A 143,264-nucleotide genomic window follows, 5' to 3' on the forward strand; every position below is an offset into this window, starting at 1 on the left:
TGAGGTCATTCAGCGCCCTCATTTTGCACCTTGAACATCTCTCTCAGTATCACTTGGAAATGCTAGAAATGGCATGAGCTTGTCCTCACATTCCTATCAGCTGTAAATGCGGAGCCCCAACATGAACCTAACCATTGAGCAGAACACCTCTCCACCACCTGTGTAACACTGGGTAGGCCCCTTAACCTCTTGGTTTTCTTCAGTCCTCAGTTGTGAAAATGTGAGTGGTCTATGAATTTCTATTTGGGGCAGGACAAGGTCGAGGAGAGTGTGTCTTTGCTTTTATTCTTCGAAACTGGTATTTCTTCCCTCTCTTCCCCATGGGTCCAAATCTCACTTGTCCTTCAGGCCCACTGCCAAGGAGCCTTCTCTGATTCCCCAGGCACACAAATCTCTGCCTCTTAGGGTCAGTGCCATACAACCAAGCTGTCTCTTACGTTAATCTTGCCTCTCAAGCCAATCTCAGAAGGTGGGTCTGTCTTGCCCTCCTGGGAACCCTGGGGCTGTGCCAGCCCACCAGAACACCCCGCGTGGAGTGTCTACTAGGCTAGGGCATGGGTGGGGAGGCCCGGGTGTGAGGGGCCAGGCAGAGTATTTCTGCCTCCCCCCTGCTCTCCTCCACCAAACTGCCCCTCCTCCTGAAGCCTGCCCCTCAAGTCACAGGTTCCTTATATGACCTCACTGGGTACTGATGACCTCACAGGCCTTCTCACAGTTGCCATGGCAGGGTAACTATGCCAACGTGCTGCCCTCAGAGAAACTTCCCTGACAGTTCTCCACCAGATACCAATCTCTTTGGTTGTCTGAGAGAGAATGTCTGACCAGATCTTCTATATTTACTCTAACGTGTCCTCTGTTCCCTGTGAGGGCAGTGCAGCAGGTACACTGAGATCGGGCATCTGTACAGGAGGCATGGTGTACACACAACCTCCCCTGGCTGCCACATGTTCCTGTGGGGCTTGCCGACCACTTACACCTGAGCGCGTTCCCAGCTGTAAGTAATACCAGTGACCTGGGACACCTTCAGGCGCCCTCAGTGCTCACTGCTGAGGACAAGTGAAAGGTCATCCCTGGAAAAGTGTGCAGGATGCTTCTGATCTTTATAAATGTAGCCTTCCCCTTTGGGCTACAGGATGCTTCCATTCAGACCCTTTCCTGATTGGCCTCTTAGCAAAAGACAAGTGCATTTTTGTTGGCAAATGGTAAACGGAGCAGTTGGAGGAAGAGGGCCACTCTTGAACCGCACCTTCAAACCCGGGCTCCCCTGTGCTGTCATGCAGACATCTATATCGGTCCCCTCAGACACATCCCATCCTGAGCTGCTGAGTACTAGGGGAGAGGGTGGTGCCATATTGATGGGAAGACCGGAAGAACCCAAAGGGGTGTTGAAGTGCTAATGAGACTGGAGGGCTGAGGAGATGGTGTCCCAGGAGGCTGGGTTGATGTGAGCCTAGTCTAGGTACGCAGAACGCGGTTCTCGGTCTCCTGATCACTCTGCCTCAGTATTTGGTCTTGTTCTAGTCTAGATAAAAGTATCACAGGGCTAGAGTTCAGTGTGGTCGAAACACGCAGTATAAATGGGGTCCAAGAGGGGTTGACAAGGTGGGCGGGTTTTTAACCAATTTATATTAGATTATTTTTTTCCAAACGTTGAACGGCATTTCCATTAAAGCCTCAGAAGTGACAGACAGCAAGAAATGTTTTCTCTGTTGTGGAAGGCAGAGATGGAGAGGATCATGATTGCAATTACTTTCGGGTTCTCCTGTTTTCCCTGGGAACGGTGAATAGACTTCCTCATGTGCTGTAGCCGTACGCTCTAGGAATTGCTTGGGCAGCCAGTGTCCCTTCTGTAGGGACTCAGAGAGGTGATGGGCCAAGGCTGTGTGTTGGATGTCAAGTAGATTAAAGGTGTTCAGCCAGCAATTGGGAGAGACATGAAAGAGGGAAATTCTGGCAGGAGACTGTGTACAGCAGCAGTGACTGACCACTTCTGATTTTCTTTGCAGCAGCAGTGGCTCCCATTTCTCCTCCTACCCCTGGTCACTACCATGTCCTCTAGTGAGGGTGTGGAGAAACGCAGTTGGGCTGGCATGGGGAGACATACTGCCTGGTTGGTGGCTACCGGGCCTACGGGCAGGTTCCTTTGGCCACGCCAGCGAAAGTGGAAGCAGAGAAGCCAGTCCCCAGACGTGCTCCCAAGAGGAAGCGCTCTCCAGATGTGTCGGATGAAGACCTGGGTTGCCCCAATCCCCAAATCCGGCGATTGCAGCATTCAAGCAGTTTAGGACTAGAAGGTGCTTGGATTCTCCAGCAGGGTGGCCCAACCTCTGGGCGCATCCCCTCTGCACCAGCCCCAGTATACGAATGTCCCATCTTTGCTTTTTCAGGGTCGGCAACAAGGAGTCCCCTCCAAAATAAGGTCCCCTCTCATTGCCACCCTCTCAAAGGCTTCCCCCAATGTGGTTCCTTCCTGTGGGCCAGATCAGGCGAAGGGCAGAGTTGTCTCTTTCCTTCCCTGACACGGGCAAAATCGTCTTAGTAAGACCTCTTCACAGTGTTGACCATGTGTTTTACGGGGGCTGCTGCTGAGCCTTTATCTCATCCTTTCATGGTCGAGAGAGAGAGGATTAGAATGATTTTTACTTCTAGGGGAGAGGGGAGTGTAATGATTATGTTGTCATTTAGTATTATGTCCTTTGGACATGAACTTGTTTTGAATTTCATATTAAAATGGGGCCACCATTCCCACTTTGTGAGGTCATTCAGCACCCTCATTTTGCACCTTGAACATCTCTCTCAGTATCACTTGGAAATGCTAGAAATGGCATGAGCTTGTCCTCACATTCCTATCAGCTGTAAATGCGGAGCCCCAACATGAACCTAACCATTGAGCAGAACACCTCTCCACCACCTGTGTAACACTGGGTAGGCCCCTTAACCTCTTGGTTTTCTTCAATCCTCAGTTGTGAAAATGTGAGTGGTCTATGAATTTCTATTTGGGGCAGGACAAGGTCGAGGAGAGTGTGTCTTTGCTTTTATTCTTCGAAACTGGTATGTCTTCCCTCTCTTCCCCATGGGTCCAAATCTCACTTGTCCTTCAGGCCCACTGCCAAGGAGCCTTCTCTGATTCCCCAGGCACACAAATCTCTGCCTCTTAGGGTCAGTGCCACACAACCAAGCTGTCTCTTACGTTAATCTTGCCTCTCAAGCCAATCTCAGAAGGTGGGTCTGTCTTGCCCTCCTGGGAACCCTGGGGCTGTGCCAGCCCACCAGAACACCCCGCGTGGAGTGTCTACTAGGCTAGGGCATGGGTGGGGAGGCCCGGGTGTGAGGGGCCAGGCAGAGTATTTCTGCCTCCCCCCTGCTCTCCTCCACCAAACTGCCCCTCCTCCTGAAGCCTGCCCCTCAAGTCACAGGTTCCTTATATGACCTCACTGGGTACTGATGACCTCACAGGCCTTCTCACAGTTGCCATGGCAGGGTAACTATGCCAACGTGCTGCCCTCAGAGAAACTTCCCTGACAGTTCTCCACCAGATACCAATCTCTTTGGTTGTCTGAGAGAGAATGTCTGACCAGATCTTCTATATTTACTCTAACGTGTCCTCTGTTCCCTGTGAGGGCAGTGCAGCAGGTACACTGAGATCGGGCATCTGTACAGGAGGCATGGTTTACACACAACCTCCCCTGGCTGCCACATGTTCCTGTGGGGCTTGCCGACCACTTACACCTGAGCGCGTTCCCAGCTGTTAGTAATACCAGTGACCTGGGACACCTTCAGGCGCCCTCAGTGCTCACTGCTGAGGACAAGTGAAAGGTCATCCCTGGAAAAGTGTGCAGGATGCTTCTGATCTTTTTAAATGTAGCCTTCCCCTTTGGGCTACAGGATGCTTCCATTCAGACCCTTTCCTGATTGGCCTCTTAGCAAAAGACAAGTGCATTCTTGTTGGCAAATGGTAAACGGAGCAGTTGGAGGAAGAGGGCCACTCTTGATCCGCACCTTCAAACCCGGGCTCCCCTGTGCTGTCATGCAGACATCTATATCGGTCCCCTCAGACACATCCCATCCTTAGCTGCTGAGTATTAGGGGAGAGGGTGGTGCCATATTGATGGGAAGACCGGAAGAACCCAAAGGGGTGTTGAAGTGCTAATGAGACTGGAGGGCTGAGGAGATGGTGTCCCAGGAGGCTGGGTTGATGTGAGCCTAGTCTAGGTACGCAGAACGCGGTTCTAGGTCTGCTGATCACTCTGCCTCAGTATTTGGCCTTGTTCTAGTCTAGATAAAAGTATCACAGGGCTAGAGTTCAGTGTGGTCGAAACACGCAGTATAAATGGGGTCCAAGAGGGGTTGACAAGGTGGGCGGGTTTTTAACCAATTTATATTAGATTATTTTTTTCCAAATCTAGAACGGCATTTCCATTAAAGCCTCAGAAGTGACAGACTGCAAGAAATGTTTTCTCTGTTGTGGAAGGCAGAGATGGAGAGGATCATGATTGCAATTACTTTCGGGTTCTCCTGTTTTCCCTGGAAACGGTGAAGAGACTTCCTCATGTGCTGTAGCCGTACGCTCTGGGAATTGCTTGGGCAGCCGGTGTCCCTTCTCTAGGGACTCATAGACGTGATGGGCCAAGGCTGTGTTTTGGATGTCAAGTAGATTAAAGGTCTTCAGCCAGCAATTGGGAGAGACATGACAGAGGGAAATTCTGGCAGGAGACTGTGTACAGCAGCAGTGACTGACCACTTCTGATTTTCTTTGCAGCAGCAGTGGCTCCCATTTCTCCTCCTACCCCTGGTCACTACCATGTCCTCTAGTGAGGGTGTGGAGAAACGCAGTTGGGCTGGCATGGGGAGACATACTGCCTGGTTGGTGGCTACCGGGCCTACGGGCAGGTTCCTTTGGCCACGCCAGCGAAAGTGGAAGCAGAGAAGCCAGTCCCCAGACGTGCTCCCAAGAGGAAGCGCTCTCCAGATGTGTCGGATGAAGACCTGGGTTGCCCCAATCCCCAAATCCGGCGATTGCAGCATTCAAGCAGTTTAGGAATAGAAGGTGCTTGGATTCTCCAGCAGGTGGCCCAACCTCTGGGCGCATCCCCTCTGCACCAGCCCCAGTATACGAATGTCCCATCTTTGCTTTTTCAAGGTCGGCAACAAGGAGTCCCCTCCAAAATAAGGTCCCCTCTCATTGCCACCCTCTCAAAGGCTTCCCCCAATGTGGTTCCTTCCTGTGGGCCAGATCAGGCGAAGGGCAGAGTTGTCTCTTTCCTTCTCTGACTCGGGCTAAATCGTCTTAGAAAGACCTCTTCACAGTGTTGACCATGTGTTTTACGGGGGCTGCTGCTGAGCCTTTATCTCATCCTTTCATGGTGGAGAGAGAGAGGATTAGAATGATTTTTACTTCTAGGGGAGAGGGGAGTGTAATGATTATGTTGTCATTTAGTATTATGTCCTTTGGACCTGAACTTGTTTTGAATTTCATATTAAAATGGGCCCACCATTCCCACTTTGTGAGGTCATTCAGCACCCTCATTTTGCACCTTGAACATCTCTCTCAGTATCACTTGGAAATGCTTGAAATGGCATAAGCTTGTCCTCACATTCCTATCAGCTGTAAATGCGGAGCCCCAACATGAACCTAACCATTGAGCGGAACACCTCTCCACCACCTGTGTAACACTGGGTAGGCCCCTTAACCTCTTGGTTTTCTTCAGTCCTCAGTTGTGAAAATGTGAGTGGTCTATGAATTTATATTTGGGGCAGGACAAGGTCGAGGAGAGTGTGTCTTTGCTTTTATTCTTCGAAACTGGTATGTCTTCCCTCTCTTCCCCATGGGTCCAAATCTCACTTGTCCTTCAGGCCCACTGCCAAGGAGCCTTCTCTGATTCCCCAGGCACACAAATCTCTGCCTCTTAGGGTCAGTGCCATACAACCAAGCTGTCTCTTACGTTAATCTTGCCTCTCAAGCCAATCTCAGAATGTGGGTCTGTCTTGCCCTCCTGGGAACCCTGGGGCTGTGCCAGCCCACCAGAACACCCCGCGTGGAGTGTCTACTAGGCTAGGGCATGGGTGGGGAGGCCCGGGTGTGAGGGGCCAGGCAGAGTATTTCTGCCTCCCCCCTGCTCTCCTCCACCAAACTGCCCCTCCTCCTGAAGCCTGCCCCTCAAGTCACAGGTTCCTTATATGACCTCACTGGGTACTGATGACCTCACAGGCCTTCTCACAGTTGCCATGGCAGGGTAACTATGCCAACGTGCTGCCCTCAGAGAAACTTCCCTGACAGTTCTCCACCAGATACCAATCTCTTTGGTTGTCTGAGAGAGAATGTCTGACCAGATCTTCTATATTTACTCTAACGTGTCCTCTGTTCCCTGTGAGGGCAGTGCAGCAGGTACACTGAGATCGGGCATCTGTACAGGAGGCATGGTGTACACACAACCTCCCCTGGCTGCCACATGTTCCTGTGGGGCTTGCCGACCACGTCCACCTGAGCGCGTTCCCAGCTGTAAGTAATACCAGTGACCTGGGACACCTTCAGGCGCCCACAGTGCTCACTGCTGAGGACAAGTGAAAGGTCATCCCTGGAAAAGTGTGCAGGATGCTTCTGATCTTCATAAATGTAGCCTTCCCCTTTGGGCTACAGGATGCTTCCATTCAGACCCTTTCCTGATTGGCCTCTTAGCAAAAGACAAGTGCATTTTTGTTGGCAAATGGTAAACGGAGCAGTTGGAGGAAGAGGGCCACTGTTGAACCGCACCTTCAAACCCAGGCTCCCCTGTGCTGTCATGCAGACATCTATATCGGTCCCCTCAGACACATCCCATCCTGAGCTGCTGAGTACTAGGGGAGAGGGTGGTGCCATATTGATGGGAAGACCGGAAGAACCCAAAGGGGTGTTGAAGTGCTAATGAGACTGGAGGGCTGAGGAGATGGTGTCCCAGGAGGCTGGGTTGATGTGAGCCTAGTCTAGGTACGCAGAACGCGGTTCTCGGTCTCCTGATCACTCTGCCTCAGTATTTGGCCTTGTTCTAGTCTAGATAAAAGTATCACAGGGCTAGAGTTCAGTGTGGTCGAAACACGCAGTATAAATGGGGTCCAAGAGGGGTTGACAAGGTGGGCGGGTTTTTAACCAATTTATATTAGATTATTTTTTTCCAAACCTTGAACGGCATTTCCATTAAAGCCTCAGAAGTGACAGACAGCAAGAAATGTTTTCTCTGTTGTGGAAGGCAGAGATGGAGAGGATCATGATTGCAATTACTTTCGGGTTCTCCTGTTTTCCCTGGGAACGGTGAATAGACTTCCTCATGTGCTGTAGCCGTACGCTCTAGGAATTGCTTGGGCAGCCAGTGTCCCTTCTGTAGGGACTCAGAGAGGTGATGGGCCAAGGCTGTGTGTTGGATGTCAAGTAGATTAAAGGTGTTCAGCCAGCAATTGGGAGAGACATGAAAGAGGGAAATTCTGGCAGGAGACTGTGTACAGCAGCAGTGACTGACCACTTCTGATTTTCTTTGCAGCAGCAGTGGCTCCCATTTCTCCTCCTACCCCTGGTCACTACCATGTCCTCTAGTGAGGGTGTGGAGAAACGCAGTTGGGCTGGCATGGGGAGACATACTGCCTGGTTGGTGGCTACCGGGCCTACGGGCAGGTTCCTTTGGCCACGCCAGCGAAAGTGGAAGCAGAGAAGCCAGTCCCCAGACGTGCTCCCAAGAGGAAGCGCTCTCCAGATGTGTCGGATGAAGACCTGGGTTGCCCCAATCCCCAAATCCGGCGATTGCAGCATTCAAGCAGTTTAGGACTAGAAGGTGCTTGGATTCTCCAGCAGGGTGGCCCAACCTCTGGGCGCATCCCCTCTGCACCAGCCCCAGTATACGAATGTCCCATCTTTGCTTTTTCAGGGTCGGCAACAAGGAGTCCCCTCCAAAATAAGGTCCCCTCTCATTGCCACCCTCTCAAAGGCTTCCCCCAATGTGGTTCCTTCCTGTGGGCCAGATCAGGCGAAGGGCAGAGTTGTCTCTTTCCTTCCCTGACACGGGCAAAATCGTCTTAGTAAGACCTCTTCACAGTGTTGACCATGTGTTTTACGGGGGCTGCTGCTGAGCCTTTATCTCATCCTTTCATGGTCGAGAGAGAGAGGATTAGAATGATTTTTACTTCTAGGGGAGAGGGGAGTGTAATGATTATGTTGTCATTTAGTATTATGTCCTTTGGACATGAACTTGTTTTGAATTTCATATTAAAATGGGGCCACCATTCCCACTTTGTGAGGTCATTCAGCACCCTCATTTTGCACCTTGAACATCTCTCTCAGTATCACTTGGAAATGCTAGAAATGGCATGAGCTTGTCCTCACATTCCTATCAGCTGTAAATGCGGAGCCCCAACATGAACCTAACCATTGAGCAGAACACCTCTCCACCACCTGTGTAACACTGGGTAGGCCCCTTAACCTCTTGGTTTTCTTCAATCCTCAGTTGTGAAAATGTGAGTGGTCTATGAATTTCTATTTGGGGCAGGACAAGGTCGAGGAGAGTGTGTCTTTGCTTTTATTCTTCGAAACTGGTATGTCTTCCCTCTCTTCCCCATGGGTCCAAATCTCACTTGTCCTTCAGGCCCACTGCCAAGGAGCCTTCTCTGATTCCCCAGGCACACAAATCTCTGCCTCTTAGGGTCAGTGCCACACAACCAAGCTGTCTCTTACGTTAATCTTGCCTCTCAAGCCAATCTCAGAAGGTGGGTCTGTCTTGCCCTCCTGGGAACCCTGGGGCTGTGCCAGCCCACCAGAACACCCCGCGTGGAGTGTCTACTAGGCTAGGGCATGGGTGGGGAGTCCCGGGTGTGAGGGGCCAGGCAGAGTATTTCTGCCTCCCCCCTGCTCTCCTCCACCAAACTGCCCCTCCTCCTGAAGCCTGCCCCTCAAGTCACAGGTTCCTTATATGACCTCACTGGGTACTGATGACCTCACAGGCCTTCTCACAGTTGCCATGGCAGGGTAACTATGCCAACGTGCTGCCCTCAGAGAAACTTCCCTGACAGTTCTCCACCAGATACCAATCTCTTTGGTTGTCTGAGAGAGAATGTCTGACCAGATCTTCTATATTTACTCTAACGTGTCCTCTGTTCCCTGTGAGGGCAGTGCAGCAGGTACACTGAGATCGGGCATCTGTACAGGAGGCATGGTGTACACACAACCTCCCCTGGCTGCCACATGTTCCTGTGGGGCTTGCCGACCACTTACACCTGAGCGCGTTCCCAGCTGTTAGTAATACCAGTGACCTGGGACACCTTCAGGCGCCCTCAGTGCTCACTGCTGAGGACAAGTGAAAGGTCATCCCTGGAAAAGTGTGCAGGATGCTTCTGATCTTTTTAAATGTAGCCTTCCCCTTTGGGCTACAGGATGCTTCCATTCAGACCCTTTCCTGATTGGCCTCTTAGCAAAAGACAAGTGCATTCTTGTTGGCAAATGGTAAACGGAGCAGTTGGAGGAAGAGGGCCACTCTTGAACCGCACCTTCAAACCCGGGCTCCCCTGTGCTGTCATGCAGACATCTATATCGGTCCCCTCAGACACATCCCATCCTTAGCTGCTGAGTATTAGGGGAGAGGGTGGTGCCATATTGATGGGAAGACCGGAAGAACCCAAAGGGGTGTTGAAGTGCTAATGAGACTGGAGGGCTGAGGAGATGGTGTCCCAGGAGGCTGGGTTGATGTGAGCCTAGTCTAGGTACGCAGAACGCGGTTCTAGGTCTGCTGATCACTCTGCCTCAGTATTTGGCCTTGTTCTAGTCTAGATAAAAGTATCACAGGGCTAGAGTTCAGTGTGGTCGAAACACGCAGTATAAATGGGGTCCAAGAGGGGTTGACAAGGTGGGCGGGTTTTTAACCAATTTATATTAGATTATTTTTTTCCAAATCTAGAACGGCATTTCCATTAAAGCCTCAGAAGTGACAGACTGCAAGAAATGTTTTCTCTGTTGTGGAAGGCAGAGATGGAGAGGATCATGATTGCAATTACTTTCGGGTTCTCCTGTTTTCCCTGGAAACGGTGAAGAGACTTCCTCATGTGCTGTAGCCGTACGCTCTGGGAATTGCTTGGGCAGCCGGTGTCCCTTCTCTAGGGACTCATAGACGTGATGGGCCAAGGCTGTGTTTTGGATGTCAAGTAGATTAAAGGTCTTCAGCCAGCAATTGGGAGAGACATGACAGAGGGAAATTCTGGCAGGAGACTGTGTACAGCAGCAGTGACTGACCACTTCTGATTTTCTTTGCAGCAGCAGTGGCTCCCATTTCTCCTCCTACCCCTGGTCACTACCATGTCCTCTAGTGAGGGTGTGGAGAAACGCAGTTGGGCTGGCATGGGGAGACATACTGCCTGGTTGGTGGCTACCGGGCCTACGGGCAGGTTCCTTTGGCCACGCCAGCGAAAGTGGAAGCAGAGAAGCCAGTCCCCAGACGTGCTCCCAAGAGGAAGCGCTCTCCAGATGTGTCGGATGAAGACCTGGGTTGCCCCAATCCCCAAATCCGGCGATTGCAGCATTCAAGCAGTTTAGGAATAGAAGGTGCTTGGATTCTCCAGCAGGTGGCCCAACCTCTGGGCGCATCCCCTCTGCACCAGCCCCAGTATACGAATGTCCCATCTTTGCTTTTTCAAGGTCGGCAACAAGGAGTCCCCTCCAAAATAAGGTCCCCTCTCATTGCCACCCTCTCAAAGGCTTCCCCCAATGTGGTTCCTTCCTGTGGGCCAGATCAGGCGAAGGGCAGAGTTGTCTCTTTCCTTCTCTGACTCGGGCTAAATCGTCTTAGAAAGACCTCTTCACAGTGTTGACCATGTGTTTTACGGGGGCTGCTGCTGAGCCTTTATCTCATCCTTTCATGGTGGAGAGAGAGAGGATTAGAATGATTTTTACTTCTAGGGGAGAGGGGAGTGTAATGATTATGTTGTCATTTAGTATTATGTCCTTTGGACCTGAACTTGTTTTGAATTTCATATTAAAATGGGCCCACCATTCCCACTTTGTGAGGTCATTCAGCACCCTCATTTTGCACCTTGAACATCTCTCTCAGTATCACTTGGAAATGCTTGAAATGGCATAAGCTTGTCCTCACATTCCTATCAGCTGTAAATGCGGAGCCCCAACATGAACCTAACCATTGAGCGGAACACCTCTCCACCACCTGTGTAACACTGGGTAGGCCCCTTAACCTCTTGGTTTTCTTCAGTCCTCAGTTGTGAAAATGTGAGTGGTCTATGAATTTATATTTGGGGCAGGACAAGGTCGAGGAGAGTGTGTCTTTGCTTTTATTCTTCGAAACTGGTATGTCTTCCCTCTCTTCCCCATGGGTCCAAATCTCACTTGTCCTTCAGGCCCACTGCCAAGGAGCCTTCTCTGATTCCCCAGGCACACAAATCTCTGCCTCTTAGGGTCAGTGCCATACAACCAAGCTGTCTCTTACGTTAATCTTGCCTCTCAAGCCAATCTCAGAATGTGGGTCTGTCTTGCCCTCCTGGGAACCCTGGGGCTGTGCCAGCCCACCAGAACACCCCGCGTGGAGTGTCTACTAGGCTAGGGCATGGGTGGGGAGGCCCGGGTGTGAGGGGCCAGGCAGAGTATTTCTGCCTCCCCCCTGCTCTCCTCCACCAAACTGCCCCTCCTCCTGAAGCCTGCCCCTCAAGTCACAGGTTCCTTATATGACCTCACTGGGTACTGATGACCTCACAGGCCTTCTCACAGTTGCCATGGCAGGGTAACTATGCCAACGTGCTGCCCTCAGAGAAACTTCCCTGACAGTTCTCCACCAGATACCAATCTCTTTGGTTGTCTGAGAGAGAATGTCTGACCAGATCTTCTATATTTACTCTAACGTGTCCTCTGTTCCCTGTGAGGGCAGTGCAGCAGGTACACTGAGATCGGGCATCTGTACAGGAGGCATGGTGTACACACAACCTCCCCTGGCTGCCACATGTTCCTGTGGGGCTTGCCGACCACGTCCACCTGAGCGCGTTCCCAGCTGTAAGTAATACCAGTGACCTGGGACACCTTCAGGCGCCCACAGTGCTCACTGCTGAGGACAAGTGAAAGGTCATCCCTGGAAAAGTGTGCAGGATGCTTCTGATCTTCATAAATGTAGCCTTCCCCTTTGGGCTACAGGATGCTTCCATTCAGACCCTTTCCTGATTGGCCTCTTAGCAAAAGACAAGTGCATTTTTGTTGGCAAATGGTAAACGGAGCAGTTGGAGGAAGAGGGCCACTCTTGAACCGCACCTTCAAACCCAGGCTCCCCTGTGCTGTCATGCAGACATCTATATCGGTCCCCTCAGACACATCCCATCCTGAGCTGCTGAGTACTAGGGGAGAGGGTGGTGCCATATTGATGGGAAGACCGGAAGAACCCAAAGGGGTGTTGAAGTGCTAATGAGACTGGAGGGCTGAGGAGATGGTGTCCCAGGAGGCTGGGTTGATGTGAGCCTAGTCTAGGTACGCAGAACGCGGTTCTTGGTCTCCTGATCACTCTGCCTCAGTATTTGGCCTTGTTCTAGTCTAGATAAAAGTATCACAGGGCTAGAGTTCAGTGTGGTCGAAACACGCAGTAGAAATGGGGTCCAAGAGGGGTTGACAAGGTGGGCGGGTTTTTAACCAATTTATATTAGATTATTTTTTTCCAAATCTAGAACGGCATTTCCATTAAAGCCTCAGAAGTGACAGACTGCAAGAAATGTTTTCTCTGTTGTGGAAGGCAGAGATGGAGAGGATCATGATTGCAATTACTTTCGGGTTCTCCTGTTTTCCCTGGAAACGGTGAAGAGACTTCCTCATGTGCTGTAGCCGTACGCTCTGGGAATTGCTTGGGCAGCCGGTGTCCCTTCTCTAGGGACTCATAGACGTGATGGGCCAAGGCTGTGTTTTGGATGTCAAGTAGATTAAAGGTCTTCAGCCAGCAATTGGGAGAGACATGACAGAGGGAAATTCTGGAAGGAGACTGTGTACAGCAGCAGTGACTGACCACTTCTGATTTTCTTTGCAGCAGCAGTGGCTCCCATTTCTCCTCCTACCCCTGGTCACTACCATGTCCTCTAGTGAGGGTGTGGAGAAACGCAGTTGGGCTGGCATGGGGAGACATACTGCCTGGTTGGTGGCTACCGGGCCTACGGGCAGGTTCCTTTGGCCACGCCAGCGAAAGTGGAAGCAGAGAAGCCAGTCCCCAGACGTGCTCCCAAGAGGAAGCGCTCTCCAGAAAAGTCGGATGAAGACCTGGGTTGCCCCAATCCCCAAATCCGGCGATTGCAGCATTCAAGCAGTTTAGGACTAGAAGGTGCTTGGATTCTCCAGCAGGTGGCCCAACCTCTGGGCGCATCCCCTCTGCACCGGCCCCAGTATACGAATGTCCCATCTTTGCTTTTTCAATGTCGGCAACAAGGAGTCCCCTCCAAAATAAGGTCCCCTCTCATTGCCACCCTCTCAAAGGCTTCCCCCAATGTGGTTCCTTCCTGTGGGCCAGATCAGGCGAAGGGCAGAGTTGTCTCTTTCCTTCTCTGACTCGGGCAAAATCGTCGTAGTAAGACCTCTTCACAGTGTTGACCATGTGTTTTACGGGGCCTGCTGCTGAGCCTTTATCTCATCCTTTCATGGTGGAGAGAGAGAGGATTAGAATGATTTTTACTTCTAGGGGAGAGGGGAGTGTAATGATTATGTTGTCATTTAGTATTATGTCCTTTGGACATGAACTTGTTTTGAATTTCATATTAAAATGGGCCCACCATTCCCACTTTGTGAGGTCATTCAGCACCCTCATTTTGCACCTTGAACATCTCTCTCAGTATCACTTGGAAATGCTTGAAATGGCATAAGCTTGTCCTCACATTCCTATCAGCTGTAAATGCGGAGCCCCAACATGAACCTAACCATTGAGCGGAACACCTCTCCACCACCTGTGTAACACTGGGTAGGCCCCTTAACCTCTTGGTTTTCTTCAGTCCTCAGTTGTGAAAATGTGAGTGGTCTATGAATTTATATTTGGGGCAGGACAAGGTCGAGGAGAGTGTGTCTTTGCTTTTATTCTTCGAAACTGGTATGTCTTCCCTCTCTTCCCCATGGGTCCAAATCTCACTTGTCCTTCAGGCCCACTGCCAAGGAGCCTTCTCTGATTACCCAGGCACACAAATCTCTGCCTCTTAGGGTCAGTGCCATACAACCAAGCTGTCTCTTACGTTAATCTTGCCTCTCAAGCCAATCTCAGAATGTGGGTCTGTCTTGCCCTCCTGGGAACCCTGGGGCTGTGCCAGCCCACCAGAACACCCCGCCTGGAGTGTCTACTAGACTAGGGCATGGGTGGGGAGGCCCGGGTGTGAGGGGCCAGGCAGAGTATTTCTGCCTCCCCCCTGCTCTCCTCCACCAAACTGCCCCTCCTCCTGAAGCCTGCCCCTGAAGTCACAGGTTCCTTATATGACCTCACTGGGTACTGATGACCTCACAGGCCTTCTCACAGTTGCCATGGCAGGGTAACTATGCCAACGTGCTGCCCTCAGAGAAACTTCCCTGACAGTTCTCCAGCAGATACCAATCTCTTTGGTTGTCTGAGAGAGAATGTCTGACCAGATCTCCTATATTTACTCTAACGTGTCCTCTGTTCCCTGTGAGGGCAGTGCAGCAGGTACACTGAGATCGGGCATCTGTACAGGAGGCATGGTGTACACACAACCTCCCCTGGCTCCCACATGTTCCTGTGGGGCTTGCCGACCACTAACACCTGAGCGCGTTCCCAGCTGTAAGTAATACCAGTGACCTGGGACAACTTCAGGCGCCCACAGTGCTCACTGCTGAGGACAAGTGAAAGGTCATCCCTGGAAAAGTGTGCAGGATGCTTCTGATCTTTATAAATGTAGCCTTCCCCTTTGGGCTACAGGATGCTTCCATTCAGACACTTTCCTGATTGGCCTCTTAGCAAAAGACAAGTGCATTTTTGTTCGCAAATGTTAAACGGATCAGTTGGAGGAAGAGGGCCACTCTTGAACCGCACCTTCAAACCCAGGCTCCCATGTGCTTTCATGCAGACATCTATATCGGTCCCCTCAGACACATCCCATCCTGAGCTGCTGAGTACTAGGGGAGAGGGTGGTGCCATATTGATGGGAAGACCGGAAGAACCCAAAGGGGTGTTGAAGTGCTAATGAGACTGGAGGGATGAGGAGATGGTGTCCCAGGAGGCTGGGTTGATGTGAGCCTAGTCTAGGTACGCAGAACGCGGTTCTCGGTCTCCTGATCACTCTGCCTCAGTATTTGGCCTTGTTCTAGTCTAGATAAAAGTATCACAGGGCTTGAGTTCAGTGTGGTCGAAACACGCAGTATAAATGGGGTCCAAGAGGGGTTGACAAGGTGGGCGGGTTTTTAACCAATTTATATTAGATTATTTTTTTCCAAACCTTGAACGGCATTTCCATTAAAGCCTCAGAAGTGACAGACTGCAAGAAATGTTTTCTCTGTTGTGGAAGGCAGAGATGGAGAGGATCATGATTGCAATTACTTTCGGGTTCTCCTGTTTTCCCTGGAAACGGTGAAGAGACTTCCTCATGTGCTGTAGCCGTACGCTCTGGGAATTGCTTGGGCAGCCGGTGTCCCTTCTCTAGGGACTCATAGAGGTGATGGGCCAAGGCTGTGTTTTGGATGTCAAGTAGATTAAAGGTGTTCAGCCAGCAATTGGGAGAGACATGAAAGAGGGAAATTCTCGCAGGAGACTGTGTACAGCAGCAGTGACTGACCACTTCTGATTTTCTTTGCAGCAGCAGTGGCTCCCATTTCTCCTCCTACCCCTGGTCACTACCATGTCCTCTAGTGAGGGTGTGGAGAAACGCAGTTGGGCTGGCATGGGGAGACATACTGCCTGGTTGGTGGCTACCGGGCCTACGGGCAGGTTCCTTTGGCCACGCCAGCGAAAGTGGAAGCAGAGAAGCCAGTCCCCAGACGTGCTCCCAAGAGGAAGCGCTCTCCAGAAAAGTCGGAAGCAGACCTGGGTTGCCCCAATCCCCAAATCCGGCGATTGCAGCATTCAAGCAGTTTAGGACTAGAAGGTGCTTGGATTCTCCAGCAGGTGGCCCAACCTCTGGGCGCATCCCCTCTGCACCGGCCCCAGTATACGAATGTCCCATCTTTGCTTTTTCAATGTCGGCAACAAGGAGTCCCCTCCAAAATAAGGTCCCCTCTCATTGCCACCCTCTCAAAGGCTTCCCCCAATGTGGTTCCTTCCTGTGGGCCAGATCAGGCGAAGGGCAGAGTTGTCTCTTTCCTTCTCTGACTCGGGCAAAATCGTCTTAGTAAGACCTCTTCACAGTGTTGACCATGTGTTTTACGGGGCCTGCTGCTGAGCCTTTATCTCATCCTTTCATGGTGGAGAGAGAGAGGATTAGAATGATTTTTACTTCTAGGGGAGAGGGGAGTGTAATGATTATGTTGTCATTTAGTATTATGTCCTTTGGACATGAACTTGTTTTGAATTTCATATTAAAATGGGCCCACCATTCCCACTTTGTGAGGTCATTCAGCACCCTCATTTTGCACCTTGAACATCTCTCTCAGTATCACTTGGAAATGCTTGAAATGGCATAAGCTTGTCCTCACATTCCTATCAGCTGTAAATGCGGAGCCCCAACATGAACCTAACCATTGAGCGGAACACCTCTCCACCACCTGTGTAACACTGGGTAGGCCCCTTAACCTCTTGGTTTTCTTCAGTCCTCAGTTGTGAAAATGTGAGTGGTCTATGAATTTATATTTGGGGCAGGACAAGGTCGAGGAGAGTGTGTCTTTGCTTTTATTCTTCGAAACTGGTATGTCTTCCCTCTCTTCCCCATGGGTCCAAATCTCACTTGTCCTTCAGGCCCACTGCCAAGGAGCCTTCTCTGATTACCCAGGCACACAAATCTCTGCCTCTTAGGGTCAGTGCCATACAACCAAGCTGTCTCTTACGTTAATCTTGCCTCTCAAGCCAATCTCAGAATGTGGGTCTGTCTTGCCCTCCTGGGAACCCTGGGGCTGTGCCAGCCCACCAGAACACCCCGCCTGGAGTGTCTACTAGACTAGGGCATGGGTGGGGAGGCCCGGGTGTGAGGGGCCAGGCAGAGTATTTCTGCCTCCCCCCTGCTCTCCTCCACCAAACTGCCCCTCCTCCTGAAGCCTGCCCCTGAAGTCACAGGTTCCTTATATGACCTCACTGGGTACTGATGACCTCACAGGCCTTCTCACAGTTGCCATGGCAGGGTAACTATGCCAACGTGCTGCCCTCAGAGAAACTTCCCTGACAGTTCTCCAGCAGATACCAATCTCTTTGGTTGTCTGAGAGAGAATGTCTGACCAGATCTCCTATATTTACTCTAACGTGTCCTCTGTTCCCTGTGAGGGCAGTGCAGCAGGTACACTGAGATCGGGCATCTGTACAGGAGGCATGGTGTACACACAACCTCCCCTGGCTCCCACATGTTCCTGTGGGGCTTGCCGACCACTAACACCTGAGCGCGTTCCCAGCTGTAAGTAATACCAGTGACCTGGGACAACTTCAGGCGCCCACAGTGCTCACTGCTGAGGACAAGTGAAAGGTCATCCCTGGAAAAGTGTGCAGGATGCTTCTGATCTTTATAAATGTAGCCTTCCCCTTTGGGCTACAGGATGCTTCCATTCAGACACTTTCCTGATTGGCCTCTTAGCAAAAGACAAGTGCATTTTTGTTCGCAAATGTTAAACGGATCAGTTGGAGGAAGAGGGCCACTCTTGAACCGCACCTTCAAACCCAGGCTCCCATGTGCTTTCATGCAGACATCTATATCGGTCCCCTCAGACACATCCCATCCTGAGCTGCTGAGTACTAGGGGAGAGGGTGGTGCCATATTGATGGGAAGACCGGAAGAACCCAAAGGGGTGTTGAAGTGCTAATGAGACTGGAGGGATGAGGAGATGGTGTCCCAGGAGGCTGGGTTGATGTGAGCCTAGTCTAGGTACGCAGAACGCGGTTCTCGGTCTCCTGATCACTCTGCCTCAGTATTTGGCCTTGTTCTAGTCTAGATAAAAGTATCACAGGGCTTGAGTTCAGTGTGGTCGAAACACGCAGTATAAATGGGGTCCAAGAGGGGTTGACAAGGTGGGCGGGTTTTTAACCAATTTATATTAGATTATTTTTTTCCAAACCTTGAACGGCATTTCCATTAAAGCCTCAGAAGTGACAGACTGCAAGAAATGTTTTCTCTGTTGTGGAAGGCAGAGATGGAGAGGATCATGATTGCAATTACTTTCGGGTTCTCCTGTTTTCCCTGGAAACGGTGAAGAGACTTCCTCATGTGCTGTAGCCGTACGCTCTGGGAATTGCTTGGGCAGCCGGTGTCCCTTCTCTAGGGACTCATAGAGGTGATGGGCCAAGGCTGTGTTTTGGATGTCAAGTAGATTAAAGGTGTTCAGCCAGCAATTGGGAGAGACATGAAAGAGGGAAATTCTCGCAGGAGACTGTGTACAGCAGCAGTGACTGACCACTTCTGATTTTCTTTGCAGCAGCAGTGGCTCCCATTTCTCCTCCTACCCCTGGTCACTACCATGTCCTCTAGTGAGGGTGTGGAGAAACGCAGTTGGGCTGGCATGGGGAGACATACTGCCTGGTTGGTGGCTACCGGGCCTACGGGCAGGTTCCTTTGGCCACGCCAGCGAAAGTGGAAGCAGAGAAGCCAGTCCCCAGACGTGCTCCCAAGAGGAAGCGCTCTCCAGAAAAGTCGGAAGCAGACCTGGGTTGCCCCAATCCCCAAATCCGGCGATTGCAGCATTCAAGCAGTTTAGGACTAGAAGGTGCTTGGATTCTCCAGCAGGGTGGCCCAACCTCTGGGCGCATCCCCTCTGCACCAGCCCCAGTATACGAATGTCCCATGTTTGCTTTTTCAAGGTCGGCAACAAGGAGTCCCCTCCAAAATAAGGTCCCCTCTCATTGCCACCCTCTCAAAGGCTTCCCCCAATGTGGTTCCTTCCTGTGGGCCAGATCAGGCGAAGGGCAGACTTGTCTCTTTCCTTCTCTGACTCGGGCAAAATCGTCTTAGTAAGACCTCTTCACAGTGTTGACCATGTGTTTTACGGGGGCTGCTGCTGAGCCTTTATCTCATCCTTTCATGGTCGAGAGAGAGAGGATTAGAATGATTTTTACTTCTAGGGGAGAGGGGAGTGTAATGATTATGTTGTCATTTAGTATTATGTCCTTTGGACATGAACTTGTTTTGAATTTCATATTAAAATGGGCCCACCATTCCCACTTTGTGAGGTCATTCAGCACCCTCATTTTGCACCTTGAACATCTCTCTCAGTATCACTTGGAAATGCTTGAAATGGCATAAGCTTGTCCACACATTCCTATCAGCTGTAAATGCGGAGCCCCAACATGAACCTAACCATTGAGCGGAACACCTCTCCACCACCTGTGTAACACTGGGTAGGCCCCTTAACCTCTTGGTTTTCTTCAGTCCTCAGTTGTGAAAATGTGAGTGGTCTATGAATTTATATTTGGGGCAGGACAAGGTCGAGGAGAGTGTGTCTTTGCTTTTATTCTTCGAAACTGGTATGTCTTCCCTCTCTTCCCCATGGGTCCAAATCTCACTTGTCCTTCAGGCCCACTGCCAAGGAGCCTTCTCTGATTCCCCAGGCACACAAATCTCTGCCTCTTAGGGTCAGTGCCATACAACCAAGCTGTCTCTTACGTTAATCTTGCCTCTCAAGCCAATCTCAGAATGTCGGTCTGTGTTGCCCTCCTGGGAACCCTGGGGCTGTACCAGCCCACCAGAACACCCCGCGTGGAGTGTCTACTAGGCTAGGGCATGGGTGGGGAGGCCCGGTTGTGAGGGGCCAGGCAGAGTATTTCTGCCTCCCCCCTGCTCTCCTCCACCAAACTGCCCCTCCTCCTGAAGCCTGCCCCTCAAGTCACAGGTTCCTTATATGACCTCACTGGGTACTGATGACCTCACAGGCCTTCTCACAGTTGCCATGGCAGGGTAACTATGCCAACGTGCTGCCCTCAGAGAAACTTCCCTGACAGTTCTCCACCAGATACCAATCTCTTTGGTTGTCTGAGAGAGAATGTCTGACCAGATCTTCTATATTTACTCTAACGTGTCCTCTGTTCCCTGTGAGGGCAGTGCAGCAGGTACACTGAGATCGCGCATCAGTACAGGAGGCATGGTGTACACACAACCTCCCCTGGCTGCCACATGTTCCTGTGGGGCTTGCCGACCACTTACACCTGAGCGCGTTCCCAGCTGTAAGTAATACCAGTGACCTGGGACAACTTCAGGTGCCCACAGTGCTCACTGCTGAGGACAAGTGAAAGGTCATCCCTGGAAAAGTGTGCAGGATGCTTCTGATGTTTATAAATGTAGCCTTCCCCTTTGGGCTACAGGATGCTTCCATTCAGACCCTTTCCTGATTGGCCTCTTAGCAAAAGACAAGTGCATTTTTGTTGGCAAATGGTAAACGGAGCAGTTGGAGGAAGAGGGCCACTCTTGAACCGCACCTTCAAACCCAGGCTCCCATGTGCTTTCATGCAGACATCTATATCGGTCCCCTCAGACACATCCCATCCTGAGCTGCTGAGTACTAGGGGAGAAGGTGGTGCCATATTGATGGGAAGACCGGAAGAACCCAAAGGGGTGTTGAAGTGCTAATGAGACTGGAGGGCTGAGGAGATGGTGTCCCAGGAGGCTGGGTTGATGTGCGCCTAGTCTAGGTATGCAGAACGCGGTTCTCGGTCTCCTGATCACTCTGCCTCAGTATTTGGCCTTGTTCTAGTCTAGATAAAAGTATCACAGGGCTAGAGTTCAGTGTGGTCGAAACACGCAGTATAAATCGGGTCCAAGAGGGGTTGACAAGGTGGGCGGGTTTTTAACCAATTTATATTAGATTATTTTTTTCCAAACCTTGAACGGCATTTCCATTAAAGCCTCAGAAGTGACAGACTGCAAGAAATGTTTTCTCTGTTGTGGAAGGCAGAGATGGAGAGGATCATGATTGCAATTACTTTCGGGTTCTCCTGTTTTCCCTGGAAACGGTGAAGAGACTTCCTCATGTGCTGTAGTCGTATGCTCTGGGAATTGCTTGGGCAGCCGGTGTCCCTTCTCTAGGGACTCATAGAGGTGATGGGCCAAGGCTGTGTTTTGGATGTCAAGTAGATTAAAGGTGTTCAGCCAGCAATTGGGAGAGACATGAAAGAGGGAAATTCTCGCAGGAGACTGTGTACAGCAGCAGTGACTGACCACTTCTGATTTTCTTTGCAGCAGCAGTGGCTCCCATTTCTCCTCCTACCCCTGGTCACTACCATGTCCTCTAGTGAGGGTGTGGAGAAACGCAGTTGGGCTGGCATGGGGAGACATACTGCCTGGTTGGTGGCTACCGGGCCTACGGGCAGGTTCCTTTGGCCACGCCAGCGAAAGTGGAAGCAGAGAAGCCAGTCCCCAGACGTGCTCCCAAGAGGAAGCGCTCTCCAGAAAAGTCGGAAGCAGACCTGGGTTGCCCCAATCCCCAAATCCGGCGATTGCAGCATTCAAGCAGTTTAGGACTAGAAGGTGCTTGGATTCTCCAGCAGGGTGGCCCAACCTCTGGGCGCATCCCCTCTGCACCAGCCCCAGTATACGAATGTCCCATCTTTGCTTTTTCAAGGTCGGCAACAAGGAGTCCCCTCCAAAATAAGGTCCCCTCTCATTGCCACCCTCTCAAAGGCTTCCCCCAATGTGGTTCCTTCCTGTGGGCCAGATCAGGCGAAGGGCAGAGTTGTCTCTTTCCTTCTCTGACTCGGGCAAAATCGTCTTAGTAAGACCTCTTCACAGTGTTGACCATGTGTTTTACGGGGGCTGCTGCTGAGCCTTTATCTCATCCTTTCATGGTGGAGAGAGAGAGGATTAGAATGATTTTTACTTCTAGGGGAGAGGGGAGTGTAATGATTATGTTGTCATTTAGTATTATGTCCTTTGGACATGAACTTGTTTTGAATTTCATATTAAAATGGGCCCACCATTCCCACTTTGTGAGGTCATTCAGCACCCTCATTTTGCACCTTGAACATCTCTCTCAGTATCACTTGGAAATGCTTGAAATGGCATGAGCTTGTCCTCACATTCCTATCAGCTGTAAATGCGGAGCCCCAACATGAACCTAACCATTGAGCGGAACACCTCTCCACCACCTGTGTAACACTGGGTAGGCCCCTTAACCTCTTGGTTTTCTTCAGTCCTCAGTTGTGAAAATGTGAGTGGTCTATGAATTTATATTTGGGGCAGGACAAGGTCGAGGAGAGTGTGTCTTTGCTTTTATTCTTCGAAACTGGTATGTCTTCCCTCTCTTCCCCATGGGTCCAAATCTCACTTGTCCTTCAGGCCCACTGCCAAGGAGCCTTCTCTGATTACCCAGGCACACAAATCTCTGCCTCTTAGGGTCAGTGCCATACAACCAAGCTGTCTCTTACGTTAATCTTGCCTCTCAAGCCAATCTCAGAATGTGGGTCTGTCTTGCCCTCCTGGGAACCCTGGGGCTGTGCCAGCCCACCAGAACACCCCGCGTGGAGTGTCTACTAGGCTAGGGCATGGGTGGGGAGGCCCGGGTGTGAGGGGCCAGGCAGAGTATTTCTGACTCCCCCCTGCTCTCCTCCACCAAACTGCCCCTCCTCCTGAAGCCTGCCCCTCAAGTCACAGGTTCCTTATATGACCTCACTGGGTACTGATGACCTCACAGGCCTTCTCACAGTTGCCATGGCAGGGTAACTATGCCAACGTGCTGCCCTCAGAGAAACTTCCCTGACAGTTCTCCACCAGATACCAATCTCTTTGGTTGTCTAAGAGAGAATGTCTGACCAGATCTTCTATATTTACTCTAACGTGTCCTCTGTTCCCTGTGAGGGCAGTGCAGCAGGTACACTGAGATCGGGCATCTGTACAGGAGGCATGGTGTACACACAACCTCCCCTGGCTGCCACATGTTCCTGTGGGGCTTGCCGACCACTTACACCTGAGCGCGTTCCCAGCTGTAAGTAATACCAGTGACCTGGGACACCTTCAGGCGCCCACAGTGCTCACTGCTGAGGACAAGTGAAAGGTCATCCCTGGAAAAGTGTGCAGGATGCTTCTCATCTTTATAAATGTAGCCTTCCCCTTTCGGCTACAGGATGCTTCCATTCACACCCTTTCCTGATTGGCCTCTTAGCAAAAGACAAGTGCATTTTTTTGGCAAATGGTAAACGGAGCAGTTGGAGGAAGAGGGCCACTGTTGAACCGCACCTTCAAACCCAGGCTCCCCTGTGCTGTCATGCAGACATCTATATCGGTCCCCTCAGACACATCCCATCCTGAGCTGCTGAGTACTAGGGGAGAGGGTGGTGCCATATTGATGGGAAGACCGGAAGAACCCAAAGGGGTGTTGAAGTGCTAATGAGACTGGAGGGCTGAGGAGATGGTGTCCCAGGAGGCTGGGTTGATGTGAGCCTAGTCTAGGTATGCAGAACGCGGTTCTCGGTCTCCTGATCACTCTGCCTCAGTATTTGGCCTTGTTCTAGTCTAGATAAAAGTATCACAGGGCTAGAGTTCAGTGTGGTCGAAACACGCAGTATAAATGGGGTCCAAGAGGGGTTGACAAGGTGGGCGGGTTTTTAACCAATTTATATTAGATTATTTTTTTCCAAACGTTGAACGGCATTTCCATTAAAGCCTCAGAAGTGACAGACTGCAAGAAATGTTTTCTCTGTTGTGGAAGGCAGAGATGGAGAGGATCATGATTGCAATTACTTTCGGGTTCTCCTGTTTTCCCTGGAAACGGTGAAGAGACTTCCTCATGTGCTGTAGCCGTACGCTCTGGGAATTGCTTGGACAGCCAGTGTCCCTTCTCTAGGGACTCATAGAGGGGATGGGCCAAGGCTGTGTTTTGGATGTCAAGTAGATTAAAGGTGTTCAGCCAGCAATTGGGAGAGACATGAGAGAGGGAAATTCTGGCAGGAGAGTGTGTAGAGCAGCAGTGACTGACCACTTCTGATTTTCTTTGCAGCAGCAGTGGCTCCCATTTCTCCTCCTACCCCTGGTCACTACCATGTCCTCTAGTGAGGGTGTGGAGAAACGCAGTTGGGCTGGCATGGGGAGACATACTGCCTGGTTGGTGGCTACCGGGCCTACAGGCAGGTTCCTTTGGCCACGCCAGCGAAAGTGGAAGCAGAGAAGCCAGTCCCCAGACGTGCTCCCAAGAGGAAGCGCTCTCCAGAAGTGTCGGATGAAGACCTGGGTTAGCCCAATCCCCAAATCCGGCGATTGCAGCATTCAAGCAGTTTAGGACTAGAAGGTGCTTGGATTCTCCAGCAGGGTGGCCCAACCTCTGGGCACATCCCCTCTGCACCAGCCCCAGTATACGAATGTCCCATCTTTGCTTTTTCAAGGTCGGCAACAAGGAGTCCCCTCCAAAATAAGGTCCCCTCTCATTGCCACCCTCTCAAAGGCTTCCCCCAATGTGGTTCCTTCCTGTGGGCCAGATCAGGCGAAGGGCAGAGTTGTCTCTTTCCTTCTCTGACTCGGGCAAAATCGTCTTAGTAAGACCTGTTCACATTGTTGACCATGTGTTTTACGGGGGCTGCTGCTGAGACTTTATCTCATCCTTTCATGTTGGAGAGAGAGAGGATTAGAATGATTTTTACTTCTAGGGGAGAGGGGAGTGTAATGATTATGTTGTCATTTAGTATTATGTCCTTTGGACATGAACTTGTTTTGAATTTCATATTAAAATGGGCCCACGATTCCCACTTTGTGAGGTCATTCAGCACCCTCATTTTGCACCTTGAACATCTCTCTCAGTATCACTTGGAAATGCTTGAAATGGCATGAGCTTGTCCTCACATTCCTATCAGCTGTAAATGCGGAGCCCCAACATGAACCTAACCATTGAGCAGAACACCTCTCCACCACCTGTGTAACACTGGGAAGGCCCCTTAACCTCTTGGTTTTCTTCAGTCCTCAGTTGTGAAAATGTGAGTGGTCTATGAATTTATATTTGGGGCAGGACAAGGTCGAGGAGAGTGTGTCTTTGCTTTTATTCTTCGAAACTGGTATGTCTTCCCTCTCTTCCCCATGGGTCCAAATCTCACTTGAACTTCAGGCCCACTGCCAAGGAGCTTTCTCTGATTCCCCAGGCACACAAATCTCTGCCTCTTAGGGTCAGTGCCATACAACCAAGCTGTCTCTTACGTTAATCTTGCCTCTCAAGCCAATCTCAGAATGTGGGTCTGTCTTGCCCTCCTGGGAACCCTGGGACTGGGCCAGCCCACCAGAACACCCCGCGTGGAGTGTCTACTAGACTAGGGCATGGGTGGGGAGGCCCGGGTGTGAGGGGCCAGGCAGAGTATTTCTGCCTCCCCCCTGCTCTCCTCCACCAAACTGCCCCTCCTCCTGAAGCCTGCCCCTCAAGTCACAGGTTCCTTATATGACCTCACTGGGTACTGATGACCTCACAGGCCTTCTCACAGTTGCCATGGCAGGGTAACTATGCCAACGTACTGCCCTCAGAGAAACTTCCCTGACAGTTCTCCACCAGATACCAATCTCTTTGGTTGTCTGAGAGAGAATGTCTGACCAGATCTTCTATATTTACTCTAACGTGTCCTCTGTTCCCTGTGAGGGCAGTGCAGCAGGTACGCTGAGATCGGGCATCTGTACAGGAGGCATGGTGTACACACAACCTCCCCTGGCTGCCACATGTTCCTGTGGGTCTTGCCGACCACTTACACCTGAGCGCGTTCCCAGCTGTAAGTAATACCAGTGACCTGGGACACCTTCAGGCGCCCACAGTGCTCACTGCTGTGGACAAGTGAAAGGTCATCCCTGGAAAAGTGTGCAGGATGCTTCTGATCTTTATAAATGTAGCCTTCCCCTTTGGGCTACAGGATGCTTCCTTTCAGACCCTTTCCTGATTGGCCTCTTAGCAAAAGACAAGTGCATTTTTGTTGGCAAATGGTAAACGGAGCAGTTGGAGGAAGAGGGCCACTCTTGATCCGCACCTTCAAACCCGGGCTCCCCTGTGCTGTCATGCAGACATCTATATCGGTCCCCTCAGACACATCCCATCCTGAGCTGCTGAGTACTAGGGGAGAGGGTGGTGCCATATTGATGGGAAGACCGGAAGAACCCAAAGGGGTGTTGAAGTGCTAATGAGACTGGAGGGCTGAGGAGATGGTGTCCCAGGAGGCTGGGTTGATGTGAGCCTAGTCTAGGTACGCAGAACGCGGTTCTCGGTCTCCTGATCACTCTGCCTCAGTATTTGGCCTTGTTCTAGTCTAGATAAAAGTATCACAGGGCTAGAGTTCAGTGTGGTCGAAACACGCAGTATAAATGGGGTCCAAGAGGGGTTGACAAGGTGGGCGGGTTTTTAACCAATTTATATTAGATTATTTTTTTCCAAACGTTGAACGGCATTTCCATTAAAGCCTCAGAAGTGACAGACTGCAAGAAATGTTTTCTCTGTTGTGGAAGGCAGAGATGGAGAGGATCATGATTGCAATTACTTTCGGGTTCTCCTGTTTTCCCTGGAAACGGTGAAGAGACTTCCTCATGTGCTGTAGCCGTACGCTCTGGGAATTGCTTGGACAGCCAGTGTCCCTTCTCTAGGGACTCATAGAGGGGATGGGCCAAGGCTGTGTTTTGGATGTCAAGTAGATTAAAGGTGTTCAGCCAGCAATTGGGAGAGACATGAGAGAGGGAAATTCTGGCAGGAGAGTGTGTAGAGCAGCAGTGACTGACCACTTCTGATTTTCTTTGCAGCAGCAGTGGCTCCCATTTCTCCTCCTACCCCTGGTCACTACCATGTCCTCTAGTGAGGGTGTGGAGAAACGCAGTTGGGCTGGCATGGGGAGACATACTGCCTGGTTGGTGGCTACCGGGCCTACGGGCAGGTTCCTTTGGCCACGCCAGCGAAAGTGGAAGCAGAGAAGCCAGTCCCCAGACGTGCTCCCAAGAGGAAGCGCTCTCCAGAAGTGTCGGATGAAGACCTGGGTTGCCCCAATCCCCAAATCCGGCGATTGCAGCATTCAAGCAGTTTAGGACTAGAAGGTGCTTGGATTCTCCAGCAGGGTGGCCCAACCTCTGAGCACATCCCCTCTGCACCAGCCCCAGTATACGAATGTCCCATCTTTGCTTTTTCAAGGTCGGCAACAAGGAGTCCCCTCCAAAATAAGGTCCCCTCTCATTGCCACCCTCTCAAAGGCTTCCCCCAATGTGGTTCCTTCCTGTGGGCCAGATCAGGCGAAGGGTAGAGTTGTCTCTTTCCTTCTCTGACTCGGGCAAAATCGTCTTAGTAAGACCTCTTCACAGTGTTCACCATGTGTTTTACGGGGGCTGCTGCTGAGCCTTTATCTCATCCTTTCATGGTGGAGAGAGAGAGGATTAGAATGATTTTACTTCTAGGGGAGAGGGGAGTGTAATGATTATGTTGTCATTTAGTATTATGTCCTTTGGATATGAACTTGTTTTGAATTTCATATTAAAATGGGCCCACCATTCCCACTTTGTGAGGTCATTCAGCACCCTCATTTTGCACCTTGAACATCTCTCTCAGTATCACTTGGAAATGCTTGAAATGGCATGAGCTTGTCCTCACATTCCTATCAGCTGTAAATGCGGAGCCCCAACATGAACCTAGCCATTGAGCGGAACACCTCTCCACCACCTGTGTAACACTGGGTAGGCCCCTTAACCTCTTGGTTTTCTTCAGTCCTCAGTTGTGAAAATGTGAGTGGTCTATGAATTTATATTTGGGGCAGGACAAGGTCGAGGAGAGTGTGTCTTTGCTTTTATTCTTCGAAACTGGTATGTCTTCCCTCACTTCCCCATGGGTCCAAATCTCACTTGTCCTTCAGGCCCACTGCCAAGGAGCCTTCTCTGATTCCCCAGGCACACAAATCTCTGCCTCTTAGGGTCAGTGCCATACAACCAAGCTGTCTCTTACGTTAATCTTGCCTCTCAAGCCAATCTCAGAATGTGGGTCTGTGTTGCCCTCCTGGGAACCCTGGGGCTGTTCCAGCCCACCAGAACACCCCACGTGGAGTGTCTATTAGGCTAGGGCATGGGTGGGGAGGCCCAGGTGTGAGGGGCCAGGCAGAGTATTTCTGCCTCCCCCCTGCTCTCCTCCACCAAACTGCCCCTCCTCCTGAAGCCTGCCCCTCAAGTCACAGGTTCCTTATATGACCTCACTGGGTACTGATGACCTCACAGGCCTTCTCACAGTTGCCATGGCAGGGTAACTATGCCAACGTGCTGCCCTCAGAGAAACTTCCCTGACAGTTCTCCACCAGATACCAATCTCTTTGGTTGTCTGAGAGAGAATGTCTGACCAGATCTTCTATATTTACTCTAACGTGTCCTCTGTTCCCTGTGAGGGCAGTGCAGCAGGTACACTGAGATCGGGCATCTGTACAGGAGGCATGGTGTACACACAACCTCCCCTGGCTGCCACATGTTCCTGTGGGGCTTGCCGACCACGTCCACCTGAGCGCGTTCCCAGCTGTAAGTAATACCAGTGACCTGGGACACCTTCAGGCGCCCACAGTGCTCACTGCTGAGGACAAGTGAAAGGTCATCCCTGGAAAAGTGTGCAGGATGCTTCTGATCTTTATAAATGTAGCCTTCCCCTTTGGGCTACAGGATGCTTCCATTCAGACCCTTTCCTGATTGGCCTCTTAGCAAAAGACAAGTGCATTTTTGTTGGCAAATGGTAAACGGAGCAGTTGGAGGAAGAGGGCCACTCTTGAACCGCACCTTCAAACCCGGGCTCCCCTGTGCTGTCATGCAGACATCTATATCGGTCCCCTCAGACACATCCCATCCTGAGCTGCTGAGTACTAGGGGAGAGGATGGTGCCATATTGATGGGAAGACCGGCAGAACCCAAAGGGGTGTTGAAGTGCTAATGAGACTGGAGGGATGAGGAGATGGTGTCCAAGGAGGCTGGGTTGATGTGAGCCTAGTCTAGGTACGCAGAACGCGGTTCTCGGTCTCCTGATCACTCTGCCTCAGTATTTGGCCTTGTTCTAGTCTAGATAAAAGTATCACAGGGCTAGAGTTCAGTGTGGTCGAAACACGCAGTATAAATGGGGTCCAAGAGGGGTTGACAAGGTGGGCGGGTTTTTAACCAATTTATATTAGATTATTTTTTTCCAAACGTTGAACGGCATTTCCATTAAAGCCTCAGAAGTGACAGACTGCAAGAAATGTTTTCTCTGTTGTGGAAGGCAGAGATGGAGAGGATCATGATTGCAATTACTTTCGGGTTCTCCTGTTTTCCCTGGAAACGGTGAAGAGACTTCCTCATGTGCTGTAGCCGTACGCTCTAGGAATTGCTTGGGCAGCCAGTGTCCCTTCTCTAGGGACTCATAGAGGTGATGGGCCAAGGCTGTGTTTTGAATGTCAAGTAGATTAAAGGTGTTCAGCCAGCAATTGGGAGAGACATGAGAGAGGGAAATTCTGGCAGGAGACTGTGTACAGCAGCAGTGACTGACCACTTCTGATTTTCTTTGCAGCAGCAGTGGCTCCCATTTCTCCTCCTACCCCTGGTCACTACCATGTCCTCTAGTGAGGGTGTGGAGAAACGCAGTTGGGCTGGCATGGGGAGACATATTGCCTGGTTGGTGGCTACCGGGCCTACGGGCAGGTTCCTTTGGCCACGCCAGCGAAAGTGGAAGCAGAGAAGCCAGTCCCCAGACGTGCTCCCAAGAGGAAGCGTTCTCCAGAAAAGTCGGATGAAGACCTGGGTTGCCCCAATCCCCAAATCCGGCGATTGCAGCATTCAAGCAGTTTAGGACTAGAAGGTGCTTGGATTCTCCAGCAGGGTGGCCCAACTTCTGGGCACATCCCCTCTGCACCAGCCCCAGTATACGAATGTCCCATCTTTGCTTTTTCAAGGTCGGCAACAAGGAGTCCCCTCCAAAATAAGGTCCCCTCTCATTGCCACCCTCTCAAAGGCTTCCCCCAATGTGGTTCCTTCCTGTGGGCCAGATCAGGCGAAGGGCAGAGTTGTCTCTTTCCTTCTCTGACTCGGGCAAAATCGTCTTAGTAAGACCTCTTCACAGTGTTGACCATGTGTTTTACGGGGGCTGCTGCTGAGCTTTATCTCATCCTTTCATGGTGGAGAGAGAGAGGATTAGAATGATTTTTACTTCTAGGGGAGAGGGGAGTGTAATGATTATGTTGTCATTTAGTATTATGTCCTTTGGATATGAACTTGTTTTGAATTTCATATTAAAATGGGCCCACCATTCCCACTTTGTGAGGTCATTCAGCACCCTCATTTTGCACCTTGAACATCTCTCTCAGTATCACTTGGAAATGCTTGAAATGGCATGAGCTTGTCCTCACATTCCTATCAGCTGTAAATGCGGAGCCCCAACATGAACCTAGCCATTGAGCGGAACACCTCTCCACCACCTGTGTAACACTGGGTAGGCCCCTTAACCTCTTGGTTTTCTTCAGTCCTCAGTTGTGAAAATGTGAGTGGTCTATGAATTTATATTTGGGGCAGGACAAGGTCGAGGAGAGTGTGTCTTTGCTTTTATTCTTCGAAACTGGTATGTCTTCCCTCACTTCCCCATGGGTCCAAATCTCACTTGTCCTTCAGGCCCACTGCCAAGGAGCCTTCTCTGATTCCCCAGGCACACAAATCTCTGCCTCTTAGGGTCAGTGCCATACAACCAAGCTGTCTCTTACGTTAATCTTGCCTCTCAAGCCAATCTCAGAATGTGGGTCTGTCTTGCCCTCCTGCGAACCCTGGGGCTGTTCCAGCCCACCAGAACACCCCACGTGGAGTGTCTATTAGGCTAGGGCATGGGTGGGGAGGCCCGGGTGTGAGGGGCCAGGCAGAGTATTTCTGCCTCCCCCCTGCTCTCCTCCACCAAACTGCCCCTCCTCCTGAAGCCTGCCCCTCAAGTCACAGGTTCCTTATATGACCTCACTGGGTACTGATGACCTCACAGGCCTTCTCACAGTTGCCATGGCAGGGTAACTATGCCAACGTGCTGCCCTCAGAGAAACTTCCCTGACAGTTCTCCACCAGATACCAATCTCTTTGGTTGTCTGAGAGAGAATGTCTGACCAGATCTTCTATATTTACTCTAACGTGTCCTCTGTTCCCTGTGAGGGCAGTGCAGCAGGTACACTGAGATCGGGCATCTGTACAGGAGGCATGGTGTACACACAACCTCCCCTGGCTGCCACATGTTCCTGTGGGGCTTGCCGACCACGTCCACCTGAGCGCGTTCCCAGCTGTAAGTAATACCAGTGACCTGGGACACCTTCAGGCGCCCACAGTGCTCACTGCTGAGGACAAGTGAAAGGTCATCCCTGGAAAAGTGTGCAGGATGCTTCTGATCTTTATAAATGTAGCCTTCCCCTTTGGGCTACAGGATGCTTCCATTCAGACCCTTTCCTGATTGGCCTCTTAGCAAAAGACAAGTGCATTTTTGTTGGCAAATGGTAAACGGAGCAGTTGGAGGAAGAGGGCCACTCTTGAACCGCACCTTCAAACCCGGGCTCCCCTGTGCTGTCATGCAGACATCTATATCGGTCCCCTCAGACACATCCCATCCTGAGCTGCTGAGTACTAGGGGAGAGGATGGTGCCATATTGATGGGAAGACCGGCAGAACCCAAAGGGGTGTTGAAGTGCTAATGAGACTGGAGGGATGAGGAGATGGTGTCCAAGGAGGCTGGGTTGATGTGAGCCTAGTCTAGGTACGCAGAACGCGGTTCTCGGTCTCCTGATCACTCTGCCTCAGTATTTGGCCTTGTTCTAGTCTAGATAAAAGTATCACAGGGCTAGAGTTCAGTGTGGTCGAAACACGCAGTATAAATGGGGTCCAAGAGGGGTTGACAAGGTGGGCGGGTTTTTAACCAATTTATATTAGATTATTTTTTTCCAAACGTTGAACGGCATTTCCATTAAAGCCTCAGAAGTGACAGACTGCAAGAAATGTTTTCTCTGTTGTGGAAGGCAGAGATGGAGAGGATCATGATTGCAATTACTTTCGGGTTCTCCTGTTTTCCCTGGAAACGGTGAAGAGACTTCCTCATGTGCTGTAGCCGTACGCTCTAGGAATTGCTTGGGCAGCCAGTGTCCCTTCTCTAGGGACTCATAGAGGTGATGGGCCAAGGCTGTGTTTTGAATGTCAAGTAGATTAAAGGTGTTCAGCCAGCAATTGGGAGAGACATGAGAGAGGGAAATTCTGGCAGGAGACTGTGTACAGCAGCAGTGACTGACCACTTCTGATTTTCTTTGCAGCAGCAGTGGCTCCCATTTCTCCTCCTACCCCTGGTCACTACCATGTCCTCTAGTGAGGGTGTGGAGAAACGCAGTTGGGCTGGCATGGGGAGACATATTGCCTGGTTGGTGGCTACCGGGCCTACGGGCAGGTTCCTTTGGCCACGCCAGCGAAAGTGGAAGCAGAGAAGCCAGTCCCCAGACGTGCTCCCAAGAGGAAGCTTTCTCCAGAAAAGTCGGATGAAGACCTGGGTTGCCCCAATCCCCAAATCCGGCGATTGCAGCATTCAAGCAGTTTAGGACTAGAAGGTGCTTGGATTCTCCAGCAGGGTGGCCCAACTTCTGGGCACATCCCCTCTGCACCAGCCCCAGTATACGAATGTCCCATCTTTGCTTTTTCAAGGTCGGCAACAAGGAGTCCCCTCCAAAATAAGGTCCCCTCTCATTGCCACCCTCTCAAAGGCTTCCCCCAATGTGGTTCCTTCCTGTGGGCCAGATCAGGCGAAGGGCAGAGTTGTCTCTTTCCTTCTCTGACTCGGGCAAAATCGTCTTAGTAAGACCTCTTCACAGTGTTGACCATGTGTTTTACGGGGGCTGCTGCTGAGCTTTATCTCATCCTTTCATGGTGGAGAGAGAGAGGATTAGAATGATTTTTACTTCTAGGGGAGAGGGGAGTGTAATGATTATGTTGTCATTTTGTATTATGTCATTTGGACATGAACTTGTTTTGAATTTCATATTAAAATGGACCCACCATTCCCACTTTGTGAGGTCATTCAGCACCCTCATTTTGCACCTTGAACATCTCTCTCAGTATCACTTGGAAATGCCTGAAATGGCATGAGCTTGTCCTCACATTCCTATCAGCTGTCAATGCGGAGCCCCAACATGAACCTAACCATTGAGCAGAACACCTCTCCACCACCTGTGTAACACTGGGTAGGCCCCTTAACCTCTTGGTTTTCTTCAGTCCTCAGTTGTGAAAATGTGAGTGGTCTATGAATTTATATTTGGGGCAGGACAAGGTCGAGGAGAGTGTGTCTTTGCTTTTATTCTTCGAAACTGGTATGTCTTCCCTCTCTTCCCCATGGGTCCAAATCTCACTTGTCCTTCAGGCCCACTGCCAAGGAGCCTTCTCTGATTCCCCAGGCACACAAATCTCTGCCTCTTAGGGTCAGTGCCATACAACCAAGCTGTCTCTTACGTTAATCTTGCCTCTCAAGCCAATCTCAGAATGTGGGTCTGTCTTGCCCTCCTGGGAACCCTGGGGCTGTGCCAGCCCACCAGAACACCCCGCGTGGATTGTCTACTAGACTAGGGCATGGGTGGGGAGGCCCGGGTGTGAGGGGCCAGCCAGAGTATTTCTGCCTCCCCCCTGCTCTCCTCCACCAAACTGCCCCTCCTCCCGAAGCCTGCCCCTCAAGTCACAGGTTCCTTATATGACCTCACTGGGTACTGATGACCTCACAGGCCTTCTCACAGTTGCCATGGCAGGGTAACTATGCCAACGTGCTGCCCTCAGAGAAACTTCCCTGACAGTTCTCCACCAGATACCAATCTCTTTGGTTGTCTGAGAGAGAATGTCTGACCAGATCTTCTATATTTACTCTAACGTGTCCTCTGTTCCCTGTGAGGGCAGTGCAGCAGGTACACTGAGATCGGGCATCTGTACAGCAGGCATGGTGTACACACAACCTCCCCTGGTTGCCACATGTTCCTGTGGGGCTTGCCGACCACTTACACCTGAGCGCGTTCCCAGCTGTAAGTAATACCAGTGACCTGGGACACCTTCAGGCGCCCACAGTGCTCACTGCTGAGGACAAGTGAAAGGTCATCCCTGGAAAAGTGTGCAGGATGCTTCTGATCTTTATAAATGTAGCCTTCCCCTTTGGGCTACAGGATGCTTCCATTCAGACCCTTTCCTGATTGGCCTCTTAGCAAAAGACAAGTGCATTTTTGTTGGCAAATGGTAAACGGAGCAGTTGGAGGAAGAGGGCCACTCTTGATCCGCACCTTCAAACCCGGGCTCCCCTGTGCTGTCATGCAGACATCTATATCGGTCCCCTCAGACACATCCCATCCTGAGCTGCTGAGTACTAGGGGAGAGGGTGGTGCCATATTGATGGGAAGACCGGAAGAACCCAAAGGGGTGTTGAAGTGCTAATGAGACTGGAGGGATGAGGAGATGGTGTCCAAGGAGGCTGGGTTGATGTGAGCCTAGTCTAGGTACGCAGAACGCGGTTCTCGGTCTCCTGATCACTCTGCCTCAGTATTTGGCCTTGTTCTAGTCTAGATAAAAGTATCACAGGGCTAGAGTTCAGTGTGGTCGAAACACGCAGTATAAATGGGGTCCAAGAGGGGTTGACAAGGTGGGCGGGTTTTTAACCAATTTATATTAGATTATTTTTTTCCAAACGTTGAACGGCATTTCCATTAAAGCCTCAGAAGTGACAGACTGCAAGAAATGTTTTCTCTGTTGTGGAAGGCAGAGATGGAGAGGATCATGATTGCAATTACTTTCGGGTTCTCCTGTTTTCCCTGGAAACGGTGAAGAGACTTCCTCATGTGCTGTAGCCGTACGCTCTGGGAATTGCTTGGACAGCCAGTGTCCCTTCTCTAGGGACTCATAGAGGGGATGGGCCAAGGCTGTGTTTTGGATGTCAAGTAGATTAAAGGTGTTCAGCCAGCAATTGGGAGAGACATGAGAGAGGGAAATTCTGGCAGGAGAGTGTGTAGAGCAGCAGTGACTGACCACTTCTGATTTTCTTTGCAGCAGCAGTGGCTCCCATTTCTCCTCCTACCCCTGGTCACTACCATGTCCTCTAGTGAGGGTGTGGAGAAACGCAGTTGGGCTGGCATGGGGAGACATACTGCCTGGTTGGTGGCTACCGGGCCTACAGGCAGGTTCCTTTGGCCACGCCAGCGAAAGTGGAAGCAGAGAAGCCAGTCCCCAGACGTGCTCCCAAGAGGAAGCGCTCTCCAGAAGTGTCGGATGAAGACCTGGGTTAGCCCAATCCCCAAATCCGGCGATTGCAGCATTCAAGCAGTTTAGGACTAGAAGGTGCTTGGATTCTCCAGCAGGGTGGCCCAACCTCTGGGCACATCCCCTCTGCACCAGCCCCAGTATACGAATGTCCCATCTTTGCTTTTTCAAGGTCGGCAACAAGGAGTCCCCTCCAAAATAAGGTCCCCTCTCATTGCCACCCTCTCAAAGGCTTCCCCCAATGTGGTTCCTTCCTGTGGGCCAGATCAGGCGAAGGGCAGAGTTGTCTCTTTCCTTCTCTGACTCGGGCAAAATCGTCTTAGTAAGACCTGTTCACATTGTTGACCATGTGTTTTACGGGGGCTGCTGCTGAGACTTTATCTCATCCTTTCATGTTGGAGAGAGAGAGGATTAGAATGATTTTTACTTCTAGGGGAGAGGGGAGTGTAATGATTATGTTGTCATTTAGTATTATGTCCTTTGGACATGAACTTGTTTTGAATTTCATATTAAAATGGGCCCACGATTCCCACTTTGTGAGGTCATTCAGCACCCTCATTTTGCACCTTGAACATCTCTCTCAGTATCACTTGGAAATGCTTGAAATGGCATGAGCTTGTCCTCACATTCCTATCAGCTGTAAATGCGGAGCCCCAACATGAACCTAACCATTGAGCAGAACACCTCTCCACCACCTGTGTAACACTGGGAAGGCCCCTTAACCTCTTGGTTTTCTTCAGTCCTCAGTTGTGAAAATGTGAGTGGTCTATGAATTTATATTTGGGGCAGGACAAGGTCGAGGAGAGTGTGTCTTTGCTTTTATTCTTCGAAACTGGTATGTCTTCCCTCTCTTCCCCATGGGTCCAAATCTCACTTGAACTTCAGGCCCACTGCCAAGGAGCTTTCTCTGATTCCCCAGGCACACAAATCTCTGCCTCTTAGGGTCAGTGCCATACAACCAAGCTGTCTCTTACGTTAATCTTGCCTCTCAAGCCAATCTCAGAATGTGGGTCTGTCTTGCCCTCCTGGGAACCCTGGGACTGGGCCAGCCCACCAGAACACCCCGCGTGGAGTGTCTACTAGACTAGGGCATGGGTGGGGAGGCCCGGGTGTGAGGGGCCAGGCAGAGTATTTCTGCCTCCCCCCTGCTCTCCTCCACCAAACTGCCCCTCCTCCTGAAGCCTGCCCCTCAAGTCACAGGTTCCTTATATGACCTCACTGGGTACTGATGACCTCACAGGCCTTCTCACAGTTGCCATGGCAGGGTAACTATGCCAACGTACTGCCCTCAGAGAAACTTCCCTGACAGTTCTCCACCAGATACCAATCTCTTTGGTTGTCTGAGAGAGAATGTCTGACCAGATCTTCTATATTTACTCTAACGTGTCCTCTGTTCCCTGTGAGGGCAGTGCAGCAGGTACACTGAGATCGGGCATCTGTACAGGAGGCATGGTGTACACACAACCTCCCCTGGCTGCCACATGTTCCTGTGGGTCTTGCCGACCACTTACACCTGAGCGCGTTCCCAGCTGTAAGTAATACCAGTGACCTGGGACACCTTCAGGCGCCCACAGTGCTCACTGCTGTGGACAAGTGAAAGGTCATCCCTGGAAAAGTGTGCAGGATGCTTCTGATCTTTATAAATGTAGCCTTCCCCTTTGGGCTACAGGATGCTTCCTTTCAGACCCTTTCCTGATTGGCCTCTTAGCAAAAGACAAGTGCATTTTTGTTGGCAAATGGTAAACGGAGCAGTTGGAGGAAGAGGGCCACTCTTGATCCGCACCTTCAAGCCCGGGCTCCCCTGTGCTGTCATGCAGACATCTATATCGGTCCCCTCAGACACATCCCATCCTGAGCTGCTGAGTACTAGGGGAGAGGGTGGTGCCATATTGATGGGAAGACCGGAAGAACCCAAAGGGGTGTTGAAGTGCTAATGAGACTGGAGGGCTGAGGAGATGGTGTCCCAGGAGGCTGGGTTGATGTGAGCCTAGTCTAGGTACGCAGAACGCGGTTCTCGGTCTCCTGATCACTCTGCCTCAGTATTTGGCCTTGTTCTACTCTAGATAAAAGTATCACAGGGCTAGAGTTCAGTGTGGTCGAAACACGCAGTATAAATGGGGTCCAAGAGGGGTTGACAAGGTGGGCGGGTTTTTAACCAATTTATATTAGATTATTTTTTTCCAAACGTTGAACGGCATTTCCATTAAAGCCTCAGAAGTGACAGACTGCAAGAAATGTTTTCTCTGTTGTGGAAGGCAGAGATGGAGAGGATCATGATTGCAATTACTTTCGGGTTCTCCTGTTTTCCCTGGAAACGGTGAAGAGACTTCCTCATGTGCTGTAGCCGTACGCTCTGGGAATTGCTTGGACAGCCAGTGTCCCTTCTCTAGGGACTCATAGAGGGGATGGGCCAAGGCTGTGTTTTGGATGTCAAGTAGATTAAAGGTGTTCAGCCAGCAATTGGGAGAGACATGAGAGAGGGAAATTCTGGCAGGAGAGTGTGTAGAGCAGCAGTGACTGACCACTTCTGATTTTCTTTGCAGCAGCAGTGGCTCCCATTTCTCCTCCTACCCCTGGTCACTACCATGTCCTCTAGTGAGGGTGTGGAGAAACGCAGTTGGGCTGGCATGGGGAGACATACTGCCTGGTTGGTGGCTACCGGGCCTACGGGCAGGTTCCTTTGGCCACGCCAGCGAAAGTGGAAGCAGAGAAGCCAGTCCCCAGACGTGCTCCCAAGAGGAAGCGCTCTCCAGAAGTGTCGGATGAAGACCTGGGTTGCCCCAATCCCCAAATCCGGCGATTGCAGCATTCAAGCAGTTTAGGACTAGAAGGTGCTTGGATTCTCCAGCAGGGTGGCCCAACCTCTGGGCACATCCCCTCTGCACCAGCCCCAGTATACGAATGTCCCATCTTTGCTTTTTCAAGGTCGGCAACAAGGAGTCCCCTCCAAAATAAGGTCCCCTCTCATTGCCACCCTCTCAAAGGCTTCCCCCAATGTGGTTCCTTCCTGTGGGCCAGATCAGGCGAAGGGTAGAGTTGTCTCTTTCCTTCTCTGACTCGGGCAAAATCGTCTTAGTAAGACCTCTTCACAGTGTTCACCATGTGTTTTACGGGGGCTGCTGCTGAGCCTTTATCTCATCCTTTCATGGTGGAGAGAGAGAGGATTAGAATGATTTTTACTTCTAGGGGAGAGGGGAGTGTAATGATTATGTTGTCATTTAGTATTATGTCCTTTGGATATGAACTTGTTTTGAATTTCATATTAAAATGGGCCCACCATTCCCACTTTGTGAGGTCATTCAGCACCCTCATTTTGCACCTTGAACATCTCTCTCAGTATCACTTGGAAATGCTTGAAATGGCATGAGCTTGTCCTCACATTCCTATCAGCTGTAAATGCGGAGCCCCAACATGAACCTAGCCATTGAGCGGAACACCTCTCCACCACCTGTGTAACACTGGGTAGGCCCCTTAACCTCTTGGTTTTCTTCAGTCCTCAGTTGTGAAAATGTGAGTGGTCTATGAATTTATATTTGGGGCAGGACAAGGTCGAGGAGAGTGTGTCTTTGCTTTTATTCTTCGAAACTGGTATGTCTTCCCTCACTTCCCCATGGGTCCAAATCTCACTTGTCCTTCAGGCCCACTGCCAAGGAGCCTTCTCTGATTCCCCAGGCACACAAATCTCTGCCTCTTAGGGTCAGTGCCATACAACCAAGCTGTCTCTTACGTTAATCTTGCCTCTCAAGCCAATCTCAGAATGTGGGTCTGTCTTGCCCTCCTGCGAACCCTGGGGCTGTTCCAGCCCACCAGAACACCCCACGTGGAGTGTCTATTAGGCTAGGGCATGGGTGGGGAGGCCCGGGTGTGAGGGGCCAGGCAGAGTATTTCTGCCTCCCCCCTGCTCTCCTCCACCAAACTGCCCCTCCTCCTGAAGCCTGCCCCTCAAGTCACAGGTTCCTTATATGACCTCACTGGGTACTGATGACCTCACAGGCCTTCTCACAGTTGCCATGGCAGGGTAACTATGCCAACGTGCTGCCCTCAGAGAAACTTCCCTGACAGTTCTCCACCAGATACCAATCTCTTTGGTTGTCTGAGAGAGAATGTCTGACCAGATCTTCTATATTTACTCTAACGTGTCCTCTGTTCCCTGTGAGGGCAGTGCAGCAGGTACACTGAGATCGGGCATCTGTACAGGAGGCATGGTGTACACACAACCTCCCCTGGCTGCCACATGTTCCTGTGGGGCTTGCCGACCACGTCCACCTGAGCGCGTTCCCAGCTGTAAGTAATACCAGTGACCTGGGACACCTTCAGGCGCCCACAGTGTTCACTGCTGAGGACAAGTGAAAGGTCATCCCTGGAAAAGTGTGCAGGATGCTTCTGATCTTTATAAATGTAGCCTTCCCCTTTGGGCTACAGGATGCTTCCATTCAGACCCTTTCCTGATTGGCCTCTTAGCAAAAGACAAGTGCATTTTTGTTGGCAAATGGTAAACGGAGCAGTTGGAGGAAGAGGGCCACTCTTGAACCGCACCTTCAAACCCAGGCTCCCCTGTGCTGTCATGCAGACATCTATATCGGTCCCCTCAGACACATCCCATCCTGAGCTGCTGAGTACTAGGGGAGAGGATGGTGCCATATTGATGGGAAGACCGGCAGAACCCAAAGGGGTGTTGAAGTGCTAATGAGACTGGAGGGATGAGGAGATGGTGTCCAAGGAGGCTGGGTTGATGTGAGCCTAGTCTAGGTACGCAGAACGCGGTTCTCGGTCTCCTGATCACTCTGCCTCAGTATTTGGCCTTGTTCTAGTCTAGATAAAAGTATCACAGGGCTAGAGTTCAGTGTGGTCGAAACACGCAGTATAAATGGGGTCCAAGAGGGGTTGACAAGGTGGGCGGGTTTTTAACCAATTTATATTAGATTATTTTTTTCCAAACGTTGAACGGCATTTCCATTAAAGCCTCAGAAGTGACAGACTGCAAGAAATGTTTTCTCTGTTGTTGAAGGCAGAGATGGAGAGGATCATGATTGCAATTACTTTCGGGTTCTCCTGTTTTCCCTGGAAACGGTGAAGAGACTTCCTCATGTGCTGTAGCCGTACGCTCTAGGAATTGCTTGGGCAGCCAGTGTCCCTTCTCTAGGGACTCATAGAGGTGATGGGCCAAGGCTGTGTTTTGGATGTCAAGTAGATTAAAGGTGTTCAGCCAGCAATTGGGAGAGACATGAGAGAGGGAAATTCTGGCAGGAGACTGTGTACAGCAGCAGTGACTGACCACTTCTGATTTTCTTTGCAGCAGCAGTGGCTCCCATTTCTCCTCCTACCCCTGGTCACTACCATGTCCTCTAGTGAGGGTGTGGAGAAACGCAGTTGGGCTGGCATGGGGAGACATATTGCCTGGTTGGTGGCTACCGGGCCTACGGGCAGGTTCCTTTGGCCACGCCAGCGAAAGTGGAAGCAGAGAAGCCAGTCCCCAGACGTGCTCCCAAGAGGAAGCGTTCTCCAGAAAAGTCGGATGAAGACCTGGGTTGCCCCAATCCCCAAATCCGGCGATTGCAGCATTCAAGCAGTTTAGGACTAGAAGGTGCTTGGATTCTCCAGCAGGGTGGCCCAACTTCTGGGCACATCCCCTCTGCACCAGCCCCAGTATACGAATGTCCCATCTTTGCTTTTTCAAGGTCGGCAACAAGGAGTCCCCTCCAAAATAAGGTCCCCTCTCATTGCCACCCTCTCAAAGCCTTCCCCCAATGTGGTTCCTTCCTGTGGGCCAGATCAGGCGAAGGGCAGAGTTGTCTCTTTCCTTCTCTGACTCGGGCAAAATCGTCTTAGTAAGACCTCTTCACAGTGTTGACCATGTGTTTTACGGGGGCTGCTGCTGAGCTTTATCTCATCCTTTCATGGTGGAGAGAGAGAGGATTAGAATGATTTTTACTTCTAGGGGAGAGGGGAGTGTAATGATTATGTTGTCATTTTGTATTATGTCATTTGGACATGAACTTGTTTTGAATTTCATATTAAAATGGACCCACCATTCCCACTTTGTGAGGTCATTCAGCACCCTCATTTTGCACCTTGAACATCTCTCTCAGTATCACTTGGAAATGCCTGAAATGGCATGAGCTTGTCCTCACATTCCTATCAGCTGTCAATGCGGAGCCCCAACATGAACCTAACCATTGAGCAGAACACCTCTCCACCACCTGTGTAACACTGGGTAGGCCACTTAACCTCTTGGTTTTCTTCAGTCCTCAGTTGTGAAAATGTGAGTGGTCTATGAATTTATATTTGGGGCAGGACAAGGTCGAGGAGAGTGTGTCTTTGCTTTTATTCTTCGAAACTGGTATGTCTTCCCTCTCTTCCCCATGGGTCCAAATCTCACTTGTCCTTCAGGCCCACTGCCAAGGAGCCTTCTCTGATTCCCCAGGCACACAAATCTCTGCCTCTTAGGGTCAGTGCCATACAACCAAGCTGTCTCTTACGTTAATCTTGCCTCTCAAGCCAATCTCAGAATGTGGGTCTGTCTTGCCCTCCTGGGAACCCTGGGGCTGTGCCAGCCCACCAGAACACCCCGCGTGGATTGTCTACTAGACTAGGGCATGGGTGGGGAGGCCCGGGTGTGAGGGGCCAGCCAGAGTATTTCTGCCTCCCCCCTGCTCTCCTCCACCAAACTGCCCCTCCTCCCGAAGCCTGCCCCTCAAGTCACAGGTTCCTTATATGACCTCACTGGGTACTGATGACCTCACAGGCCTTCTCACAGTTGCCATGGCAGGGTAACTATGCCAACGTGCTGCCCTCAGAGAAACTTCCCTGACAGTTCTCCACCAGATACCAATCTCTTTGGTTGTCTGAGAGAGAATGTCTGACCAGATCTTCTATATTTACTCTAACGTGTCCTCTGTTCCCTGTGAGGGCAGTGCAGCAGGTACACTGAGATCGGGCATCTGTACAGCAGGCATGGTGTACACACAACCTCCCCTGGTTGCCACATGTTCCTGTGGGGCTTGCCGACCACTTACACCTGAGCGCGTTCCCAGCTGTAAGTAATACCAGTGACCTGGGACACCTTCAGGCGCCCACAGTGCTCACTGCTGAGGACAAGTGAAAGGTCATCCCTGGAAAAGTGTGCAGGATGCTTCTGATCTTTATAAATGTAGCCTTCCCCTTTGGGCTACAGGATGCTTCCATTCAGACCCTTTCCTGATTGGCCTCTTAGCAAAAGACAAGTGCATTTTTGTTGGCAAATGGTAAACGGAGCAGTTGGAGGAAGAGGGCCACTCTTGATCCGCACCTTCAAACCCGGGCTCCCCTGTGCTGTCATGCAGACATCTATATCGGTCCCCTCAGACACATCCCATCCTGAGCTGCTGAGTACTAGGGGAGAGGGTGGTGCCATATTGATGGGAAGACCGGAAGAACCCAAAGGGGTGTTGAAGTGCTAATGAGACTGGAGGGCTGAGGAGATGGTGTCCCAGGAGGCTGGGTTGATGTGAGCCTAGTCTAGGTACGCAGAACGCGGTTCTCGGTCTCCTGATCACTCTGCCTCAGTATTTGGCCTTGTTCTAGTCTAGATAAAAGTATCACAGGGCTAGAGTTCAGTGTGGTCGAAACACGCAGTATAAATGGGGTCCAAGAGGGGTTGACAAGGTGGGCGGGTTTTTAACCAATTTATATTAGATTATTTTTTTCCAAACGTTGAACGGCATTTCCATTAAAGCCTCTGAAGTGACAGACTGCAAGAAATGTTTTCTCTGTTGTGGAAGGCAGAGATGGAGAGGATCATGATTGCAATTACTTTCGGGTTCTCCTGTTTTCCCTGGAAACGGTGAAGAGACTTCCTCATGTGCTGTAGCCGTACGCTCTGGGAATTGCTTGGACAGCCAGTGTCCCTTCTCTAGGGACTCATAGAGGGGATGGGCCAAGGCTGTGTTTTGGATGTCAAGTAGATTAAAGGTGTTCAGCCAGCAATTGGGAGAGACATGAGAGAGGGAAATTCTGGCAGGAGAGTGTGTAGAGCAGCAGTGACTGACCACTTCTGATTTTCTTTGCAGCAGCAGTGGCTCCCATTTCTCCTCCTACCCCTGGTCACTACCATGTCCTCTAGTGAGGGTGTGGAGAAACGCAGTTGGGCTGGCATGGGGAGACATACTGCCTGGTTGGTGGCTACCGGGCCTACAGGCAGGTTCCTTTGGCCACGCCAGCGAAAGTGGAAGCAGAGAAGCCAGTCCCCAGACGTGCTCCCAAGAGGAAGCGCTCTCCAGAAGTGTCGGATGAAGACCTGGGTTGCCCCAATCCCCAAATCCGGCGATTGCAGCATTCAAGCAGTTTAGGACTAGAAGGTGCTTGGATTCTCCAGCAGGGTGGCCCAACCTCTGGGCACATCCCCTCTGCACCAGCCCCAGTATACGAATGTCCCATCTTTGCTTTTTCAAGGTCGGCAACAAGGAGTCCCCTCCAAAATAAGGTCCCCTCTCATTGCCACCCTCTCAAAGGCTTCCCCCAATGTGGTTCCTTCCTGTGGGCCAGATCAGGCGAAGGGTAGAGTTGTCTCTTTCCTTCTCTGACTCGGGCAAAATCGTCTTAGTAAGACCTCTTCACAGTGTTCACCATGTGTTTTACGGGGGCTGCTGCTGAGCCTTTATCTCATCCTTTCATGGTGGAGAGAGAGAGGATTAGAATGATTTTTACTTCTAGGGGAGAGGGGAGTGTAATGATTATGTTGTCATTTAGTATTATGTCCTTTGGATATGAACTTGTTTTGAATTTCATATTAAAATGGGCCCATCATTCCCACTTTGTGAGGTCATTCAGCACCCTCATTTTGCACCTTGAACATCTCTCTCAGTATCACTTGGAAATGCTTGAAATGGCATGAGCTTGTCCTCACATTCCTATCAGCTGTAAATGCGGAGCCCCAACATGAACCTAGCCATTGAGCGGAACACCTCTCCACCACCTGTGTAACACTGGGTAGGCCCCTTAACCTCTTGGTTTTCTTCAGTCCTCAGTTGTGAAAATGTGAGTGGTCTATGAATTTATATTTGGGGCAGGACAAGGTCGAGGAGAGTGTGTCTTTGCTTTTATTCTTCGAAACTGGTATGTCTTCCCTCACTTCCCCATGGGTCCAAATCTCACTTGTCCTTCAGGCCCACTGCCAAGGAGCCTTCTCTGATTCCCCAGGCACACAAATCTCTGCCTCTTAGGGTCAGTGCCATACAACCAAGCTGTCTCTTACGTTAATCTTGCCTCTCAAGCCAATCTCAGAATGTGGGTCTGTCTTGCCCTCCTGCGAACACTGGGGCTGTTCCAGCCCACCAGAACACCCCACGTGGAGTGTCTATTAGGCTAGGGCATGGGTGGGGAGGCCCGGGTGTGAGGGGCCAGGCAGAGTATTTCTGCCTCCCCCCTGCTCTCCTCCACCAAACTGCCCCTCCTCCTGAAGCCTGCCCCTCAAGTCACAGGTTCCTTATATGACCTCACTGGGTACTGATGACCTCACAGGCCTTCTCACAGTTGCCATGGCAGGGTAACTATGCCAACGTGCTGCCCTCAGAGAAACTTCCCTGACAGTTCTCCACCAGATACCAATCTCTTTGGTTGTCTGAGAGAGAATGTCTGACCAGATCTTCTATATTTACTCTAACGTGTCCTCTGTTCCCTGTGAGGGCAGTGCAGCAGGTACACTGAGATCGGGCATCTGTACAGGAGGCATGGTGTACACACAACCTCCCCTGGCTGCCACATGTTCCTGTGGGGCTTGCCGACCACGTCCACCTGAGCGCGTTCCCAGCTGTAAGTAATACCAGTGACCTGGGACACCTTCAGGCGCCCACAGTGCTCACTGCTGAGGACAAGTGAAAGGTCATCCCTGGAAAAGTGTGCAGGATGCTTCTGATCTTTATAAATGTAGCCTTCCCCTTTGGGCTACAGGATGCTTCCATTCAGACCCTTTCCTGATTGGCCTCTTAGCAAAAGACAAGTGCATTTTTGTTGGCAAATGGTAAACGGAGCAGTTGGAGGAAGAGGGCCACTCTTGAACCGCACCTTCAAACCCAGGCTCCCCTGTGCTGTCATGCAGACATCTATATCGGTCCCCTCAGACACATCCCATCCTGAGCTGCTGAGTACTAGGGGAGAGGATGGTGCCATATTGATGGGAAGACCGGCAGAACCCAAAGGGGTGTTGAAGTGCTAATGAGACTGGAGGGATGAGTAGATGGTGTCCAAGGAGGCTGGGTTGATGTGAGCCTAGTCTAGGTACGCAGAACGCGGTTCTCGGTCTCCTGATCACTCTGCCTCAGTATTTGGCCTTGTTCTAGTCTAGATAAAAGTATCACAGGGCTAGAGTTCAGTGTGGTCGAAACACGCAGTATAAATGGGGTCCAAGAGGGGTTGACAAGGTGGGCGGGTTTTTAACCAATTTATATTAGATTATTTTTTTCCAAACGTTGAACGGCATTTCCATTAAAGCCTCAGAAGTTACAGACTGCAAGAAATGTTTTCTCTGTTGTTGAAGGCAGAGATGGAGAGGATCATGATTGCAATTACTTTCGGGTTCTCCTGTTTTCCCTGGAAACGGTGAAGAGACTTCCTCATGTGCTGTAGCCGTACGCTCTAGGAATTGCTTGGGCAGCCAGTGTCCCTTCTCTAGGGACTCATAGAGGTGATGGGCCAAGGCTGTGTTTTGGATGTCAAGTAGATTAAAGGTGTTCAGCCAGCAATTGGGAGAGACATGAGAGAGGGAAATTCTGGCAGGAGACTGTGTACAGCAGCAGTGACTGACCACTTCTGATTTTCTTTGCAGCAGCAGTGGCTCCCATTTCTCCTCCTACCCCTGGTCACTACCATGTCCTCTAGTGAGGGTGTGGAGAAACGCAGTTGGGCTGGCATGAGGAGACATATTGCCTGGTTGGTGGCTACCGGGCCTACGGGCAGGTTCCTTTGGCCACGCCAGCGAAAGTGGAAGCAGAGAAGCCAGTCCCCAGACGTGCTCCCAAGAGGAAGCGTTCTCCAGAAAAGTCGGATGAAGACCTGGGTTGCCCCAATCCCCAAATCCGGCGATTGCAGCATTCAAGCAGTTTAGGACTAGAAGGTGCTTGGATTCTCCAGCAGGGTGGCCCAACTTCTGGGCACATCCCCTCTGCACCAGCCCCAGTATACGAATGTCCCATCTTTGCTTTTTCAAGGTCGGCAACAAGGAGTCCCCTCCAAAATAAGGTCCCCTCTCATTGCCACCCTCTCAAAGGCTTCCCCCAATGTGGTTCCTTCCTGTGGGCCAGATCAGGCGAAGGGCAGAGTTGTCTCTTTCCTTCTCTGACTCGGGCAAAATCGTCTTAGTAAGACCTCTTCACAGTGTTGACCATGTGTTTTACGGGGGCTGCTGCTGAGCTTTATCTCATCCTTTCATGGTGGAGAGAGAGAGGATTAGAATGATTTTTACTTCTAGGGGAGAGGGGAGTGTAATGATTATGTTGTCATTTTGTATTATGTCATTTGGACATGAACTTGTTTTGAATTTCATATTAAAATGGACCCACCATTCCCACTTTGTGAGGTCATTCAGCACCCTCATTTTGCACCTTGAACATCTCTCTCAGTATCACTTGGAAATGCCTGAAATGGCATGAGCTTGTCCTCACATTCCTATCAGCTGTCAATGCGGAGCCCCAACATGAACCTAACCATTGAGCAGAACACCTCTCCACCACCTGTGTAACACTGGGTAGGCCACTTAACCTCTTGGTTTTCTTCAGTCCTCAGTTGTGAAAATGTGAGTGGTCTATGAATTTATATTTGGGGCAGGACAAGGTCGAGGAGAGTGTGTCTTTGCTTTTATTCTTCGAAACTGGTATGTCTTCCCTCTCTTCCCCATGGGTCCAAATCTCACTTGTCCTTCAGGCCCACTGCCAAGGAGCCTTCTCTGATTCCCCAGGCACACAAATCTCTGCCTCTTAGGGTCAGTGCCATACAACCAAGCTGTCTCTTACGTTAATCTTGCCTCTCAAGCCAATCTCAGAATGTGGGTCTGTCTTGCCCTCCTGGGAACCCTGGGGCTGTGCCAGCCCACCAGAACACCCCGCGTGGATTGTCTACTAGACTAGGGCATGGGTGGGGAGGCCCGGGTGTGAGGGGCCAGCCAGAGTATTTCTGCCTCCCCCCTGCTCTCCTCCACCAAACTGCCCCTCCTCCCGAAGCCTGCCCCTCAAGTCACAGGTTCCTTATATGACCTCACTGGGTACTGATGACCTCACAGGCCTTCTCACAGTTGCCATGGCAGGGTAACTATGCCAACGTGCTGCCCTCAGAGAAACTTCCCTGACAGTTCTCCACCAGATACCAATCTCTTTGGTTGTCTGAGAGAGAATGTCTGACAAGATCTTCTATATTTACTCTAACGTGTCCTCTGTTCCCTGTGAGGGCAGTGCAGCAGGTACACTGAGATCGGGCATCTGTACAGCAGGCATGGTGTACACACAACCTCCCCTGGTTGCCACATGTTCCTGTGGGGCTTGCCGACCACTTACACCTGAGCGCGTTCCCAGCTGTAAGTAATACCAGTGACCTGGGACACCTTCAGGCGCCCACAGTGCTCACTGCTGAGGACAAGTGAAAGGTCATCCCTGGAAAAGTGTGCAGGATGCTTCTGATCTTTATAAATGTAGCCTTCCCCTTTGGGCTACAGGATGCTTCCATTCAGACCCTTTCCTGATTGGCCTCTTAGCAAAAGACAAGTGCATTTTTGTTGGCAAATGGTAAACGGAGCAGTTGGAGGAAGAGGGCCAATCTTGAACCGCACCTTCAAACCCGGGCTCCCCTGTGCTGTCATGCAGACATCTATATCGGTCCCCTCAGACACATTCCATCCTGAGCTGCTGAGTACTAGGGGAGAGGGTGGTGCCATATTGAAGGGAAGACCGGAAGAAACCAAAGGGGTGTTGAAGTGCTAATGAGACTGGAGGGCTGAGGAGATGGTGTCCCAGGAGGCTGGGTTGATGTGCGCCTAGTCTAGGTACGCAGAACGCGGTTCTAGGTCTCCTGATCACTCTGCCTCTGTATTTGGCCGTGTTCTAGTCTAGATAAAAGTATCACAGGGCTAGAGTTCAGTGTGGTCGAAACACGCAGTATAAATGGGGTCCAAGAGGGGTTGACAAGGTGGCCGGGTTTTTAACCAATTTATATTAGATTATTTTTTTCCAAACCTTGAACGGCATTTCCATTAAAGCCTCAGAAGTGACAGACTGCAAGAAATGTTTTCTCTGTTGTGGAAGGCAGAGATGGAGAGGATCATGATTGCAATTACTTTCGGGTTCTCCTGTTTTCCCTGGAAACGGTGAAGAGACTTCCTCATGTGCTGCAGCCGTACGCTCTAGGAATTGCTTGGGCAGCCAGTTTCCCTTCTCTAGGGACTCATAGAGGTGATGGGCCAAGGCTGTGTTTTGGATGTCAAGTAGATTAAAGGTCTTCAGCCAGCAATTGGGAGAAACATGAGAGAGGGAAATTCTGGCAGGAGACTGTGTACAGCAGCAGTGACTGACCACTTCTGATTTTCTTTGCAGCAGCAGTGGCTCCTATTTCTCCTCCTACCCCTGGTCACTACCATGTCCTCTAGTGAGGGTGTGGAGAAACGCAGTTGGGCTGGCATGGGGAGACATACTGCCTGGTTGGTGGCTACCTGGCCTACGGGCAAGTTCCTTTGGCCACGCCAGCGAAAGTGGAAGCAGAGAAGCCAGTCCCCAGACGTGCTCCCAAGAGGAAGCGCTCTCCAGAAGTGTCGGATGAAGACCTGGGTTGCCCCAATCCCCAAATCCGGCGATTGCAGCATTCAAGCAGTTTAGGACTAGAAGGTGCTTGGATTCTCCAGCAGGGTGGCCCAACCTCTGGGCGCATCCCCTCTGCACCAGCCCCAGTATACGAATGTCCCATCTTTGCTTTTTCAAGGTCGGCAACAAGGAGTCCCCTCCAAAATAAGGTCCCCTCTCATTGCCACCCTCTCAAAGTCTTCCCTCAATGTGGTTCCTTCCTGTGGGCCAGATCAGGCGAAGGGTAGAGTTGTCTCTTTCCTTCTCTGACTCGGGCAAAATCGTCTTAGTAAGACCTCTTCACAGTGTTCACCATGTGTTTTACGGGGGCTGCTGCTGAGCCTTTATCTCATCCTTTCATGGTGGAGAGAGAGAGGATTAGAATGATTTTTACTTCTAGGGGAGAGGGGAGTGTAATGATTATGTTGTCATTTTGTATTATGTCCTTTGGACATGAACTTGTTTTGAATTTCATATTAAAATGGACCCACCATTCCCACTTTGTGAGGTCATTCAGCACCCTCATTTTGCACCTTGAACATCTCTCTCAGTATCACTTGGAAATGCTAGAAATGGCATGAGCTTGTCCTCACATTCCTATCAGCTGTAAATGCGGAGCCCCAACATGAACCTAACCATTGAGCAGAACACCTCTCCACCACCTGTGTAACACTGGGTAGGCCCCTTAACCTCTTGGTTTTCTTCAGTCCTCAGTTGTGAAAATGTGAGTGGTCTATGAATTTATATTTGGGGCAGGACAAGGTCGAGGAGAGTGTGTCTTTGCTTTTATTCTTCGAAACTGGTATGTCTTCCCTCTCTTCCCCATGGGTCCAAATCTCACTTGTCCTTCAGGCCCACTGCCAAGGAGCCTTCTCTGATTCCCCAGGCACACAAATCTCTGCCTCTTAGGGTCAGTGCCATACAACCAAGCTGTCTCTTACGTTAATCTTGCCTCTCAAGCCAATCTCAGAATGTGGGTCTGTCTTGCCCTCCTGGGAACCCTGGGGCTGGGCCAGCCCACCAGAACACCCCGCGTGGAGTGTCTACTAGGCTAGGGCATGGGTGGGGAGGCCCGGGTGTGAGGGGCCAGGCAGAGTATTTCTGACTCCCCCCTGCTCTCCTCCACCAAACTGCCCCTCCTCCTGAAGCCTGCCCCTCAAGTCACAGGTTCCTTATATGACCTCACTGGGTACTGATGACCTCACAGGCCTTCTCACAGTTGCCATGGCAGGGTAACTATGCCAACGTGCTGCCCTCAGAGAAACTTCCCTGACAGTTCTCCACCAGACACCAATCTCTTTGGTTGTCTGAGAGAGAATGTCTGACCAGATCTTCTATATTTACTCTAACGTGTCCTCTGTTCCCTGTGAGGGCAGTGCAGCAGGTACGCTGAGATCGGGCATCTGTACAGCAGGCATGGTGTACACACAACCTCCCCTGGCTGCCACATGTTCCTGTGGGGCTTGCCGACCACTTACACCTGAGCGCGTTCCCAGCTGTAAGTAATACCAGTGACCTGGGACACCTTCAGGCGCCCACAGTGCTCACTGCTGAGGACAAGTGAAAGGTCATCCCTGGAAAAGTGTGCAGGATGCTTCTGATCTTTATAAATGTAGCCTTCCCCTTTGGGCTACAGGATGCTTCCATTCAGACCCTTTCCTGATTGGCCTCTTAGCAAAAGACAAGTGCATTTTTGTTGGCAAATGGTAAACGGAGCAGTTGGAGGAAGAGGGCCAATCTTGAACCGCACCTTCAAACCCGGGCTCCCCTGTGCTGTCATGCAGACATCTATATCGGTCCCCTCAGACACATTCCATCCTGAGCTGCTGAGTACTAGGGGAGAGGGTGGTGCCATATTGATGGGAAGACCGGAAGAAACCAAAGGGGTGTTGAAGTGCTAATGAGACTGGAGGGCTGAGGAGATGGTGTCCCAGGAGGCTGGGTTGATGTGCGCCTAGTCTAGGTACGCAGAACGCGGTTCTAGGTCTCCTGATCACTCTGCCTCTGTATTTGGCCGTGTTCTAGTCTAGAGAAAAGTATCACAGGGCTAGAGTTCAGTGTGGTCGAAACACGCAGTATAAATGGGGTCCAAGAGGGGTTGACAAGGTGGCCGGGTTTTTAACCAATTTATATTAGATTATTTTTTTCCAAACCTTGAACGGCATTTCCATTAAAGCCTCAGAAGTGACAGACTGCAAGAAATGTTTTCTCTGTTGTGGAAGGCAGAGATGGAGAGGATCATGATTGCAATTACTTTCGGGTTCTCCTGTTTTCCCTGGAAACGGTGAAGAGAATTCCTCATGTGCTGCAGCCGTACGCTCTAGGAATTGCTTGGGCAGCCAGTTTCCCTTCTCTAGGGACTCATAGAGGTGATGGGCCAAGGCTGTGTTTTGGATGTCAAGTAGATTAAAGGTCTTCAGCCAGCAATTGGGAGAAACATGAGAGAGGGAAATTCTGGCAGGAGACTGTGTACAGCAGCAGTGACTGACCACTTCTGATTTTCTTTGCAGCAGCAGTGGCTCCTATTTCTCCTCCTACCCCTGGTCACTACCATGTCCTCTAGTGAGGGTGTGGAGAAACGCAGTTGGGCTGGCATGGGGAGACATACTGCCTGGTTGCTGGCTACCGGGCCTACGGGCAAGTTCCTTTGGCCACGCCAGCGAAAGTGGAAGCAGAGAAGCCAGTCCCCAGACGTGCTCCCAAGAGGAAGCGCTCTCCAGAAGTGTCGGATGAAGACCTGGGTTGCCCCAATCCCCAAATCCGGCGATTGCAGCATTCAAGCAGTTTAGGACTAGAAGGTGCTTGGATTCTCCAGCAGGGTGGCCCAACCTCTGGGCGCATCCCCTCTGCACCAGCCCCAGTATACGAATGTCCCATCTTTGCTTTTTCAAGGTCGGCAACAAGGAGTCCCCTCCAAAATAAGGTCCCCTCTCATTGCCACCCTCTCAAAGGCTTCCCTCAATGTGGTTCCTTCCTGTGGGCCAGATCAGGCGAAGGGTAGAGTTGTCTCTTTCCTTCTCTGACTCGGGCAAAATCGTCTTAGTAAGACCTCTTCACAGTGTTCACCATGTGTTTTACGGGGGCTGCTGCTGAGCCTTTATCTCATCCTTTCACGGTGGAGAGAGAGAGAATTAGAATGATTTTTACTTCTAGGGGAGAGGGGAGTGTAATGATTATGTTGTCATTTAGTATTATGTCCTTTGGACATGAACTTGTTTTGAATTTCATATTAAAATGGGCCCACCATTCCCACTTTGTGAGGTCATTCAGCACCCTCATTTTGCAACTTGAACATCTCTCTCAGTATCACTTGGAAATGCTTGAAATGGCATGAGCTTGTCCTCACATTCCTATCAGCTGTAAATGCGGAGCCCCAACATGAACCTAACCATTGAGCAGAACACCTCTCCACCACCTGTGTAACACTGGGTAGGCCCCTTAACCTCGTGGTTTTCTTCAGTCCTCAGTTGTGAAAATGTGAGTGGTCTATGAATTTATATTTGGGGCAGGACAAGGTCGAGGAGAGTGTGTCTTTGCTTTTATTCTTCGAAACTGGTATTTCTTCCCTCTCTTCCCCATGGGTCCAAATCTCACTTGTCCTTCAGGCCCACTGCCAAGGAGCCTTCTCTGATTCCCCAGGCACACAAATCTCTGCCTCTTAGGGTCAGTGCCATACAACCAAGCTGTCTCTTACGTTAATCTTGCCTCTCAAGCCAATCTCAGAATGTGGGTCTGTCTTGCCCTCCTGGGAACCCTGGGGCTGGGCCAGCCCACCAGAACACCCCGCGTGGAGTGTCTACTAGGCTAGGGCATGGGTGGGGAGGCCCGGGTGTGAGGGGCCAGGCAGAGTATTTCTGCCTCCCCCCTGCTCTCCTCCACCAAACTGCCCCTCCTCCTGAAGCCTGCCCCTCAAGTCACAGGTTCCTTATATGACCTCACTGGGTACTGATGACCTCACAGGCCTTCTCACAGTTGCCATGGCAGGGTAAATATGCCAAAGTGCTGCCCTCAGAGAAACTTCCCTGACAGTTCTCCACCAGACACCAATCTCTTTGGTTGTCTGAGAGAGAATGTCTGACCACATCTTCTATATTTACTCTAACGTGTCCTCTGTTCCCTGTGAGGGCAGTGCAGCAGGTACGCTGAGATCGGGCATCTGTACAGCAGGCATGGTGTACACACAACCTCCCCTGGCTGCCACATGTTCCTGTGGGGCTTGCCGACCACTTACACCTGAGCGCGTTCCCAGCTGTAAGTAATACCAGTGACCTGGGACACCTTCAGGCGCCCACAGTGCTCACTGCTGAGGACAAGTGAAAGGTCATCCCTGGAAAAGTGTGCAGGATGCTTCTGATCTTTATAAATGTAGCCTTCCCCTTTGGGCTACAGGATGCTTCCATTCAGACCCTTTCCTGATTGGCCTCTTAGCAAAAGACAAGTGCATTTGTGTTGGCAAATGGTAAACGCAGCAGTTGGAGGAAGAGGGCCACTCTTGAACCGCACCTTCAAACCCGGGCTCCCCTGTGCTGTCATGCAGACATCTATATCGGTCCCCTCAGACACATCCCATCCTGAGCTGGTGAGTACTAGGGGAGAGGGTGGTGCCATATTGATGGGAAGACCGGAAGAACCCAAAGGGGTGTTGAAGTGCTAATGAGACTGGAGGGCTGAGGAGATGGTGTCCCAGGAGGCTGGGTTGATGTGAGCCTAGTCTGGGTACGCGGAACGCGGTTCTAGGTCTCCTGATCACTCTGCCTCTGTATTTGGCCGTGTTCTAGTCTAGATAAAAGTATCAGAGGGCTAGAGTTCAGTGTGGTCGAAACACGCAGTATAAATGGGGTCCAAGAGGGGTTGACAAGGTGGGCGGGTTTTTAACCAATTTATATTAGATTATTTTTTTCCAAACCTTGAACGGCATTTCCATTAAAGCCTCAGAAGTGACAGACTGCAAGAAATGTTTTCTCTGTTGTGGAAGGCAGAGATGGAGAGGATCATGATTGCAATTACTTTCGGGTTCTCCTGTTTTCCCTGGAAACGGTGAAGAGACTTCCTCATGTGCTGTAGCCGTACGCTCTAGGAATTGCTTGGGCAGCCAGTGTCCCTTCTCTAGGGACTCATAGAGGTGATGGGCCAAGGCTGTGTTTTGGATGTCAAGTAGATTAAAGGTCTTCAGCCAGCAATTGGGAGAGACATGAGAGAGGGAAATTCTGGCAGGAGACTGTGTACAGCAGCAGTGACTGACCACTTCTGATTTTCTTTGCAGCAGCAGTGGCTCCCATTTCTCCTCCTACCCCTGGTCATTACCATGTCCTCTAGTGAGGGTGTGGAGAAACACAGTTGGGCTGGCATGGGGAGACATACTGCCTGGTTGGTGGCTACCGGGCCTACGGGCAGGTTCCTTTGGCCACGCCAGCGAAAGTGGAAGCAGAGAAGCCAGTCCCCAGACATGCTCCCAAGAGGAAGCGCTCTCCAGAAAAGTCGGATGAAGACCTGGGTTGCCCCAATCCCCAAATCCGGCGATTGCAGCATTCAAGCAGTTGAGTACTAGAAGGTGCTTGGATTCTCCAGCAGGGTGGCCCAACCTCTGGGCGCATCCCCTCTGCACCAGCCCCAGTATACGAATGTCCCATCTTTGCTTTTTCAAGGTCGGCAACAAGGAGTCCCCTCCAAAATAAGGTCCCCTCTCATTGCCACCCTCTCAAAGGCTTCCCCCAATGTGGTTCCTTCCTGTGGGCCAGATCAGGCGAAGGGCAGAGTTGTCTCTTTCCTTCTCTGACTCGGGCAAAATCGTCTTAGTAACACCTCTTCACAGTGTTGACCATGTGTTTTACGGGGGCTGCTGCTGAGCCTTTATCTCATCCTTTCATGGTGGAGAGAGAGAGGATTAGAATGATTTTTACTTCTAGGGGAGAGGGGAGTGTAATGATTATGTTGTCATTTTGTATTATGTCCTTTGGACATGAACTTGTTTTGAATTTCATATTAAAATGGACCCACTATTCCCACTTTGTGAGGTCATTCAGCACCCTCATTTTGCACCTTGAACATCTCTCTCAGTATCACTTGGAAATGCCTGAAATGGCATGAGCTTGTCCTCACATTCCTATCAGCTGTAAATGCGGAGCCCCAACATGAACCTAACCATTGAGCAGAACACCTCTCCACCACCTGTGTAACACTGGGTAGGCCCCTTAACCTCGTGGTTTTCTTCAGTCCTCAGATGTGAAAATGTGAGTGGTCTATGAATTTATATTTGGGGCAGGACAAGGTCGAGGAGAGTGTGTCTTTGCTTTTATTCTTCGAAACTGGTATGTCTTCCCTCTCTTCCCCATGGGTCCAAATCTCACTTGTCCTTCAGGCCCACTGCCAAGGAGCCTTCTCTGATTCCCCAGGCACACAAATCTCTGCCTCTTAGGGTCAGTGCCATACAACCAAGCTGTCTCTTACGTTAATCTTGCCTCTCAAGCCAATCTCAGAATGTGGGTCTGTCTTGCCCTCCTGGGAACCCTGGGGCTGTGCCAGCCCACCAGAACACCCCGCGTGGAGTATCTACTAGACTAGGGCATGGGTGGGGAGGCCCGGGTGTGAGGGGCCAGGCAGAGTATTTCTGCCTCCCCCCTGCTCTCCTCCACCAAACTGCCCCTCCTCCTGAAGCCTGCCCCTCAAGTCACAGGTTCCTTATATGACCTCACTGGGTACTGATGACCTCACAGGCCTTCTCACAGTTGCCATGGCAGGGTAACTATGCCAACGTGCTGCCCTCAGAGAAACTTCCCTGACAGTTCTCCACCAGATACCAATCTCTTTGGTTGTCTGAGAGAGAATGTCTGACCAGATCTTCTATATTTACTCTAACGTGTCCTCTGTTCCCTGTGAGGGCAGTGCAGCAGGTACGCTGAGATCGGGCATCTGTAGAGCAGGCATGGTGTACACACAACCTCCCCTGGCTGCCACATGTTCCTGTGGGGCTTGCCGACCACTTACACCTGAGCGCGTTCCCAGCTGTAAGTAATACCAGTGACCTGGGACACCTTCAGGCGCCCACAGTGCTCACTGCTGAGGACAAGTGAAAGGTCATCCCTGGAAAAGTGTGCAGGATGCTTCTGATCTTTATAAATGTAGCCTTCCCCTTTGGGCTACAGGATGCTTCCATTCAGACCCTTTCCTGATTGGCCTCTTAGCAAAAGACAAGTGCATTTGTGTTGGCAAATGGTAAACGGAGCAGTTGGAGGAAGAGGGCCACTCTTGAACCGCACCTTCAAACCCGGGCTCCCCTGTGCTGTCATGCAGACATCTATATCGGTCCCCTCAGACACATCCCATCCTGAGCTGGTGAGTACTAGGGGAGAGGGTGGTGCCATATTGATGGGAAGACCGGAAGAACCCAAAGGGGTGTTGAAGTGCTAATGAGACTGGAGGGCTGAGGAGATGGTGTCCCAGGAGGCTGGGTTGATGTGAGCCTAGTCTGGGTACGCGGAACGCGGTTCTAGGTCTCCTGATCACTCTGCCTCAGTATTTGGCCGTGTTCTAGTCTAGATAAAAGTATCAGAGGGCTAGAGTTCAGTGTGGTCGAAACACGCAGTATAAATGGGGTCCAAGAGGGGTTGACAAGGTGGGCGGGTTTTTAACCAATTTATATTAGATTATTTTTTTCCAAACCTTGAACGGCATTTCCATTAAAGCCTCAGAAGTGACAGACTGCAAGAAATGTTTTCTCTGTTGTGGAAGGCAGAGATGGAGAGGATCATGATTGCAATTACTTTCGGGTTCTCCTGTTTTCCCTGGAAACGGTGAAGAGACTTCCTCATGTGCTGTAGCCGTACGCTCTAGGAATTGCTTGGGCAGCCAGTGTCCCTTCTCTAGGGACTCATAGAGGTGATGGGCCAAGGCTGTGTTTTGGATGTCAAGTAGATTAAAGGTCTTCAGCCAGCAATTGGGAGAGACATGAGAGAGGGAAATTCTGGCAGGAGACTGTGTACAGCAGCAGTGACTGACCACTTCTGATTTTCTTTGCAGCAGCAGTGGCTCCCATTTCTCCTCCTACCCCTGGTCATTACCATGTCCTCTAGTGAGGGTGTGGAGAAACACAGTTGGGCTGGCATGGGGAGACATACTGCCTGGTTGGTGGCTACCGGGCCTACGGGCAGGTTCCTTTGGCCACGCCAGCGAAAGTGGAAGCAGAGAAGCCAGTCCCCAGACATGCTCCCAAGAGGAAGCGCTCTCCAGAAAAGTCGGATGAAGACCTGGGTTGCCCCAATCCCCAAATCCGGCGATTGCAGCATTCAAGCAGTTGAGTACTAGAAGGTGCTTGGATTCTCCAGCAGGGTGGCCCAACCTCTGGGCGCATCCCCTCTGCACCAGCCCCAGTATACGAATGTCCCATCTTTGCTTTTTCAAGGTCGGCAACAAGGAGTCCCCTCCAAAATAAGGTCCCCTCTCATTGCCACCCTCTCAAAGGCTTCCCCCAATGTGGTTCCTTCCTGTGGGCCAGATCAGGCGAAGGGCAGAGTTGTCTCTTTCCTTCTCTGACTCGGGCAAAATCGTCTTAGTAACACCTCTTCACAGTGTTGACCATGTGTTTTACGGGGGCTGCTGCTGAGCCTTTATCTCATCCTTTCATGGTGGAGAGAGAGAGGATTAGAATGATTTTTACTTCTAGGGGAGAGGGGAGTGTAATGATTATGTTGTCATTTTGTATTATGTCCTTTGGACATGAACTTGTTTTGAATTTCATATTAAAATGGACCCACTATTCCCACTTTGTGAGGTCATTCAGCACCCTCATTTTGCACCTTGAACATCTCTCTCAGTATCACTTGGAAATGCCTGAAATGGCATGAGCTTGTCCTCACATTCCTATCAGCTGTAAATGCGGAGCCCCAACATGAACCTAACCATTGAGCAGAACACCTCTCCACCACCTGTGTAACACTGGGTAGGCCCCTTAACCTCGTGGTTTTCTTCAGTCCTCAGATGTGAAAATGTGAGTGGTCTATGAATTTATATTTGGGGCAGGACAAGGTCGAGGAGAGTGTGTCTTTGCTTTTATTCTTCGAAACTGGTATGTCTTCCCTCTCTTCCCCATGGGTCCAAATCTCACTTGTCCTTCAGGCCCACTGCCAAGGAGCCTTCTCTGATTCCCCAGGCACACAAATCTCTGCCTCTTAGGGTCAGTGCCATACAACCAAGCTGTCTCTTACGTTAATCTTGCCTCTCAAGCCAATCTCAGAATGTGGGTCTGTCTTGCCCTCCTGGGAACCCTGGGGCTGTGCCAGCCCACCAGAACACCCCGCGTGGAGTATCTACTAGACTAGGGCATGGGTGGGGAGGCCCGGGTGTGAGGGGCCAGGCAGAGTATTTCTGCCTCCCCCCTGCTCTCCTCCACCAAACTGCCCCTCCTCCTGAAGCCTGCCCCTCAAGTCACAGGTTCCTTATATGACCTCACTGGGTACTGATGACCTCACAGGCCTTCTCACAGTTGCCATGGCAGGGTAACTATGCCAACGTGCTGCCCTCAGAGAAACTTCCCTGACAGTTCTCCACCAGATACCAATCTCTTTGGTTGTCTGAGAGAGAATGTCTGACCAGATCTTCTATATTTACTCTAACGTGTCCTCTGTTCCCTGTGAGGGCAGTGCAGCAGGTACGCTGAGATCGGGCATCTGTACAGCAGGCATGGTGTACACACAACCTCCCCTGGCTGCCACATGTTCCTGTGGGGCTTGCCGACCACTTACACCTGAGCGCGTTCCCAGCTGTAAGTAATACCAGTGACCTGGGACACCTTCAGGCGCCCACAGTGCTCACTGCTGAGGACAAGTGAAAGGTCATCCCTGGAAAAGTGTGCAGGATGCTTCTGATCTTTATGAATGTAGCCTTCCCCTTTGGGCTACAGGATGCTTCCATTCAGACCCTTTCCTGATTGGCCTCTTAACAAAGACAAGTGCATTTTTGTTGGCAAATGGTAAACGGAGCAGTTGGAGGAAGAGGGCCACTCTTGAACCGCACCTTCAAACCCGGGCTCCCCTGTGCTGTCATGCAGACATCTATATCGGTCCCCTCAGACACATCCCATCCTGAGCTGCTGAGTACTAGGGGAGAGGGTGGTGCCATATTGATGGGAAGACCGGAAGAACCCAAAGGGGTGTTGAATTGCTAATGAGACTGGAGGGCTGAGGAGATGGTGTCCCAGGAGGCTGGGTTGATGTGAGCCTAGTCTGGGTACGCAGAACGCGGTTCTAGGTCTCCTGATCACTTTGCCTCTGTATTTGGCCTTGTTCTAGTCTAGATAAAAGTATCACAGGGCTAGAGTTCAGTGTGGTCGAAACACGCAGTAGAAATGGGGTCCAAGAGGGGTTGACAAGGTGGGCAGGTTTTTAACCAATTTATATTAGATTATTTTTTTCCAAACCTTGAACGGCATTCCCATTAAAGCCTCAGAAGTGACAGACTGCAAGAAATGTTTTCTCTGTTGTGGAAGGCAGAGATGGAGAGGATCATGATTGCAATTACTTTCGGGTTCTCCTGTTTTCCCTGGAAACGGTGAAGAGACTTCCTCATGTGCTGTAGCCGTACGCTCTAGGAATTGCTTGGGCAGCCAGTGTCCCTTCTCTAGGGACTCATAGAGGTGATGGGCCAAGGCTGTGTTTTGGATGTCAAGTAGATTAAAGGTGTTCAGCCAGCAATTGGGAGAGACATGAGAGAGGGAAATTCTGGCAGGAGACTGTGTACAGCAGCAGTGACTGACCACTTCTGATTTTCTTTGCAGCAGCAGTGGCTCCCATTTCTCCTCCTACCCCTGGTCACTACCATGTCCTCTAGTGAGGGTGTGGAGAAACACAGTTGGGCTGGCATGGGGAGACATACTGCCTGGTTGGTGGCTACCGGGCCTACGGGCAGGTTCCTTTGGCCACGCCAGCGAAAGTGGAAGCAGAGAAGCCAGTCCCCAGACATGCTCCCAAGAGGAAGCGCTCTCCAGAAAAGTCGGATGAAGACCTGGGTTGCCCCAATCCCCAAATCCGGCGATTGCAGCATTCAAGCAGTTTAGGACTAGAAGGTGCTTGGATTCTCCAGCAGGGTGGCCCAACCTCTGGGCGCATCCCCTCTGCACCAGCCCCAGTATACGAATGTCCCATCTTTGCTTTTTCAAGGTCGGCAACAAGGAGTCCCCTCCAAAATAAGGTCCCCTCTCATTGCCACCCTCTCAAAGGCTTCCCCCAATGTGGTTCCTTCCTGTGGGCCAGATCAGGCGAAGGGCAGAGTTGTCTCTTTCCTTCTCTGACTCGGGCAAAATCGTCTTAGTAACACCTCTTCACAGTGTTGACCATGTGTTTTACGGGGGCTGCTGCTGAGCCTTTATCTCATCCTTTCATGGTGGAGAGAGAGAGGATTAGAATGATTTTTACTTCTAGGGGAGAGGGGAGTGTAATGATTATGTTGTCATTTTGTATTATGTCCTTTGGACATGAACTTGTTTTGAATTTCATATTAAAATGGACCCACTATTCCCACTTTGTGAGGTCATTCAGCACCCTCATTTTGCACCTTGAACATCTCTCTCAGTATCACTTGGAAATGCCTGAAATGGCATGAGCTTGTCCTCACATTCCTATCAGCTGTAAATGCGGAGCCCCAACATGAACCTAACCATTGAGCAGAACACCTCTCCACCACCTGTGTAACACTGGGTAGGCCCCTTAACCTCGTGGTTTTCTTCAGTCCTCAGATGTGAAAATGTGAGTGGTCTATGAATTTATATTTGGGGCAGGACAAGGTCGAGGAGAGTGTGTCTTTGCTTTTATTCTTCGAAACTGGTATGTCTTCCCTCTCTTCCCCATGGGTCCAAATCTCACTTGTCCTTCAGGCCCACTGCCAAGGAGCCTTCTCTGATTCCCCAGGCACACAAATCTCTGCCTCTTAGGGTCAGTGCCATACAACCAAGCTGTCTCTTACGTTAATCTTGCCTCTCAAGCCAATCTCAGAATGTGGGTCTGTCTTGCCCTCCTGGGAACCCTGGGGCTGTGCCAGCCCACCAGAACACCCCGCGTGGAGTATCTACTAGACTAGGGCATGGGTGGGGAGGCCCGGGTGTGAGGGGCCAGGCAGAGTATTTCTGCCTCCCCCCTGCTCTCCTCCACCAAACTGCCCCTCCTCCTGAAGCCTGCCCCTCAAGTCACAGGTTCCTTATATGACCTCACTGGGTACTGATGACCTCACAGGCCTTCTCACAGTTGCCATGGCAGGGTAACTATGCCAACGTGCTGCCCTCAGAGAAACTTCCCTGACAGTTCTCCACCAGATACCAATCTCTTTGGTTGTCTGAGAGAGAATGTCTGACCAGATCTTCTATATTTACTCTAACGTGTCCTCTGTTCCCTGTGAGGGCAGTGCAGCAGGTACGCTGAGATCGGGCATCTGTAGAGCAGGCATGGTGTACACACAACCTCCCCTGGCTGCCACATGTTCCTGTGGGGCTTGCCGACCACTTACACCTGAGCGCGTTCCCAGCTGTAAGTAATACCAGTGACCTGGGACACCTTCAGGCGCCCACAGTGCTCACTGCTGAGGACAAGTGAAAGGTCATCCCTGGAAAAGTGTGCAGGATGCTTCTGATCTTTATGAATGTAGCCTTCCCCTTTGGGCTACAGGATGCTTCCATTCAGACCCTTTCCTGATTGGCCTCTTAACAAAGACAAGTGCATTTTTGTTGGCAAATGGTAAACGGAGCAGTTGGAGGAAGAGGGCCACTCTTGAACCGCACCTTCAAACCCGGGCTCCCCTGTGCTGTCATGCAGACATCTATATCGGTCCCCTCAGACACATCCCATCCTGAGCTGCTGAGTACTAGGGGAGAGGGTGGTGCCATATTGATGGGAAGACCGGAAGAACCCAAAGGGGTGTTGAATTGCTAATGAGACTGGAGGGCTGAGGAGATGGTGTCCCAGGAGGCTGGGTTGATGTGAGCCTAGTCTGGGTACGCAGAACGCGGTTCTAGGTCTCCTGATCACTTTGCCTCTGTATTTGGCCTTGTTCTAGTCTAGATAAAAGTATCACAGGGCTAGAGTTCAGTGTGGTCGAAACACGCAGTAGAAATGGGGTCCAAGAGGGGTTGACAAGGTGGGCAGGTTTTTAACCAATTTATATTAGATTATTTTTTTCCAAACCTTGAACGGCATTCCCATTAAAGCCTCAGAAGTGACAGACTGCAAGAAATGTTTTCTCTGTTGTGGAAGGCAGAGATGGAGAGGATCATGATTGCAATTACTTTCGGGTTCTCCTGTTTTCCCTGGAAACGGTGAAGAGACTTCCTCATGTGCTGTAGCCGTACGCTCTAGGAATTGCTTGGGCAGCCAGTGTCCCTTCTCTAGGGACTCATAGAGGTGATGGGCCAAGGCTGTGTTTTGGATGTCAAGTAGATTAAAGGTGTTCAGCCAGCAATTGGGAGAGACATGAGAGAGGGAAATTCTGGCAGGAGACTGTGTACAGCAGCAGTGACTGACCACTTCTGATTTTCTTTGCAGCAGCAGTGGCTCCCATTTCTCCTCCTACCCCTGGTCACTACCATGTCCTCTAGTGAGGGTGTGGAGAAACACAGTTGGGCTGGCATGGGGAGACATACTGCCTGGTTGGTGGCTACCGGGCCTACGGGCAGGTTCCTTTGGCCACGCCAGCGAAAGTGGAAGCAGAGAAGCCAGTCCCCAGACATGCTCCCAAGAGGAAGCGCTCTCCAGAAAAGTCGGATGAAGACCTGGGTTGCCCCAATCCCCAAATCCGGCGATTGCAGCATTCAAGCAGTTTAGGACTAGAAGGTGCTTGGATTCTCCAGCAGGGTGGCCCAACCTCTGGGCGCATCCCCTCTGCACCAGCCCCAGTATACGAATGTCCCATCTTTGCTTTTTCAAGGTCGGCAACAAGGAGTCCCCTCCAAAATAAGGTCCCCTCTCATTGCCACCCTCTCAAAGGCTTCCCCCAATGTGGTTCCTTCCTGTGGGCCAGATCAGGCGAAGGGCAGAGTTGTCTCTTTCCTTCTCTGACTCGGGCAAAATCGTCTTAGTAACACCTCTTCACAGTGTTGACCATGTGTTTTACGGGGGCTGCTGCTGAGCCTTTATCTCATCCTTTCATGGTGGAGAGAGAGAGGATTAGAATGATTTTTACTTCTAGGGGAGAGGGGAGTGTAATGATTATGTTGTCATTTTGTATTATGTCCTTTGGACATGAACTTGTTTTGAATTTCATATTAAAATGGACCCACTATTCCCACTTTGTGAGGTCATTCAGCACCCTCATTTTGCACCTTGAACATCTCTCTCAGTATCACTTGGAAATGCCTGAAATGGCATGAGCTTGTCCTCACATTCCTATCAGCTGTAAATGCGGAGCCCCAACATGAACCTAACCATTGAGCAGAACACCTCTCCACCACCTGTGTAACACTGGGTAGGCCCCTTAACCTCGTGGTTTTCTTCAGTCCTCAGATGTGAAAATGTGAGTGGTCTATGAATTTATATTTGGGGCAGGACAAGGTCGAGGAGAGTGTGTCTTTGCTTTTATTCTTCGAAACTGGTATGTCTTCCCTCTCTTCCCCATGGGTCCAAATCTCACTTGTCCTTCAGGCCCACTGCCAAGGAGCCTTCTCTGATTCCCCAGGCACACAAATCTCTGCCTCTTAGGGTCAGTGCCATACAACCAAGCTGTCTCTTACGTTAATCTTGCCTCTCAAGCCAATCTCAGAATGTGGGTCTGTCTTGCCCTCCTGGGAACCCTGGGGCTGTGCCAGCCCACCAGAACACCCCGCGTGGAGTGTCTACTAGACTAGGGCATGGGTGGGGAGGCCCGGGTGTGAGGGGCCAGCCAGAGTATTTCTGCCTCCCCCCTGCTCTCCTCCACCAAACTGCCCCTCCTCCTGAAGCCTGCCCCTCAAGTCACAGGTTCCTTATATGACCTCACTGGGTACTGATGACCTCACAGGCCTTCTCACAGTTGCCATGGCAGGGTAACTATGCCAACGTGCTGCCCTCAGAGAAACTTCCCTGACAGTTCTCCACCAGATACCAATCTCTTTGGTTGTCTGAGAGAGAATGTCTGACCAGATCTTCTATATTTACTCTAACGTGTCCTCTGTTCCCTGTGAGGGCAGTGCAGCAGGTACGCTGAGATCGGGCATCTGTACAGCAGGCATGGTGTACACACAACCTCCCCTGGCTGCCACATGTTCCTGTGGGGCTTGCCGACCACTTACACCTGAGCGCGTTCCCAGCTGTAAGTAATACCAGTGACCTGGGACACCTTCAGGCGCCCACAGTGCTCACTGCTGAGGACAAGTGAAAGGTCATCCCTGGAAAAGTGTGCAGGATGCTTCTGATCTTTATGAATGTAGCCTTCCCCTTTGGGCTACAGGATGCTTCCATTCAGACCCTTTCCTGATTGGCCTCTTAACAAAGACAAGTGCATTTTTGTTGGCAAATGGTAAACGGAGCAGTTGGAGGAAGAGGGCCACTCTTGAACCGCACCTTCAAACCCGGGCTCCCCTGTGCTGTCATGCAGACATCTATATCGGTCCCCTCAGACACATCCCATCCTGAGCTGCTGAGTACTAGGGGAGAGGGTGGTGCCATATTGATGGGAAGACCGGAAGAAACCAAAGGGGTGTTGAATTGCTAATGAGACTGGAGGGCTGAGGAGATGGTGTCCCAGGAGGCTGGGTTGATGTGCGCCTAGTCTAGGTACGCAGAACGCGGTTCTAGGTCTCCTGATCACTCTGCCTCTGTATTTGGCCGTGTTCTAGTCTAGATAAAAGTATCACAGGGCTAGAGTTCAGTGTGGTCGAAACACGCAGTAGAAATGGGGTCCAAGAGGGGTTGACAAGGTGGGCAGGTTTTTAACCAATTTATATTAGATTATTTTTTTCCAAACCTTGAACGGCATTCCCATTAAAGCCTCAGAAGTGACAGACTGCAAGAAATGTTTTCTCTGTTGTGGAAGGCAGAGATGGAGAGGATCATGATTGCAATTACTTTCGGGTTCTCCTGTTTTCCCTGGAAACGGTGAAGAGACTTCCTCATGTGCTGTAGCCGTACGCTCTAGGAATTGCTTGGGCAGCCAGTGTCCCTTCTCTAGGGACTCATAGAGGTGATGGGCCAAGGCTGTGTTTTGGATGTCAAGTAGATTAAAGTTGTTCAGCCAGCAATTGGGAGAGACATGAGAGAGGGAAATTCTGGCAGGAGACTGTGTACAGCAGCAGTGACTGACCACTTCTGATTTTCTTTGCAGCAGCAGTGGCTCCCATTTCTCCTCCTACCCCTGGTCACTACCATGTCCTCTAGTGAGGGTGTGGAGAAACACAGTTGGGCTGGCATGGGGAGACATACTGCCTGGTTGGTGGCTACCGGGCCTACGGGCAGGTTCCTTTGGCCACGCCAGCGAAAGTGGAAGCAGAGAAGCCAGTCCCCAGACATGCTCCCAAGAGGAAGCGCTCTCCAGAAAAGTCGGATGAAGACCTGGGTTGCCCCAATCCCCAAATCCGGCGATTGCAGCATTCAAGCAGTTTAGGACTAGAAGGTGCTTGGATTCTCCAGCAGGGTGGCCCAACCTCTGGGCGCATCCCCTCTGCACCAGCCCCAGTATACCAATGTCCCATCTTTGCTTTTTCAAGGTCGGCAACAAGGAGTCCCCTCCAAAATAAGGTCCCCTCTCATTGCCACCCTCTCAAAGGCTTCCCCCAATGTGGTTCCTTCCTGTGGGCCAGATCAGGCGAAGGGCAGAGTTGTCTCTTTCCTTCTCTGACTCGGGCAAAATCGTCTTAGTAACACCTCTTCACAGTGTTGACCATGTGTTTTACGGGGGCTGCTGCTGAGCCTTTATCTCATCCTTTCATGGTGGAGAGAGAGAGGATTAGAATGATTTTTACTTCTAGGGGAGAGGGGAGTGTAATGATTATGTTGTCATTTTGTATTATGTCCTTTGGACATGAACTTGTTTTGAATTTCATATTAAAATGGACCCACCATTCCCACTTTGTGAGGTCATTCAGGACCCTCATTTTGCACCTTAAACATCTCTCTCAGTATCACTTGGAAATGCCTGAAATGGCATGAGCTTGTCCTCACATTCCTATCAGCTGTAAATGCGGAGCCCCAACATGAACCTAACCATTGAGCAGAACACCTCTCCACCACCTGTGTAACACTGGGTAGGCCCCTTAACCTCTTGGTTTTCTTCAGTCCTCAGTTGTGAAAATGTGAGTGGTCTATGAATTTATATTTGGGGCAGGACAAGGTCGAGGAGAGTGTGTCTTTGCTTTTATTCTTCGAAACTGGTATGTCTTCCCTCTCTTCCCCATGGGTCCAAATCTCACTTGTCCTTCAGGCCCACTGCCAAGGAGCCTTCTCTGATTCCCCAGGCACACAAATCTCTGCCTCTTAGGGTCAGTGCCATACAACCAAGCTGTCTCTTACGTTAATCTTGCCTCTCAAGCCAATCTCAGAATGTGGGTCTGTCTTGCCCTCCTGGGAACCCTGGGGCTGTGCCAGCCCACCAGAACACCCCGCGTGGATTGTCTACTAGACTAGGGCATGGGTGGGGAGGCCCGGGTGTGAGGGGCCAGCCAGAGTATTTCTGCCTCCCCCCTGCTCTCCTCCACCAAACTGCCCCTCCTCCTGAAGCCTGCCCCTCAAGTCACAGGTTCCTTATATGACCTCACTGGGTACTGATGACCTCACAGGCCTTCTCACAGTTGCCATGGCAGGGTAACTATGCCAACGTGCTGCCCTCAGAGAAACTTCCCTGACAGTTCTCCACCAGATACCAATCTCTTTGGTTGTCTGAGAGAGAATGTCTGACCACATCTTCTATATTTACTCTAACGTGTCCTCTGTTCCCTGTGAGGGCAGTGCAGCAGGTACGCTGAGATCGGGCATCTGTACAGGAGGCATGGTGTACACACAACCTCCCCTGGCTACCACATGTTCCTGTGGGGATTGCCGACCACTTACACCTGAGCGCGTTCCCAGCTGTAAGTAATACCAGTGACCTGGGACACCTTCAGGCGCCAACAGTGCTCACTGCTGAGGACAAGTGAAAGGTCATTCCTGGAAAAGTGTGCAGGATGCTCCTGATCTTTATAAATGTAGCCTTCCCCTTTGGGCTACAGGATGCTTCCATTCAGACCCTTTCTTGATGGGCCTCTTAGCAAAAGACAAGTGCATTTTTGTTGGCAAATGGTAAACGGAGCAGTTGGAGGAAGAGGGCCACTCTTGAACCGCACCTTCAAACCCAGGTTCCCCTGTGCTGTCATGCAGACATCTATATCGGTCCCCTCAGACACATCCCATCCTGAGCTGCTGAGTACTAGGGGAGAGGGTGGTGCCATATTGATGGGAAGACCGGAAGAACCCAAAGGGGTGTTGAAGTGCTAATGAGACTGGAGTGCTGAGGAGATGGTGTCCCAGGAGTCTGGGTTGATGTGAGCCTAGTCTAGGTACGCAGAACGCGGTTCTAGGTCTCCTGATCACTCTGCCTCAGTATTTGGCCTTGTTCTAGTCTAGATAAAAGTATCACAGGGCTAGAGTTCAGTGTGGTCGAAACACGCAGTATAAATGGGGTCCAAGAGGGGTTGACAAGGTGGGCGGGTTTTTAACCAATTTATATTAGATTATTTTTTTCCAAACCTTGAACGGCATTCCCATTAAAGCCTCAGAAGTGACAGACTGCAAGAAATGTTTTCTCTGTTGTGGAAGGCAGAGATGGAGAGGATCATGATTGCAATTACTTTCGGGTTCTCCTGTTTTCCCTGGAAACGGTGAAGAGACTTCCTCATGTGCTGTAGCCGTATGCTCTAGGAATTGCTTGGGCAGCCAGTGTCCCTTCTCTAGGGACTCATAGAGGTGATGGGCCAAGGCTGTGTTTTGGATGTCAAGTAGATTAAAGGTCTTCAGCCAGCAATTGGGAGAGACATGAGAGAGGGAAATTCTGGCAGGAGACTGTGTACAGCAGCAGTGACTGACCACTTCTGATTTTCTTTGCAGCAGCAGTGGCTCCCATTTCTCCTCCTACCCCTGGTCACTACCATGTCCTCTAGTGAGGGTGTGGAGAAACGCAGTTGGGCTGGCATGGGGAGACATACTGCCTGGTTGTTGGCTACCGGGCCTACGGGCAGGTTCCTTTGGCTACGCCAGCGAAAGTGGAAGCAGAGAAGCCAGTCCCCAGATGTGCTCCCAAGAGGAAGCGCTCTCCGGAAAAGTCGGATGAAGACCTGGGTTGCCCCAATCCCCAAATCCGGCGATTGCAGCATTCAAGCAGTTGAGTACTAGAAGGTGCTTGGATTCTCCAGCAGGGTGGCCCAACCTCTGGGCGCATCCCCTCTGCACCAGCCCCAGTATACGAATGTCCCATCTTTGCTTTTTCAAGGTCGGCAACAAGGAGTCCCCTCCAAAATAAGGTCCCCTCTCATTGCCACCCTCTCAAAGGCTTCCCCCAATGTGGTTCCTTCCTGTGGGCCAGATCAGGCGAAGGGCAGAGTTGTCTCTTTCCTTCTCTGACACGGGCAAAATCGTCTTAGTAACACCTCTTCACAGTGTTGACCATGTGTTTTACGGGGGCTGCTGCTGAGCCTTTATCTCATCCTTTCATGGTGGAGAGAGAGAGGATTAGAATGATTTTTACTTCTAGGGGAGAGGGGAGTGTAATGATTATGTTGTCATTTTGTATTATGTCCTTTGGACATGAACTTGTTTTGAATTTCATATTAAAATGGACCCACTATTCCCACTTTGTGAGGTCATTCAGCACCCTCATTTTGCACCTTGAACATCTCTCTCAGTATCACTTGGAAATGCTTGGAATGGCATGAGCTTGTCCTCACATTCCTATCAGCTGTAAATGCAGAGCCCCAATATGAACCTAACCATTGAGCAGAACACCTCTCCACCACCTGTGTAACACTGGGTAGGCCCCTTAACCTCTTGGTTTTCTTCAGTCCTCAGTTGTGAAAATGTGAGTGGTCTATGAATTTATATTTGGGGCAGGACAAGGTCGAGGAGAGTGTGTCTTTGCTTTTATTCTTCGAAACTGGTATGTCTTCCCTCTCTTCCCCATGGGTCCAAATCTCACTTGTCCTTCAGGCCCACTGCCAAGGAGCCTTCTCTTATTCCCCAGGCACACAAATCTCTGCCTCTTAGGATCAGTGCCATACAACCAAGCTCTCTCTTAGGTTAATCTTGCCTCTCAAGCCAATCTCAGAATGTGGGTCGGTCTTGCCCTCCTGGGAACCCTGGGGCTGTGCCAGCCCACCAGAACACCCCGCGTGGAGTGTCTACTAGACTAGGGCATGGGTGGGGAGGCCCGGATGTGAGGGGCCAGGCAGAGTATTTCTGCCTCCCCCCTGCTCTCCTCCACCAAACTGCCCCTCCTCCTGAAGCCTGCCCCTCAAGGCACAGGTTCCTTATATGACCTCACTGAGTACTGATGACCTCACAGGCCTTCTCACAGTTGCCATGGCAGGGTAACTATGCCAACGTGCTGCCCTCAGAGAAACTTCCCTGACAGTTCTCCACCAGATACCAATCTCTTTGGTTGTCTGAGAGAGAATGTTTGACCACATCTTCTATATTTACTCTAATGTGTCCTCTGTTCCCTGTGAGGGCAGTGCAGCAGGTACACTGAGATCGGGCATCTGTACAGGAGGCATGGTGTACACACAACCTCCCCTGGCTGCCACATGTTCCTGTGGGGCTTGCCAACCACTTACACCTGAGCACGTTGCCAGCTGTAAGTTTTACCAGTGACCTGGGAAACCTTCAGGCGCCCACAGTGCTCACTGCTGAGGACAAGTGAAAGGTCATTCCTGGAAAAGTGTGCAGGATGCTTCTGATCTTTATAAATGTAGCCTTCCCCTTTGGGCTACAGGATGCTTCCATTCAGACCCTTTCCTGATGGGCCTCTTAGCAAAAGACAAATACATTTTTGTTGGCAAATGGTAAACGGAGCAGTTGGAGGAAGAGGGCCACTCTTGAACCGCACCTTCAAACCCAGGTTCCCCTGTGCTGTCATGCAGACATCTATATCGGTCCCCTCAGACACATCCCATCCTGAGCTGCTGAGTACTAGGGGAGAGGGTGGTGCCATATTGATGGGAAGACCGGAAGAACCCAAAGGGGTGTTGAAGTGCTAATGAGACTGGAGGGCTGAGGAGATGGTGTCCCAGGAGGCTGGGTTGATGTGAGCCTAGTCTAGGTACGCAGAACGCGGTTCTAGGTCTCCTGATCACTTTGCCTCAGTATTTGGCCTTATTCTAGTCTAGATAAAAGTATCACAGGGCTAGAGTTCAGTGTGGTCGAAACACGCAGTAGAAATGGGGTCCAAGAGGGGTTGACAAGGTGGGCAGGTTTTTAACCAATTTATATTAGATTATTTTTTTCCAAACCTTGAACGGCATTCCCATTAAAGCCTCAGAAGTGACAGACTGCAAGAAATGTTTTCTCTGTTGTGGAAGGCAGAGATGGAGAGGATCATGATTGCAATTACTTTCGGGTTCTCCTGTTTTCCCTGGAAACGGTGAAGAGACTTCCTCATGTGCTGTAGCCGTACGCTCTAGGAATTGCTTGGGCAGCCAGTGTCCCTTCTCTAGGGACTCATAGAGGTGATGGGCCAAGGCTGTGTTTTGGATGTCAAGTAGATTAAAGTTGTTCAGCCAGCAATTGGGAGAGACATGAGAGAGGGAAATTCTGGCAGGAGAGTGTGTAGAGCAGCAGTGACTGACCACTTCTGATTTTCTTTGCAGCAGCAGTGGCTCCCATTTCTCCTCCTACCCCTGGTCACTACCATGTCCTCTAGTGAGGGTGTGGAGAAACGCAGTTGGGCTGGCATGGGGAGACATACTGCCTGGTTGGTGGCTACCGGGCCTACGGGCAGGTTCCTTTGGCCACGCCAGCGAAAGTGGAAGCAGAGAAGCCAGTCCCCAGACATGCTCCCAAGAGGAAGCGCTCTCCAGAAAAGTCGGATGAAGACCTGGGTTGCCCCAATCCCCAAATCCGGCGATTGCAGCATTCAAGCAGTTTAGGACTAGAAGGTGCTTGGATTCTCCAGCAGGGTGGCCCAACCTCTGGGCGCATCCCCTCTGCACCAGCCCCAGTATACCAATGTCCCATCTTTGCTTTTTCAAGGTCGGCAACAAGGAGTCCCCTCCAAAATAAGGTCCCCTCTCATTGCCACCCTCTCAAAGGCTTCCCCCAATGTGGTTCCTTCCTGTGGGCCAGATCAGGCGAAGGGCAGAGTTGTCTCTTTCCTTCTCTGACTCGGGCAAAATCGTCTTAGTAACACCTCTTCACAGTGTTGACCATGTGTTTTACGGGGGCTGCTGCTGAGCCTTTATCTCATCCTTTCATGGTGGAGAGAGAGAGGATTAGAATGATTTTTACTTCTAGGGGAGAGGGGAGTGTAATGATTATGTTGTCATTTTGTATTATGTCCTTTGGACATGAACTTGTTTTGAATTTCATATTAAAATGGACCCACCATTCCCACTTTGTGAGGTCATTCAGCACCCTCATTTTGCACCTTAAACATCTCTCTCAGTATCACTTGGAAATGCCTGAAATGGCATGAGCTTGTCCTCACATTCCTATCAGCTGTAAATGCGGAGCCCCAACATGAACCTAACCATTGAGCAGAACACCTCTCCACCACCTGTGTAACACTGGGTAGGCCCCTTAACCTCTTGGTTTTCTTCAGTCCTCAGTTGTGAAAATGTGAGTGGTCTATGAATTTATATTTGGGGCAGGACAAGGTCGAGGAGAGTGTGTCTTTGCTTTTATTCTTCGAAACTGGTATGTCTTCCCTCTCTTCCCCATGGGTCCAAATCTCACTTGTCCTTCAGGCCCACTGCCAAGGAGCCTTCTCTGATTCCCCAGGCACACAAATCTCTGCCTCTTAGGGTCAGTGCCATACAACCAAGCTGTCTCTTACGTTAATCTTGCCTCTCAAGCCAATCTCAGAATGTGGGTCTGTCTTGCCCTCCTGGGAACCCTGGGGCTGTGCCAGCCCACCAGAACACCCCGCGTGGATTGTCTACTAGACTAGGGCATGGGTGGGGAGGCCCGGGTGTGAGGGGCCAGCCAGAGTATTTCTGCCTCCCCCCTGCTCTCCTCCACCAAACTGCCCCTCCTCCTGAAGCCTGCCCCTCAAGTCACAGGTTCCTTATATGACCTCACTGGGTACTGATGACCTCACAGGCCTTCTCACAGTTGCCATGGCAGGGTAACTATGCCAACGTGCTGCCCTCAGAGAAACTTCCCTGACAGTTCTCCACCAGATACCAATCTCTTTGGTTGTCTGAGAGAGAATGTCTGACCACATCTTCTATATTTACTCTAACGTGTCCTCTGTTCCCTGTGAGGGCAGTGCAGCAGGTACGCTGAGATCGGGCATCTGTACAGGAGGCATGGTGTACACACAACCTCCCCTGGCTGCCACATGTTCCTGTGGGGATTGCCGACCACTTACACCTGAGCGCGTTCCCAGCTGTAAGTAATACCAGTGACCTGGGACACCTTCAGGCGCCAACAGTGCTCACTGCTGAGGACAAGTGAAAGGTCATTCCTGGAAAAGTGTGCAGGATGCTCCTGATCTTTATAAATGTAGCCTTCCCCTTTGGGCTACAGGATGCTTCCATTCAGACCCTTTCTTGATGGGCCTCTTAGCAAAAGACAAGTGCATTTTTGTTGGCAAATGGTAAACGGAGCAGTTGGAGGAAGAGGGCCACTCTTGAACCGCACCTTCAAACCCAGGTTCCCCTGTGCTGTCATGCAGACATCTATATCGGTCCCCTCAGACACATCCCATCCTGAGCTGCTGAGTACTAGGGGAGAGGGTGGTGCCATATTGATGGGAAGACCGGAAGAACCCAAAGGGGTGTTGAAGTGCTAATGAGACTGGAGTGCTGAGGAGATGGTGTCCCAGGAGTCTGGGTTGATGTGAGCCTAGTCTAGGTACGCAGAACGCGGTTCTAGGTCTCCTGATCACTCTGCCTCAGTATTTGGCCTTGTTCTAGTCTAGATAAAAGTATCACAGGGCTAGAGTTCAGTGTGGTCGAAACACGCAGTATAAATGGGGTCCAAGAGGGGTTGACAAGGTGGGCGGGTTTTTAACCAATTTATATTAGATTATTTTTTTCCAAACCTTGAACGGCATTCCCATTAAAGCCTCAGAAGTGACAGACTGCAAGAAATGTTTTCTCTGTTGTGGAAGGCAGAGATGGAGAGGATCATGGTTGCAATTACTTTCGGGTTCTCCTGTTTTCCCTGGAAACGGTGAAGAGACTTCCTCATGTGCTGTAGCCGTATGCTCTAGGAATTGCTTGGGCAGCCAGTGTCCCTTCTCTAGGGACTCATAGAGGTGATGGGCCAAGGCTGTGTTTTGGATGTCAAGTAGATTAAACGTGTTCAGCCAGCAATTGGGAGAGACATGAGAGAGGGAAATTCTGGCAGGAGACTGTGTACAGCAGCAGTGACTGACCACTTCTGATTTTCTTTGCAGCAGCAGTGGCTCCCATTTCTCCTCCTACCCCTGGTCACTACCATGTCCTCTAGTGAGGGTGTGGAGAAACGCAGTTGGGCTGGCATGGGGAGACATACTGCCTGGTTGGTGGCTACCGGGCCTACGGGCAGGTTCCTTTGGCCACGCCAGCGAAAGTGGAAGCAGAGAAGCCAGTCCCCAGATGTGCTCCCAAGAGGAAGCGCTCTCCGGAAAAGTCGGATGAAGACCTGGGTTGCCCCAATCCCCAAATCCGGCGATTGCAGCATTCAAGCAGTTGAGTACTAGAAGGTGCTTGGATTCTCCAGCAGGGTGGCCCAACCTCTGGGCGCATCCCCTCTGCACCAGCCCCAGTATACGAATGTCCCATCTTTGCTTTTTCAAGGTCGGCAACAAGGAGTCCCCTCCAAAATAAGGTCCCCTCTCATTGCCACCCTCTCAAAGGCTTCCCCCAATGTGGTTCCTTCCTGTGGGCCAGATCAGGCGAAGGGCAGAGTTGTCTCTTTCCTTCTCTGACTCGGGCAAAATCGTCTTAGTAACACCTCTTCACAGTGTTGACCATGTGTTTTACGGGGGCTGCTGCTGAGCCTTTATCTCATCCTTTCATGGTGGAGAGAGAGAGGATTAGAATGATTTTTACTTCTAGGGGAGAGGGGAGTGTAATGATTATGTTGTCATTTTGTATTATGTCCTTTGGACATGAACTTGTTTTGAATTTCATATTAAAATGGACCCACTATTCCCACTTTGTGAGGTCATTCAGCACCCTCATTTTGCACCTTGAACATCTCTCTCAGTATCACTTGGAAATGCTTGAAATGGCATGAGCTTGTCCTCACATTCCTATCAGCTGTAAATGCAGAGCCCCAATATGAATCTAACCATTGAGCAGAACACCTCTCCACCACCTGTGTAACACTGGGTAGGCCCCTTAACCTCTTGGTTTTCTTCAGTCCTCAGTTGTGAAAATGTGAGTGGTCTATGAATTTCTATTTGGGGCAGGACAAGGTCGAGGAGAGTGTGTCTTTGCTTTTATACTTCGAAACTGGTATGTCTTCCCTCTCTTCCCCATGGGTCCAAATCTCACTTGTCCTTCAGGCCCACTGCCAAGGAGCCTTCTCTTATTCCCCAGGCACACAAATCTCTGCCTCTTAGGATCAGTGCCATACAACCAAGCTCTCTCTTAGGTTAATCTTGCCTCTCAAGCCAATCTCAGAATGTGGGTCTGTCTTGCCCTCCTGGGAACCCTGGGGCTGTGCCAGCCCACCAGAACACCCCGCGTGGAGTGTCTACTAGACTAGGGCATGGGTGGGGAGGCCCGGATGTGAGGGGCCAGGCAGAGTATTTCTGCCTCCCCCCTGCTCTCCTCCACCAAACTGCCCCTCCTCCTGAAGCCTGCCCCTCAAGGCACAGGTTCCTTATATGACCTCACTGGGTACTGATGACCTCACAGGCCTTCTCACAGTTGCCATGGCAGGGTAACTATGCCAACGTGCTGCCCTCAGAGAAACTTCCCTGACAGTTCTCCACCAGATACCAATCTCTTTGGTTGTCTGAGAGAGAATGTTTGACCACATCTTCTATATTTACTCTAATGTGTCCTCTGTTCCCTGTGAGGGCAGTGCAGCAGGTACACTGAGATCGGGCATCTGTACAGGAGGCATGGTGTACACACAACCTCCCCTGGCTGCCACATTTTCCTGTGGGGCTTGCCAACCACTTACACCTGAGCACGTTGCCAGCTGTAAGTTTTACCAGTGACCTGGGAAACCTTCAGGCGCCCACAGTGCTCACTGCTGAGGACAAGTGAAAGGTCATTCCTGGAAAAGTGTGCAGGATGCTTCTGATCTTTATAAATGTAGCCTTCCCCTTTGGGCTACAGGATGCTTCCATTCAGACCCTTTCCTGATGGGCCTCTTAGCAAAAGACAAGTACATTTTTGTTGGCAAATGGTAAACGGAGCAGTTGGAGGAAGAGGGCCACTCTTGAACCGCACCTTCAAACCCAGGTTCCCCTGTGCTGTCATGCAGACATCTATATCGGTCCCCTCAGACACATCCCATCCTGAGCTGCTGAGTACTAGGGGAGAGGGTGGTGCCATATTGATGGGAAGACCGGAAGAACCCAAAGGGGTGTTGAAGTGCTAATGAGACTGGAGGGCTGAGGAGATGGTGTCCCAGGAGGCTGGGTTGATGTGAGCCTAGTCTAGGTACGCAGAACTCGGTTCTAGGTCTCCTGATCACTTTGCCTCAGTATTTGGCCTTCTTCTAGTCTAGATAAAAGTATCACAGGGCTAGAGTTCAGTGTGGTCGAAACACGCAGGATAAATGGGGTCCAAGAGGGGTTGACAAGGTGGGCAGGTTTTTAACCAATTTATATTAGATTATTTTTTTCCAAACCTTGAACGGCATTCCCATTAAAGCCTCAGAAGTGACAGACTGCAAGAAATGTTTTCTCTGTTGTGGAAGGCAGAGATGGAGAGGATCATGATTGCAATTACTTTCGGGTTCTCCTGTTTTCCCTGGAAACGGTGAAGAGACTTCCTCATGTGCTGTAGCCGTACGCTCTAGGAATTGCTTGGGCAGCCAGTGTCCCTTCTCTAGGGACTCATAGAGGTGATGGGCCAAGGCTGTGTTTTGGATGTCAAGTAGATTAAAGGTGTTCAGCCAGCAATTGGGAGAGACATGAGAGAGGGAAATTCTGGCAGGAGACTGTGTACAGCAGCAGTGACTGACCACTTCTGATTTTCTTTGCAGCAGCAGTGGCTCCCATTTCTCCTCCTACCCCTGGTCACTACCATGTCCTCTAGTGAGGGTGTGGAGAAACGCAGTTGGGCTGGCATGGGGAGACATACTGCCTGGTTGGTGGCTACCGGGCTTACGGGCAGGTTCCTTTGGCCACGGCAGCGAAAGTGGAAGCAGAGAAGCCAGTCCCCAGACATGCTCCCAAGAGGAAGCGCTCTCCAGAAAAGTCGGATGAAGACCTGGGTTGCCCCAATCCCCAAATCCGGCGATTGCAGCATTCAAGCAGTTTAGGACTAGAAGGTGCTTGGATTCTCCAGCAGGGTGGCACAACCTCTGGGCGCATCCCCTCTGCACCAGCCCCAGTATACGAATGTCCCATCTTTGCTTTTTCAAGGTCGGCAACAAGGAGTCCCCTCCAAAATAAGGTCCCCTCTCATTGCCACCCTCTCAAAGGCTTCCCCCAATGTGGTTCCTTCCTGTGGGCCAGATCAGGCGAAGGGCAGAGTTGTCTCTTTCCTTCCCTGACTCGGGCAAAATCGTCTTAGTAACACCTCTTCACAGTGTTGACCATGTGTTTTACGGGGGCTGCTGCTGAGCCTTTATCTCATCCTTTCATGGTGGAGAGAGAGAGGATTAGAATGATTTTTACTTCTAGGGGAGAGGGGAGTGTAATGATTATGTTGTCATTTAGTATTATGTCCTTTGGACATGAACTTGTTTTGAATTTCATATTAAAATGGACCCACCATTCCCACTTTGTGAGGTCATTCAGCACCCTCATTTTGCACCTTAAACATCTCTCTCAGTATCACTTGGAAATGCTTGAAATGGCATGAGCTTGTCCTCACATTCCTATCAGCTGTAAATGCAGAGCCCCAATATGAATCTAACCATTGAGCAGAACACCTCTCCACCACCTGTGTAACACTGGGTAGGCCCCTTAACCTCTTGGTTTTCTTCAGTCCTCAGTTGTGAAAATGTGAGTGGTCTATGAATTTATATTTGGGGCAGGACAAGGTCGAGGAGAGTGTGTCTTTGCTTTTATTCTTCGAAACTGGTATGTCTTCCCTCTCTTCCCCATGGGTCCAAATCTCACTTGTCCTTCAGGCCCACTGCCAAGGAGCCTTCTCTTATTCCCCAGGCACACAAATCTCTGCCTCTTAGGATCAGTGCCATACAACCAAGCTCTCTCTTAGGTTAATCTTGCCTCTCAAGCCAATCTCAGAATGTGGGTCGGTCTTGCCCTCCTGGGAACCCTGGGGCTGTGCCAGCCCACCAGAACACCCCGCGTGGAGTGTCTACTAGACTAGGGCATGGGTGGGGAGGCCCGGATGTGAGGGGCCAGGCAGAGTATTTCTGCCTCCCCCCTGCTCTCCTCCACCAAAATGCCCCTCCTCCTGAAGCCTGCCCCTCAAGGCACAGGTTCCTTATATGACCTCACTGGGTACTGATGACCTCACAGGCCTTCTCACAGTTGCCATGGCAGGGTAACTATGCCAACGTGCTGCCCTCAGAGAAACTTCCCTGACAGTTCTCCACCAGATACCAATCTCTTTGGTTGTCTGAGAGAGAATGTTTGACCACATCTTCTATATTTACTCTAATGTGTCCTCTGTTCCCTGTGAGGGCAGTGCAGCAGGTACACTGAGATCGGGCATCTGTACAGGAGGCATGGTGTACACACAACCTCCCCTGGCTGCCACATGTTCCTGTGGGGCTTGCCAACCACTTACACCTGAGCACGTTGCCAGCTGTAAGTTTTACCAGTGACCTGGGAAACCTTCAGGCGCCCACAGTGCTCACTGCTGAGGACAAGTGAAAGGTCATTCCTGGAAAAGTGTGCAGGATGCTTCTGATCTTTATAAATGTAGCCTTCCCCTTTGGGCTACAGGATGCTTCCATTCAGACCCTTTCCTGATGGGCCTCTTAGCAAAAGACAAGTACATTTTTGTTGGCAAATGGTAAACGGAGCAGTTGGAGGAAGAGGGCCACTCTTGAACCGCACCTTCAAACCCAGGTTCCCCTGTGCTGTCATGCAGACATCTATATCGGTCCCCTCAGACACATCCCATCCTGAGCTGCTGAGTACTAGGGGAGAGGGTGGTGCCATATTGATGGGAAGACCGGAAGAACCCAAAGGGGTGTTGAAGTGCTAATGAGACTGGAGGGCTGAGGAGATGGTGTCCCAGGAGGCTGGGTTGATGTGAGCCTAGTCTAGGTACGCAGAACTCGGTTCTAGGTCTCCTGATCACTTTGCCTCAGTATTTGGCCTTGTTCTAGTCTAGATAAAAGTATCACAGGGCTAGAGTTCAGTGTGGTCGAAACACGCAGTATAAATGGGGTCCAAGAGGGGTTGACAAGGTGGGCAGGTTTTTAACCAATTTATATTAGATTATTTTTTTCCAAACCTTGAACGGCATTCCCATTAAAGCCTCAGAAGTGACAGACTGCAAGAAATGTTTTCTCTGTTGTGGAAGGCAGAGATGGAGAGGATCATGATTGCAATTACTTTCGGGTTCTCCTGTTTTCCCTGGAAACGGTGAAGAGACTTCCTCATGTGCTGTAGCCGTACGCTCTAGGAATTGCTTGGGCAGCCAGTGTCCCTTCTCTAGGGACTCATAGAGGTGATGGGCCAAGGCTGTGTTTTGGATGTCAAGTAGATTAAAGGTCTTCAGCCAGCAATTGGGAGAGACATGAGAGAGGGAAATTCTGGCAGGAGACTGTGTACAGCAGCAGTGACTGACCACTTCTGATTTTCTTTGCAGCAGCAGTGGCTCCCATTTCTCCTCCTACCCCTGGTAACTACCATGTCCTCTAGTGAGGGTGTGGAGAAACACAGTTGGGCTGGCATGGGGAGACATACTGCCTGGTTGGTGGCTACCGGGCCTACGGGCAGGTTCCTTTGGCCACGCCAGCGAAAGTGGAAGCAGAGAAGCCAGTCCCCAGACGTGCTCCCAAGAGGAAGCGCTCTCCAGAAGTGTCGGATGAAGACCTGGGTTGCCCCAATCCCCAAATCCGGCGATTGCAGCATTCAAGCAGTTTAGGACTAGAAGGTGCTTGGATTCTCCTGCAGGGTGGCCCAACCTCTGGGCGCATCCCCTCTGCACCAGCCCCAGTATACGAATGTCCCATATTTGCTTTTTCAAGGTCGGCAACAAGGAGTCCCCTCCAAAATAAGGTCCCCTCTCATTGCCACCCTCTCAAAGGCTTCCCCCAATGTGGTTCCTTCCTGTGGGCCAGATCAGGCGAAGGGTAGAGTTGTCTCTTTCCTTCTCTGACTCGGGCAAAATCGTGTTAGTAAGACCTCTTCACAGTGTTCACCATGTGTTTTACGGGGGCTGCTGCTGAGCCTTTATCTCATCCTTTCATGGTGGAGAGAGAGAGGATTAGAATGATTTTTACTTCTAGGGGAGAGGGGAGTGTAATGATTATGTTGTCATTTAGTATTATGTCCTTTGGACATGAACTTATTTTGAATTTCATATTAAAATGGGCCCACCATTCCCACTTTGTGAGGTCATTCAGCACCCTCATTTTGCACCTTGAACATCTCTCTCAGTATCACTTGGAAATGCTTGAAATGGCATGAGCTTGTCCTCACATTCCTATCAGCTGTAAATGCGGAGCCCCAACATGAACCTAACCATTGAGCAGAACACCTCTCCACCACCTGTGTAACAGTGGGTAGGCCCCTTAACCTCTTGGTTTTCTTCAGTCCTCAGTTGTGAAAATGTGAGTGGTCTATGAATTTCTATTTGGGGCAGGACAAGGTCGAGGAGACTGTGTCTTTGCTTTTATTCTTCGAAACTGGTATTTCTTCCCTCTCTTCCCCATGGGTCCAAATCTCACTTGTCCTTCAGGCCCACTGCCAAGGAGCATTCTCTGATTCCCCAGGCACACAAATCTCTGCCTCTTCGGATCAGTGCCATACAACCAAGCTGTCTCTTACGTTAATCTTGCCTCTCAAGCCAATCTCAGAATGTGGGTCTGTCTTGCCCTCCTGGGAACCCTGGGGCTGGGCCAGCCCACCAGAACACCCGGCGTGGAGTGTCTACTAGGCTAGGGCATGGGTGGGGAGGCCCGGGTGTGAGGGGCCAGCCAGAGTATTTCTGCCTCCCCCCTGCTCTCCTCCACCAAACTGCCCCTCCTCCTGAAGCCTGCCCCTCAAGTCACAGGTTCCTTATATGACCTCACTGGGTATTGATGACCTCACAGGCCTTCTCACAGTTGCCATGGCAGGGTAACTATGCCAAAGTGCTGCCCTCAGAGAAACTTCCCTGACAGTTCTCCACCAGACACCAATCTCTTTGGTTGTCTGAGAGAGAATGTCTGACCACATCTTCTATATTTACTCTAAAGTGTCCTCTGTTCCCTGTGAGGGCATTGCAGCAGGTACACTGAGATCGGGCATCTGTACAGGAGGCATGGTGTACACACAACCTCCCCTGGTTGCCACATGTTCCTGTGGGGCTTGCCAACCACTTACACCTGAGCACGTTGCCAGCTGTAAGTTTTACCAGTGACCTGGGAAACCTTCAGGCGCCCACAGTGCTCACTGCTGAGGACAAGTGAAAGGTCATCCCTGGAAAAGTGTGCAGGATGCTTCTGATCTTTATAAATGTAGCCTTCCCCTTTGGGCTACAGGATGCTTCCATTCAGACCCTTTCCTGATGGGCCTCTTAGCAAAAGACAAGGGCATTTTTGTTGGCAAATGGTAAACGGAGCAGTTGGAGGAAGAGGGCCACTCTTGAACCGCACCTTCAAACCCAGGTTCCCCTGTGCTGTCATGCAGACATCTATATCGGTCCCCTCAGACACATCCCATCCTGAGCTGCTGAGTACTAGGGGAGAGGGTGGTGCCATATTGATGGGAAGACCGGAAGAACCCAAAGGGGTGTTGAAGTGCTAATGAGACTGGAGGGCTGAGGAGATGGTGTCCCAGGAGGCTGGGTTGATGTGAGCCTAGTCTGGGTACGCAGAACGCGGTTCTAGGTCTCCTGATCACTTTGCCTCTGTATTTGGCCTTATTCTAGTCTAGATAAAAGTATCACAGGGCTAGAGGTCAGTGTGGTCGAAACACGCAGTAGAAATGGGGTCCAAGAGGGGTTGACAAGGTGGGCAGGTTTTTAACCAATTTATATTAGATTATTTTTTTCCAAACCTTGAACGGCATTCCCATTAAAGCCTCAGAAGTGACAGACTGCAAGAAATGTTTTCTCTGTTGTGGAAGGCAGAGATGGAGAGGATCATGATTGCAATTACTTTCGGGTTCTCCTGTTTTCCCTGGAAACGGTGAAGAGACTTCCTCATGTGCTGTAGCCGTACGCTCTAGGAATTGCTTGGGCAGCCAGTGTCCCTTCTCTAGGGACTCATAGAGGTGATGGGCCAAGGCTGTGTTTTGGATGTCAAGTAGATTAAAGGTGTTCAGCCAGCAATTGGGAGAGACATGAGAGAGGGAAATTCTGGCAGGAGACTGTGTACAGCAGCAGTGACTGACCACTTCTGATTTTCTTTGCAGCAGCAGTGGCTCCCATTTCTCCTCCTACCCCTGGTCACTACCATGTCCTCTAGTGAGGGTGTGGAGAAACACAGTTGGGCTGGCATGGGGAGACATACTGCCTGGTTGGTGGCTAACGGGCCTACGGGCAGGTTCCTTTGGCCACGCCAGCGAAAGTGGAAGCAGAGAAGCCAGTCCCCAGACATGCTCCCAAGAGGAAGCGCTCTCCAGAAAAGTCGGATGAAGACCTGGGTTGCCCCAATCCCCAAATCCGGCGATTGCAGCATTCAAGCAGTTTAGGACTAGAAGGTGCTTGGATTCTCCAGCAGGGTGGCCCAACCTCTGGGCGCATCCCCTCTGCACCAGCCCCAGTATACCAATGTCCCATCTTTGCTTTTTCAAGGTCGGCAACAAGGAGTCCCCTCCAAAATAAGGTCCCCTCTCATTGCCACCCTCTCAAAGGCTTCCCCCAATGTGGTTCCTTCCTGTGGGCCAGATCAGGCGAAGGGCAGAGTTGTCTCTTTCCTTCTCTGACTCGGGCAAAATCGTCTTAGTAACACCTCTTCACAGTGTTGACCATGTGTTTTACGGGGGCTGCTGCTGAGCCTTTATCTCATCCTTTCATGGTGGAGAGAGAGAGGATTAGAATGATTTTTACTTCTAGGGGAGAGGGGAGTGTAATGATTATGTTGTCATTTTGTATTATGTCCTTTGGACATGAACTTGTTTTGAATTTCATATTAAAATGGACCCACCATTCCCACTTTGTGAGGTCATTCAGCACCCTCATTTTGCACCTTGAACATCTCTCTCAGTATCACTTGGAAATGCCTGAAATGGCATGAGCTTGTCCTCACATTCCTATCAGCTGTAAATGCGGAGCCCCAACATGAACCTAACCATTGAGCAGAACACCTCTCCACCACCTGTGTAACAGTGGGTAGGCCCCTTAACCTCTTGGTTTTCTTCAGTCCTCAGTTGTGAAAATGTGAGTGGTCTATGAATTTCTATTTGGGGCAGGACAAGGTCGAGGAGAGTGTGTCTTTGCTTTTATTCTTCGAAACTGGTATGTCTTCCCTCTCTTCCCCATGGGTCCAAATCTCACTTGTCCTTCAGGCCCACTGCCAAGGAGCCTTCTCTGATTCCCCAGGCACACAAATCTCTGCCTCTTAGGGTCAGTGCCATACAACCAAGCTGTCTCTTACGTTAATCTTGCCTCTCAAGCCAATCTCAGAATGTGGGTCTGTCTTGCCCTCCTGGGAACCCTGGGGCTGTGCCAGCCCACCAGAACACCCCGCGTGGAGTGTCTACTAGGCTAGGGCATGGGTGGGGAGGCCCGGGTGTGAGGGGCCAGGCAGAGTATTTCTGCCTCCCCCCTGCTCTCCTCCACCAAACTGCCCCTCCTCCTGAAGCCTGCCCCTCAAGTCACAGGTTCCTTATATGACCTCACTGGGTACTGATGACCTCACAGGCCTTCTCACAGTTGCCATGGCAGGGTAACTATGCCAACGTGCTGCCCTCAGAGAAACTTCCCTGACAGTTCTCCACCAGATACCAATCTCTTTGGTTGTCTGAGAGAGAATGTCTGACCAGATCTTCTATATTTACTCTAACGTGTCCTCTGTTCCCTGTGAGGGCAGTGCAGCAGGTACGCTGAGATCGGGCATCTGTACAGCAGGCATGGTGTACACACAACCTCCCCTGGCTGCCACATGTTCCTGTGGGGCTTGCCGACCACTTACACCTGAGCGCGTTCCCAGCTGTAAGTAATACCAGTGACCTGGGACACCTTCAGGCGCCCACAGTGCTGACTGCTGAGGACAAGTGAAAGGTCATCCCTGGAAAAGTGTGCAGGATGCTTCTGATCTTTATAAATGTAGCCTTCCCCTTTGGGCTACAGGATGCTTCCATTCAGACCCTTTCCTGATTGGCCTCTTAGCAAAAGACAAGTGCATTTTTGTTGGCAAATGGTAAACGGAGCAGTTGGAGGAAGAGGGCCACTCTTGAACCGCACCTTCAAACCCGGGCTCCCCTGTGCTGTCATGCAGACATCTATATCGGTCCCCTCAGACACATCCCATCCTGAGCTGCTGAGTAGTAGGGGAGAGGGTGGTGCCATATTGATGGGAAGACCGGAAGAACCCAAAGGGGTGTTGAAGTGCTAATGAGACTGGAGGGCTGAGGAGATGGTGTCCCAGGAGGCTGGGTTGATGTGAGCCTAGTGTAGGTACGCAGAACGCGGTTCTAGGTCTCCTGATCACTCTGCCTCAGTATTTGGCCTTGTTCTAGTCTAGATAAAAGTATCACAGGGCTAGAGTTCAGTGTGGTCGAAACACGCAGTATAAATGGGGTCCAAGAGGGGTTGACAAGGTGGGCGGGTTTTTAACCAATTTATATTAGATTATTTTTTTCCAAACCTTGAACGGCATTTCCATTAAAGCCTCAGAAGTGACAGACTGCAAGAAATGTTTTCTCTGTTGTGGAAGGCAGAGATGGAGAGGATCATGATTGCAATTACTTTCGGGTTCTCCTGTTTTCCCTGGAAACGGTGAAGAGACTTCCTCATGTGCTGTAGCCGTACGCTCTAGGAATTGCTTGGGCAGCCAGTGTCCCTTCTCTAGGGACTCATAGAGGTGATGGGCCAAGGCTGTGTTTTGGATGTCAAGTAGATTAAAGGTCTTCAGCCAGCAATTGGGAGAGACATGAGAGAGGGAAATTCTGGCAGGAGACTGTGTACAGCAGCAGTGACTGACCACTTCTGATTTTCTTTGCAGCAGCAGTGGCTCCCATTTCTCCTCCTACCCCTGGTCACTACCATGTCCTCTAGTGAGGGTGTGGAGAAACGCAGTTGGGCTGGCATGGGGAGACATACTGCCTGGTTGGTGGCTACCGGGCCTACGGGCAGGTTCCTTTGTCCACGCCAGCGAAAGTGGAAGCAGAGAAGCCAGTCCCCAGACGTGCTCCCAAGAGGAAGCGCTCTCCAGAAGTGTCGGATGAAGACCTGGGTTGCCCCAATTCCCAAATCCGGCGATTGCAGCATTCAAGCAGTTTAGGACTAGAAGGTGCTTGGATTCTCCTGCAGGGTGGCCCAACCTCTGGGCGCATCCCCTCTGCACCAGCCCCAGTATACGAATGTCCCATATTTGCTTTTTCAAGGTCGGCAACAAGGAGTCCCCTCCAAAATAAGGTCCCCTCTCATTGCCACCCTCTCAAAGGCTTCCCCCAATGTGGTTCCTTCCTGTGGGCCAGATCAGGCGAAGGGTAGAGTTGTCTCTTTCCTTCTCTGACTCGGGCAAAATCGTCTTAGTAAGACCTCTTCACAGTGTTCACCATGTGTTTTACGGGGGCTGCTGCTGAGCCTTTATCTCATCCTTTCATGGTGGAGAGAGAGAGGATTAGAATGATTTTTACTTCTAGGGGAGAGGGGAGTGTAATGATTATGTTGTCATTTAGTATTATGTCCTTTGGACATGAACTTGTTTTGAATTTCATATTAAAATGGGCCCACCATTCCCACTTTGTGAGGTCATTCAGCACCCTCATTTTGCACCTTGAACATCTCTCTCAGTATCACTTGGAAATGCTTGAAATGGCATGAGCTTGTCCTCACATTCCTATCAGCTGTAAATGCGGAGCCCCAACATGAACCTAACCATTGAGCAGAACACCTCTCCACCACCTGTGTAACAGTGGGTAGGCCCCTTAACCTCTTGGTTTTCTTCAGTCCTCAGTTGTGAAAATGTGAGTGGTCTATGAATTTCTATTTGGGGCAGGACAAGGTCGAGGAGAGTGTGTCTTTGCTTTTATTCTTCGAAACTGGTATTTCTTCCCTCTCTTCCCCATGGGTCCAAATCTCACTTGTCCTTCAGGCCCACTGCCAAGGAGCATTCTCTGATTCCCCAGGCACACAAATCTCTGCCTCTTCGGATCAGTGCCATACAACCAAGCTGTCTCTTACGTTAATCTTGCCTCTCAAGCCAATCTCAGAATGTGGGTCTGTCTTGCCCTCCTTGGAACCCTGGGGCTGGGCCAGCCCACCAGAACACCCGGCGTGGAGTGTCTACTAGGCTAGGGCATGGGTGGGGAGGCCCGGGTGTGAGGGGCCAGGCAGAGTATTTCTGCCTCCCCCCTGCTCTCCTCCACCAAACTGCCCCTCCTCCTGAAGCCTTCCCCTCAAGTCACAGGTTCCTTATATGACCTCACTGGGTACTGATGACCTCACAGGCCTTCTCACAGTTGCCATGGCAGGGTAACTATGCCAAAGTGCTGCCCTCAGAGAAACTTCCCTGACAGTTCTCCACCAGACACCAATCTCTTTGGTTGTCTGAGAGAGAATGTCTGACCACATCTTCTATATTTACTCTAAAGTGTCCTCTGTTCCCTGTGAGGGCAGTGCAGCAGGTACACTGAGATCGGGCATCTGTACAGGAGGCATGGTGTACACACAACCTCCCCTGGTTGCCACATGTTCCTGTGGGGCTTGCCAACCACTTACACCTGAGCACGTTGCCAGCTGTAAGTTTTACCAGTGACCTGGGAAACCTTCAGGCGCCCACAGTGCTCACTGCTGAGGACAAGTGAAAGGTCATCCCTGGAAAAGTGTGCAGGATGCTTCTGATCTTTATAAATGTAGCCTTCCCCTTTGGGCTACAGGATGCTTCCATTCAGACCCTTTCCTGATGGGCCTCTTAGCAAAAGACAAGGGCATTTTTGTTGGCAAATGGTAAACGGAGCAGTTGGAGGAAGAGGGCCACCCTTGAACCGCACCTTCAAACCCAGGTTCCCCTGTGCTGTCATGCAGACATCTATATCGGTCCCCTCAGACACATCCCATCCTGAGCTGCTGAGTAGTAGGGGAGAGGGTGGTGCCATATTGATGGGAAGACCGGAAGAACCCAAAGGGGTGTTGAAGTGCTAATGAGACTGGAGGACTGAGGAGATGGTGTCCCAGGAGGCTGGGTTGATGTGAGCCTAGTCTGGGTACGCAGAACGCGGTTCTAGGTCTCCTGATCACTTTGCCTCTGTATTTGGCCTTGTTCTAGTCTAGATAAAAGTATCACAGGGCTAGAGGTCAGTGTGGTCGAAACACGCAGTAGAAATGGGGTCCAAGAGGGGTTGACAAGGTGGGCAGGTTTTTAACCAATTTATATTAGATTATTTTTTTCCAAACCTTGAACGGCATTCCCATTAAAGCCTCAGAAGTGACAGACTGCAAGAAATGTTTTCTCTGTTGTGGAAGGCAGAGATGGAGAGGATCATGATTGCAATTACTTTCGGGTTCTCCTGTTTTCCCTGGAAACGGTGAAGAGACTTCCTCATGTGCTGTAGCCGTACGCTCTAGGAATTGCTTGGGCAGCCAGTGTCCCTTCTCTAGGGACTCATAGAGGTGATGGGCCAAGGCTGTGTTTTGGATGTCAAGTAGATTAAAGGTGTTCAGCCAGCAATTGGGAGAGACATGAGAGAGGGAAATTCTGGCAGGAGACTGTGTACAGCAGCAGTGACTGACCACTTCTGATTTTCTTTGCAGCAGCAGTGGCTCCCATTTCTCCTCCTACCCCTGGTCACTACCATGTCCTCTAGTGAGGGTGTGGAGAAACACAGTTGGGCTGGCATGGGGAGACATACTGCCTGGTTGGTGGCTAACGGGCCTACGGGCAGGTTCCTTTGGCCACGCCAGCGAAAGTGGAAGCAGAGAAGCCAGTCCCCAGACATGCTCCCAAGAGGAAGCGCTCTCCAGAAAAGTCGGATGAAGACCTGGGTTGCCCCAATCCCAAAATCCGGCGATTGCAGCATTCAAGCAGTTTAGGACTAGAAGGTGCTTGGATTCTCCAGCAGGGTGGCCCAACCTCTGGGCGCATCCCCTCTGCACCAGCCCCAGTATACGAATGTCCCATCTTTGCTTTTTCAAGGTCGGCAACAAGGAGTCCCCTCCAAAATAAGGTCCCCTCTCATTGCCACCCTCTCAAAGGCTTCCCCCAATGTGGTTCCTTCCTGTGGGCCAGATCAGGCGAAGGGCAGAGTTGTCTCTTTCCTTCTCTGACTCGGGCAAAATCGTCTTAGTAACACCTCTTCACAGTGTTGACCATGTGTTTTACGGGGGCTGCTGCTGAGCCTTTATCTCATCCTTTCATGGTGGAGAGAGAGAGGATTAGAATGATTTTTACTTCTAGGGGAGAGGGGAGTGTAATGATTATGTTGTCATTTTGTATTATGTCCTTTGGACATGAACTTGTTTTGAATTTCATATTAAAATGGACCCACCATTCCCACTTTGTGAGGTCATTCAGCACCCTCATTTTGCACCTTGAACATCTCTCTCAGTATCACTTGGAAATGCCTGAAATGGCATGAGCTTGTCCTCACATTCCTATCAGCTGTAAATGCGGAGCCCCAACATGAACCTAACCATTGAGCAGAACACCTCTCCACCACCTGTGTAACACTCGGTAGGCCCCTTAACCTCTTGGTTTTCTTCAGTCCTCAGTTGTGACAATGTGAGTGGTCTATGAATTTCTATTTGGGGCAGGACAAGGTCGAGGAGAGTGTGTCTTTGCTTTTATTCTTCGAAACTGGTATGTCTTCCCTCTCTTCCCCATGGGTCCAAATCTCACTTGTCCTTCAGGCCCACTGCCAAGGAGCCTTCTCTGATTCCCCAGGCACACAAATCTCTGCCTCTTAGGGTCAGTGCCATACAACCAAGCTGTCTCTTACGTTAATCTTGCCTCTCAAGCCAATCTCAGAATGTGGGTCTGTCTTGCCCTCCTGGGAACCCTGGGGCTGTGCCAGCCCACCAGAACACCCCGCGTGGAGTGTCTACTAGGCTAGGGCATGGGTGGGGAGGCCCGGGTGTGAGGGGCCAGGCAGAGTATTTCTGCCTCCCCCCTGCTCTCCTCCACCAAACTGCCCCTCCTCCTGAAGCCTGCCCCTCAAGTCACAGGTTCCTTATATGACCTCACTGGGTACTGATGACCTCACAGGCCTTCTCACAGTTGCCATGGCAGGGTAACTATGCCAACGTGCTGCCCTCAGAGAAACTTCCCTGACAGTTCTCCACCAGATACCAATCTCTTTGGTTGTCTGAGAGAGAATGTCTGACCAGATCTTCTATATTTACTCTAACGTGTCCTCTGTTCCCTGTGAGGGCAGTGCAGCAGGTACGCTGAGATCGGGCATCTGTAGAGCAGGCATGGTGTACACACAACCTCCCCTGGCTGCCACATGTTCCTGTGGGGCTTGCCGACCACTTACACCTGAGCGCGTTCCCAGCTGTAAGTAATACCAGTGACCTGGGACACCTTCAGGCGCCCACAGTGCTCACTGCTGAGGACAAGTGAAAGGTCATCCCTGGAAAAGTGTGCAGGATGCTTCTGATCTTTATAAATGTAGCCTTCCCCTTTGGGCTACAGGATGCTTCCATTCAGACCCTTTCCTGATTGGCCTCTTAGCAAAAGACAAGTGCATTTTTGTTGGCAAATGGTAAACGGAGCAGTTGGAGGAAGAGGGCCACTCTTGAACCGCACCTTCAAACCCGGGCTCCCCTGTGCTGTCATGCAGACATCTATATCGGTCCCCTCAGACACATCCCATCCTGAGCTGCTGAGTACTAGGGGAGAGGGTGGTGCCATATTGATGGGAAGACCGGAAGAACCCAAAGGGGTGTTGAAGTGCTAATGAGACTGGAGGGCTGAGGAGATGGTGTCCCAGGAGGCTGGGTTGATGTGAGCCTAGTGTAGGTACGCAGAACGCGGTTCTAGGTCTCCTGATCACTCTGCCTCAGTATTTGGCCTTGTTCTAGTCTAGATAAAAGTATCACAGGGCTAGAGTTCAGTGTGGTCGAAACACGCAGTATAAATGGGGTCCAAGAGGGGTTGACAAGGTGGGCGGGTTTTTAACCAATTTATATTAGATTATTTTTTTCCAAACCTTGAACGGCATTTCCGTTAAAGCCTCAGAAGTGACAGACTGCAAGAAATGTTTTCTCTGTTGTGGAAGGCAGAGATGGAGAGGATCATGATTGCAATTACTTTCGGGTTCTCCTGTTTTCCCTGGAAACGGTGAAGAGACTTCCTCATGTGCTGTAGCCGTACGCTCTAGGAATTGCATGGGCAGCCAGTGTCCCTTCTCTAGGGACTCATAGAGGTGATGGGCCAAGGCTGTGTTTTGGATGTCAAGTAGATTAAAGGTCTTCAGCCAGCAATTGGGAGAGACATGAGAGAGGGAAATTCTGGCAGGAGACTGTGTACAGCAGCAGTGACTGACCACTTCTGATTTTCTTTGCAGCAGCAGTGGCTCCCATTTCTCCTCCTAACCCTGGTCACTACCATGTCCTCTAGTGAGGGTGTGGAGAAACACAGTTGGGCTGGCATGGGGAGACATACTGCCTGGTTGGTGGCTACCGGGCCTACGGGCAGGTTCCTTTGGCCACGCCAGCGAAAGTGGAAGCAGAGAAGCCAGTCCCCAGACATGCTCCCAAGAGGAAGCGCTCTCCAGAAAAGTCGGATGAAGACCTGGGTTGCCCCAATCCCCAAATCCGGCGATTGCAGCATTCAAGCAGTTTAGGACTAGAAGGTGCTTGGATTCTCCAGCAGGGTGGCCCAACCTCTGGGCGCATCCCCTCTGCACCAGCCCCAGTATACGAATGTCCCATCTTTGCTTTTTCAAGGTCGGCAACAAGGAGTCCCCTCCAAAATAAGGTCCCCTCTCATTGCCACCCTCTCAAAGGCTTCCCCCAATGTGGTTCCTTCCTGTGGGCCAGATCAGGCGAAGGGCAGAGTTGTCTCTTTCCTTCTCTGACTCGGGCAAAATCGTCTTAGTAACACCTCTTCACAGTGTTGACCATGTGTTTTACGGGGGCTGCTGCTGAGCCTTTATCTCATCCTTTCATGGTGGAGAGAGAGAGGATTAGAATGATTTTTACTTCTAGGGGAGAGGGGAGTGTAATGATTATGTTGTCATTTTGTATTATGTCCTTTGGACATGAACTTGTTTTGAATTTCATATTAAAATGGACCCACTATTCCCACTTTGTGAGGTCATTCAGCACCCTCATTTTGCACCTTGAACATCTCTCTCAGTATCACTTGGAAATGCCTGAAATGGCATGAGCTTGTCCTCACATTCCTATCAGCTGTAAATGCGGAGCCCCAACATGAACCTAACCATTGAGCAGAACACCTCTCCACCACCTGTGTAACACTGGGTAGGCCCCTTAACCTCGTGGTTTTCTTCAGTCCTCAGATGTGAAAATGTGAGTGGTCTATGAATTTCTATTTGGGGCAGGACAAGGTCGAGGAGAGTGTGTCTTTGCTTTTATTCTTCGAAACTGGTATGTCTTCCCTCTCTTCCCCATGCGTCCAAATCTCACTTGTCCTTCAGGCCCACTGCCAAGGAGCCTTCTCTGATTCCCCAGGCACACAAATCTCTGCCTCTTAGGGTCAGTGCCATACAACCAAGCTGTCTCTTACGTTAATCTTGCCTCTCAAGCCAATCTCAGAATGTGGGTCTGTCTTGCCCTCCTGGGAACCCTGGGGCTGTGCCAGCCCACCAGAACACCCCGCGTGGAGTGTCTACTAGGCTAGGGCATGGGTGGGGAGGCCCGGGTGTGAGGGGCCAGGCAGAGTATTTCTGCCTCCCCCCTGCTCTCCTCCACCAAACTGCCCCTCCTCCTGAAGCCTGCCCCTCAAGTCACAGGTTCCTTATATGACCTCACTGGGTACTGATGACCTCACAGGCCTTCTCACAGTTGCCATGGCAGGGTAACTATGCCAACGTGCTGCCCTCAGAGAAACTTCCCTGACAGTTCTCCACCAGATACCAATCTCTTTGGTTGTCTGAGAGAGAATGTCTGACCACATCTTCTATATTTACTCTAACGTGTCCTCTGTTCCCTGTGAGGGCAGTGCAGCAGGTACGCTGAGATCGGGCATCTGTACAGCAGGCATGGTGTACACACAACCTCCCCTGGCTGCCACATGTTCCTGTGGGGCTTGCCGACCACTTACACCTGAGCGCGTTCCCAGCTGTAAGTAATACCAGTGACCTGGGACACCTTCAGGCGCCCACAGTGCTGACTGCTGAGGACAAGTGAAAGGTCATCCCTGGAAAAGTGTGCAGGATGCTTCTGATCTTTATAAATGTAGCCTTCCCCTTTGGGCTACAGGATGCTTCCATTCAGACCCTTTCCTGATTGGCCTCTTAGCAAAAGACAAGTGCATTTTTGTTGGCAAATGGTAAACGGAGCAGTTGGAGGAAGAGGGCCACTCTTGAACCGCACCTTCAAACCCGGGCTCCCCTGTGCTGTCATGCAGACATCTATATCGGTCCCCTCAGACACATCCCATCCTGAGCTGCTGAGTAGTAGGGGAGAGGGTGGTGCCATATTGATGGGAAGACCGGAAGAACCCAAAGGGGTGTTGAAGTGCTAATGAGACTGGAGGGCTGAGGAGATGGTGTCCCAGGAGGCTGGGTTGATGTGAGCCTAGTGTAGGTACGCAGAACGCGGTTCTAGGTCTCCTGATCACTCTGCCTCAGTATTTGGCCTTGTTCTAGTCTAGATAAAAGTATCACAGGGCTAGAGTTCAGTGTGGTCGAAACACGCAGTATAAATGGGGTCCAAGAGGGGTTGACAAGGTGGGCGGGTTTTTAACCAATTTATATTAGATTATTTTTTTCCAAACCTTGAACGGCATTTCCATTAAAGCCTCAGAAGTGACAGACTGCAAGAAATGTTTTCTCTGTTGTGGAAGGCAGAGATGGAGAGGATCATGATTGCAATTACTTTCGGGTTCTCCTGTTTTCCCTGGAAACGGTGAAGAGACTTCCTCATGTGCTGTAGCCGTACGCTCTAGGAATTGCTTGGGCAGCCAGTGTCCCTTCTCTAGGGACTCATAGAGGTGATGGGCCAAGGCTGTGTTTTGGATGTCAAGTAGATTAAAGGTCTTCAGCCAGCAATTGGGAGAGACATGAGAGAGGGAAATTCTGGCAGGAGACTGTGTACAGCAGCAGTGACTGACCACTTCTGATTTTCTTTGCAGCAGCAGTGGCTCCCATTTCTCCTCCTACCCCTGGTCACTACCATGTCCTCTAGTGAGGGTGTGGAGAAACGCAGTTGGGCTGGCATGGGGAGACATACTGCCTGGTTGGTGGCTACCGGGCCTACGGGCAGGTTCCTTTGGCCACGCCAGCGAAAGTGGAAGCAGAGAAGCCAGTCCCCAGACGTGCTCCCAAGAGGAAGCACTCTCCAGAAGTGTCGGATGAAGACCTGGGTTGCCCCAATCCCCAAATCCGGCGATTGCAGCATTCAAGCAGTTTAGGACTAGAAGGTGCTTGGATTCTCCTGCAGGGTGGCCCAACCTCTGGGCGCATCCCCTCTGCACCAGCCCCAGTATACGAATGTCCCATATTTGCTTTTTCAAGGTCGGCAACAAGGAGTCCCCTCCAAAATAAGGTCCCCTCTCATTGCCACCCTCTCAAAGGCTTCCCCCAATGTGGTTCCTTCCTGTGGGCCAGATCAGGCGAAGAGTAGAGTAGTCTCTTTCCTTCTCTGACTCGGGCAAAATCGTCTTAGTAAGACCTCTTCACAGTGTTCACCATGTGTTTTACGGGGGCTGCTGCTGAGCCTTTATCTCATCCTTTCATGGTGGAGAGAGAGAGGATTAGAATGATTTTTACTTCTAGGGGAGAGGGGAGTGTAATGATTATGTTGTCATTTAGTATTATGTCCTTTGGACATGAACTTGTTTTGAATTTCATATTAAAATGGGCCCACCATTCCCACTTTGTGAGGTCATTCAGCACCCTCATTTTGCACCTTGAACATCTCTCTCAATATCACTTGGAAATGCTTGAAATGGCATGAGCTTGTCCTCACATTCCTATCAGCTGTAAATGCGGAGCCCCAACATGAACCTAACCATTGAGCAGAACACCTCTCCACCACCTGTGTAACAGTGGGTAGGCCCCTTAACCTCTTGGTTTTCTTCAGTCCTCAGTTGTGAAAATGTGAGTGGTCTATGAATTTCTATTTGGGGCAGGACAAGGTCGAGGAGAGTGTGTCTTTGCTTTTATTCTTCGAAACTGGTATTTCTTCCCTCTCTTCCCCATGGGTCCAAATCTCACTTGTCCTTCAGGCCCACTGCCAAGGAGCCTTCTCTGATTCCCCAGGCACACAAATCTCTGCCTCTTCGGATCAGTGCCATACAACCAAGCTGTCTCTTACGTTAATCTTGCCTCTCAAGCCAATCTCAGAATGTGGGTCTGTCTTGCCCTCCTGGGAACCCTGGGGCTGGGCCAGCCCACCAGAACACCCGGCGTGGAGTGTCTACTAGGCTAGGGCATGGGTGGGGAGGCCCGGGTGTGAGGGGCCAGGCAGAGTATTTCTGCCTCCCCCCTGCTCTCCTCCACCAAACTGCCCCTCCTCCTGAAGCCTGCCCCTCAAGTCACAGGTTCCTTATATGACCTCACTGGGTACTGATGACCTCACAGGCCTTCTCACAGTTGCCATGGCAGGGTAACTATGCCAACGTGCTGCCCTCAGAGAAACTTCCCTGACAGTTCTCCACCAGATACCAATCTCTTTGGTTGTCTGAGAGAGAATGTCTGACCACATCTTCTATATTTACTCTAACGTGTCCTCTGTTCCCTGTGAGGGCAGTGCAGCAGGTACGCTGAGATCGGGCATCTGTACAGCAGGCATGGTGTACACACAACCTCCCCTGGCTGCCACATGTTCCTGTGGGGCTTGCCGACCACTTACACCTGAGCGCGTTCCCAGCTGTAAGTAATACCAGTGACCTGGGACACCTTCAGGCGCCCACAGTGCTGACTGCTGAGGACAAGTGAAAGGTCATCCCTGGAAAAGTGTGCAGGATGCTTCTGATCTTTATAAATGTAGCCTTCCCCTTTGGGCTACAGGATGCTTCCATTCAGACCCTTTCCTGATTGGCCTCTTAGCAAAAGACAAGTGCATTTTTGTTGGCAAATGGTAAACGGAGCAGTTGGAGGAAGAGGGCCACTCTTGAACCGCACCTTCAAACCCGGGCTCCCCTGTGCTGTCATGCAGACATCTATATCGGTCCCCTCAGACACATCCCATCCTGAGCTGCTGAGTAGTAGGGGAGAGGGTGGTGCCATATTGATGGGAAGACCGGAAGAACCCAAAGGGGTGTTGAAGTGCTAATGAGACTGGAGGGCTGAGGAGATGGTGTCCCAGGAGGCTGGGTTGATGTGAGCCTAGTGTAGGTACGCAGAACGCGGTTCTAGGTCTCCTGATCACTCTGCCTCAGTATTTGGCCTTGTTCTAGTCTAGATAAAAGTATCACAGGGCTAGAGTTCAGTGTGGTCGAAACACGCAGTATAAATGGGGTCCAAGAGGGGTTGACAAGGTGGGCGGGTTTTTAACCAATTTATATTAGATTATTTTTTTCCAAACCTTGAACGGCATTTCCATTAAAGCCTCAGAAGTGACAGACTGCAAGAAATGTTTTCTCTGTTGTGGAAGGCAGAGATGGAGAGGATCATGATTGCAATTACTTTCGGGTTCTCCTGTTTTCCCTGGAAACGGTGAAGAGACTTCCTCATGTGCTGTAGCCGTACGCTCTAGGAATTGCTTGGGCAGCCAGTGTCCCTTCTCTAGGGACTCATAGAGGTGATGGGCCAAGGCTGTGTTTTGGATGTCAAGTAGATTAAAGGTCTTCAGCCAGCAATTGGGAGAGACATGAGAGAGGGAAATTCTGGCAGGAGACTGTGTACAGCAGCAGTGACTGACCACTTCTGATTTTCTTTGCAGCAGCAGTGGCTCCCATTTCTCCTCCTACCCCTGGTCACTACCATGTCCTCTAGTGAGGGTGTGGAGAAACGCAGTTGGGCTGGCATGGGGAGACATACTGCCTGGTTGGTGGCTACCGGGCCTACGGGCAGGTTCCTTTGTCCACGCCAGCGAAAGTGGAAGCAGAGAAGCCAGTCCCCAGACGTGCTCCCAAGAGGAAGCGCTCTCCAGAAGTGTCGGATGAAGACCTGGGTTGCCCCAATCCCCAAATCCGGCGATTGCAGCATTCAAGCAGTTTAGGACTAGAAGGTGCTTGGATTCTCCTGCAGGGTGGCCCAACCTCTGGGCGCATCCCCTCTGCACCAGCCCCAGTATACGAATGTCCCATATTTGCTTTTTCAAGGTCGGCAACAAGGAGTCCCCTCCAAAATAAGGTCCCCTCTCATTGCCACCCTCTCAAAGGCTTCCCCCAATGTGGTTCCTTCCTGTGGGCCAGATCAGGCGAAGGGTAGAGTTGTCTCTTTCCTTCTCTGACTCGGGCAAAATCGTCTTAGTAAGACCTCTTCACAGTGTTCACCATGTGTTTTACGGGGGCTGCTGCTGAGCCTTTATCTCATCCTTTCATGGTGGAGAGAGAGAGGATTAGAATGATTTTTACTTCTAGGGGAGAGGGGAGTGTAATGATTATGTTGTCATTTAGTATTATGTCCTTTGGACATGAACTTGTTTTGAATTTCATATTAAAATGGGCCCACCATTCCCACTTTGTGAGGTCATTCAGCACCCTCATTTTGCACCTTGAACATCTCTCTCAGTATCACTTGGAAATGCCTGAAATGGCATGAGCTTGTCCTCACATTCCTATCAGCTGTAAATGCGGAGCCCCAACATGAACCTAACCATTGAGCAGAACACCTCTCCACCACCTGTGTAACACTCGGTAGGCCCCTTAACCTCTTGGTTTTCTTCAGTCCTCAGTTGTGACAATGTGAGTGGTCTATGAATTTCTATTTGGGGCAGGACAAGGTCGAGGAGAGTGTGTCTTTGCTTTTATTCTTCGAAACTGGTATGTCTTCCCTCTCTTCCCCATGGGTCCAAATCTCACTTGTCCTTCAGGCCCACTGCCAAGGAGCCTTCTCTGATTCCCCAGGCACACAAATCTCTGCCTCTTAGGGTCAGTGCCATACAACCAAGCTGTCTCTTACGTTAATCTTGCCTCTCAAGCCAATCTCAGAATGTGGGTCTGTCTTGCCCTCCTGGGAACCCTGGGGCTGTGCCAGCCCACCAGAACACCCCGCGTGGAGTGTCTACTAGGCTAGGGCATGGGTGGGGAGGCCCGGGTGTGAGGGGCCAGGCAGAGTATTTCTGCCTCCCCCCTGCTCTCCTCCACCAAACTGCCCCTCCTCCTGAAGCCTGCCCCTCAAGTCACAGGTTCCTTATATGACCTCACTGGGTACTGATGACCTCACAGGCCTTCTCACAGTTGCCATGGCAGGGTAACTATGCCAACGTGCTGCCCTCAGAGAAACTTCCCTGACAGTTCTCCACCAGATACCAATCTCTTTGGTTGTCTGAGAGAGAATGTCTGACCAGATCTTCTATATTTACTCTAACGTGTCCTCTGTTCCCTGTGAGGGCAGTGCAGCAGGTACGCTGAGATCGGGCATCTGTAGAGCAGGCATGGTGTACACACAACCTCCCCTGGCTGCCACATGTTCCTGTGGGGCTTGCCGACCACTTACACCTGAGCGCGTTCCCAGCTGTAAGTAATACCAGTGACCTGGGACACCTTCAGGCGCCCACAGTGCTCACTGCTGAGGACAAGTGAAAGGTCATCCCTGGAAAAGTGTGCAGGATGCTTCTGATCTTTATAAATGTAGCCTTCCCCTTTGGGCTACAGGATGCTTCCATTCAGACCCTTTCCTGATTGGCCTCTTAGCAAAAGACAAGTGCATTTTTGTTGGCAAATGGTAAACGGAGCAGTTGGAGGAAGAGGGCCACTCTTGAACCGCACCTTCAAACCCGGGCTCCCCTGTGCTGTCATGCAGACATCTATATCGGTCCCCTCAGACACATCCCATCCTGAGCTGCTGAGTACTAGGGGAGAGGGTGGTGCCATATTGATGGGAAGACCGGAAGAACCCAAAGGGGTGTTGAAGTGCTAATGAGACTGGAGGGCTGAGGAGATGGTGTCCCAGGAGGCTGGGTTGATGTGAGCCTAGTGTAGGTACGCAGAACGCGGTTCTAGGTCTCCTGATCACTCTGCCTCAGTATTTGGCCTTGTTCTAGTCTAGATAAAAGTATCACAGGGCTAGAGTTCAGTGTGGTCGAAACACGCAGTATAAATGGGGTCCAAGAGGGGTTGACAAGGTGGGCGGGTTTTTAACCAATTTATATTAGATTATTTTTTTCCAAACCTTGAACGGCATTTCCGTTAAAGCCTCAGAAGTGACAGACTGCAAGAAATGTTTTCTCTGTTGTGGAAGGCAGAGATGGAGAGGATCATGATTGCAATTACTTTCGGGTTCTCCTGTTTTCCCTGGAAACGGTGAAGAGACTTCCTCATGTGCTGTAGCCGTACGCTCTAGGAATTGCATGGGCAGCCAGTGTCCCTTCTCTAGGGACTCATAGAGGTGATGGGCCAAGGCTGTGTTTTGGATGTCAAGTAGATTAAAGGTCTTCAGCCAGCAATTGGGAGAGACATGAGAGAGGGAAATTCTGGCAGGAGACTGTGTACAGCAGCAGTGACTGACCACTTCTGATTTTCTTTGCAGCAGCAGTGGCTCCCATTTCTCCTCCTAACCCTGGTCACTACCATGTCCTCTAGTGAGGGTGTGGAGAAACACAGTTGGGCTGGCATGGGGAGACATACTGCCTGGTTGGTGGCTACCGGGCCTACGGGCAGGTTCCTTTGGCCACGCCAGCGAAAGTGGAAGCAGAGAAGCCAGTCCCCAGACATGCTCCCAAGAGGAAGCGCTCTCCAGAAAAGTCGGATGAAGACCTGGGTTGCCCCAATCCCCAAATCCGGCGATTGCAGCATTCAAGCAGTTTAGGACTAGAAGGTGCTTGGATTCTCCAGCAGGGTGGCCCAACCTCTGGGCGCATCCCCTCTGCACCAGCCCCAGTATACGAATGTCCCATCTTTGCTTTTTCAAGGTCGGCAACAAGGAGTCCCCTCCAAAATAAGGTCCCCTCTCATTGCCACCCTCTCAAAGGCTTCCCCCAATGTGGTTCCTTCCTGTGGGCCAGATCAGGCGAAGGGCAGAGTTGTCTCTTTCCTTCTCTGACTCGGGCAAAATCGTCTTAGTAACACCTCTTCACAGTGTTGACCATGTGTTTTACGGGGGCTGCTGCTGAGCCTTTATCTCATCCTTTCATGGTGGAGAGAGAGAGGATTAGAATGATTTTTACTTCTAGGGGAGAGGGGAGTGTAATGATTATGTTGTCATTTTGTATTATGTCCTTTGGACATGAACTTGTTTTGAATTTCATATTAAAATGGACCCACTATTCCCACTTTGTGAGGTCATTCAGCACCCTCATTTTGCACCTTGAACATCTCTCTCAGTATCACTTGGAAATGCCTGAAATGGCATGAGCTTGTCCTCACATTCCTATCAGCTGTAAATGCGGAGCCCCAACATGAACCTAACCATTGAGCAGAACACCTCTCCACCACCTGTGTAACACTGGGTAGGCCCCTTAACCTCGTGGTTTTCTTCAGTCCTCAGATGTGAAAATGTGAGTGGTCTATGAATTTCTATTTGGGGCAGGACAAGGTCGAGGAGAGTGTGTGTTTGCTTTTATTCTTCGAAACTGGTATTTCTTCCCTCTCTTCCCCATGGGTCCAAATCTCACTTGTCCTTCAGGCCCACTGCCAAGGAGCCTTCTCTGATTCCCCAGGCACACAAATCTCTGCCTCTTCGGATCAGTGCCATACAACCAAGCTGTCTCTTACGTTAATCTTGCCTCTCAAGCCAATCTCAGAATGTGGGTCTGTCTTGCCCTCCTGGGAACCCTGGGGCTGGGCCAGCCCACCAGAACACCCGGCGTGGAGTGTCTACTAGGCTAGGGCATGGGTGGGGAGGCCCGGGTGTGAGGGGCCAGGCAGAGTATTTCTGCCTCCCCCCTGCTCTCCTCCACCAAACTGCCCCTCCTCCTGAAGCCTGCCCCTCAAGTCACAGGTTCCTTATATGACCTCACTGGGTACTGATGACCTCACAGGCCTTCTCACAGTTGCCATGGCAGGGTAACTATGCCAAAGTGCTGCCCTCAGAGAAACTTCCCTGACAGTTCTCCACCAGACACCAATCTCTTTGGTTGTCTGAGAGAGAATGTCTGACCACATCTTCTATATTTACTCTAAAGTGTCCTCTGTTCCCTGTGAGGGCAGTGCAGCAGGTACACTGAGATCGGGCATCTGTACAGGAGGCATGGTGTACACACAACCTCCCCTGGTTGCCACATGTTCCTGTGGGGCTTGCCAACCACTTACACCTGAGCACGTTGCCAGCTGTAAGTTTTACCAGTGACCTGGGAAACCTTCAGGCGCCCACAGTGCTCACTGCTGAGGACAAGTGAAAGGTCATCCCTGGAAAAGTGTGCAGGATGCTTCTGATCTTTATAAATGTAGCCTTCCCCTTTGGGCTACAGGATGCTTCCATTCAGACCCTTTCCTGATGGGCCTCTTAGCAAAAGACAAGGGCATTTTTGTTGGCAAATGGTAAACGGAGCAGTTGGAGGAAGAGGGCCACCCTTGAACCGCACCTTCAAACCCAGGTTCCCCTGTGCTGTCATGCAGACATCTATATCGGTCCCCTCAGACACATCCCATCCTGAGCTGCTGAGTAGTAGGGGAGAGGGTGGTGCCATATTGATGGGAAGACCGGAAGAACCCAAAGGGGTGTTGAAGTGCTAATGAGACTGGAGGGCTGAGGAGATGGTGTCCCAGGAGGCTGGGTTGATGTGAGCCTAGTCTGGGTACGCAGAACGCGGTTCTAGGTCTCCTGATCACTTTGCCTCTGTATTTGGCCTTGTTCTAGTCTAGATAAAAGTATCACAGGGCTAGAGGTCAGTGTGGTCGAAACACGCAGTAGAAATGGGGTCCAAGAGGGGTTGACAAGGTGGGCAGGTTTTTAACCAATTTATATTAGATTATTTTTTTCCAAACCTTGAACGGCATTCCCATTAAAGCCTCAGAAGTGACAGACTGCAAGAAATGTTTTCTCTGTTGTGGAAGGCAGAGATGGAGAGGATCATGATTGCAATTACTTTCGGGTTCTCCTGTTTTCCCTGGAAACGGTGAAGAGACTTCCTCATGTGCTGTAGCCGTACGCTCTAGGAATTGCTTGGGCAGCCAGTGTCCCTTCTCTAGGGACTCATAGAGGTGATGGGCCAAGGCTGTGTTTTGGATGTCAAGTAGATTAAAGGTGTTCAGCCAGCAATTGGGAGAGACATGAGAGAGGGAAATTCTGGCAGGAGACTGTGTACAGCAGCAGTGACTGACCACTTCTGATTTTCTTTGCAGCAGCAGTGGCTCCCATTTCTCCTCCTACCCCTGGTCACTACCATGTCCTCTAGTGAGGGTGTGGAGAAACACAGTTGGGCTGGCATGGGGAGACATACTGCCTGGTTGGTGGCTAACGGGCCTACGGGCAGGTTCCTTTGGCCACGCCAGCGAAAGTGGAAGCAGAGAAGCCAGTCCCCAGACATGCTCCCAAGAGGAAGCGCTCTCCAGAAAAGTCGGATGAAGACCTGGGTTGCCCCAATCCCCAAATCCGGCGATTGCAGCATTCAAGCAGTTTAGGACTAGAAGGTGCTTGGATTCTCCAGCAGGGTGGCCCAACCTCTGGGCGCATCCCCTCTGCACCAGCCCCAGTATACGAATGTCCCATCTTTGCTTTTTCAAGGTCGGCAACAAGGAGTCCCCTCCAAAATAAGGTCCCCTCTCATTGCCACCCTCTCAAAGGCTTCCCCCAATGTGGTTCCTTCCTGTGGGCCAGATCAGGCGAAGGGCAGAGTTGTCTCTTTCCTTCTCTGACTCGGGCAAAATCGTCTTAGTAACACCTCTTCACAGTGTTGACCATGTGTTTTACGGGGGCTGCTGCTGAGCCTTTATCTCATCCTTTCATGGTGGAGAGAGAGAGGATTAGAATGATTTTTACTTCTAGGGGAGAGGGGAGTGTAATGATTATGTTGTCATTTTGTATTATGTCCTTTGGACATGAACTTGTTTTGAATTTCATATTAAAATGGACCCACCATTCCCACTTTGTGAGGTCATTCAGCACCCTCATTTTGCACCTTGAACATCTCTCTCAGTATCACTTGGAAATGCCTGAAATGGCATGAGCTTGTCCTCACATTCCTATCAGCTGTAAATGCGGAGCCCCAACATGAACCTAACCATTGAGCAGAACACCTCTCCACCACCTGTGTAACACTCGGTAGGCCCCTTAACCTCTTGGTTTTCTTCAGTCCTCAGTTGTGACAATGTGAGTGGTCTATGAATTTCTATTTGGGGCAGGACAAGGTCGAGGAGAGTGTGTCTTTGCTTTTATTCTTCGAAACTGGTATGTCTTCCCTCTCTTCCCCATGGGTCCAAATCTCACTTGTCCTTCAGGCCCACTGCCAAGGAGCCTTCTCTGATTCCCCAGGCACACAAATCTCTGCCTCTTAGGGTCAGTGCCATACAACCAAGCTGTCTCTTACGTTAATCTTGCCTCTCAAGCCAATCTCAGAATGTGGGTCTGTCTTGCCCTCCTGGGAACCCTGGGGCTGTGCCAGCCCACCAGAACACCCCGCGTGGAGTGTCTACTAGGCTAGGGCATGGGTGGGGAGGCCCGGGTGTGAGGGGCCAGGCAGAGTATTTCTGCCTCCCCCCTGCTCTCCTCCACCAAACTGCCCCTCCTCCTGAAGCCTGCCCCTCAAGTCACAGGTTCCTTATATGACCTCACTGGGTACTGATGACCTCACAGGCCTTCTCACAGTTGCCATGGCAGGGTAACTATGCCAACGTGCTGCCCTCAGAGAAACTTCCCTGACAGTTCTCCACCAGATACCAATCTCTTTGGTTGTCTGAGAGAGAATGTCTGACCACATCTTCTATATTTACTCTAACGTGTCCTCTGTTCCCTGTGAGGGCAGTGCAGCAGGTACGCTGAGATCGGGCATCTGTAGAGCAGGCATGGTGTACACACAACCTCCCCTGGCTGCCACATGTTCCTGTGGGGCTTGCCGACCACTTACACCTGAGCGCGTTCCCAGCTGTAAGTAATACCAGTGACCTGGGACACCTTCAGGCGCCCACAGTGCTCACTGCTGAGGACAAGTGAAAGGTCATCCCTGGAAAAGTGTGCAGGATGCTTCTGATCTTTATAAATGTAGCCTTCCCCTTTGGGCTACAGGATGCTTCCATTCAGACCCTTTCCTGATTGGCCTCTTAGCAAAAGACAAGTGCATTTTTGTTGGCAAATGGTAAACGGAGCAGTTGGAGGAAGAGGGCCACTCTTGAACCGCACCTTCAAACCCGGGCTCCCCTGTGCTGTCATGCAGACATCTATATCGGTCCCCTCAGACACATCCCATCTTGAGCTGCTGAGTACTAGGGGAGAGGGTGGTGCCATATTGATGGGAAGACCGGAAGAACCCAAAGGGGTGTTGAAGTGCTAATGAGACTGGAGGGCTGAGGAGATGGTGTCCCAGGAGGCTGGGTTGATGTGAGCCTAGTGTAGGTACGCAGAACGCGGTTCTAGGTCTCCTGATCACTCTGCCTCAGTATTTGGCCTTGTTCTAGTCTAGATAAAAGTATCACAGGGCTAGAGTTCAGTGTGGTCGAAACACGCAGTATAAATGGGGTCCAAGAGGGGTTGACAAGGTGGGCGGGTTTTTAACCAATTTATATTAGATTATTTTTTTCCAAACCTTGAACGGCATTTCCGTTAAAGCCTCAGAAGTGACAGACTGCAAGAAATGTTTTCTCTGTTGTGGAAGGCAGAGATGGAGAGGATCATGATTGCAATTACTTTCGGGTTCTCCTGTTTTCCCTGGAAACGGTGAAGAGACTTCCTCATGTGCTGTAGCCGTACGCTCTAGGAATTGCATGGGCAGCCAGTGTCCCTTCTCTAGGGACTCATAGAGGTGATGGGCCAAGGCTGTGTTTTGGATGTCAAGTAGATTAAAGGTCTTCAGCCAGCAATTGGGAGAGACATGAGAGAGGGAAATTCTGGCAGGAGACTGTGTACAGCAGCAGTGACTGACCACTTCTGATTTTCTTTGCAGCAGCAGTGGCTCCCATTTCTCCTCCTAACCCTGGTCACTACCATGTCCTCTAGTGAGGGTGTGGAGAAACACAGTTGGGCTGGCATGGGGAGACATACTGCCTGGTTGGTGGCTACCGGGCCTACGGGCAGGTTCCTTTGGCCACGCCAGCGAAAGTGGAAGCAGAGAAGCCAGTCCCCAGACATGCTCCCAAGAGGAAGCGCTCTCCAGAAAAGTCGGATGAAGACCTGGGTTGCCCCAATCCCCAAATCCGGCGATTGCAGCATTCAAGCAGTTTAGGACTAGAAGGTGCTTGGATTCTCCAGCAGGGTGGCCCAACCTCTGGGCGCATCCCCTCTGCACCAGCCCCAGTATACGAATGTCCCATCTTTGCTTTTTCAAGGTCGGCAACAAGGAGTCCCCTCCAAAATAAGGTCCCCTCTCATTGCCACCCTCTCAAAGGCTTCCCCCAATGTGGTTCCTTCCTGTGGGCCAGATCAGGCGAAGGGCAGAGTTGTCTCTTTCCTTCTCTGACTCGGGCAAAATCGTCTTAGTAACACCTCTTCACAGTGTTGACCATGTGTTTTACGGGGGCTGCTGCTGAGCCTTTATCTCATCCTTTCATGGTGGAGAGAGAGAGGATTAGAATGATTTTTACTTCTAGGGGAGAGGGGAGTGTAATGATTATGTTGTCATTTTGTATTATGTCCTTTGGACATGAACTTGTTTTGAATTTCATATTAAAATGGACCCACTATTCCCACTTTGTGAGGTCATTCAGCACCCTCATTTTGCACCTTGAACATCTCTCTCAGTATCACTTGGAAATGCCTGAAATGGCATGAGCTTGTCCTCACATTCCTATCAGCTGTAAATGCGGAGCCCCAACATGAACCTAACCATTGAGCAGAACACCTCTCCACCACCTGTGTAACACTGGGTAGGCCCCTTAACCTCGTGGTTTTCTTCAGTCCTCAGATGTGAAAATGTGAGTGGTCTATGAATTTCTATTTGGGGCAGGACAAGGTCGAGGAGAGTGTGTCTTTGCTTTTATTCTTCGAAACTGGTATGTCTTCCCTCTCTTCCCCATGGGTCCAAATCTCACTTGTCCTTCAGGCCCACTGCCAAGGAGCCTTCTCTGATTCCCCAGGCACACAAATCTCTGCCTCTTAGGGTCAGTGCCATACAACCAAGCTGTCTCTTACGTTAATCTTGCCTCTCAAGCCAATCTCAGAATGTGGGTCTGTCTTGCCCTCCTGGGAACCCTGGGGCTGTGCCAGCCCACCAGAACACCCCGCGTGGAGTATCTACTAGACTAGGGCATGGGTGGGGAGGCCCGGGTGTGAGGGGCCAGCCAGAGTATTTCTGCCTCCCCCCTGCTCTCCTCCACCAAACTGCCCCTCCTCCTGAAGCCTGCCCCTCAAGTCACAGGTTCCTTATATGACCTCACTGGGTACTGATGACCTCACAGGCCTTCTCACAGTTGCCATGGCAGGGTAACTATGCCAACGTGCTGCCCTCAGAGAAACTTCCCTGACAGTTCTCCACCAGATACCAATCTCTTTGGTTGTCTGAGAGAGAATGTCTGACCAGATCTTCTATATTTACTCTAACGTGTCCTCTGTTCCCTGTGAGGGCAGTGCAGCAGGTACGCTGAGATCGGGCATCTGTAGAGCAGGCATGGTGTACACACAACCTCCCCTGGCTGCCACATGTTCCTGTGGGGCTTGCCGACCACTTACACCTGAGCGCGTTCCCAGCTGTAAGTAATACCAGTGACCTGGGACACCTTCAGGCGCCCACAGTGCTCACTGCTGAGGACAAGTGAAAGGTCATCCCTGGAAAAGTGTGCAGGATGCTTCTGATCTTTATAAATGTAGCCTTCCCCTTTGGGCTACAGGATGCTTCCATTCAGACCCTTTCCTGATGGGCCTCTTAGCAAAAGACAAGGGCATTTTTGTTGGCAAATGGTAAACGGAGCAGTTGGAGGAAGAGGGCCACCCTTGAACCGCACCTTCAAACCCAGGTTCCCCTGTGCTGTCATGCAGACATCTATATCGGTCCCCTCAGACACATCCCATCCTGAGCTGCTGAGTAGTAGGGGAGAGGGTGGTGCCATATTGATGGGAAGACCGGAAGAACCCAAAGGGGTGTTGAAGTGCTAATGAGACTGGAGGGCTGAGGAGATGGTGTCCCAGGAGGCTGGGTTGATGTGAGCCTAGTCTGGGTACGCAGAACGCGGTTCTAGGTCTCCTGATCACTTTGCCTCTGTATTTGGCCTTGTTCTAGTCTAGATAAAAGTATCACAGGGCTAGAGGTCAGTGTGGTCGAAACACGCAGTAGAAATGGGGTCCAAGAGGGGTTGACAAGGTGGGCAGGTTTTTAACCAATTTATATTAGATTATTTTTTTCCAAACCTTGAACGGCATTCCCATTAAAGCCTCAGAAGTGACAGACTGCAAGAAATGTTTTCTCTGTTGTGGAAGGCAGAGATGGAGAGGATCATGATTGCAATTACTTTCGGGTTCTCCTGTTTTCCCTGGAAACGGTGAAGAGACTTCCTCATGTGCTGTAGCCGTACGCTCTAGGAATTGCTTGGGCAGCCAGTGTCCCTTCTCTAGGGACTCATAGAGGTGATGGGCCAAGGCTGTGTTTTGGATGTCAAGTAGATTAAAGGTGTTCAGCCAGCAATTGGGAGAGACATGAGAGAGGGAAATTCTGGCAGGAGACTGTGTACAGCAGCAGTGACTGACCACTTCTGATTTTCTTTGCAGCAGCAGTGGCTCCCATTTCTCCTCCTACCCCTGGTCACTACCATGTCCTCTAGTGAGGGTGTGGAGAAACACAGTTGGGCTGGCATGGGGAGACATACTGCCTGGTTGGTGGCTAACGGGCCTACGGGCAGGTTCCTTTGGCCACGCCAGCGAAAGTGGAAGCAGAGAAGCCAGTCCCCAGACATGCTCCCAAGAGGAAGCGCTCTCCAGAAAAGTCGGATGAAGACCTGGGTTGCCCCAATCCCAAAATCCGGCGATTGCAGCATTCAAGCAGTTTAGGACTAGAAGGTGCTTGGATTCTCCAGCAGGGTGGCCCAACCTCTGGGCGCATCCCCTCTGCACCAGCCCCAGTATACGAATGTCCCATCTTTGCTTTTTCAAGGTCGGCAACAAGGAGTCCCCTCCAAAATAAGGTCCCCTCTCATTGCCACCCTCTCAAAGGCTTCCCCCAATGTGGTTCCTTCCTGTGGGCCAGATCAGGCGAAGGGCAGAGTTGTCTCTTTCCTTCTCTGACTCGGGCAAAATCGTCTTAGTAACACCTCTTCACAGTGTTGACCATGTGTTTTACGGGGGCTGCTGCTGAGCCTTTATCTCATCCTTTCATGGTGGAGAGAGAGAGGATTAGAATGATTTTTACTTCTAGGGGAGAGGGGAGTGTAATGATTATGTTGTCATTTTGTATTATGTCCTTTGGACATGAACTTGTTTTGAATTTCATATTAAAATGGACCCACCATTCCCACTTTGTGAGGTCATTCAGCACCCTCATTTTGCACCTTGAACATCTCTCTCAGTATCACTTGGAAATGCCTGAAATGGCATGAGCTTGTCCTCACATTCCTATCAGCTGTAAATGCGGAGCCCCAACATGAACCTAACCATTGAGCAGAACACCTCTCCACCACCTGTGTAACACTCGGTAGGCCCCTTAACCTCTTGGTTTTCTTCAGTCCTCAGTTGTGACAATGTGAGTGGTCTATGAATTTCTATTTGGGGCAGGACAAGGTCGAGGAGAGTGTGTCTTTGCTTTTATTCTTCGAAACTGGTATGTCTTCCCTCTCTTCCCCATGGGTCCAAATCTCACTTGTCCTTCAGGCCCACTGCCAAGGAGCCTTCTCTGATTCCCCAGGCACACAAATCTCTGCCTCTTAGGGTCAGTGCCATACAACCAAGCTGTCTCTTACGTTAATCTTGCCTCTCAAGCCAATCTCAGAATGTGGGTCTGTCTTGCCCTCCTGGGAACCCTGGGGCTGTGCCAGCCCACCAGAACACCCCGCGTGGAGTGTCTACTAGGCTAGGGCATGGGTGGGGAGGCCCGGGTGTGAGGGGCCAGGCAGAGTATTTCTGCCTCCCCCCTGCTCTCCTCCACCAAACTGCCCCTCCTCCTGAAGCCTGCCCCTCAAGTCACAGGTTCCTTATATGACCTCACTGGGTACTGATGACCTCACAGGCCTTCTCACAGTTGCCATGGCAGGGTAACTATGCCAACGTGCTGCCCTCAGAGAAACTTCCCTGACAGTTCTCCACCAGATACCAATCTCTTTGGTTGTCTGAGAGAGAATGTCTGACCAGATCTTCTATATTTACTCTAACGTGTCCTCTGTTCCCTGTGAGGGCAGTGCAGCAGGTACGCTGAGATCGGGCATCTGTAGAGCAGGCATGGTGTACACACAACCTCCCCTGGCTGCCACATGTTCCTGTGGGGCTTGCCGACCACTTACACCTGAGCGCGTTCCCAGCTGTAAGTAATACCAGTGACCTGGGACACCTTCAGGCGCCCACAGTGCTCACTGCTGAGGACAAGTGAAAGGTCATCCCTGGAAAAGTGTGCAGGATGCTTCTGATCTTTATAAATGTAGCCTTCCCCTTTGGGCTACAGGATGCTTCCATTCAGACCCTTTCCTGATTGGCCTCTTAGCAAAAGACAAGTGCATTTTTGTTGGCAAATGGTAAACGGAGCAGTTGGAGGAAGAGGGCCACTCTTGAACCGCACCTTCAAACCCGGGCTCCCCTGTGCTGTCATGCAGACATCTATATCGGTCCCCTCAGACACATCCCATCCTGAGCTGCTGAGTACTAGGGGAGAGGGTGGTGCCATATTGATGGGAAGACCGGAAGAACCCAAAGGGGTGTTGAAGTGCTAATGAGACTGGAGGGCTGAGGAGATGGTGTCCCAGGAGGCTGGGTTGATGTGAGCCTAGTGTAGGTACGCAGAACGCGGTTCTAGGTCTCCTGATCACTCTGCCTCAGTATTTGGCCTTGTTCTAGTCTAGATAAAAGTATCACAGGGCTAGAGTTCAGTGTGGTCGAAACACGCAGTATAAATGGGGTCCAAGAGGGGTTGACAAGGTGGGCGGGTTTTTAACCAATTTATATTAGATTATTTTTTTCCAAACCTTGAACGGCATTTCCGTTAAAGCCTCAGAAGTGACAGACTGCAAGAAATGTTTTCTCTGTTGTGGAAGGCAGAGATGGAGAGGATCATGATTGCAATTACTTTCGGGTTCTCCTGTTTTCCCTGGAAACGGTGAAGAGACTTCCTCATGTGCTGTAGCCGTACGCTCTAGGAATTGCATGGGCAGCCAGTGTCCCTTCTCTAGGGACTCATAGAGGTGATGGGCCAAGGCTGTGTTTTGGATGTCAAGTAGATTAAAGGTCTTCAGCCAGCAATTGGGAGAGACATGAGAGAGGGAAATTCTGGCAGGAGACTGTGTACAGCAGCAGTGACTGACCACTTCTGATTTTCTTTGCAGCAGCAGTGGCTCCCATTTCTCCTCCTACCCCTGGTCACTACCATGTCCTCTAGTGAGGGTGTGGAGAAACACAGTTGGGCTGGCATGGGGAGACATACTGCCTGGTTGGTGGCTACCGGGCCTACGGGCAGGTTCCTTTGGCCACGCCAGCGAAAGTGGAAGCAGAGAAGCCAGTCCCCAGACATGCTCCCAAGAGGAAGCGCTCTCCAGAAAAGTCGGATGAAGACCTGGGTTGCCCCAATCCCCAAATCCGGCGATTGCAGCATTCAAGCAGTTTAGGACTAGAAGGTGCTTGGATTCTCCAGCAGGGTGGCCCAACCTCTGGGCGCATCCCCTCTGCACCAGCCCCAGTATACGAATGTCCCATCTTTGCTTTTTCAAGGTCGGCAACAAGGAGTCCCCTCCAAAATAAGGTCCCCTCTCATTGCCACCCTCTCAAAGGCTTCCCCCAATGTGGTTCCTTCCTGTGGGCCAGATCAGGCGAAGGGCAGAGTTGTCTCTTTCCTTCTCTGACTCGGGCAAAATCGTCTTAGTAACACCTCTTCACAGTGTTGACCATGTGTTTTACGGGGGCTGCTGCTGAGCCTTTATCTCATCCTTTCATGGTGGAGAGAGAGAGGATTAGAATGATTTTTACTTCTAGGGGAGAGGGGAGTGTAATGATTATGTTGTCATTTTGTATTATGTCCTTTGGACATGAACTTGTTTTGAATTTCATATTAAAATGGACCCACTATTCCCACTTTGTGAGGTCATTCAGCACCCTCATTTTGCACCTTGAACATCTCTCTCAGTATCACTTGGAAATGCCTGAAATGGCATGAGCTTGTCCTCACATTCCTATCAGCTGTAAATGCGGAGCCCCAACATGAACCTAACCATTGAGCAGAACACCTCTCCACCACCTGTGTAACACTGGGTAGGCCCCTTAACCTCGTGGTTTTCTTCAGTCCTCAGATGTGAAAATGTGAGTGGTCTATGAATTTCTATTTGGGGCAGGACAAGGTCGAGGAGAGTGTGTCTTTGCTTTTATTCTTCGAAACTGGTATGTCTTCCCTCTCTTCCCCATGGGTCCAAATCTCACTTGTCCTTCAGGCCCACTGCCAAGGAGCCTTCTCTGATTCCCCAGGCACACAAATCTCTGCCTCTTAGGGTCAGTGCCATACAACCAAGCTGTCTCTTACGTTAATCTTGCCTCTCAAGCCAATCTCAGAATGTGGGTCTGTCTTGCCCTCCTGGGAACCCTGGGGCTGTGCCAGCCCACCAGAACACCCCGCGTGGAGTATCTACTAGACTAGGGCATGGGTGGGGAGGCCCGGGTGTGAGGGGCCAGCCAGAGTATTTCTGCCTCCCCCCTGCTCTCCTCCACCAAACTGCCCCTCCTCCTGAAGCCTGCCCCTCAAGTCACAGGTTCCTTATATGACCTCACTGGGTACTGATGACCTCACAGGCCTTCTCACAGTTGCCATGGCAGGGTAACTATGCCAACGTGCTGCCCTCAGAGAAACTTCCCTGACAGTTCTCCACCAGATACCAATCTCTTTGGTTGTCTGAGAGAGAATGTCTGACCAGATCTTCTATATTTACTCTAACGTGTCCTCTGTTCCCTGTGAGGGCAGTGCAGCAGGTACGCTGAGATCGGGCATCTGTAGAGCAGGCATGGTGTACACACAACCTCCCCTGGCTGCCACATGTTCCTGTGGGGCTTGCCGACCACTTACACCTGAGCGCGTTCCCAGCTGTAAGTAATACCAGTGACCTGGGACACCTTCAGGCGCCCACAGTGCTCACTGCTGAGGACAAGTGAAAGGTCATCCCTGGAAAAGTGTGCAGGATGCTTCTGATCTTTATAAATGTAGCCTTCCCCTTTGGGCTACAGGATGCTTCCATTCAGACCCTTTCCTGATTGGCCTCTTAGCAAAGACAAGTGCATTTTTGTTGGCAAATGGTAAACGGAGCAGTTGGAGGAAGAGGGCCACTCTTGAACCGCACCTTCAAACCCGGGCTCCCCTGTGCTGTCATGCAGACATCTATATCGGTCCCCTCAGACACATCCCATCCTGAGCTGCTGAGTACTAGGGGAGAGGGTGGTGCCATATTGATGGGAAGACCGGAAGAACCCAAAGGGGTGTTGAAGTGCTAATGAGACTGGAGGGCTGAGGAGATGGTGTCCCAGGAGGCTGGGTTGATGTGAGCCTAGTCTGGGTACGCAGAACGCGGTTCTAGGTCTCCTGATCACTTTGCCTCTGTATTTGGCCTTGTTCTAGTCTAGATAAAAGTATCACAGGGCTAGAGTTCAGTGTGGTCGAAACACGCAGTAGAAATGGGGTCCAAGAGGGGTTGACAAGGTGGGCAGGTTTTTAACCAATTTATATTAGATTATTTTTTTCCAAACCTTGAACGGCATTCCCATTAAAGCCTCAGAAGTGACAGACTGCAAGAAATGTTTTCTCTCTTGTGGAAGGCAGAGATGGAGAGGATCATGATTGCAATTACTTTCGGGTTCTCCTGTTTTCCCTGGAAACGGTGAAGAGACTTCCTCATGTGCTGTAGCCGTACGCTCTAGGAATTGCTTGGGCAGCCAGTGTCCCTTCTCTAGGGACTCATAGAGGTGATGGGCCAAGGCTGTGTTTTGGATGTCAAGTAGATTAAAGGTGTTCAGCCAGCAATTGGGAGAGACATGAGAGAGGGAAATTCTGGCAGGAGACTGTGTACAGCAGCAGTGACTGACCACTTCTGATTTTCTTTGCAGCAGCAGTGGCTCCCATTTCTCCTCCTACCCCTGGTCACTACCATGTCCTCTAGTGAGGGTGTGGAGAAACACAGTTGGGCTGGCATGGGGAGACATACTGCCTGGTTGGTGGCTACCGGGCCTACGGGCAGGTTCCTTTGGCCACGGCAGCGAAAGTGGAAGCAGAGAAGCCAGTCCCCAGACATGCTCCCAAGAGGAAGCGCTCTCCAGAAAAGTCGGATGAAGACCTGGGTTGCCCCAATCCCCAAATCCGGCGATTGCAGCATTCAAGCAGTTTAGGACTAGAAGGTGCTTGGATTCTCCAGCAGGGTGGCCCAACCTCTGGGCGCATCCCCTCTGCACCAGCCCCAGTATACGAATGTCCCATCTTTGCTTTTTCAAGGTCGGCAACAAGGAGTCCCCTCCAAAATAAGGTCCCCTCTCATTGCCACCCTCTCAAAGGCTTCCCCCAATGTGGTTCCTTCCTGTGGGCCAGATCAGGCGAAGGGCAGAGTTGTCTCTTTCCTTCTCTGACTCGGGCAAAATCGTCTTAGTAACACCTCTTCACAGTGTTGACCATGTGTTTTACGGGGGCTGCTGCTGAGCCTTTATCTCATCCTTTCATGGTGGAGAGAGAGAGGATTAGAATGATTTTTACTTCTAGGGGAGAGGGGAGTGTAATGATTATGTTGTCATTTTGTATTATGTCCTTTGGACATGAACTTGTTTTGAATTTCATATTAAAATGGACCCACCATTCCCACTTTGTGAGGTCATTCAGCACCCTCATTTTGCACCTTGAACATCTCTCTCAGTATCACTTGGAAATGCCTGAAATGGCATGAGCTTGTCCTCACATTCCTATCAGCTGTAAATGCGGAGCCCCAACATGAACCTAACCATTGAGCAGAACACCTCTCCACCACCTGTGTAACACTGGGTAGGCCCCTTAACCTCGTGGTTTTCTTCAGTCCTCAGATGTGAAAATGTGAGTGGTCTATGAATTTCTATTTGGGGCAGGACAAGGTCGAGGAGAGTGTGTCTTTGCTTTTATTCTTCGAAACTGGTATGTCTTCCCTCTCTTCCCCATGGGTCCAAATCTCACTTGTCCTTCAGGCCCACTGCCAAGGAGCCTTCTCTGATTCCCCAGGCACACAAATCTCTGCCTCTTAGGGTCAGTGCCATACAACCAAGCTGTCTCTTACGTTAATCTTGCCTCTCAAGCCAATCTCAGAATGTGGGTCTGTCTTGCCCTCCTGGGAACCCTGGGGCTGTGCCAGCCCACCAGAACACCCCGCGTGGAGTATCTACTAGACTAGGGCATGGGTGGGGAGGCCCGGGTGTGAGGGGCCAGCCAGAGTATTTCTGCCTCCCCCCTGCTCTCCTCCACCAAACTGCCCCTCCTCCTGAAGCCTGCCCCTCAAGTCACAGGTTCCTTATATGACCTCACTGGGTACTGATGACCTCACAGGCCTTCTCACAGTTGCCATGGCAGGGTAACTATGCCAACGTGCTGCCCTCAGAGAAACTTCCCTGACAGTTCTCCACCAGATACCAATCTCTTTGGTTGTCTGAGAGAGAATGTCTGACCAGATCTTCTATATTTACTCTAACGTGTCCTCTGTTCCCTGTGAGGGCAGTGCAGCAGGTACGCTGAGATCGGGCATCTGTAGAGCAGGCATGGTGTACACACAACCTCCCCTGGCTGCCACATGTTCCTGTGGGGCTTGCCGACCACTTACACCTGAGCGCGTTCCCAGCTGTAAGTAATACCAGTGACCTGGGACACCTTCAGGCGCCCACAGTGCTCACTGCTGAGGACAAGTGAAAGGTCATCCCTGGAAAAGTGTGCAGGATGCTTCTGATCTTTATAAATGTAGCCTTCCCCTTTGGGCTACAGGATGCTTCCATTCAGACCCTTTCCTGATTGGCCTCTTAGCAAAGACAAGTGCATTTTTGTTGGCAAATGGTAAACGGAGCAGTTGGAGGAAGAGGGCCACTCTTGAACCGCACCTTCAAACCCGGGCTCCCCTGTGCTGTCATGCAGACATCTATATCGGTCCCCTCAGACACATCCCATCCTGAGCTGCTGAGTACTAGGGGAGAGGGTGGTGCCATATTGATGGGAAGACCGGAAGAACCCAAAGGGGTGTTGAAGTGCTAATGAGACTGGAGGGCTGAGGAGATGGTGTCCCAGGAGGCTGGGTTGATGTGAGCCTAGTCTGGGTACGCAGAACGCGGTTCTAGGTCTCCTGATCACTTTGCCTCTGTATTTGGCCTTGTTCTAGTCTAGATAAAAGTATCACAGGGCTAGAGTTCAGTGTGGTCGAAACACGCAGTAGAAATGGGGTCCAAGAGGGGTTGACAAGGTGGGCAGGTTTTTAACCAATTTATATTAGATTATTTTTTTCCAAACCTTGAACGGCATTCCCATTAAAGCCTCAGAAGTGACAGACTGCAAGAAATGTTTTCTCTGTTGTGGAAGGCAGAGATGGAGAGGATCATGATTGCAATTACTTTCGGGTTCTCCTGTTTTCCCTGGAAACGGTGAAGAGACTTCCTCATGTGCTGTAGCCGTACGCTCTAGGAATTGCTTGGGCAGCCAGTGTCCCTTCTCTAGGGACTCATAGAGGTGATGGGCCAAGGCTGTGTTTTGGATGTCAAGTAGATTAAAGGTGTTCAGCCAGCAATTGGGAGAGACATGAGAGAGGGAAATTCTGGCAGGAGACTGTGTACAGCAGCAGTGACTGACCACTTCTGATTTTCTTTGCAGCAGCAGTGGCTCCCATTTCTCCTCCTACCCCTGGTCACTACCATGTCCTCTAGTGAGGGTGTGGAGAAACACAGTTGGGCTGGCATGGGGAGACATACTGCCTGGTTGGTGGCTACCGGGCCTACGGGCAGGTTCCTTTGGCCACGCCAGCGAAAGTGGAAGCAGAGAAGCCAGTCCCCAGACATGCTCCCAAGAGGAAGCGCTCTCCAGAAAAGTCGGATGAAGACCTGGGTTGCCCCAATCCCAAAATCCGGCGATTGCAGCATTCAAGCAGTTTAGGACTAGAAGGTGCTTGGATTCTCCAGCAGGGTGGCCCAACCTCTGGGCGCATCCCCTCTGCACCAGCCCCAGTATACGAATGTCCCATCTTTGCTTTTTCAAGGTCGGCAACAAGGAGTCCCCTCCAAAATAAGGTCCCCTCTCATTGCCACCCTCTCAAAGGCTTCCCCCAATGTCGTTCCTTCCTGTGGGCCAGATCAGGCGAAGGGCAGAGTTGTCTCTTTCCTTCTCTGACTCGGGCAAAATCGTCTTAGTAACACCTCTTCACAGTGTTGACCATGTGTTTTACGGGGGCTGCTGCTGAGCCTTTATCTCATCCTTTCATGGTGGAGAGAGAGAGGATTAGAATGATTTTTACTTCTAGGGGAGAGGGGAGTGTAATGATTATGTTGTCATTTTGTATTATGTCCTTTGGACATGAACTTGTTTTGAATTTCATATTAAAATGGACCCACCATTCCCACTTTGTGAGGTCATTCAGCACCCTCATTTTGCACCTTGAACATCTCTCTCAGTATCACTTGGAAATGCCTGAAATGGCATGAGCTTGTCCTCACATTCCTATCAGCTGTAAATGCGGAGCCCCAACATGAACCTAACCATTGAGCAGAACACCTCTCCACCACCTGTGTAACACTGGGTAGGCCCCTTAACCTCGTGGTTTTCTTCAGTCCTCAGATGTGAAAATGTGAGTGGTCTATGAATTTCTATTTGGGGCAGGACAAGGTCGAGGAGAGTGTGTCTTTGCTTTTATTCTTCGAAACTGGTATGTCTTCCCTCTCTTCCCCATGGGTCCAAATCTCACTTGTCCTTCAGGCCCACTGCCAAGGAGGCTTCTCTGATTCCCCAGGCACACAAATCTCTGCCTCTTAGGGTCAGTGCCATACAACCAAGCTGTCTCTTACGTTAATCTTGCCTCTCAAGCCAATCTCAGAATGTGGGTCTGTCTTGCCCTCCTGGGAACCCTGGGGCTGTGCCAGCCCACCAGAACACCCCGCGTGGAGTATCTACTAGACTAGGGCATGGGTGGGGAGGCCCGGGTGTGAGGGGCCAGCCAGAGTATTTCTGCCTCCCCCCTGCTCTCCTCCACCAAACTGCCCCTCCTCCTGAAGCCTGCCCCTCAAGTCACAGGTTCCTTATATGACCTCACTGGGTACTGATGACCTCACAGGCCTTCTCACAGTTGCCATGGCAGGGTAACTATGCCAACGTGCTGCCCTCAGAGAAACTTCCCTGACAGTTCTCCACCAGATACCAATCTCTTTGGTTGTCTGAGAGAGAATGTCTGACCAGATCTTCTATATTTACTCTAACGTGTCCTCTGTTCCCTGTGAGGGCAGTGCAGCAGGTACGCTGAGATCGGGCATCTGTAGAGCAGGCATGGTGTACACACAACCTCCCCTGGCTGCCACATGTTCCTGTGGGGCTTGCCGACCACTTACACCTGAGCGCGTTCCCAGCTGTAAGTAATACCAGTGACCTGGGACACCTTCAGGCGCCCACAGTGCTCACTGCTGAGGACAAGTGAAAGGTCATCCCTGGAAAAGTGTGCAGGATGCTTCTGATCTTTATAAATGTAGCCTTCCCCTTTGGGCTACAGGATGCTTCCATTCAGACCCTTTCCTGATTGGCCTCTTAGCAAAGACAAGTGCATTTTTGTTGGCAAATGGTAAACGGAGCAGTTGGAGGAAGAGGGCCACTCTTGAACCGCACCTTCAAACCCGGGCTCCCCTGTGCTGTCATGCAGACATCTATATCGGTCCCCTCAGACACATCCCATCCTGAGCTGCTGAGTACTAGGGGAGAGGGTGGTGCCATATTGATGGGAAGACCGGAAGAACCCAAAGGGGTGTTGAATTGCTAATGAGACTGGAGGGCTGAGGAGATGGTGTCCCAGGAGGCTGGGTTGATGTGAGCCTAGTCTGGGTACGCAGAACGCGGTTCTAGGTCTCCTGATCACTTTGCCTCTGTATTTGGCCTTGTTCTAGTCTAGATAAAAGTATCACAGGGCTAGAGTTCAGTGTGGTCGAAACACGCAGTAGAAATGGGGTCCAAGAGGGGTTGACAAGGTGGGCAGGTTTTTAACCAATTTATATTAGATTATTTTTTTCCAAACCTTGAACGGCATTCCCATTAAAGCCTCAGAAGTGACAGACTGCAAGAAATGTTTTCTCTGTTGTGGAAGGCAGAGATGGAGAGGATCATGATTGCAATTACTTTCGGGTTCTCCTGTTTTCCCTGGAAACGGTGAAGAGACTTCCTCATGTGCTGTAGCCGTACGCTCTAGGAATTGCTTGGGCAGCCAGTGTCCCTTCTCTAGGGACTCATAGAGGTGATGGGCCAAGGCTGTGTTTTGGATGTCAAGTAGATTAAAGGTGTTCAGCAAGCAATTGGGAGAGACATGAGAGAGGGAAATTCTGGCAGGAGACTGTGTACAGCAGCAGTGACTGACCACTTCTGATTTTCTTTGCAGCAGCAGTGGCTCCCATTTCTCCTCCTACCCCTGGTCACTACCATGTCCTCTAGTGAGGGTGTGGAGAAACACAGTTGGGCTGGCATGGGGAGACATACTGCCTGGTTGGTGGCTACCGGGCCTACGGGCAGGTTCCTTTGGCCACGCCAGCGAAAGTGGAAGCAGAGAAGCCAGTCCCCAGACATGCTCCCAAGAGGAAGCGCTCTCCAGAAAAGTCGGATGAAGACCTGGGTTGCCCCAATCCCCAAATCCGGCGATTGCAGCATTCAAGCAGTTTAGGACTAGAAGGTGCTTGGATTCTCCAGCAGGGTGGCCCAACCTCTGGGCGCATCCCCTCTGCACCAGCCCCAGTATACGAATGTCCCATCTTTGCTTTTTCAAGGTCGGCAACAAGGAGTCCCCTCCAAAATAAGGTCCCCTCTCATTGCCACCCTCTCAAAGGCTTCCCCCAATGTGGTTCCTTCCTGTGGGCCAGATCAGGCGAAGGGCAGAGTTGTCTCTTTCCTTCTCTGACTCGGGCAAAATCGTCTTAGTAACACCTCTTCACAGTGTTGACCATGTGTTTTACGGGGGCTGCTGCTGAGCCTTTATCTCATCCTTTCATGGTGGAGAGAGAGAGGATTAGAATGATTTTTACTTCTAGGGGAGAGGGGAGTGTAATGATTATGTTGTCATTTTGTATTATGTCCTTTGGACATGAACTTGTTTTGAATTTCATATTAAAATGGACCCACCATTCCCACTTTGTGAGGTCATTCAGCACCCTCATTTTGCACCTTGAACATCTCTCTCAGTATCACTTGGAAATGCCTGAAATGGCATGAGCTTGTCCTCACATTCCTATCAGCTGTAAATGCGGAGCCCCAACATGAACCTAACCATTGAGCAGAACACCTCTCCACCACCTGTGTAACACTGGGTAGGCCCCTTAACCTCGTGGTTTTCTTCAGTCCTCAGATGTGAAAATGTGAGTGGTCTATGAATTTCTATTTGGGGCAGGACAAGGTCGAGGAGAGTGTGTCTTTGCTTTTATTCTTCGAAACTGGTATGTCTTCCCTCTCTTCCCCATGGGTCCAAATCTCACTTGTCCTTCAGGCCCACTGCCAAGGAGCCTTCTCTGATTCCCCAGGCACACAAATCTCTGCCTCTTAGGGTCAGTGCCATACAACCAAGCTGTCTCTTACGTTAATCTTGCCTCTCAAGCCAATCTCAGAATGTGGGTCTGTCTTGCCCTCCTGGGAACCCTGGGGCTGTGCCAGCCCACCAGAACACCCCGCGTGGAGTATCTACTAGACTAGGGCATGGGTGGGGAGGCCCGGGTGTGAGGGGCCAGGCAGAGTATTTCTGCCTCCCCCCTGCTCTCCTCCACCAAACTGCCCCTCCTCCTGAAGCCTGCCCCTCAAGTCACAGGTTCCTTATATGACCTCACTGGGTACTGATGACCTCACAGGCCTTCTCACAGTTGCCATGGCAGGGTAACTATGCCAACGTGCTGCCCTCAGAGAAACTTCCCTGACAGTTCTCCACCAGATACCAATCTCTTTGGTTGTCTGAGAGAGAATGTCTGACCAGATCTTCTATATTTACTCTAACGTGTCCTCTGTTCCCTGTGAGGGCAGTGCAGCAGGTACGCTGAGATCGGGCATCTGTACAGCAGGCATGGTGTACACACAACCTCCCCTGGCTGCCACATGTTCCTGTGGGGCTTGCCGACCACTTACACCTGAGCGCGTTCCCAGCTGTAAGTAATACCAGTGACCTGGGACACCTTCAGGCGCCCACAGTGCTCACTGCTGAGGACAAGTGAAAGGTCATCCCTGGAAAAGTGTGCAGGATGCTTCTGATCTTTATAAATGTAGCCTTCCCCTTTGGGCTACAGGATGCTTCCATTCAGACCCTTTCCTGATTGGCCTCTTAGCAAAGACAAGTGCATTTTTGTTGGCAAATGGTAAACGGAGCAGTTGGAGGAAGAGGGCCACTCTTGAACCGCACCTTCAAACCCGGGCTCCCCTGTGCTGTCATGCAGACATCTATATCGGTCCCCTCAGACATATCCCATCCTGAGCTGCTGAGTACTAGGGGAGAGGGTGGTGCCATATTGATGGGAAGACCGGAAGAACCCAAAGGGGTGTTGAATTGCTAATGAGACTGGAGGGCTGAGGAGATGGTGTCCCAGGAGGCTGGGTTGATGTGAGCCTAGTCTGGGTACGCAGAACGCGGTTCTAGGTCTCCTGATCACTTTGCCTCTGTATTTGGCCTTGTTCTAGTCTAGATAAAAGTATCACAGGGCTAGAGTTCAGTGTGGTCGAAACACGCAGTAGAAATGGGGTCCAAGAGGGGTTGACAAGGTGGGCAGGTTTTTAACCAATTTATATTAGATTATTTTTTTCCAAACCTTGAACGGCATTCCCATTAAAGCCTCAGAAGTGACAGACTGCAAGAAATGTTTTCTCTGTTGTGGAAGGCAGAGATGGAGAGGATCATGATTGCAATTACTTTCGGGTTCTCCTGTTTTCCCTGGAAACGGTGAAGAGACTTCCTCATGTGCTGTAGCCGTACGCTCTAGGAATTGCTTGGGCAGCCAGTGTCCCTTCTCTAGGGACTCATAGAGGTGATGGGCCAAGGCTGTGTTTTGGATGTCAAGTAGATTAAAGGTGTTCAGCCAGCAATTGGGAGAGACATGAGAGAGGGAAATTCTGGCAGGAGACTGTGTACAGCAGCAGTGACTGACCACTTCTGATTTTCTTTGCAGCAGCAGTGGCTCCCATTTCTCCTCCTACCCCTGGTCACTACCATGTCCTCTAGTGAGGGTGTGGAGAAACACAGTTGGGCTGGCATGGGGAGACATACTGCCTGGTTGGTGGCTACCGGGCCTACGGGCAGGTTCCTTTGGCCACGCCAGCGAAAGTGGAAGCAGAGAAGCCAGTCCCCAGACATGCTCCCAAGAGGAAGCGCTCTCCAGAAAAGTCGGATGAAGACCTGGGTTGCCCCAATCCCCAAATCCGGCGATTGCAGCATTCAAGCAGTTGAGTACTAGAAGGTGCTTGGATTCTCCAGCAGGGTGGCCCAACCTCTGGGCGCATCCCCTCTGCACCAGCCCCAGTATACGAATGTCCCATCTTTGCTTTTTCAAGGTCGGCAACAAGGAGTCCCCTCCAAAATAAGGTCCCCTCTCATTGCCACCCTCTCAAAGGCTTCCCCCAATGTCGTTCCTTCCTGTGGGCCAGATCAGGCGAAGGGCAGAGTTGTCTCTTTCCTTCTCTGACTCGGGCAAAATCGTCTTAGTAACACCTCTTCACAGTGTTGACCATGTGTTTTACGGGGGCTGCTGCTGAGCCTTTATCTCATCCTTTCATGGTGGAGAGAGAGAGGATTAGAATGATTTTTACTTCTAGGGGAGAGGGGAGTGTAATGATTATGTTGTCATTTTGTATTATGTCCTTTGGACATGAACTTGTTTTGAATTTCATATTAAAATGGACCCACCATTCCCACTTTGTGAGGTCATTCAGCACCCTCATTTTGCACCTTGAACATCTCTCTCAGTATCACTTGGAAATGCCTGAAATGGCATGAGCTTGTCCTCACATTCCTATCAGCTGTAAATGCGGAGCCCCAACATGAACCTAACCATTGAGCAGAACACCTCTCCACCACCTGTGTAACACTGGGTAGGCCCCTTAACCTCGTGGTTTTCTTCAGTCCTCAGATGTGAAAATGTGAGTGGTCTATGAATTTCTATTTGGGGCAGGACAAGGTCGAGGAGAGTGTGTCTTTGCTTTTATTCTTCGAAACTGGTATGTCTTCCCTCTCTTCCCCATGGGTCCAAATCTCACTTGTCCTTCAGGCCCACTGCCAAGGAGGCTTCTCTGATTCCCCAGGCACACAAATCTCTGCCTCTTAGGGTCAGTGCCATACAACCAAGCTGTCTCTTACGTTAATCTTGCCTCTCAAGCCAATCTCAGAATGTGGGTCTGTCTTGCCCTCCTGGGAACCCTGGGGCTGTGCCAGCCCACCAGAACACCCCGCGTGGAGTATCTACTAGACTAGGGCATGGGTGGGGAGGCCCGGGTGTGAGGGGCCAGCCAGAGTATTTCTGCCTCCCCCCTGCTCTCCTCCACCAAACTGCCCCTCCTCCTGAAGCCTGCCCCTCAAGTCACAGGTTCCTTATATGACCTCACTGGGTACTGATGACCTCACAGGCCTTCTCACAGTTGCCATGGCAGGGTAACTATGCCAACGTGCTGCCCTCAGAGAAACTTCCCTGACAGTTCTCCACCAGATACCAATCTCTTTGGTTGTCTGAGCGAGAATGTCTGACCAGATCTTCTATATTTACTCTAACGTGTCCTCTGTTCCCTGTGAGGGCAGTGCAGCAGGTACGCTGAGATCGGGCATCTGTACAGCAGGCATGGTGTACACACAACCTCCCCTGGCTGCCACATGTTCCTGTGGGGCTTGCCGACCACTTACACCTGAGCGCGTTCCCAGCTGTAAGTAATACCAGTGACCTGGGACACCTTCAGGCGCCCACAGTGCTCACTGCTGAGGACAAGTGAAAGGTCATCCCTGGAAAAGTGTGCAGGATGCTTCTGATCTTTATAAATGTAGCCTTCCCCTTTGGGCTACAGGATGCTTCCATTCAGACCCTTTCCTGATTGGCCTCTTAGCAAAGACAAGTGCATTTTTGTTGGCAAATGGTAAACGGAGCAGTTGGAGGAAGAGGGCCACTCTTGAACCGCACCTTCAAACCCGGGCTCCCCTGTGCTGTCATGCAGACATCTATATCGGTCCCCTCAGACACATCCCATCCTGAGCTGCTGAGTACTAGGGGAGAGGGTGGTGCCATATTGATGGGAAGACCGGAAGAACCCAAAGGGGTGTTGAATTGCTAATGAGACTGGAGGGCTGAGGAGATGGTGTCCCAGGAGGCTGGGTTGATGTGAGCCTAGTCTGGGTACGCAGAACGCGGTTCTAGGTCTCCTGATCACTTTGCCTCTGTATTTGGCCTTGTTCTAGTCTAGATAAAAGTATCACAGGGCTAGAGTTCAGTGTGGTCGAAACACGCAGTAGAAATGGGGTCCAAGAGGGGTTGACAAGGTGGGCAGGTTTTTAACCAATTTATATTAGATTATTTTTTTCCAAACCTTGAACGGCATTCCCATTAAAGCCTCAGAAGTGACAGACTGCAAGAAATGTTTTCTCTGTTGTGGAAGGCAGAGATGGAGAGGATCATGATTGCAATTACTTTCGGGTTCTCCTGTTTTCCCTGGAAACGGTGAAGAGACTTCCTCATGTGCTGTAGCCGTACGCTCTAGGAATTGCTTGGGCAGCCAGTGTCCCTTCTCTAGGGACTCATAGAGGTGATGGGCCAAGGCTGTGTTTTGGATGTCAAGTAGATTAAAGGTGTTCAGCCAGCAATTGGGAGAGACATGAGAGAGGGAAATTCTGGCAGGAGACTGTGTACAGCAGCAGTGACTGACCACTTCTGATTTTCTTTGCAGCAGCAGTGGCTCCCATTTCTCCTCCTACCCCTGGTCACTACCATGTCCTCTAGTGAGGGTGTGGAGAAACACAGTTGGGCTGGCATGGGGAGACATACTGCCTGGTTGGTGGCTACCGGGCCTACGGGCAGGTTCCTTTGGCCACGCCAGCGAAAGTGGAAGCAGAGAAGCCAGTCCCCAGACATGCTCCCAAGAGGAAGCGCTCTCCAGAAAAGTCGGATGAAGACCTGGGTTGCCCCAATCCCCAAATCCGGCGATTGCAGCATTCAAGCAGTTTAGGACTAGAAGGTGCTTGGATTCTCCAGCAGGGTGGCCCAACCTCTGGGCGCATCCCCTCTGCACCAGCCCCAGTATACGAATGTCCCATCTTTGCTTTTTCAAGGTCGGCAACAAGGAGTCCCCTCCAAAATAAGGTCCCCTCTCATTGCCACCCTCTCAAAGGCTTCCCCCAATGTGGTTCCTTCCTGTGGGCCAGATCAGGCGAAGGGCAGAGTTGTCTCTTTCCTTCTCTGACTCGGGCAAAATCGTCTTAGTAACACCTCTTCACAGTGTTGACCATGTGTTTTACGGGGGCTGCTGCTGAGCCTTTATCTCATCCTTTCATGGTGGAGAGAGAGAGGATTAGAATGATTTTTACTTCTAGGGGAGAGGGGAGTGTAATGATTATGTTGTCATTTTGTATTATGTCCTTTGGACATGAACTTGTTTTGAATTTCATATTAAAATGGACCCACTATTCCCACTTTGTGAGGTCATTCAGCACCCTCATTTTGCACCTTGAACATCTCTCTCAGTATCACTTGGAAATGCCTGAAATGGCATGAGCTTGTCCTCACATTCCTATCAGCTGTAAATGCGGAGCCCCAACATGAACCTAACCATTGAGCAGAACACCTCTCCACCACCTGTGTAACACTGGGTAGGCCCCTTAACCTCGTGGTTTTCTTCAGTCCTCAGATGTGAAAATGTGAGTGGTCTATGAATTTCTATTTGGGGCAGGACAAGGTCGAGGAGAGTGTGTCTTTGCTTTTATTCTTCGAAACTGGTATGTCTTCCCTCTCTTCCCCATGGGTCCAAATCTCACTTGTCCTTCAGGCCCACTGCCAAGGAGCCTTCTCTGATTCCCCAGGCACACAAATCTCTGCCTCTTAGGGTCAGTGCCATACAACCAAGCTGTCTCTTACGTTAATCTTGCCTCTCAAGCCAATCTCAGAATGTGGGTCTGTCTTGCCCTCCTGGGAACCCTGGGGCTGTGCCAGCCCACCAGAACACCCCGCGTGGAGTATCTACTAGACTAGGGCATGGGTGGGGAGGCCCGGGTGTGAGGGGCCAGCCAGAGTATTTCTGCCTCCCCCCTGCTCTCCTCCACCAAACTGCCCCTCCTCCTGAAGCCTGCCCCTCAAGTCACAGGTTCCTTATATGACCTCACTGGGTACTGATGACCTCACAGGCCTTCTCACAGTTGCCATGGCAGGGTAACTATGCCAACGTGCTGCCCTCAGAGAAACTTCCCTGACAGTTCTCCACCAGATACCAATCTCTTTGGTTGTCTGAGAGAGAATGTCTGACCAGATCTTCTATATTTACTCTAACGTGTCCTCTGTTCCCTGTGAGGGCAGTGCAGCAGGTACGCTGAGATCGGGCATCTGTACAGCAGGCATGGTGTACACACAACCTCCCCTGGCTGCCACATGTTCCTGTGGGGATTGCCGACCACTTACACCTGAGCGCGTTCCCAGCTGTAAGTAATACCAGTGACCTGGGACACCTTCAGGCGCCCACAGTGCTCACTGCTGAGGACAAGTGAAAGGTCATCCCTGGAAAAGTGTGCAGGATGCTTCTGATCTTTATAAATGTAGCCTTCCCCTTTGGGCTACAGGATGCTTCCATTCAGACCCTTTCCTGATTGGCCTCTTAGCAAAGACAAGTGCATTTTTGTTGGCAAATGGTAAACGGAGCAGTTGGAGGAAGAGGGCCACTCTTGAACCGCACCTTCAAACCCGGGCTCCCCTGTGCTGTCATGCAGACATCTATATCGGTCCCCTCAGACACATCCCATCCTGAGCTGCTGAGTACTAGGGGAGAGGGTGGTGCCATATTGATGGGAAGACCGGAAGAACCCAAAGGGGTGTTGAATTGCTAATGAGACTGGAGGGCTGAGGAGATGGTGTCCCAGGAGGCTGGGTTGATGTGAGCCTAGTCTGGGTACGCAGAACGCGGTTCTAGGTCTCCTGATCACTTTGCCTCTGTATTTGGCCTTGTTCTAGTCTAGATAAAAGTATCACAGGGCTAGAGTTCAGTGTGGTCGAAACACGCAGTAGAAATGGGGTCCAAGAGGGGTTGACAAGGTGGGCAGGTTTTTAACCAATTTATATTAGATTATTTTTTTCCAAACCTTGAACGGCATTCCCATTAAAGCCTCAGAAGTGACAGACTGCAAGAAATGTTTTCTCTGTTGTGGAAGGCAGAGATGGAGAGGATCATGATTGCAATTACTTTCGGGTTCTCCTGTTTTCCCTGGAAACGGTGAAGAGACTTCCTCATGTGCTGTAGCCGTACGCTCTAGGAATTGCTTGGGCAGCCAGTGTCCCTTCTCTAGGGACTCATAGAGGTGATGGGCCAAGGCTGTGTTTTGGATGTCAAGTAGATTAAAGGTGTTCAGCCAGCAATTGGGAGAGACATGAGAGAGGGAAATTCTGGCAGGAGACTGTGTACAGCAGCAGTGACTGACCACTTCTGATTTTCTTTGCAGCAGCAGTGGCTCCCATTTCTCCTCCTACCCCTGGTCACTACCATGTCCTCTAGTGAGGGTGTGGAGAAACACAGTTGGGCTGGCATGGGGAGACATACTGCCTGGTTGGTGGCTACCGGGCCTACGGGCAGGTTCCTTTGGCCACGCCAGCGAAAGTGGAAGCAGAGAAGCCAGTCCCCAGACATGCTCCCAAGAGGAAGCGCTCTCCAGAAAAGTCGGATGAAGACCTGGGTTGCCCCAATCCCCAAATCCGGCGATTGCAGCATTCAAGCAGTTTAGGACTAGAAGGTGCTTGGATTCTCCAGCAGGGTGGCCCAACCTCTGGGCGCATCCCCTCTGCACCAGCCCCAGTATACGAATGTCCCATCTTTGCTTTTTCAAGGTCGGCAACAAGGAGTCCCCTCCAAAATAAGGTCCCCTCTCATTGCCACCCTCTCAAAGGCTTCCCCCAATGTGGTTCCTTCCTGTGGGCCAGATCAGGCGAAGGGCAGAGTTGTCTCTTTCCTTCTCTGACTCGGGCAAAATCGTCTTAGTAACACCTCTTCACAGTGTTGACCATGTGTTTTACGGGGGCTGCTGCTGAGCCTTTATCTCATCCTTTCATGGTGGAGAGAGAGAGGATTAGAATGATTTTTACTTCTAGGGGAGAGGGGAGTGTAATGATTATGTTGTCATTTTGTATTATGTCCTTTGGACATGAACTTGTTTTGAATTTCATATTAAAATGGACCCACCATTCCCACTTTGTGAGGTCATTCAGCACCCTCATTTTGCACCTTGAACATCTCTCTCAGTATCACTTGGAAATGCCTGAAATGGCATGAGCTTGTCCTCACATTCCTATCAGCTGTAAATGCGGAGCCCCAACATGAACCTAACCATTGAGCAGAACACCTCTCCACCACCTGTGTAACACTGGGTAGGCCCCTTAACCTCGTGGTTTTCTTCAGTCCTCAGATGTGAAAATGTGAGTGGTCTATGAATTTCTATTTGGGGCAGGACAAGGTCGAGGAGAGTGTGTCTTTGCTTTTATTCTTCGAAACTGGTATGTCTTCCCTCTCTTCCCCATGGGTCCAAATCTCACTTGTCCTTCAGGCCCACTGCCAAGGAGCCTTCTCTGATTCCCCAGGCACACAAATCTCTGCCTCTTAGGGTCAGTGCCATACAACCAAGCTGTCTCTTACGTTAATCTTGCCTCTCAAGCCAATCTCAGAATGTGGGTCTGTCTTGCCCTCCTGGGAACCCTGGGGCTGTGCCAGCCCACCAGAACACCCCGCGTGGAGTATCTACTAGACTAGGGCATGGGTGGGGAGGCCCGGGTGTGAGGGGCCAGGCAGAGTATTTCTGCCTCCCCCCTGCTCTCCTCCACCAAACTGCCCCTCCTCCTGAAGCCTGCCCCTCAAGTCACAGGTTCCTTATATGACCTCACTGGGTACTGATGACCTCACAGGCCTTCTCACAGTTGCCATGGCAGGGTAACTATGCCAACGTGCTGCCCTCAGAGAAACTTCCCTGACAGTTCTCCACCAGATACCAATCTCTTTGGTTGTCTGAGAGAGAATGTCTGACCAGATCTTCTATATTTACTCTAACGTGTCCTCTGTTCCCTGTGAGGGCAGTGCAGCAGGTACGCTGAGATCGGGCATCTGTACAGCAGGCATGGTGTACACACAACCTCCCCTGGCTGCCACATGTTCCTGTGGGGCTTGCCGACCACTTACACCTGAGCGCGTTCCCAGCTGTAAGTAATACCAGTGACCTGGGACACCTTCAGGCGCCCACAGTGCTCACTGCTGAGGACAAGTGAAAGGTCATCCCTGGAAAAGTGTGCAGGATGCTTCTGATCTTTATAAATGTAGCCTTCCCCTTTGGGCTACAGGATGCTTCCATTCAGACCCTTTCCTGATTGGCCTCTTAGCAAAGACAAGTGCATTTTTGTTGGCAAATGGTAAACGGAGCAGTTGGAGGAAGAGGGCCACTCTTGAACCGCACCTTCAAACCCGGGCTCCCCTGTGCTGTCATGCAGACATCTATATCGGTCCCCTCAGACATATCCCATCCTGAGCTGCTGAGTACTAGGGGAGAGGGTGGTGCCATATTGATGGGAAGACCGGAAGAACCCAAAGGGGTGTTGAATTGCTAATGAGACTGGAGGGCTGAGGAGATGGTGTCCCAGGAGGCTGGGTTGATGTGAGCCTAGTCTGGGTACGCAGAACGCGGTTCTAGGTCTCCTGATCACTTTGCCTCTGTATTTGGCCTTGTTCTAGTCTAGATAAAAGTATCACAGGGCTAGAGTTCAGTGTGGTCGAAACACGCAGTAGAAATGGGGTCCAAGAGGGGTTGACAAGGTGGGCAGGTTTTTAACCAATTTATATTAGATTATTTTTTTCCAAACCTTGAACGGCATTCCCATTAAAGCCTCAGAAGTGACAGACTGCAAGAAATGTTTTCTCTGTTGTGGAAGGCAGAGATGGAGAGGATCATGATTGCAATTACTTTCGGGTTCTCCTGTTTTCCCTGGAAACGGTGAAGAGACTTCCTCATGTGCTGTAGCCGTACGCTCTAGGAATTGCTTGGGCAGCCAGTGTCCCTTCTCTAGGGACTCATAGAGGTGATGGGCCAAGGCTGTGTTTTGGATGTCAAGTAGATTAAAGGTGTTCAGCCAGCAATTGGGAGAGACATGAGAGAGGGAAATTCTGGCAGGAGACTGTGTACAGCAGCAGTGACTGACCACTTCTGATTTTCTTTGCAGCAGCAGTGGCTCCCATTTCTCCTCCTACCCCTGGTCACTACCATGTCCTCTAGTGAGGGTGTGGAGAAACACAGTTGGGCTGGCATGGGGAGACATACTGCCTGGTTGGTGGCTACCGGGCCTACGGGCAGGTTCCTTTGGCCACGCCAGCGAAAGTGGAAGCAGAGAAGCCAGTCCCCAGACATGCTCCCAAGAGGAAGCGCTCTCCAGAAAAGTCGGATGAAGACCTGGGTTGCCCCAATCCCCAAATCCGGCGATTGCAGCATTCAAGCAGTTGAGTACTAGAAGGTGCTTGGATTCTCCAGCAGGGTGGCCCAACCTCTGGGCGCATCCCCTCTGCACCAGCCCCAGTATACGAATGTCCCATCTTTGCTTTTTCAAGGTCGGCAACAAGGAGTCCCCTCCAAAATAAGGTCCCCTCTCATTGCCACCCTCTCAAAGGCTTCCCCCAATGTGGTTCCTTCCTGTGGGCCAGATCAGGCGAAGGGCAGAGTTGTCTCTTTCCTTCTCTGACTCGGGCAAAATCGTCTTAGTAACACCTCTTCACAGTGTTGACCATGTGTTTTACGGGGGCTGCTGCTGAGCCTTTATCTCATCCTTTCATGGTGGAGAGAGAGAGGATTAGAATGATTTTTACTTCTAGGGGAGAGGGGAGTGTAATGATTATGTTGTCATTTTGTATTATGTCCTTTGGACATGAACTTGTTTTGAATTTCATATTAAAATGGACCCACTATTCCCACTTTGTGAGGTCATTCAGCACCCTCATTTTGCACCTTGAACATCTCTCTCAGTATCACTTGGAAATGCCTGAAATGGCATGAGCTTGTCCTCACATTCCTATCAGCTGTAAATGCGGAGCCCCAACATGAACCTAACCATTGAGCAGAACACCTCTCCACCACCTGTGTAACACTGGGTAGGCCCCTTAACCTCGTGGTTTTCTTCAGTCCTCAGATGTGAAAATGTGAGTGGTCTATGAATTTCTATTTGGGGCAGGACAAGGTCGAGGAGAGTGTGTCTTTGCTTTTATTCTTCGAAACTGGTATGTCTTCCCTCTCTTCCCCATGGGTCCAAATCTCACTTGTCCTTCAGGCCCACTGCCAAGGAGCCTTCTCTGATTCCCCAGGCACACAAATCTCTGCCTCTTAGGGTCAGTGCCATACAACCAAGCTGTCTCTTACGTTAATCTTGCCTCTCAAGCCAATCTCAGAATGTGGGTCTGTCTTGCCCTCCTGGGAACCCTGGGGCTGTGCCAGCCCACCAGAACACCCCGCGTGGAGTATCTACTAGACTAGGGCATGGGTGGGGAGGCCCGGGTGTGAGGGGCCAGCCAGAGTATTTCTGCCTCCCCCCTGCTCTCCTCCACCAAACTGCCCCTCCTCCTGAAGCCTGCCCCTCAAGTCACAGGTTCCTTATATGACCTCACTGGGTACTGATGACCTCACAGGCCTTCTCACAGTTGCCATGGCAGGGTAACTATGCCAACGTGCTGCCCTCAGAGAAACTTCCCTGACAGTTCTCCACCAGATACCAATCTCTTTGGTTGTCTGAGAGAGAATGTCTGACCAGATCTTCTATATTTACTCTAACGTGTCCTCTGTTCCCTGTGAGGGCAGTGCAGCAGGTACGCTGAGATCGGGCATCTGTACAGCAGGCATGGTGTACACACAACCTCCCCTGGCTGCCACATGTTCCTGTGGGGATTGCCGACCACTTACACCTGAGCGCGTTCCCAGCTGTAAGTAATACCAGTGACCTGGGACACCTTCAGGCGCCCACAGTGCTCACTGCTGAGGACAAGTGAAAGGTCATCCCTGGAAAAGTGTGCAGGATGCTTCTGATCTTTATAAATGTAGCCTTCCCCTTTGGGCTACAGGATGCTTCCATTCAGACCCTTTCCTGATTGGCCTCTTAGCAAAGACAAGTGCATTTTTGTTGGCAAATGGTAAACGGAGCAGTTGGAGGAAGAGGGCCACTCTTGAACCGCACCTTCAAACCCGGGCTCCCCTGTGCTGTCATGCAGACATCTATATCGGTCCCCTCAGACACATCCCATCCTGAGCTGCTGAGTACTAGGGGAGAGGGTGGTGCCATATTGATGGGAAGACCGGAAGAACCCAAAGGGGTGTTGAATTGCTAATGAGACTGGAGGGCTGAGGAGATGGTGTCCCAGGAGGCTGGGTTGATGTGAGCCTAGTCTGGGTACGCAGAACGCGGTTCTAGGTCTCCTGATCACTTTGCCTCTGTATTTGGCCTTGTTCTAGTCTAGATAAAAGTATCACAGGGCTAGAGTTCAGTGTGGTCGAAACACGCAGTAGAAATGGGGTCCAAGAGGGGTTGACAAGGTGGGCAGGTTTTTAACCAATTTATATTAGATTATTTTTTTCCAAACCTTGAACGGCATTCCCATTAAAGCCTCAGAAGTGACAGACTGCAAGAAATGTTTTCTCTGTTGTGGAAGGCAGAGATGGAGAGGATCATGATTGCAATTACTTTCGGGTTCTCCTGTTTTCCCTGGAAACGGTGAAGAGACTTCCTCATGTGCTGTAGCCGTACGCTCTAGGAATTGCTTGGGCAGCCAGTGTCCCTTCTCTAGGGACTCATAGAGGTGATGGGCCAAGGCTGTGTTTTGGATGTCAAGTAGATTAAAGGTGTTCAGCCAGCAATTGGGAGAGACATGAGAGAGGGAAATTCTGGCAGGAGACTGTGTACAGCAGCAGTGACTGACCACTTCTGATTTTCTTTGCAGCAGCAGTGGCTCCCATTTCTCCTCCTACCCCTGGTCACTACCATGTCCTCTAGTGAGGGTGTGGAGAAACACAGTTGGGCTGGCATGGGGAGACATACTGCCTGGTTGGTGGCTACCGGGCCTACGGGCAGGTTCCTTTGGCCACGCCAGCGAAAGTGGAAGCAGAGAAGCCAGTCCCCAGACATGCTCCCAAGAGGAAGCGCTCTCCAGAAAAGTCGGATGAAGACCTGGGTTGCCCCAATCCCCAAATCCGGCGATTGCAGCATTCAAGCAGTTTAGGACTAGAAGGTGCTTGGATTCTCCAGCAGGGTGGCCCAACCTCTGGGCGCATCCCCTCTGCACCAGCCCCAGTATACGAATGTCCCATCTTTGCTTTTTCAAGGTCGGCAACAAGGAGTCCCCTCCAAAATAAGGTCCCCTCTCATTGCCACCCTCTCAAAGGCTTCCCCCAATGTGGTTCCTTCCTGTGGGCCAGATCAGGCGAAGGGCAGAGTTGTCTCTTTCCTTCTCTGACTCGGGCAAAATCGTCTTAGTAACACCTCTTCACAGTGTTGACCATGTGTTTTACGGGGGCTGCTGCTGAGCCTTTATCTCATCCTTTCATGGTGGAGAGAGAGAGGATTAGAATGATTTTTACTTCTAGGGGAGAGGGGAGTGTAATGATTATGTTGTCATTTTGTATTATGTCCTTTGGACATGAACTTGTTTTGAATTTCATATTAAAATGGACCCACCATTCCCACTTTGTGAGGTCATTCAGCACCCTCATTTTGCACCTTGAACATCTCTCTCAGTATCACTTGGAAATGCCTGAAATGGCATGAGCTTGTCCTCACATTCCTATCAGCTGTAAATGCGGAGCCCCAACATGAACCTAACCATTGAGCAGAACACCTCTCCACCACCTGTGTAACACTGGGTAGGCCCCTTAACCTCGTGGTTTTCTTCAGTCCTCAGATGTGAAAATGTGAGTGGTCTATGAATTTCTATTTGGGGCAGGACAAGGTCGAGGAGAGTGTGTCTTTGCTTTTATTCTTCGAAACTGGTATGTCTTCCCTCTCTTCCCCATGGGTCCAAATCTCACTTGTCCTTCAGGCCCACTGCCAAGGAGCCTTCTCTGATTCCCCAGGCACACAAATCTCTGCCTCTTAGGGTCAGTGCCATACAACCAAGCTGTCTCTTACGTTAATCTTGCCTCTCAAGCCAATCTCAGAATGTGGGTCTGTCTTGCCCTCCTGGGAACCCTGGGGCTGTGCCAGCCCACCAGAACACCCCGCGTGGAGTATCTACTAGACTAGGGCATGGGTGGGGAGGCCCGGGTGTGAGGGGCCAGGCAGAGTATTTCTGCCTCCCCCCTGCTCTCCTCCACCAAACTGCCCCTCCTCCTGAAGCCTGCCCCTCAAGTCACAGGTTCCTTATATGACCTCACTGGGTACTGATGACCTCACAGGCCTTCTCACAGTTGCCATGGCAGGGTAACTATGCCAACGTGCTGCCCTCAGAGAAACTTCCCTGACAGTTCTCCACCAGATACCAATCTCTTTGGTTGTCTGAGAGAGAATGTCTGACCAGATCTTCTATATTTACTCTAACGTGTCCTCTGTTCCCTGTGAGGGCAGTGCAGCAGGTACGCTGAGATCGGGCATCTGTACAGCAGGCATGGTGTACACACAACCTCCCCTGGCTGCCACATGTTCCTGTGGGGCTTGCCGACCACTTACACCTGAGCGCGTTCCCAGCTGTAAGTAATACCAGTGACCTGGGACACCTTCAGGCGCCCACAGTGCTCACTGCTGAGGACAAGTGAAAGGTCATCCCTGGAAAAGTGTGCAGGATGCTTCTGATCTTTATAAATGTAGCCTTCCCCTTTGGGCTACAGGATGCTTCCATTCAGACCCTTTCCTGATTGGCCTCTTAGCAAAGACAAGTGCATTTTTGTTGGCAAATGGTAAACGGAGCAGTTGGAGGAAGAGGGCCACTCTTGAACCGCACCTTCAAACCCGGGCTCCCCTGTGCTGTCATGCAGACATCTATATCGGTCCCCTCAGACATATCCCATCCTGAGCTGCTGAGTACTAGGGGAGAGGGTGGTGCCATATTGATGGGAAGACCGGAAGAACCCAAAGGGGTGTTGAATTGCTAATGAGACTGGAGGGCTGAGGAGATGGTGTCCCAGGAGGCTGGGTTGATGTGAGCCTAGTCTGGGTACGCAGAACGCGGTTCTAGGTCTCCTGATCACTTTGCCTCTGTATTTGGCCTTGTTCTAGTCTAGATAAAAGTATCACAGGGCTAGAGTTCAGTGTGGTCGAAACACGCAGTAGAAATGGGGTCCAAGAGGGGTTGACAAGGTGGGCAGGTTTTTAACCAATTTATATTAGATTATTTTTTTCCAAACCTTGAACGGCATTCCCATTAAAGCCTCAGAAGTGACAGACTGCAAGAAATGTTTTCTCTGTTGTGGAAGGCAGAGATGGAGAGGATCATGATTGCAATTACTTTCGGGTTCTCCTGTTTTCCCTGGAAACGGTGAAGAGACTTCCTCATGTGCTGTAGCCGTACGCTCTAGGAATTGCTTGGGCAGCCAGTGTCCCTTCTCTAGGGACTCATAGAGGTGATGGGCCAAGGCTGTGTTTTGGATGTCAAGTAGATTAAAGGTGTTCAGCCAGCAATTGGGAGAGACATGAGAGAGGGAAATTCTGGCAGGAGACTGTGTACAGCAGCAGTGACTGACCACTTCTGATTTTCTTTGCAGCAGCAGTGGCTCCCATTTCTCCTCCTACCCCTGGTCACTACCATGTCCTCTAGTGAGGGTGTGGAGAAACACAGTTGGGCTGGCATGGGGAGACATACTGCCTGGTTGGTGGCTACCGGGCCTACGGGCAGGTTCCTTTGGCCACGCCAGCGAAAGTGGAAGCAGAGAAGCCAGTCCCCAGACATGCTCCCAAGAGGAAGCGCTCTCCAGAAAAGTCGGATGAAGACCTGGGTTGCCCCAATCCCCAAATCCGGCGATTGCAGCATTCAAGCAGTTGAGTACTAGAAGGTGCTTGGATTCTCCAGCAGGGTGGCCCAACCTCTGGGCGCATCCCCTCTGCACCAGCCCCAGTATACGAATGTCCCATCTTTGCTTTTTCAAGGTCGGCAACAAGGAGTCCCCTCCAAAATAAGGTCCCCTCTCATTGCCACCCTCTCAAAGGCTTCCCCCAATGTGGTTCCTTCCTGTGGGCCAGATCAGGCGAAGGGCAGAGTTGTCTCTTTCCTTCTCTGACTCGGGCAAAATCGTCTTAGTAACACCTCTTCACAGTGTTGACCATGTGTTTTACGGGGGCTGCTGCTGAGCCTTTATCTCATCCTTTCATGGTGGAGAGAGAGAGGATTAGAATGATTTTTACTTCTAGGGGAGAGGGGAGTGTAATGATTATGTTGTCATTTTGTATTATGTCCTTTGGACATGAACTTGTTTTGAATTTCATATTAAAATGGACCCACTATTCCCACTTTGTGAGGTCATTCAGCACCCTCATTTTGCACCTTGAACATCTCTCTCAGTATCACTTGGAAATGCCTGAAATGGCATGAGCTTGTCCTCACATTCCTATCAGCTGTAAATGCGGAGCCCCAACATGAACCTAACCATTGAGCAGAACACCTCTCCACCACCTGTGTAACACTGGGTAGGCCCCTTAACCTCGTGGTTTTCTTCAGTCCTCAGATGTGAAAATGTGAGTGGTCTATGAATTTCTATTTGGGGCAGGACAAGGTCGAGGAGAGTGTGTCTTTGCTTTTATTCTTCGAAACTGGTATGTCTTCCCTCTCTTCCCCATGGGTCCAAATCTCACTTGTCCTTCAGGCCCACTGCCAAGGAGCCTTCTCTGATTCCCCAGGCACACAAATCTCTGCCTCTTAGGGTCAGTGCCATACAACCAAGCTGTCTCTTACGTTAATCTTGCCTCTCAAGCCAATCTCAGAATGTGGGTCTGTCTTGCCCTCCTGGGAACCCTGGGGCTGTGCCAGCCCACCAGAACACCCCGCGTGGAGTATCTACTAGACTAGGGCATGGGTGGGGAGGCCCGGGTGTGAGGGGCCAGGCAGAGTATTTCTGCCTCCCCCCTGCTCTCCTCCACCAAACTGCCCCTCCTCCTGAAGCCTGCCCCTCAAGTCACAGGTTCCTTATATGACCTCACTGGGTACTGATGACCTCACAGGCCTTCTCACAGTTGCCATGGCAGGGTAACTATGCCAACGTGCTGCCCTCAGAGAAACTTCCCTGACAGTTCTCCACCAGATACCAATCTCTTTGGTTGTCTGAGAGAGAATGTCTGACCAGATCTTCTATATTTACTCTAACGTGTCCTCTGTTCCCTGTGAGGGCAGTGCAGCAGGTATGCTGAGATCGGGCATCTGTACAGCAGGCATGGTGTACACACAACCTCCCCTGGCTGCCACATGTTCCTGTGGGGATTGCCGACCACTTACACCTGAGCGCGTTCCCAGCTGTAAGTAATACCAGTGACCTGGGACACCTTCAGGCGCCCACAGTGCTCACTGCTGAGGACAAGTGAAAGGTCATCCCTGGAAAAGTGTGCAGGATGCTTCTGATCTTTATAAATGTAGCCTTCCCCTTTGGGCTACAGGATGCTTCCATTCAGACCCTTTCCTGATTGGCCTCTTAGCAAAGACAAGTGCATTTTTGTTGGCAAATGGTAAACGGAGCAGTTGGAGGAAGAGGGCCACTCTTGAACCGCACCTTCAAACCCGGGCTCCCCTGTGCTGTCATGCAGACATCTATATCGGTCCCCTCAGACACATCCCATCCTGAGCTGCTGAGTACTAGGGGAGAGGGTGGTGCCATATTGATGGGAAGACCGGAAGAACCCAAAGGGGTGTTGAATTGCTAATGAGACTGGAGGGCTGAGGAGATGGTGTCCCAGGAGGCTGGGTTGATGTGAGCCTAGTCTGGGTACGCAGAACGCGGTTCTAGGTCTCCTGATCACTTTGCCTCTGTATTTGGCCTTGTTCTAGTCTAGATAAAAGTATCACAGGGCTAGAGTTCAGTGTGGTCGAAACACGCAGTAGAAATGGGGTCCAAGAGGGGTTGACAAGGTGGGCAGGTTTTTAACCAATTTATATTAGATTATTTTTTTCCAAACCTTGAACGGCATTCCCATTAAAGCCTCAGAAGTGACAGACTGCAAGAAATGTTTTCTCTGTTGTGGAAGGCAGAGATGGAGAGGATCATGATTGCAATTACTTTCGGGTTCTCCTGTTTTCCCTGGAAACGGTGAAGAGACTTCCTCATGTGCTGTAGCCGTACGCTCTAGGAATTGCTTGGGCAGCCAGTGTCCCTTCTCTAGGGACTCATAGAGGTGATGGGCCAAGGCTGTGTTTTGGATGTCAAGTAGATTAAAGGTGTTCAGCCAGCAATTGGGAGAGACATGAGAGAGGGAAATTCTGGCAGGAGACTGTGTACAGCAGCAGTGACTGACCACTTCTGATTTTCTTTGCAGCAGCAGTGGCTCCCATTTCTCCTCCTACCCCTGGTCACTACCATGTCCTCTAGTGAGGGTGTGGAGAAACACAGTTGGGCTGGCATGGGGAGACATACTGCCTGGTTGGTGGCTACCGGGCCTACGGGCAGGTTCCTTTGGCCACGCCAGCGAAAGTGGAAGCAGAGAAGCCAGTCCCCAGACATGCTCCCAAGAGGAAGCGCTCTCCAGAAAAGTCGGATGAAGACCTGGGTTGCCCCAATCCCCAAATCCGGCGATTGCAGCATTCAAGCAGTTTAGGACTAGAAGGTGCTTGGATTCTCCAGCAGGGTGGCCCAACCTCTGGGCGCATCCCCTCTGCACCAGCCCCAGTATACGAATGTCCCATCTTTGCTTTTTCAAGGTCGGCAACAAGGAGTCCCCTCCAAAATAAGGTCCCCTCTCATTGCCACCCTCTCAAAGGCTTCCCCCAATGTGGTTCCTTCCTGTGGGCCAGATCAGGCGAAGGGCAGAGTTGTCTCTTTCCTTCTCTGACTCGGGCAAAATCGTCTTAGTAACACCTCTTCACAGTGTTGACCATGTGTTTTACGGGGGCTGCTGCTGAGCCTTTATCTCATCCTTTCATGGTGGAGAGAGAGAGGATTAGAATGATTTTTACTTCTAGGGGAGAGGGGAGTGTAATGATTATGTTGTCATTTTGTATTATGTCCTTTGGACATGAACTTGTTTTGAATTTCATATTAAAATGGACCCACTATTCCCACTTTGTGAGGTCATTCAGCACCCTCATTTTGCACCTTGAACATCTCTCTCAGTATCACTTGGAAATGCCTGAAATGGCATGAGCTTGTCCTCACATTCCTATCAGCTGTAAATGCGGAGCCCCAACATGAACCTAACCATTGAGCAGAACACCTCTCCACCACCTGTGTAACACTGGGTAGGCCCCTTAACCTCGTGGTTTTCTTCAGTCCTCAGATGTGAAAATGTGAGTGGTCTATGAATTTCTATTTGGGGCAGGACAAGGTCGAGGAGAGTGTGTCTTTGCTTTTATTCTTCGAAACTGGTATGTCTTCCCTCTCTTCCCCATGGGTCCAAATCTCACTTGTCCTTCAGGCCCACTGCCAAGGAGCCTTCTCTGATTCCCCAGGCACACAAATCTCTGCCTCTTAGGGTCAGTGCCATACAACCAAGCTGTCTCTTACGTTAATCTTGCCTCTCAAGCCAATCTCAGAATGTGGGTCTGTCTTGCCCTCCTGGGAACCCTGGGGCTGTGCCAGCCCACCAGAACACCCCGCGTGGAGTATCTACTAGACTAGGGCATGGGTGGGGAGGCCCGGGTGTGAGGGGCCAGCCAGAGTATTTCTGCCTCCCCCCTGCTCTCCTCCACCAAACTGCCCCTCCTCCTGAAGCCTGCCCCTCAAGTCACAGGTTCCTTATATGACCTCACTGGGTACTGATGACCTCACAGGCCTTCTCACAGTTGCCATGGCAGGGTAACTATGCCAACGTGCTGCCCTCAGAGAAACTTCCCTGACAGTTCTCCACCAGATACCAATCTCTTTGGTTGTCTGAGAGAGAATGTCTGACCAGATCTTCTATATTTACTCTAACGTGTCCTCTGTTCCCTGTGAGGGCAGTGCAGCAGGTACGCTGAGATCGGGCATCTGTACAGCAGGCATGGTGTACACACAACCTCCCCTGGCTGCCACATGTTCCTGTGGGGATTGCCGACCACTTACACCTGAGCGCGTTCCCAGCTGTAAGTAATACCAGTGACCTGGGACACCTTCAGGCGCCCACAGTGCTCACTGCTGAGGACAAGTGAAAGGTCATCCCTGGAAAAGTGTGCAGGATGCTTCTGATCTTTATAAATGTAGCCTTCCCCTTTGGGCTACAGGATGCTTCCATTCAGACCCTTTCCTGATTGGCCTCTTAGCAAAGACAAGTGCATTTTTGTTGGCAAATGGTAAACGGAGCAGTTGGAGGAAGAGGGCCACTCTTGAACCGCACCTTCAAACCCGGGCTCCCCTGTGCTGTCATGCAGACATCTATATCGGTCCCCTCAGACACATCCCATCCTGAGCTGCTGAGTACTAGGGGAGAGGGTGGTGCCATATTGATGGGAAGACCGGAAGAACCCAAAGGGGTGTTGAATTGCTAATGAGACTGGAGGGCTGAGGAGATGGTGTCCCAGGAGGCTGGGTTGATGTGAGCCTAGTCTGGGTACGCAGAACGCGGTTCTAGGTCTCCTGATCACTTTGCCTCTGTATTTGGCCTTGTTCTAGTCTAGATAAAAGTATCACAGGGCTAGAGTTCAGTGTGGTCGAAACACGCAGTAGAAATGGGGTCCAAGAGGGGTTGACAAGGTGGGCAGGTTTTTAACCAATTTATATTAGATTATTTTTTTCCAAACCTTGAACGGCATTCCCATTAAAGCCTCAGAAGTGACAGACTGCAAGAAATGTTTTCTCTGTTGTGGAAGGCAGAGATGGAGAGGATCATGATTGCAATTACTTTCGGGTTCTCCTGTTTTCCCTGGAAACGGTGAAGAGACTTCCTCATGTGCTGTAGCCGTACGCTCTAGGAATTGCTTGGGCAGCCAGTGTCCCTTCTCTAGGGACTCATAGAGGTGATGGGCCAAGGCTGTGTTTTGGATGTCAAGTAGATTAAAGGTGTTCAGCCAGCAATTGGGAGAGACATGAGAGAGGGAAATTCTGGCAGGAGACTGTGTACAGCAGCAGTGACTGACCACTTCTGATTTTCTTTGCAGCAGCAGTGGCTCCCATTTCTCCTCCTACCCCTGGTCACTACCATGTCCTCTAGTGAGGGTGTGGAGAAACACAGTTGGGCTGGCATGGGGAGACATACTGCCTGGTTGGTGGCTACCGGGCCTACGGGCAGGTTCCTTTGGCCACGCCAGCGAAAGTGGAAGCAGAGAAGCCAGTCCCCAGACATGCTCCCAAGAGGAAGCGCTCTCCAGAAAAGTCGGATGAAGACCTGGGTTGCCCCAATCCCCAAATCCGGCGATTGCAGCATTCAAGCAGTTTAGGACTAGAAGGTGCTTGGATTCTCCAGCAGGGTGGCCCAACCTCTGGGCGCATCCCCTCTGCACCAGCCCCAGTATACGAATGTCCCATCTTTGCTTTTTCAAGGTCGGCAACAAGGAGTCCCCTCCAAAATAAGGTCCCCTCTCATTGCCACCCTCTCAAAGGCTTCCCCCAATGTGGTTCCTTCCTGTGGGCCAGATCAGGCGAAGGGCAGAGTTGTCTCTTTCCTTCTCTGACTCGGGCAAAATCGTCTTAGTAACACCTCTTCACAGTGTTGACCATGTGTTTTACGGGGGCTGCTGCTGAGCCTTTATCTCATCCTTTCATGGTGGAGAGAGAGAGGATTAGAATGATTTTTACTTCTAGGGGAGAGGGGAGTGTAATGATTATGTTGTCATTTTGTATTATGTCCTTTGGACATGAACTTGTTTTGAATTTCATATTAAAATGGACCCACTATTCCCACTTTGTGAGGTCATTCAGCACCCTCATTTTGCACCTTGAACATCTCTCTCAGTATCACTTGGAAATGCCTGAAATGGCATGAGCTTGTCCTCACATTCCTATCAGCTGTAAATGCGGAGCCCCAACATGAACCTAACCATTGAGCAGAACACCTCTCCACCACCTGTGTAACACCGGGTAGGCCCCTTAACCTCGTGGTTTTCTTCAGTCCTCAGATGTGAAAATGTGAGTGGTCTATGAATTTATATTTGGGGCAGGACAAGGTCGAGGAGAGTGTGTCTTTGCTTTTATTCTTCGAAACTGGTATGTCTTCCCTCTCTTCCCCATGGGTCCAAATCTCACTTGTCCTTCAGGCCCACTGCCAAGGAGCCTTCTCTGATTCCCCAGGCACACAAATCTCTGCCTCTTAGGGTCAGTGCCATACAACCAAGCTGTCTCTTACGTTAATCTTGCCTCTCAAGCCAATCTCAGAATGTGGGTCTGTCTTGCCCTCCTGGGAACCCTGGGGCTGTGCCAGCCCACCAGAACACCCCGCGTGGAGTATCTACTAGACTAGGGCATGGGTGGGGAGGCCCGGGTGTGAGGGGCCAGGCAGAGTATTTCTGCCTCCCCCCTGCTCTCCTCCACCAAACTGCCCCTCCTCCTGAAGCCTGCCCCTCAAGTCACAGGTTCCTTATATGACCTCACTGGGTACTGATGACCTCACAGGCCTTCTCACAGTTGCCATGGCAGGGTAACTATGCCAACGTGCTGCCCTCAGAGAAACTTCCCTGACAGTTCTCCACCAGATACCAATCTCTTTGGTTGTCTGAGAGAGAATGTCTGACCAGATCTTCTATATTTACTCTAACGTGTCCTCTGTTCCCTGTGAGGGCAGTGCAGCAGGTACGCTGAGATCGGGCATCTGTACAGCAGGCATGGTGTACACACAACCTCCCCTGGCTGCCACATGTTCCTGTGGGGCTTGCCGACCACTTACACCTGAGCGCGTTCCCAGCTGTAAGTAATACCAGTGACCTGGGACACCTTCAGGCGCCCACAGTGCTCACTGCTGAGGACAAGTGAAAGGTCATCCCTGGAAAAGTGTGCAGGATGCTTCTGATCTTTATAAATGTAGCCTTCCCCTTTGGGCTACAGGATGCTTCCATTCAGACCCTTTCCTGATTGGCCTCTTAGCAAAGACAAGTGCATTTTTGTTGGCAAATGGTAAACGGAGCAGTTGGAGGAAGAGGGCCACTCTTGAACCGCACCTTCAAACCCGGGCTCCCCTGTGCTGTCATGCAGACATCTATATCGGTCCCCTCAGACACATCCCATCCTGAGCTGCTGAGTACTAGGGGAGAGGGTGGTGCCATATTGATGGGAAGAACGGAAGAACCCAAAGGGGTGTTGAATTGCTAATGAGACTGGAGGGCTGAGGAGATGGTGTCCCAGGAGGCTGGGTTGATGTGAGCCTAGTCTGGGTACGCAGAACGCGGTTCTAGGTCTCCTGATCACTTTGCCTCTGTATTTGGCCTTGTTCTAGTCTAGATAAAAGTATCACAGGGCTAGAGTTCAGTGTGGTCGAAACACGCAGTAGAAATGGGGTCCAAGAGGGGTTGACAAGGTGGGCAGGTTTTTAACCAATTTATATTAGATTATTTTTTTCCAAACCTTGAACGGCATTCCCATTAAAGCCTCAGAAGTGACAGACTGCAAGAAATGTTTTCTCTGTTGTGGAAGGCAGAGATGGAGAGGATCATGATTGCAATTACTTTCGGGTTCTCCTGTTTTCCCTGGAAACGGTGAAGAGACTTCCTCATGTGCTGTAGCCGTACGCTCTAGGAATTGCTTGGGCAGCCAGTGTCCCTTCTCTAGGGACTCATAGAGGTGATGGGCCAAGGCTGTGTTTTGGATGTCAAGTAGATTAAAGGTGTTCAGCCAGCAATTGGGAGAGACATGAGAGAGGGAAATTCTGGCAGGAGACTGTGTACAGCAGCAGTGACTGACCACTTCTGATTTTCTTTGCAGCAGCAGTGGCTCCCATTTCTCCTCCTACCCCTGGTCACTACCATGTCCTCTAGTGAGGGTGTGGAGAAACACAGTTGGGCTGGCATGGGGAGACATACTGCCTGGTTGGTGGCTACCGGGCCTACGGGCAGGTTCCTTTGGCCACGCCAGCGAAAGTGGAAGCAGAGAAGCCAGTCCCCAGACATGCTCCCAAGAGGAAGCGCTCTCCAGAAAAGTCGGATGAAGACCTGGGTTGCCCCAATCCCCAAATCCGGCGATTGCAGCATTCAAGCAGTTTAGGACTAGAAGGTGCTTGGATTCTCCAGCAGGGTGGCCCAACCTCTGGGCGCATCCCCTCTGCACCAGCCCCAGTATACGAATGTCCCATCTTTGCTTTTTCAAGGTCGGCAACAAGGAGTCCCCTCCAAAATAAGGTCCCCTCTCATTGCCACCCTCTCAAAGGCTTCCCCCAATGTGGTTCCTTCCTGTGGGCCAGATCAGGCGAAGGGCAGAGTTGTCTCTTTCCTTCTCTGACTCGGGCAAAATCGTCTTAGTAACACCTCTTCACAGTGTTGACCATGTGTTTTACGGGGGCTGCTGCTGAGCCTTTATCTCATCCTTTCATGGTGGAGAGAGAGAGGATTAGAATGATTTTTACTTCTAGGGGAGAGGGGAGTGTAATGATTATGTTGTCATTTTGTATTATGTCCTTTGGACATGAACTTGTTTTGAATTTCATATTAAAATGGACCCACTATTCCCACTTTGTGAGGTCATTCAGCACCCTCATTTTGCACCTTGAACATCTCTCTCAGTATCACTTGGAAATGCCTGAAATGGCATGAGCTTGTCCTCACATTCCTATCAGCTGTAAATGCGGAGCCCCAACATGAACCTAACC

Source organism: Balaenoptera acutorostrata, chromosome 11, assembly GCF_949987535.1.
Source record: "Balaenoptera acutorostrata chromosome 11, mBalAcu1.1, whole genome shotgun sequence".
Lineage (NCBI taxonomy): Eukaryota > Metazoa > Chordata > Mammalia > Artiodactyla > Balaenopteridae > Balaenoptera > Balaenoptera acutorostrata.